At 33.8% G+C, this 141,406-nt stretch overlaps 16 protein-coding genes, 1 long non-coding RNA gene and 3 pseudogenes across 47 annotated transcripts in view; 12 read left to right on the forward strand and 8 right to left on the reverse strand.

Moving 5' to 3' along the window:
- Positions 1 to 11,761: 11,761 nt before the first annotated feature.
- On the reverse strand, positions 11,762 to 22,600 carry PUB4 (RING/U-box superfamily protein with ARM repeat domain-containing protein). Of its 7 annotated transcripts, none has more exons than XM_088217301.1 (7): positions 22,419 to 22,600; positions 20,793 to 20,890; positions 18,531 to 19,265; positions 16,593 to 16,873; positions 14,594 to 14,710; positions 12,407 to 14,416; positions 11,762 to 12,150 (listed from the first exon to the last, which is right to left on the reverse strand). In XM_088217301.1, exons 4-7 carry the CDS (start codon positions 16,866 to 16,868, stop codon positions 12,091 to 12,093), a joined length of 2,463 nt encoding a protein of 820 aa, XP_088073427.1. In that variant the 5' UTR covers positions 16,869 to 16,873; positions 18,531 to 19,265; positions 20,793 to 20,890; positions 22,419 to 22,600; the 3' UTR covers positions 11,762 to 12,090. The 7 variants fall into 7 exon arrangements, with proteins under 7 accessions (XP_088073427.1, XP_088073425.1, XP_088073428.1 ...); XM_088217299.1 differs by lacking the exon at positions 18,531 to 19,265 and adding an exon at positions 22,059 to 22,187; XM_088217302.1 differs by lacking the exon at positions 22,419 to 22,600 and adding an exon at positions 22,059 to 22,375.
- A 1,950-nt stretch (positions 22,601 to 24,550) lies between these two features.
- LOC110822362 (Eukaryotic aspartyl protease family protein) lies at positions 24,551 to 31,268 on the reverse strand. Of its 3 annotated transcripts, none has more exons than XM_088217304.1 (12): positions 30,729 to 31,266; positions 30,499 to 30,619; positions 29,051 to 29,478; positions 28,784 to 28,940; positions 27,653 to 27,735; positions 27,467 to 27,563; positions 27,193 to 27,265; positions 26,744 to 26,950; positions 26,305 to 26,426; positions 25,744 to 25,845; positions 25,531 to 25,628; positions 24,551 to 24,976 (listed from the first exon to the last, which is right to left on the reverse strand). In XM_088217304.1, the coding sequence occupies exons 1-12, from the start codon at positions 31,007 to 31,009 to the stop codon at positions 24,805 to 24,807; spliced, it is 1,941 nt and encodes a 646-aa protein (XP_088073430.1). In that variant the 5' UTR covers positions 31,010 to 31,266; the 3' UTR covers positions 24,551 to 24,804. The 3 variants fall into 3 exon arrangements, with proteins under 3 accessions (XP_088073430.1, XP_088073432.1, XP_088073431.1); XM_088217306.1 differs by having other exon boundaries at positions 30,719 to 30,857; XM_088217305.1 differs by lacking the exons at positions 24,551 to 24,976; positions 25,531 to 25,628; positions 25,744 to 25,845 and adding an exon at positions 25,852 to 26,118 and having other exon boundaries at positions 30,729 to 31,268.
- A 1,268-nt stretch (positions 31,269 to 32,536) lies between these two features.
- Positions 32,537 to 37,280, reverse strand: LOC110822294 (FRIGIDA-like protein 3). Of its 2 annotated transcripts, none has more exons than XM_088217308.1 (4): positions 37,070 to 37,280; positions 33,873 to 34,879; positions 33,501 to 33,667; positions 32,537 to 33,279 (listed from the first exon to the last, which is right to left on the reverse strand). In XM_088217308.1, exons 2-4 carry the CDS (start codon positions 34,792 to 34,794, stop codon positions 32,785 to 32,787), a joined length of 1,584 nt encoding a protein of 527 aa, XP_088073434.1. In that variant the 5' UTR covers positions 34,795 to 34,879; positions 37,070 to 37,280; the 3' UTR covers positions 32,537 to 32,784. The 2 variants fall into 2 exon arrangements, with proteins under 2 accessions (XP_088073434.1, XP_088073433.1); XM_088217307.1 differs by having other exon boundaries at positions 33,873 to 34,928.
- A 667-nt stretch (positions 37,281 to 37,947) lies between these two features.
- LOC110822240 (metal transporter Nramp3-like) lies at positions 37,948 to 41,707 on the reverse strand. Its single transcript, XM_022052294.2, has 4 exons — positions 40,975 to 41,707; positions 40,438 to 40,574; positions 39,658 to 40,310; positions 37,948 to 38,517 (listed from the first exon to the last, which is right to left on the reverse strand). Exons 1-4 carry the CDS (start codon positions 41,496 to 41,498, stop codon positions 38,302 to 38,304), a joined length of 1,530 nt encoding a protein of 509 aa, XP_021907986.1. The 5' UTR covers positions 41,499 to 41,707; the 3' UTR covers positions 37,948 to 38,301.
- Positions 41,708 to 47,424: 5,717 nt separating this feature from the next.
- On the forward strand, positions 47,425 to 52,722 carry LOC110822442 (uncharacterized). Of its 2 annotated transcripts, XM_088219060.1 has the most exons (11): positions 47,425 to 47,672; positions 47,787 to 47,840; positions 48,153 to 48,168; positions 48,274 to 48,338; positions 48,463 to 48,505; positions 48,633 to 48,694; positions 48,845 to 48,944; positions 49,774 to 49,842; positions 50,142 to 50,293; positions 50,692 to 51,701; positions 52,385 to 52,722. In XM_088219060.1, the coding sequence occupies exons 1-11, from the start codon at positions 47,488 to 47,490 to the stop codon at positions 52,450 to 52,452; spliced, it is 1,824 nt and encodes a 607-aa protein (XP_088075186.1). In that variant the 5' UTR covers positions 47,425 to 47,487; the 3' UTR covers positions 52,453 to 52,722. The 2 variants fall into 2 exon arrangements, with proteins under 2 accessions (XP_088075186.1, XP_088075187.1); XM_088219061.1 differs by lacking the exon at positions 48,153 to 48,168 and having other exon boundaries at positions 47,589 to 47,672.
- Positions 52,723 to 54,493: 1,771 nt separating this feature from the next.
- Positions 54,494 to 57,049, reverse strand: LOC110822274 (putative indole-3-acetic acid-amido synthetase GH3.1). Its single transcript, XM_022052346.2, has 3 exons — positions 56,653 to 57,049; positions 56,433 to 56,534; positions 54,494 to 56,340 (listed from the first exon to the last, which is right to left on the reverse strand). Exons 1-3 carry the CDS (start codon positions 56,970 to 56,972, stop codon positions 54,963 to 54,965), a joined length of 1,800 nt encoding a protein of 599 aa, XP_021908038.1. The 5' UTR covers positions 56,973 to 57,049; the 3' UTR covers positions 54,494 to 54,962.
- Positions 57,050 to 69,191: 12,142 nt separating this feature from the next.
- On the reverse strand, positions 69,192 to 75,433 carry LOC110822422 (zinc finger protein 4-like). Of its 6 annotated transcripts, none has more exons than XM_088217315.1 (4): positions 75,266 to 75,433; positions 73,123 to 73,302; positions 72,891 to 72,983; positions 69,192 to 72,642 (listed from the first exon to the last, which is right to left on the reverse strand). In XM_088217315.1, the coding sequence occupies exon 4, from the start codon at positions 70,086 to 70,088 to the stop codon at positions 69,399 to 69,401; it is 690 nt and encodes a 229-aa protein (XP_088073441.1). In that variant the 5' UTR covers positions 70,089 to 72,642; positions 72,891 to 72,983; positions 73,123 to 73,302; positions 75,266 to 75,433; the 3' UTR covers positions 69,192 to 69,398. The 6 variants fall into 6 exon arrangements, with proteins under 6 accessions (XP_088073441.1, XP_088073440.1, XP_088073439.1 ...); XM_088217314.1 differs by having other exon boundaries at positions 72,891 to 72,986; XM_088217313.1 differs by lacking the exon at positions 73,123 to 73,302.
- Positions 75,434 to 76,604: 1,171 nt separating this feature from the next.
- Positions 76,605 to 78,672, forward strand: LOC110822443 (Tetratricopeptide repeat (TPR)-like superfamily protein). Its single transcript, XM_088217319.1, has one exon. It carries the CDS (start codon positions 76,625 to 76,627, stop codon positions 78,275 to 78,277), a length of 1,653 nt encoding a protein of 550 aa, XP_088073445.1. The 5' UTR covers positions 76,605 to 76,624; the 3' UTR covers positions 78,278 to 78,672.
- A 176-nt stretch (positions 78,673 to 78,848) lies between these two features.
- On the reverse strand, positions 78,849 to 91,821 carry HOS15 (WD-40 repeat family protein). Of its 2 annotated transcripts, XM_088217316.1 has the most exons (14): positions 91,572 to 91,821; positions 90,366 to 90,511; positions 89,887 to 90,247; positions 88,360 to 88,454; positions 88,135 to 88,181; positions 87,744 to 87,894; positions 87,493 to 87,556; positions 87,180 to 87,338; positions 86,974 to 87,095; positions 81,553 to 81,627; positions 81,319 to 81,372; positions 81,159 to 81,232; positions 80,340 to 80,414; positions 78,849 to 79,275 (listed from the first exon to the last, which is right to left on the reverse strand). In XM_088217316.1, the coding sequence occupies exons 1-14, from the start codon at positions 91,630 to 91,632 to the stop codon at positions 79,056 to 79,058; spliced, it is 1,704 nt and encodes a 567-aa protein (XP_088073442.1). In that variant the 5' UTR covers positions 91,633 to 91,821; the 3' UTR covers positions 78,849 to 79,055. The 2 variants fall into 2 exon arrangements, with proteins under 2 accessions (XP_088073442.1, XP_088073444.1); XM_088217318.1 differs by lacking the exon at positions 91,572 to 91,821 and having other exon boundaries at positions 89,887 to 90,257; positions 90,366 to 90,506.
- An 895-nt stretch (positions 91,822 to 92,716) lies between these two features.
- LOC110822257 (cytochrome P450 81Q32-like) lies at positions 92,717 to 94,997 on the forward strand. The gene is made up of 2 exons (XM_022052321.2): positions 92,717 to 93,692; positions 94,241 to 94,997. Exons 1-2 carry the CDS (start codon positions 92,790 to 92,792, stop codon positions 94,859 to 94,861), a joined length of 1,524 nt encoding a protein of 507 aa, XP_021908013.1. The 5' UTR covers positions 92,717 to 92,789; the 3' UTR covers positions 94,862 to 94,997.
- A 3,388-nt stretch (positions 94,998 to 98,385) lies between these two features.
- On the forward strand, positions 98,386 to 100,946 carry LOC148266190 (cytochrome P450 81Q32-like). Its single transcript, XM_088217320.1, has 2 exons — positions 98,386 to 99,307; positions 100,155 to 100,946. Exons 1-2 carry the CDS (start codon positions 98,423 to 98,425, stop codon positions 100,770 to 100,772), a joined length of 1,503 nt encoding a protein of 500 aa, XP_088073446.1. The 5' UTR covers positions 98,386 to 98,422; the 3' UTR covers positions 100,773 to 100,946.
- A 3,387-nt stretch (positions 100,947 to 104,333) lies between these two features.
- LOC148266191 (uncharacterized) lies at positions 104,334 to 105,836 on the forward strand (annotated as a pseudogene).
- An 8,709-nt stretch (positions 105,837 to 114,545) lies between these two features.
- Positions 114,546 to 117,051, forward strand: LOC110822472 (cytochrome P450 81Q32-like). The gene is made up of 2 exons (XM_022052603.2): positions 114,546 to 115,482; positions 116,304 to 117,051. The coding sequence occupies exons 1-2, from the start codon at positions 114,595 to 114,597 to the stop codon at positions 116,922 to 116,924; spliced, it is 1,509 nt and encodes a 502-aa protein (XP_021908295.1). The 5' UTR covers positions 114,546 to 114,594; the 3' UTR covers positions 116,925 to 117,051.
- Positions 117,052 to 117,352: 301 nt separating this feature from the next.
- On the forward strand, positions 117,353 to 120,476 carry LOC110822446 (cytochrome P450 81D11-like). Of its 2 annotated transcripts, XM_088217322.1 has the most exons (3): positions 117,353 to 117,659; positions 117,738 to 118,699; positions 119,655 to 120,476. In XM_088217322.1, exons 2-3 carry the CDS (start codon positions 117,812 to 117,814, stop codon positions 120,273 to 120,275), a joined length of 1,509 nt encoding a protein of 502 aa, XP_088073448.1. In that variant the 5' UTR covers positions 117,353 to 117,659; positions 117,738 to 117,811; the 3' UTR covers positions 120,276 to 120,476. The 2 variants fall into 2 exon arrangements, with proteins under 2 accessions (XP_088073448.1, XP_088073447.1); XM_088217321.1 differs by having other exon boundaries at positions 117,353 to 118,699.
- MEE59 (maternal effect embryo arrest 59) overlaps positions 119,757 to 141,406 on the reverse strand; it is a 23,289-nt gene continuing 1,639 nt past the window's right edge. For 3 of the 10 annotated variants that reach the window (XR_015818261.1, XR_002541236.2, XR_015818260.1), the window contains 2 exons: positions 134,839 to 135,055; positions 131,733 to 134,635 (listed from right to left, as the gene is read on the reverse strand). The gene's annotated coding sequence lies outside the window, so the exon portion shown is untranslated. Of the gene's footprint in view, positions 119,890 to 122,013; positions 122,248 to 131,732; positions 134,636 to 134,723; positions 135,056 to 135,403; positions 135,669 to 137,894; positions 137,965 to 140,994 lie in introns of those variants that run through there. The other 7 variants (XR_015818256.1, XR_015818259.1, XR_015818258.1 and 4 more) reach the window with 7 other exon arrangements.
- On the forward strand, positions 120,722 to 122,711 carry LOC110822377 (cytochrome P450 81Q32-like). Its single transcript, XM_022052483.2, has 2 exons — positions 120,722 to 121,681; positions 122,013 to 122,711. Exons 1-2 carry the CDS (start codon positions 120,791 to 120,793, stop codon positions 122,631 to 122,633), a joined length of 1,512 nt encoding a protein of 503 aa, XP_021908175.1. The 5' UTR covers positions 120,722 to 120,790; the 3' UTR covers positions 122,634 to 122,711.
- Positions 123,196 to 131,220, forward strand: LOC148266192 (cytochrome P450 81E8-like; annotated as a pseudogene).
- LOC148266193 (uncharacterized) lies at positions 124,712 to 130,126 on the forward strand. 5 transcript variants are annotated; one of them, XR_015818266.1, is made up of 8 exons: positions 124,712 to 124,853; positions 125,804 to 126,046; positions 126,147 to 126,447; positions 126,573 to 126,702; positions 126,806 to 126,924; positions 127,353 to 127,487; positions 129,224 to 129,254; positions 129,722 to 130,126. It is a non-coding gene; the product is annotated as an uncharacterized LOC148266193 (long non-coding RNA). The 5 variants fall into 5 exon arrangements; XR_015818265.1 differs by having other exon boundaries at positions 126,814 to 126,924; XR_015818267.1 differs by having other exon boundaries at positions 126,851 to 126,924.
- Positions 131,979 to 133,757, forward strand: LOC110822468 (cytochrome P450 81Q32-like). Its single transcript, XM_022052599.2, has 2 exons — positions 131,979 to 132,899; positions 133,034 to 133,757. The coding sequence occupies exons 1-2, from the start codon at positions 131,979 to 131,981 to the stop codon at positions 133,640 to 133,642; spliced, it is 1,530 nt and encodes a 509-aa protein (XP_021908291.1). The 3' UTR covers positions 133,643 to 133,757.
- On the forward strand, positions 138,794 to 140,479 carry LOC110822449 (cytochrome P450 81Q32 pseudogene; annotated as a pseudogene).

The raw sequence follows: 141,406 nt of genomic DNA on the forward strand, positions 1-141,406 counted from the left end.
GCATATACAAAATAAATAATTACAATCTTGACTCATAATTTTTAAGAAATTTTTTTAATCTCAAAATTTATTTTGCATATCCATTTATATTATCTCATTGATTTAGGTAAATCAAAATTAGGTATAAGTGATTTTATATATATATTTGTTGGTTCATGATGGTGCATATACTGTAACATCGACTTACAGATTTTGAATTTTTTTATGATTTTTCTTATTCTCGCATTTCTCACTTTGAATCAGATTCAAGTTTAGAAAAAACTATTTATGTTCATCCACATTATCTATCAATATTTCTTTTATTTGAGCTAATCTTTTAAAGTTTTGCATTATATGTACATATTTAAAATAAATTATTACAATCTTGACTCCCAATTTTTAAGAAATTTCTTTAATTTTAAAATTTATTTTACAAATCATTTCAGATTATCTCATTAAATTTAGGTAAATCAAAATTGGATATAAGTGATTTTATATATATGTTTATTGGTTATGATGGTGCATATCCTGTAAAATCGACTTACAGATTTTAGATTTGTTTGTGATTTTTCTTATTCTCACATTTCTAACTTTGAATCAGATTTAAACTTAGGAAAAACTACTTATGTTCATCCACATTATCTATCAATATTCCTTTTATTTGAACTAATTTTTTTAGATTTTGCATTATATGTACATATTTAAAATAAATGATTACAATTTTGACTTCCAATTTTTAAGAAATTTCTTTAATTTCAAAATTTATTTTACATATCATTTTATATTATCTCATTAAATTTAAGTAAATCAAAATTGGGTATAAGTGATTTTATATATATGTTTGTTGGTTCATGATAGTGTATATCATGTAAGATCGACTTATAGATTTTAAATTTGTTTGTGATTTCTCTTATTCTCGCATTTCTCACTTTAAATCAGATTCAAGTTTTGAGGAAACTGCTTATGTCCATCCACATTATCTATCAATGTTCCTTTTATTTGAACTAATCTTTTAAGATTTTGTATTGTATGTATATATATAAAATAAATTATTACAATCTTGAATTCCAATTTTTAAAAAATTTCTTTAATCTAAAAATTTATCTTGTATATTCTTTCAGATTATCTCATTAAGTTTAATAAAATTAAAATTGGGTATAAGTAGTTTTATATATATTTTTGTTGATTCATGATAGTACATGTCCTGTAACATCAACTTACAGATTTTAAATTTGTTTGTGATTCATCTTATTCTCGCATTTCTCGCTTTGAATTAGATTCAAATTTAAGAGAAACTGATTATATTCATCCACATTATCTATCAATGTTTCTTTTATTTGAGCTAATCTTTTAAGGTTTTGCATTGTATGTACATATACAAAATAAATTATTGCAATTTTGACTCACAATTTTTAAGAAATTTCTTTAATATCAAAATTTATTTTGCATATCCTTTTATATTATCTCATTAAATTTAGGTAAATCAAAATTGGTTATAAGTGATTTTATGTATAGGTTTGTTGGTTCATGATTGTACATATCCTGTAACATCGACTTGCAGATTTTGAATTTTTTTGTATGTACATATACAAAATAAATTATTGCAATTTTGACTCACAATTTTTAAGAAATTTCTTTAATATCAAAATTTATTTTGCATATCCTTTTATATTATCTCATTAAATTTAAGTAAATCAAAATTGGTTATAAGTGATTTTATGTATAGGTTTGTTGGTTCATGATTGTACATATCCTGTAACATCGACTTGCAGATTTTGAATTTTTTTGTGATTCATCTTATTCTCGCATTTTTAACTTTAAATCGGATTCAAGTTTTAAAAAAAATGTTTATATTCTTCCACATTATCTATCAAAATTCCTTTTATTTGAGTTAATCTTTTAAGGTTTTGCATTATATGTACATATTTAAAATAAATGATTACAATTTTGACTCCCAATTTTTTAGAAATTTTTTTAATTTTAAAATTTATTTTATATATCATTTCAGATTATCTCATTAAATTTATGAATATGTTTTTTAGTTTATGATGGTGGATATCTTGTAACATTGATTTACAGATTTTGAATTTTTTTGTAATTTCTCTTATTCTTATATTTCTCACTTTGAATCATATTCAAACTTAGGAAAAATTGTTTATGTTCATCCACATTATCTATTAATGTTTCTTTTATTTGAGTTAATCTTTTAAGATTTTACATTGTATGTACATATACAAAATAAATTATTGCAATCTTAACTCACAATTTTTTTAAAAAAATTTTAATCTCAAAATTTATTTTGCATATCCTTTTATATTATCTTATTGAATTTAGGTAAATCAAAATTGAATATAAGTGATTTTATATATATGTTTGTTGGTTCATGATGGTGCATATCCTGTAATATCGACTTACAGATTTTGGATTTTTTTGTGATTCCTCTTATTCTCGCATTTTTAACTTTGAATCAGATTCAAACTTAGAAAAAACCGCTTATGTTCATCTACATTATCTATCAATGTTCATTTTATTTGAGTTAATTTTTAAAGTTTTGCATTATATGTACATATTTAAAATAAATGATTATAATTTTGACTCCCAATTTTTAAGAAATTTCTTTAATTTCAAAATTTATTTTACATATTATTTCAGATTATCTCATTAAATTTAGGTAAATTAAAATTGGGTATAAGTGATTTTATGCATATGTTTGTTGGTTCATGATGGTGTATATCATGTAAGATCAACTTACAGATTTTAGATTTGTTTGTGATTTCTCTTATTCTCGCATTTCTCACTTTAAATAAGATTTAAGTTTTGAGAAAACTGCTTATGTCCATCCACATTATCTATCAATGTTCCTTTTATTTGAATTAATCTTTTAAGATTTTGTATTGTATGTACATATCCAAAATAAATTATTACAATCTTGAATCCCAAATTTTAAAAAATTTCTTTAATATCAAAATTTATCTGGTATATCATTTCAGATTATCTCATTAAATTCTAAATCAAAATTGGGTATAAGTTATTTTATGCATATATTTGTTGGTTCATGATGATATATATCCTGTAACATCGACTTAAAGATTTTGGATTTATTTATGATTCATCTTAGTCTCGCATTTCTCACTTTGAATCATATTCAAATTTAGGAGAAACTGATTATGCCCATTCACATTATCTATTAATATTTTTTTTATTTGAGCTAATCTTTTAAAGTTTTGCATTGTATATACATATACAAAATAAATGATTACAATCTTGACTAACAATTTTTAAGAAATTTCTTTAATTTTAAAATTTATTTTGCATATCTTTTTATATTAACTCATTGAATTTAGATAAATCAAAGTTGATTATAAGTAATTTTATGTATATTTTTGTTGGTTCATGATGGTGCATATATTGTAATATTGATTTTTAGATTTTGGATTTCTTTATGATTTCTCTTATTCTCGTATTTTTAACTTTGAATCAAATTCAAACTTAGCAAAAATTGTTTATATTCATCCACATTATCTATCAATGTTTATTTTATTTGAGTTAATTTTTTAAAGTTTTACATTATATGTACATATTTAAAATAAATTATTGCAATTTTGACTCCCAATTTTTAAGAAATTTCTTTAATTTCAAAATTTATTTACATATCATTTCAGATTATCTCATTAAATTTAGGTAAATTAAAATTGGGTATAAATGATTTTATATATATATTTGTTGGTTCATGATGGTGTATATCATGTAAGATCGACTTACAGATTTTATATTTATTTATAATTTCTCTTATTCTCGCATTTCTCAATTTAAATTAGATTCAAGTTTTGGAGAAATTGCTTATGTTCATCCACATTATCTATCAATGTTCATTTTATTTGAGTTAATCTTTTAAAATTTTGTATTGTATGTACGTATTCAAAATAAATGATTGCAATCTTAACTCTCAATTTTTAAAAAATTTCTATAATATAAAAATTTATCTTGTATATCATTTCACATCATCTCATTAAATTTAACTATATCAAAATTGAGTATAAGTGGTTTTATGTATATGTTTGTTAGTTCATGATGGTGCATATCTTGTAACATCGACTTATAAATTTTAGATTTTTTTGTAATTCATGTTATTCTCGCATTTTTTACTTTGAATCAGATTCAAATTTAGGAAAAAGTGATTATGTTCATCCATATTATCTATTAATGTTTCTTTTATTTGAGCTAATCTTTTAAGATTTTGCATTATATGTACATATACAAAATAAAAAATTGCAATCTTGACTCAATTTTAAAAAAATTTCTTTAATCTCAAAATTTATCTTGTATATCTTTTTAGATTATCTCATTAAATTTAACTAAATCAAAATTAGGTATAATTAATTTTATGTATATGTTTGTTGGTTCATGATGGTGCATATCCTGTAACATCGACTTACAGATTTTGAATTTGTTTGTAATTCATCTTATTCTCGCATTTCTCACTTTAAATTAGATTCAAATTTAGGAAAAACTGATTATGTTCATCTACATTATCCATCAATATTTATTTTATTTGAACTAATCTTTTAAGGTTTTGCATTGTATGTACATATACAAAATAAATGATTGTAATATTGATTCACAATTTTTAAAAAACTTCTTTAATTTCAAAATTTATTTTGTATATTTTTTTTATATTATCTCATTAAATTTAGGTAAATCAAAATTGGGTATAAATAATTTTATGTATATGTTTGTTGGTTCATGATGGTGCATATCCTTTAACATCGACTTAAAGATTTTAGATTTGTTTGTGATTCATCTTATTCTCACATTTATTACTTTGAATCAGATTCAAATTTAGGAGAAACTGATTATGTTCATCCATATTATCTATCAATTTTTCTTTTGCTTGAGCTAATCTTTTAAGATTTTGCATTGTATGTTCATATACAAAATAAATGATTGCAATATTGACTCACAATTTTTAAAAAATTTCTTTAATCTCAAAATTTGTTTTGTATATCCTTTTATATTATCTCATTAAATTTAAGTAAATCAAAATTGGGTATAAGTGATTTTATGTATATGTTTGTTGGTTCATGATTGTACATATCCTGTAACATCGACTTGCAGATTTTGAATTTTTTTGTGATTCATCTTATTCTCGCATTTTTAACTTTAAATCGGATTCAAATTCATGAAAAATTGTTTATGTTCATCCATATTATCTATTAATGTTCCTTTTATTTGAGTTAATTTTTTAAGATTTTACATTGTATGTACATATGTAAAATAAATGGTTGCAATCTTGACTCCCAATTTTTAAGAAATTTATTTAATCTCAAAATTTATTTTAAATATATTTTTATATTATCTTATTGAATTTAGGTAAATTAAAATTGGGTATAAGTAATTTTATGTATATGTTTGTTAGTTCATGATGGTGCATATCCTGTAACATGGACTTATAGATTTTGAATTTATTTGTGATTTTTTTTTTTTTTTACATTTCTTATTTTGAATTAGATTAAAGTTTAGGAGAACTTGTTTATGTTTATAAACATTATCTATCAACATTTTTTTTATTTGAACTAGTTTTTTAAACTTTTGCATTTTATGTACGTATCCAAAATAAATGATTGCAATCTTGATTCTTAATTTTTAAGAAATTTTTTTAATCTCAAAATTTATTTTGCATATTCTTTCAGATTATTTAATTGAATTTTGGTAAATTAAAATTGAGTATAAGTAATTTTATTTATATGTTTGTATGTTCATGATGGTGGATATCCTGTAATATTGATTTACAGATTTTGGATTTTTTTGTGATTTTTCTTATTCTCGCATTTCTCACTTTGAATCAAATTCAAGTTTAGAAAAAATTATTTATGTTCATCCACATTATCTATCAGTGTTCCTTTTATTTGAGTTAATTTTTTAAAATTTTACATTGTATGTACATATTCAAAATAAATAGTTGCAATCTTGACTCTAAATTTTTAAGAAATTTTTTTAATCTCAAAATTTATTTTGAATATACTTTTAAATTATCTCATTAAATTTAAGTAAATTAAAATCGGGTATAAGTAATTTTATGTATATGTTTGTTGCTTCATAATGTTACATATTTTGTAACATCGATTTATAAATTTTAGATTTTTTTGTGATTTTTTTATTCTCGCATTTTTTATTTTGAATCAAATTCAAACTTAGGAGAAATTGCTTATATTCATCAACATTATCTATCAATATTTTTTTTATTTGAACTAATCTTTTAAAATTTTGTATTGTATGTACATATCCAAAATAAATTATTGCAATATTGACTCCCAATTTTTAAGAAATTTCTTTAATTTCAAAATTTATTTTGCATATTCTTTCAGATTATTTAATTGAATTTTGGTAAATTAAAATTGAGTATAAGTAATTTTATTTATCTGTTTATATGTTCATGATGGTGGATATCTTGTAATATTGATTTACAGATTTTGAATTTTTTTGTGATTTCTCTTATTCTCGCATTTCTCACTTTGAATCAAATTCAAGTTTAGAAAAAATTATTTATGTTCATCCACATTATCTATCAGTGTTCCTTTTATTTGAGTTAATTTTTTAAAATTTTACATTGTATGTACATATTCAAAATAAATAGTTGCAATCTTGACTCTAAATTTTTAAGAAATTTTTTTAATCTCAAAATTTTTTTGAATATACTTTTATATTATCTCATTAAATTTATGTAAATTAAAATTAGGTATAAGTGATTTTATGTATATGTTTGTTGGTTCATGATGGTGCATATCCTGTAACATTGACTTACAAATTTTAGATTTATTTTTGATTTCTTTTATTCTATCATTTCTTATTTTGAATCAGATTCAAATTTAGGAGAAACTAATTATGTTCATTCACATTATCTATTAATATTTTTTTTATTTGAATCAATCTTTTAAGGTTTTGCATTATATGTATATATATAAAATAAATGATTGCAATCTTGACTCATAATTTTAAACAAATTTTTTTAATCTCACAATTTATTTTGCATATCCTTTTATATTATCTCATTGGATTTAGGTAAATCAAAATTAGTATAAGTGATTTTATATATATATTTGTTGGTTCATGATGGTGCATATCATGTAATATTAACTTACAGATTTTAAATTTTTTTGTGATTTCTTTTATTCTCGCATTTCTCATTTTGAATTAAATTAAAGCTTAGGAGAAACTGTTTATGTTCATAAACATTATCTATCAATATTTTTTTTATTTGAACTAATTTTTTAATGTTTTGCATTGTATGTACATATCCAAAATAAATGGTTGTAATATTGGCTCTAAATTTTTAAGAAATTTATTTAATCTCAAAATTTATTTTGAATATACGTTTATATTATTTTATTAAATTTAGGTAAATTAAAATTAAGTATAAGTGATTTTATGTAAATATTTGTTGGTTCATGATGGTACATGTCCTGTAACATCGACTTACAAATTTTGTATTTTTTGTGATTTTTTTTATTCTCGCATTTTTCATTTTGAATCAAATTAAAGCTTATGAGAAACTGTTTATGTAGCGCCCGGGGAAAAAAAAAAAAAAGGTGTGCGCCACGTCAGCAGCCACGTCAGCAGACCTAGTCAGCAGTCCTGGCCAACCAGGACCTGCCACGTGGCAAAACCACGTCGACCGGGGACGGGTCACGTTGGCGATCCGCGTGCGCGCGATCGGACTGCCCAGATCAATCGCGCGCACGGACGGCCCAAATTTAATCGCACGGACGGCCCAGATTTAATCAAAAACGGACGGCCCAGATTAAATCAAAATGGACGGCTGAGATCAAAAGGCAAAAGGGTATAAATAAGACCCCCACACCAGACCCCAAACCCTAGCCGCCTGCCCTCGCCGGAGAAGACGAACCAGAAGCCGGCCGCCGCCACCCGCCGCCGCACCGGAGGGATTTCCGACCGCCGATCGAGGTAAATTTCATACACCCGACTCGTTTTTCCACGCTGATTTCCCTAGTGGCCAAATCGGAGCTAAAATTCCGGCCAAACGGCCGGAAAACACGGCCGAAAGCCAGCGGCGCCGCCGCGCCCCTCCTCAGTTTTTGCCTCCGATGAGGCCCTTCCCGACCTCCGTTTAATGCAATTTTTATATCACCGTGATCACCATTCTTTTCTCTACAGGTTGATCGGAGCCGAATCACCAAAACACGAACTTCACCGGAGAGCCACCGCACCCGAGAGCATCGCCGCCGGTAAGCTTCGATTTTCCGTAAATTTTCGGCCCCCCGAGGGCCGTAGGGTTGTTTTATCGCAGGAACCAATGCGAGTGTGGCCGAATTCGGCCGAAAATGGCCGAAAACGGCCAACTTGAGGCGAACCGCCACTGTGCCGGAGTTGCGATATTGGCCGAAAGGGGGCCCTGGGCCTAATTTGGGATTTTTTGGAACACGTGCAGGTACCAGTAGTGCGTTTCAGTTCTCCAGAAAAAATTCAGGGAAAATTGGGGACAGCCTGTAGGCGCACTGTGAAGCCGTGTTCGGACTCCGAAACTTGTAAGGACCCCTCACCCTATTTCCTATCACGGTCTTAAAGTTCAATAAATGATAAAACGGTATTTCATGAATCAACGAATGTGTGAAATTGCTTAAGGTCGCTAATGAAGCCCGAGTCTAGTGTGTTTGTCGGTTAACTGTTATTTGGCATGTTTTACAGTTTTAAATGCAGCATGAGGTTTGATGTTTTTATTTTATAGTTTCGTGTGCATATTTTACTATTTTACTGACTATGGATTGAATGATTGAGATATTGATACTTTATGTTGTCTGTTTGCCATAAATTATCGTCTTGCTTGTTTGTATGTGTATTGATAATGCTGACTGAGGAAAAAAGAGAATGAAAGATTATGTAAATGGGTAATTGTATAATGTGGTCAGCCTGACTAGATATCCTGGGAGATGGTGGACGAACCGGGTCCGTAGGGAACCCTACCGGGATTGTGGTCTCCCATACCGGACGGGGTATAGAGATCTTATGTATTTTGGCGCCCATACCGGACGGGGTATGGGGACGGCCCGTTTCACCCTCATACCGGACGGGGTAATGAGGTTTATGGTTTTGGCGCCCATACCGGACGGGGTATGGGGACGGCCCTGGAATATGATTTCAAGTGTTAAGGGTTAACGGGTAGCGGGACCCCTATGGATCCCCATGGATATTAGTGGGCTGGTAAATGAGGAAAATATATTGTGTAACGATTGAATTTCGAAAGGCTTGATAAGTATTACGTTATACAGTTTATACATGATTTCATGATGATAATGATGTTATAGTTTTCGTATATTGTCTTATGAATTTCACTGGGTAAGTGAATGGTAAAAATTTTATTATTGATAAAAGGTTTTGTTGTAAATTATGCTCCATTGGTCTTTTTGTGTTTTCTACCCACCTTTACCTTCGTGACGGTGAGATATCGTGATGTCCTTACTGGGCTAGTGTAGCTCATTCCTTATTTAATCATTTCAGATCAGGAAGACATTATTCCCGAGCCGGTTCCGCAGGAGGACGACGAAGAGGACGCCTAAAGACTCCATAGTCATATTTGTAGCTTTTACTTTCAAGTTTCTCCTTTAGGTAGTTTAATCTTTTATATTGTGAGCACGTTTTTGGTTTTAGTGTAAGGGATGTTAATCGAATTTTTGACTTCGCTTCCGCATTTGATATTTTTAATATACATTCCATTATGAATTTTCGGGGCTGTTACAGTTTATGTTCATAAACATTATCTATCAATATTCTTTTTATTTGAACTAATTTTTTAATGTTTTACATTGTATGTACATATCCAAAATAAATTGTTGCAATCTTGGGCTCCAATTTTTAAGAAATTTATTTTGTATATTCTTTCATATTATCTAAGTGAATTTAAGTAAATTAAAATTGAATATAAATAATTTTATGTATATATTTGTTAGTTCATGATGGTGCATATCTTGTAATATTGACTTATAGATTTTGTATTTTTTTTGTGATTTCTCTTATTCTCGCATTTCTCACTTTGAATCAGATTCAAATTTAGGAAAAATTGTTTATATTCATCAACATTATCTATTAATGTTCCTTTTATTTGAGTTAATCTTTTAAAATTTTACATTGTATGTACATATCCAAAATAAATTGTTGCAATCTTGACTCCCAATTTTTAAAAAATTTCTTCAATCTCAAAATTTATTTTGAATATACTTTTAAATTATCTCATTAAATTTATATAAATTAAAATTGGGTATAAGTGATTTTATGTATATGTTTGTTGGTTCATGATGGTGCATATTCTGTAACATCGACTTATAAATTTTAGATGTTTTGTGATTTTTTTTATTATCGCATTTCTCATTTTGAATCAGATTCAAACTTGGGAGAAATTGCTTATATTCATTAACATTATCTATTAATGTTCCTTTTATTTGAACTAATCTTTTAAAATTTTGCATTGTATGTACATATATAAAATAAATTGTTGTAATCTTGACTCCTAATTTTTAAGAAATTTCTTTAATCTCAAAATTTATTTTGCATATTCTTTCAGATTATCTAATTGAATTTAGGTAAATTAAAATTGAGTATAAGTAATTTTATGTATATGTTTGTTAATTTATGATTGTGGATATCCTGTAACATTGACATACAGATTTTGGATTTTTTTGTGATTTCTCTTATTTTTGCATTTCTCACTTTGAATCAGATGCAAGCTTAGGAAAAATTATTTATGTTCATCAACATTATCTATTAATGTTCCTTTTATTTGAGTTAATCTTTTAAGATTTTATATTGTGTGTACATATTCAAAATAAATGGTTGCAACCTTGATTCTAAATTTTTAAGAAATTTCTTTAATTTCAAAATTATTTTTGAATATATTTTTATATTATCTCATTGAATTTAGGTAAATTAAAACTGGGTATAAGTGATTTTATGTATATGTTTGTTGGTTCATGATGGTGCATATTCTGTAATATCGACTTACAGATTTTGAATTTTTTTATGATTTCTTTTATTCTCGTATTTCTCATTTTGAATCAGATTCAAGCTTAGGAGAAACTGCTTATGTTCATCAACATTATCTATCAATGTTCCTTTTATTTGAACTAATTTTTTAAAGTTTTGCATTGTATATACATATTCAAAATAAATTGTTGCAATCTTGACTTCCAATTTTTAATAAATTTCTTTAATCTCAAAATTTATTTTGCATATTCTTTCAGATTATCTAATTGAATTTAGGTAAATTAAAATTGAGTATAAGAAATTTTATGTATATATTTGTTAGTTTCTGTAACATTGACTTACAGATTTTGAATTTCTTTATGATTTTTCTTATTCTCGCATTTTTAACTTTGAATCAGATTCAAGCTTAGAAAAAAAGACTTATGTTTATCCACATTATCTATTAATGTTTATGTAAGTATATCTTCGATTTGCTCGATTATCCAATACACCATTCTGTTCAGATACCACTCTTTGATACTAATTATATCATCAAGAATCCTTCAAAAGAGAGAAATTAACACATAAAGGGAGTGACATATACATGTAACATAGAGAGAGGAAGAGATGATTCATTATTCAGCTAGAAGTAATGTGAGTTTAGACAGGCATTAGATATTCAGTACTATTCAAATGAGAAACAATTCGACGCCAGATCACGAATGCCAGAAACGGAAGTGGTCAATTTTTGAATGCCCAACTTCACGTTCTTCAAAATCTTTACCCAAAAATCACAACCACAAAGGGCACATATCCACAAACAGTCTGGATATTAATTATCTGTTAACCACTAGTAAGAAAATTAACATTCAAACATCCACCAAACAGCATTGATTATTCATGGGTCATCATCATCTTTGCCAGATTCAATTCACTGCCAGACTTGCATGCATAAATTTTTCTTCCACATTCACAAATATCAGTAATCAATGCCAGACTCAATCAAATCCTCCCTAAATTACTTTCCTCTACAAATCATGTAAAACCCAAGCATAAAAAACATCATATGCATTATTTGCAACAGCACATATACACATTTTGACTCAAAACTGCAGATTGCGTTGAATGCATGCCCTGAAATTAGCCCCTCCCAGCATTGCCATGCCGCTGGTTTCTGAAGTAGCCAAGAAGATACTGGGCCTGCATTCAACAGAAGAGAATCATGTTATTTTGCAGAATACAGAAAATGAATACTTTTAAGTTTGAGCTCACAACATTAGTTATAAGAATTAGATTTTCAATAGTTAGATTTTGTTTTTCAAATTTGATATTCTCTAAATATTAGCATCCACCTGTTGAAAATATATGTCCAAAACTAATGTTCTAAACTTTGAGGTTATTTAACATTCTACAATTGGGAAAGGAAGAACAGGAAAAACTATCATCAAAAGTTTACCTTCTCTTTAGCCCTTGGGGTGCCAGACTGTGATAATGCCACTAGAGGAGGAACAGCACCTTCTTGGAGCACCATGTTGCAAAACCTACCACTGCTTGTGCAAAGCTGGACAAGAGCAGCAGCTGCATTCTCTTTTCCTCTTGCAGAACCCAACTCAACAACCTCAACTAGAACAGGAATCCCACCCTCGAGACCAATAGCGGTCCTCCCCTCAGGAATTGTAGCAAGATTTGCCAAAACAGCTACAGCCTTATCAACCATCCCAGCTGCCGGGTCCATCAACTCTACAAGATGTCTTACAGCACCAGCTTGTACAATCCGGAGTTTGTTTTCATGAAATATTGACAAGTTAAACAAAGCAGTTGCTGCATCCTTCTTACCCCTGGGAGTTCCATTTCCCAATAGATCCACGAGGGGTCTAATTGCTCCAGATCTTCCAATCCTGACCTTGTTATCCTCAATCACAGAAAGGCTAAAGAGAGTGGCAGCTGAATTCTCTTTAGCCTCAGGACTTCCCGTTTCAAGGACATGGATCAGTGGCTCAATTGCATTAGCATTAGCAATTGCAGTTTTGTTGTTATCATTAATTGACAAGTTAAGGAGAGCTGTAACAGCATCTTCTTGAATTTTTGTGTCTGATGATCGAAGCAAATTAACTAACAAGCTAATCGCCCCACAGTTGGCTATTACAATCCGATTATCCATGTTATGCTTAGCAAGTTGCCTAAGATCAGCTGTTGCCTTCCTTTGAGTATCAATTGAGGGGCTATTCAATTCCTCAACCAGTTCCCGAACTTGGGCCTCGATTCCAGAAAGGTCAGCTCTTGTTTCAGTGGCGGGGGAAGAAACTATCCTTGGAACAAACCTCTCTGATGGGCGACGCCAGATTGTTTGGCTACGAGACCGTGTTTCCCCACGAGATGAGAAGTCTGGTCCTCTTTGCGGAGTGACCAAGGGCGAAGGAGTCTGTGGCTCTGACTTCATCTCCCCAGAGGTATCGCTGTTGTATGCTGTAGCATGAGCCTCTGAGTTCTCATTGGCATCTGCTGTTTCCCCTCGAGAGAAATCTGTGTTAGAAAGGCTGCCAGAGGCAGAACTAGATCTATTATGATTCTGCGATGACTGTGCAACTCCAACAGCATTAGAAGGTTCTGTCCTAGAGGGTGAAACAGATGGCTGGCCAACTGATTCCGGTCCTTCTTCAGAGTTAGATCTATCTTCAGGACTATTTATTGATATTCTTCCAATATCCAAAGCCTGCCCATTTCCAGGTAGACCTGACAAGGAACCTTCCAAGGAATGAGGATGTAAAGGAGAAGTTCCATCCTGTTGAGTACCACAGGATGCAGTAGAACGAGCCAACTCAGTAGAAATTGCCTGGTTGCTCCTGGAATGAGGAAAGAGATGTGAATCCTTGTATGCAACAGAATCTCCATGCAGAAGAAGAGGAGAAGTAGATTTCGTAGGATCAGGCAGCTTGACATTGTTAGATTCACACCAGTTGGCTATTAGGGCCTTAACAGTGTAATTAGGAATCAGATTGGTGTGAGCCAGAGTCTGCCTTGTCTTTGGGCAAACTGAGAGTCCAAGATCAATCCATGTCTTAATGAAAGCCCGCTCATATGTTTGTCCTGACGACACAATTACTGGATCTGTCATCAACTCAAGAGAGAGAGGACAACAGAAATCCGGAGGTATGGGGACAGGGCTACATGTTTGAGACTGCTTTATAGAAATAAGACGATCATGCAAGCGAGTTACAAGAGCAATCAGTTGATCCATATACTCAACTTCTGCAGTCTTTTCAGCTTGGTCAGCATTCTCTTTCAACTTTTCAAGGGCCACAGCTTCAATCAGAATGTCCTGGTTTGACCTCAAACCAAGGCACTCCGCAATTTTCATCAGGGTATCTGAGCTAGGTCCAACAGCATCCCTTTGCTCCTTTATAGCTCCTCTAATGACAGGTGAAACTTGCTCAAATCCCACGTGCTTGATTTTCTGCATACATTGCTGCAATTTATTGATGCCAATTGTTAGGAACCAAAATGGACATTCCAGTAAAGGGTCTTGCCAACTTCATCTAACCGATGCAAGATTCAACATTGCAGGTACTCATTCAAAAATTGAAGGTTAAGCTGAACTAATGATACAACAAGAATTTATAAACTTCAAATAAGCCAAAGGTACCTCAAGGGATGCTGAACTGCATTCAACAGGTAGTTGCTCACGTGAAGACTTCAACAGCTGAAAAATATCCTGCCCAGAACTCCGAATCTTTGATAGTAGTAATTCAATTTGGAGGACCTAGAATTTAAAAAAAAATAAGATCATTACAGAAAGACTATCCTGCCAAAAGCATCACTTGAATGGCTTCACCAACTCCTTTATTGACACTTGAGCAATGAGGAAAAGACAAGAGAAGCAAAAAGCAGAACGTTTGGATGCAGTTGTAAGCAGAACGAAAGCACTTAGAGATGCTGTTGTAAGATCAAGTGCAAAGTCAGAATTCCGAACAATGTCCCAAGAGGTATGCAAGCCACTATGGTTGAAGAGGAGAGAACCTAAGAGTTAAATGAGATGTTCTCGTTCGTCTTTACTGTAACAACAAATAGGCCATATGCATCGCCTGTAACCTAGTAGCACATAGGACATAACATATTGAGGCTGATAGGCATCTCATTAAACAGAAGCTAGACAGTAGCCTGAAATGTACACCATACATGCCTACCAACTGACAACTTGCATACGTGTTGACCATTCTGGACTATCATTGCTAAGCTAGGGATTGGTTAATATCTACTTCCCACTTGAGAGGGATATTAAAGAATGTATTTTATATGTAATTAATCTCTGAAAATTAGGTTAAAAGGCATTGTGGTAAAATATATTCTATGTAATCAATTAATTATTTCCTTTCTTACTTCAGAAAACTTGTATATATAGGAACTTGATATTCAATAAGTACACAATATATTATTCCTAACACCAACTTTGGTGCACTATACAAGATTTTAAACGTTAGACAAGACACCAAAGTAAGAGCTGGGAGATTTCCATTCTTAATCCTCAAAAGGAAGTGAAAATAATTACTGACAAGCATCCTTCTTAATGGCTCCCAAGTTTTAAGTGGCTGCATGATTCCAAAATATAGCATCTACGATCTTGTTAAGGCATATATCCCAAAATATTTGATAATTGACTCACAGGTTGAAGAGATATATCAAGAAGTCAGTTTTCAAGTATGATCTGAATGTAACTAAAATCTATTACTCAATAGGAGTTGCCCCGTCTGGCCTAAGGATCAGCCCCTCTATCCTAGGACTCATGTGCTTGTAGCCTTAATATGCAGAATCATCAGGCAAATTATCATAACACCAGAAAAAAAATAGATTCTAGTTGGTTTCTAAAACACCAAATTAAACGTCAATCATCAACACGAAAATCAAGAGTTTAAGGTGCTTTCACGTAAGAATAATGAGGTAACTCAACAAAGAGTATGTTGATTAAACCCTTAACAAGTTTTTAGAGAAATCACCTCGATCACATCTAACATCCATTAGAAGTTTTAAATCCTTTTCAAGCTTTTAGAGCAATTCCCTTCAGTTGTATACAACATCCAGTGGAGGTCCTAAACCCTTCTCCCAAGATTTTTAATTAATCCCTCACCTCTCCCTCTCATGCTCACTATGAACAATCAAAACTACCCACCATCAGTTGCAGTACCACATCTCCCATGAATTCCATCTCCAAGTAATTTTTAGCACCTTATTCATCACCATTATGAGAATCACAATCCCTACCATCTCCACCTTTGTCCTATTTGAAAACTTGGTATCCACCCGCAACTCATCAATATCGAAACCATCATGAAGAGAATATTTGAAACTATAACTACCAAGTACCAACTAGTAACAAATCATAACAATTTATTAAGCTTCTTACTCAAGCTAAACAATAGGCAGAGGAAGATGAATAGCTTAATTTATTAAGTACATGCACAAAGTGGGATAGTAATGTAATGCAAAAGGGAACAGGAAAAGAGACAATTATCTTAACATGAGCAGAGGCATAAAATATTATTATGTTGCTCAAGCATCTTGTATAAGCAATGAACTTCTTCAAATTCACATGAAATTTAGCTCTTCTTCAAATCGCAAACAGCAGCTAAAATGTAATTTTAACTTACAAAGTAAACTTTACTAGACAACGTTTGCCAGCTTTCAAAAATTTCTCTCAATTCGTCTATAGATTGAGCTAATTCTTGAAACACCTTGTTGAACACTTCACTGGAAGCAATTTCAGAGTCAACAATGGCATCAAGTATGGGCTTCAACAACTTCAGTATCTCTTCTACTCTCTGGTAATACTTCTGAACCGGGTCGACATTGATGTTGTCCAAGGATGAGAGACGTAGAAAGGAGGAAATGTTACTGAGAAGCACTTTTAATAATGATAGCTCCATTAAACCTGTGACATTAAGAATCATAACTAACTTGAAACAGAAGAGAAGGTAAGGGAGAAAGTTAGCACATACTAACCAAACTAAAATAGATGCAATAGCAAACACATTGTACAATTTAAAGCTCATTTAATGCTATACAATCAAGACCTAAGATATCCTGTCAAAAACAGCAAAAGAAAAGGAAAAAAAAAGAAATAAAATCAAGACAAAAAGTAACTTGATCCCTTAGCTAAGTAACGAAAGACATCCTCCTTTACAAAGTAGTTAAGCACCTCCCTACCTGACTCTAAGCTTTTGGCCAAAGAACACCATCCTGTTGCAAAGCATATTTAGTGACTAAAATACTATCACTTGAAAGTTCTAGCATTCTATTCCAACCTAGAACTTAGTACTCAGCAAAAATGGCCCGCCTTCGCAGAATCTTATTCCTCCAAAAACCGCACAAAGTAGTAGATATCAAGATATCCAAGTTAAGGAATCTGAGCTTAAAACACACACCAAACCACTACTTGGAAATAAAACTCAACAAGGCCTATGAGCCTGCGGAAAGTCACTATTGTCAATCCTACTTAGGACTGCAGTCTAACAAAAACTCTAACCTTACACAGAGATTTCACCTGCCAAAAGGAGAGAAAGAAAGCCGCATTTTGACTTATAGGCGACACAGAAAAACTCAAAAAAGGAGATCCTGTTTCGTAATTCCAGTGTCTCCAAAACCACTTTATTCCACTCTTCTAACTTTTTAATATTTTCAACTTCCTTCTCAAAGATATACTCTTCCCAACCCTCTTAAAGAAACTACTCACATAAAGACTAAATTCTAAAAAGGACTGAGAAGTGATCCAACATTGCACAAGGTAGAGATTCAAGAAACAAATCAAGAGAACTCTCTTCCCATACATGAGACAACTGTGAATGATACTTCCAAGAAAAACATGACCCTACCATAGAAATGGAGCATGTAGATCCTACAACTCACTTCTAGAAAAACTTAATAAAGAGTCCCATGCTAACAATGAACCTAACCCCTAGCTTCTAAATAAAACTCCCACAAGCATTGCAATCTTCCCTGAGAAACTAAAAAGGAAATGCAGCCCAGTTAAAGACAACTCTTCCCATAAGAAAACCCTCAATCTTAGTGACATAGGACCATAAACATAAGTGAACTACCTCTAACATTAAACGACTAATCATAAAAAGAAATCATCGATGGTGCTTCCGAGCGAGCCTAACCTGTTGATCTAAATTAGTAAATAACCCCATAAACATTAGTAGAAGGACACCAAACCCAACCCTTGAGCCAAGAGTTGCACAAGCTTCTATCAATAATAATATCCATGCAATCCCTCCTAGTCTCCTTTAAAATAACCACATTATTCACCCTAAGGATACCTTTTTTAACTTTTCTCTAATTCATCAAATTTCCTAAACCATTCAAAATCCAAGTGGCAATCCTCATGATACAACAAAATTACCAAGGAAATTTTAGGCCAACATAATGAATCATGCTTACCAATCTTTATAGCTCAATTTTTATCATCTTTTTTTTAATGAAAAGCTATAGTATTAAGGCACCAAGAGGACGCAACCCATAATACAAACTTTTTACAAGTCTACCAACATGTCAATAAAATCCCCTAAATCCTAATTAGAGAGAATTACCTCAATAAAAAACTTAGACTCTGAAGCCAAGTATTCTTGATTCTATCAAAAGAAAATTATATGTGGTCAAAAGCTCTTCTATTTCTTTCCTTCCAAAGTAATAATAATGTAGCCAAATGAATAAGACTAACACTCTTCTTGACAGTGTTACCCCCATGGATACCTCTCTCTTATTGAACCAAGTATTGCTTTCAAAGCTTCATTCTCCAATAGTAAATAAGCAGCTTAAATCCTTTTCAACTTAAGAAATAAAATTCTCCTCATTAAAAAAAATCCTCTTCATTGAACCTCTCATCAAACTAAACAGAAGCATTAGTTGAGACAATATCCTCACTACCACCGTCAGATTCTTCATCCTGCTAACATTGGATCTTTTATTGCTCTCCAAATATGATATGATCATTTCCCATCGACCAAATTCCTTCTCCACGGCTTGAACAGACTTCATTCCCATTATAAAATCTATTCAACCAGCATTTCAAGCAACCATAACCTCTTACATGCACCCCAATATCATTGTTTCCCTATCTGCATTCTTTCTGAAGCCAGCCCAAAATTAGCTAAAACAATTAGCGAGCACATTTGCTTGAGTTAGAGTTCAAAATCTGAGCAAACTCTGTAGAATCACTGGCAAACCAGATCAATGGTGCGGCCCAGTTCATTGGGCTATCTGAAGATCTTTTATTCTCTGAGTTGAAACAGGACCAATCTTTGTAGAGCACTATGTTTTTGGGCCTACAAGGGTATGAGGTCAAGTGTATCAGAAATTAAAGTAACTATTATTTTTCTTTTTCTGCCAATATGCAGATGGCCAATATAAATGACGAAAACAAAAATCGAAAACACCATTTTCACCAGAACCTGTAATTCCTGACACCATTGAGCATTTCTCATGTTAGTGATCCTTGATCAACCATATCATGATGTACAAGTGAACCAACAAAAGAACCTAGGCACCCGCATTTTTAAAGATCAAAGACAATCATACCTTTTCATTCTAGGGTTCCTAATATTAGCCCTGAACAAAACCAAAAAAAGTGTGAAATTCAGGAGTTTCAATTAGACGGGAATATATTAGGACCATGTATTGCACCTGCTATAATCTTGGATCCTATTGTCGGTTCCTCAGCCCCGCCCCAAAAAAAAAGCTGGAGAAATCATTCAATTTGTTCCAATTTTATGGTTAATGTTTAAGTGAGGCCCTTTAATATCTTAATCATCCAAGCTATACTGAATTAAGCCCTTTTTTCAGAATAACTGAACTAAGCTATTATCTGACCCAATGATTTTTGTTGTAGACACAATTGAAGCACACAAAGCTTCTAAGCTTACTTAAAAGCTACTGTTAAGAATATAAGAATCTAGTCCTACTTGAACAACATAACTTTATCATCTTCTTTTTTTCTTTTTGAAATAAACATAACTTTATCATCTTCATCAAAACATAAAGAAAACTCCACCACGTTCACCAATTTATTACATGAAAACCTAACTTTTGGTTGATAGTTAATAGTAAGTTATTTCTTTGTCTATATAGAACACCTTGAAAATCGACCCTCACCCATTAAACAAAGAATCTTTTCAATAAATATCTTCCAAATTTATAAATCCATAAAATAAGCTTTAAAACGTCGTTTTGCGATTAGCTTTTTGGTTGGATATTACATCAAATCCATTTGTAAAGAAAATCACATACTCCTTATTTATAACATAAAATGGACATTATGTGGTCCAATGCTAGAATCAAGGTGGCAGGAGGAACCAGAAACAGCATGTATTTTTGAATAATGAAGATCTCATAATTAATCAACCAAATTATAACAAGAACATTGCTAAAATAATTTAACCAATAACATGTTCTGAGAAGAAAAGATGAAATTCATTAGGGAGCACCAAGGAGATCCAACCCAAATACAAAAGAGAGAGAGAATTTTAACAGACAACTTTTAAAAATAATTGGCCATTCTGCTTAGATAGAATCCGGAAGTGTGATTGTAATCGAAGCACCAACAGCACTCCAGTTTCGAACACTAAAGTCTAATTTCAAATGGTTGTGTGTATTAAGATATTAGTAAGCACATCGATATTAGATGCAAATCCAGGAAATCATATGCCAATTCTAATCATTTATTAAACTTGCTTTATTACTAAACAGTAACCCTAATTCTTCATATAAATTAGAAACTACAATCCACAAAACTGATAACCTAGATATGCCAGAACGCCTTATGATCTTTAAAGACACAGAATGGAGAAACATACTTCTTAAAACCTTCCGGTCTAAATATTTTACAGCATCCTTCGATAGTCCAGAAATATTTCCTAAGAAAAGTCTGCTAATATGTAAGTTTTAGTTGAGCCTGCAAATAAGCCAAAAAAGAATTCCTTAGGTACTGCCAGTAACCATAAGAATACAAACAAGAAACTAAACAAATGCACATGTGGAACATGAATGCATGCACACGTATGAAAAGGCAGCATCAATGATGCACAGAAGTGCCGGTATCTTGAAAAAGGAAATCAGGTCAGCATGTAAATTGTTGTCATATTTAAGTGTCTATGTGGTGATCCACTGACTTACTCTTAATTAAAATGGTAAAAAACATCTTAGAGGTTAAATTACTTATTTGATACCCTATTCCAGAAGAATTATAGAGGGATTGAATTCTTCACATAGCCATTGATTGGATAAATGACAGTAAATATATCTATGCTGCGAATATTACTTTCATTTCATCCTCCGAAACATGATTGACTAGGAGCAGGGAATAAAACAAACACAGCAAATTTAGTAAGTAATGACCTCAATCCAAAGCACTATAACTGCACAACAAAATAATATGCAGCATATTTAGTAAGTAACGATCCTAATCAGCATTATAAAATGCACAACAAAATAGTATACGTAAAATTTCCCCACTTCCTATAATTTAATCATTTTAAAATCAATTAAAATCAAAATCCATTTTTATCAAAATAATTGGAAACCAGGAAAAAAAACACATTTGGGATCTGAATCCTAAATGCGTCAAATGACTAGGTTATCGTAAGTTGCAACTTGTAAGCCCTTGGACCATTTCCCTCCTACCTAAAGAAACAAATAGAACAAATATCTTCTCACGAATAAGCTTCATAGAATCCAAATAAATAAAATCATCTTTACAGATACAATTGGAAAACATGAAGGAAAACATCCCTGCAATGTGAAATATGATCTTATCAACACGAATAGGCAGGTTAACGTGTGCCTAGAACTTCCTGTACCCTAACCAAAAACTAAACGAAGTCCATGTAACATTCTGAAAATTCACCTATACATATGGTCTATATACATATGTGCATGCGGATGACTAAGCTGATCATTTTGTTCCAAAAAAACGCAGGAAACAAGAGTCAAAATTGGAAACCAAACCTAAGCTAACTTGGAAATGCTCCAAATTTTTAGGGTTGCGCAACAAATTCCTAAAAAATGAATTTAAATGAGAGAGAGAGAGAGAGAGAGAGAGAGAGAGAGAGAGAGAGGCATACACGCATATTTGCCTATTCTACAGAGCGAAAGTGCCTGAAAATTACGAAGAATAATTAACAGAAAGGACCGTCATTGAATATTCTGAAGGTCAAATGGACAGGTTCTTCTCTCTCGACATCAATAGCGACCTGAAGAAATTTAAGAATCAAGACGAAAAACTTGTTTACCAAAAAACTAGATTATGGGAAGATCTTTCTCATTTCTACTCTTCTCCGATCTCTCTCTCTCTCTCTCTCTCTCTCTCTCTCTCTCTCTCTCTCTCTCTCTCTCTCTCTCTCTCTCTCTCTCTCTCTCAATCAACATGAAGTGCATTCATAATCCTGCACAAACCCTAGATAATTAGAAAAGAAATGACTTACCCTTGAATTACAAATCAATAAACGAATTGCCTTCTCTCGATCACTTGAGATTTATAAGAACATGAACAAGGTTTTATGAAAAATCAGATTCAATTAATTTATTCTTTTTATGCTGAGAGGTGGAGGAAGAAGAAGAAGAAGCTCAACAAGACAATTAAAAACCAACAAAATGACCGGTGCTAAAAATAAAATAGTTTAGGAAAAAATAATAATAATAATCAAATCATTCAACAAAGACTAATTATGAAATTTAATACAAGCAAATATTAGAGAAGCTGTCACTTTTTAAGTTGGTGAAAAAATATTTCTCAATAAAGTTGGTGACAAAAAAATAATTAATTTTAAAATATTCAGAAATATTTTCACTGTTTATACAAAAAAATTATGTTTATTTTTATATCAAATCATAATCAATAAAATCCTCATCTATGAAATTTTTATTTTGTTTTCAAATAACAACTTTGAGATTTTTAATAACTATTTTATGGGTTTTATTTTTTAGTCATATCTCTAAGTTTAAAGTTAGGATATGATAATTTGTTCCATAAAAAATCTTATTTTTTATAATATTTTTTGCGTTATAAATTTTTTTCTTATTTTAAAGAAGATATATAAATATTACGAGTTTTAACTATATATTTTTTTTTATCATATTATGTTTAAAATATGATAATTACATTGATAGTAGTATATAATATATCAAAAATTAATTAAAAAACTACTTAAATTATAAAAAAAAAAAACACCCAACTACTATTTTTCTTTTTCATTTTGAGAATTATTATCTATCTAATTTTATTTGTTTAAATGGGTATACAAACTTACTTATTTCGAACATTAATATATGAATTGATAAATTTATAATTGTATCCCTCTCTAATTTTATATATTTTTTTCTATACATAACAAATTTTAAAGACAAATATAATTGATCAACTTTTGGTATTTCTGTTGGTCTCAACTTAAATACCATTTTACCAAATTTGAAAAAGCAACTTATCACCATACCATTTAAAAGTATTTTTTTTTTCCTTTAATTAATTCATATATTCAATACTTTATATTGACACTCAAATTTAGTACTGATTTGATCACGTGGGAATGAAATTTTAATTGTAAGAGAATAAATTTCAGTTTTTCCATAAGTACCAGCCAAATTAATAAACATGAAATATTCTATTTACTTACAGAACTCACATAAATAATTAATATTTAACAATAAAATATGTGAACAAAAAATCTTATTAGAATATTTGACTAGAAAACATAGACGTCAAAAATAGAAAAAAAAAAAAAGCAAAACTATTTGTTAATTAAAAATTAATTTATTATTTAAAATTTCTTATGTAATATACATATAAATAAAAACGAAAATATATAGTCCCACTAAATTATAACAAAAGCATCAGAAAATAATAATAATTGTGGCCCGAGGAGGAAGAACAGAGAGTACGCCTTTTTATTCCCCCTTTTTCAAACTAAGCCATCATGTAAACCAACCACATTAAACGACGACATTGTGGAATAAGTCACATAGGATACTTTATTTTTATTCATAAATGGATATTTTGATTGTTCTATAAATTAATATCTATAAATTAAATATTACTTATAAAATATTTTTATATTTTTAAATATAATCAATCACTTGGTGTACTACCGCCCTTTTTTTTTTTGACGAATATTTAAATACTAATTATTTAATGTATAATGATTAGACAGAAGTCGACATATATGTGTGTGTATCTGTATTAATTAAGTTATTTAAAAATAATTAATTAACCAACTGTGATTATATCTAAAAATAATTTAAATTTTTTCCCTGCTACTATCCATTCGTCAATACAGCGGTACCATTCTTGTTTGCTGACACTGCATGTTGCAACTGACAGATTGAAGGTGAATGATTGTACGTACATCTGTTCAATAATAGTTTTCAATTGATTTACAAGCTCCATTCGTATCATCTGATGTAGTGAGAATTACACTGCACTTGTCAGGTGTCTTTTTGGTAACTCACTCATGTGGTTTTAAATCAGAATCTACTAGAAAGTGATCATTTCATACTCCTTTTGTATTTATCACTGAACGGAAATCTTATTGCCCAAAACAATGAAAGTAGAGAGCACAGGTTGGCACCAGTGAAGGACTATGGGACTTCTTGAGCATTGAAGAAGCTCACATTCATATGTGAATATTCTATCACATAGAAGTTCGTTTCGTATTTCTCTCTATCCGGAGTTTAATAAATACAAAAAATTGCGAAAGAGAGTTCAATCAATTGACAAACAAAATTAGGCCTGGTAAGCTTGTAATATATGAAGCAAATCCCTCGTGTACCAAAAGATGGCACTCGAAAAATAAACAAGTAAAGGCATTATTAGTATTATATCGGTTGAAGCTCCTGCTCTGCGACATCCGCATCAACAGGTTTGTATGAATTGACTGTTTGTTGTCTGTGTCTCAAAATAAACCAGATTCCAAAAGCTGATAATCCAACAATTATTGTAACTACAATTGCTAAAACCACCACCGAGTAATGCTGCTTCCACCATGTCCTGCATTGGAAGTGCATGATTACATTTTTCTTCGAAGAAGAAAAAAAAAACAATGCCACATTTGAAGCAAATATTTTAAGGTTTGAAAAAAGATAGTTAAAAAGATAATAAGAAGTCATTTTTCAGATAGATCTCGTTACTCATAATATAATGAGCAGAGAAAACAAATACATGAGAAAATCCTATCAGATATGAATGGACAAAATGATGCAAGGTCAAAATTCTTTGCGAGCTTGGCAGCAGGGGAGCAAGGATAATGCACAAAACATCTAAACCAGTCAGGTTTCTTCTTACTCTAATATTTTCCCTCTTCCCCAGTTCCAGGTGAGAATGCAAGAGTTTTAGAGAAAATGGAAAGAAGAAAAGGTTGTGGAGAGAGATTTTAAATATTTTCTTGTTGTTTAAGGTTCGATAACAAAAGGAAGCCACAAAAAACAAATCTCAAGTTTTCCTCAGGCCCAAAAGTATGCATAGATGTAAAAAGAACGAAATGAAACCAGGGAATTGCACAAATGGCAATTCCTCCAAAAGTGGAAGATGGAAGAGTGATGTACCTTTTTGAAGGAGGCTCAATTTTCCATTTAACTAACTGATAAGGTCCAAATTTCTCTGGAAGCTGCATGCGATGTTCAGCAAGCTGGGAAATTATACCCTGTAAGCAGGGAAAAAATTATCAAAAAGAATCCTTTTTTTACATGCAAAAAGTATAGATAAGTTGCTCTCTCATAAGATAGAACTTAAATTTTTCAGGAAAAGAAACAACTTACTATGGCAGTGACATTAGAAATGTAAGTAGCAGATTCTGGGGGGAAAATGGCCCATTTCATGAGAGAATTGCTTCCCACCAATGTAAGATTCAAAAAGTGGACCTGGAATCATCTACCAAATTTAACCACTCCCCAAATAGAAGATGATCCACCAAAAACCCAAACGAAGAGAGACAGAGAGAAAGTCATTTGATTAATTTGTTCTCTAAACTTCTATCAATAAACAACTTGAATCTTGCAAAGATATTTTAATAAAGTCACAAGAACTTCGGGGGGAGAAATGACATTAGAAATGTAAGCAGCAGATTCCAGCGGGAAAATGGCCCATTTTATGAGAGAATTGCTTCCCACCAATATAAGATTCAAAAAGTGGACCTGGAATCATCTACCAAATTTAACCACTCCCGAATAGAAGACGATCCACCAAAAACCCAAATAAAGAGAGACAGAGATAAAGTCCTTTGATTAATTTGTTCTCTAAACTTCTATCAATAAATGACTTGAATCTTGCAAAGATATTTTAATAAAGCCACAAGAATTTCCACATTGGATTTGTCTAACCTGTGAAGCATCAATATCTAACTCTTTAGCAATGAACATAGCAAGGTCGGCAAGTTGAGGCTTAAGATCTGAGTAATTCGTCCTCAGTAACATCTCAAATGTTATTTGACCAATGTAGACCTCTGAAACAAAGTTCTTGGAAAATATTATCGAAAAGCATCTTAATCCAGCCAAAAAATAATAAGGTTATAGAGAGAAAGCAGACGGTAAAGCACCAAGATGATTGTCTATATTATTTTCTAGAGAAACAATATAATCAAGATAGGGTGTGAAAAAGCTTATCCATCGCCATGCCAAAAATCTTTTCTTGTTCACAATGTTGCAGTTCATTCATCATGTCAAAGAACTTCCTGGGGCTCACGTAAGATGAGACTTATCCTAATATGATCGGTTAGAAGAAAGAATCATATAGAAAATCTAAAATTTGCAGCTTGTATACCTGGGAGAATTTTGCTTGATGATTCAATGGTTGAATTACTTTCGCCCAAGTATGCATCATTCTCAGTTGGAGTTGGAGCTGGAGGAAGTTGTGCTGAGGCATCAGTGATGCGAAGCATTTCCCATAACTGGGAACAATTGGTCTTCCAGAAACCAACCTTTGAATGTTCACGGTCATACATTACAAGAGTATTCCGAACAATAATGCCTGTTAAAAAGATATATTTGCAGCAGAACCATAGGTTAAAAGAATATAAGCAGTGAGGAGGGAGGGGGGGTTAGGAGGAGAGAGAATGAGAAAGAGAGAGACATCAAAAACCACATTAAATTAAATATGGTTGTTTAGCGAGACATAGAGAGTAAAGAACCAGGTTACATGTTTCAATTGTTTCAAAAGAATGAAAATAGCATAATGAACTCAAAGCCCAAATTCAATGAAGCCTAACATACCTCCTAGTAGAGTAGTTGGGTCCTTCCCATTCTGGAAAATTCCAAGGCAATATGCACCATCCACCTTTGCATGCTTCCGAATCAAAAAATTAAATTAAGAAAAAGAACAACTCATCACTTAGTGGACAAAATCCATAATTATAAATTGTAGATCTCTTTCGAATGGTCACATGAAAAAAGCCGAGAGAGACAACCTTCCCCTTCCCCTCTCCCCCGACAATAAAAGGAGAAAAGAGAAAAGGAAGTAAAATAAACAAACCACTTTCTTACTCACTCGGAACATGTAATTTTCAGCTGACAGTGACAACTTTTGCCCATTTTCAAGTACCATCTCAACCACTGGAAATATCTGTGAGAGTTGGGAGACATCACTGAGGCCAAAATCAATTTTAATGTTAATTACGAGCATATATAAGCAGCCAATCAATGTAACTCACGACTAGTTTCCCACAGCCAGTACCTTGGGGCACCAGAGAAGCATATATCATTAAAATTTGGATCAGCACCATGTATTTGTTTCAAGGATTGAAGTTCCTTCATAATCTACCATAAAATAAATAAATAAAAGCAATAAGAAGAAAGAAGAGAGGAAAAACCTGGCAGCCTTATTTCTTTCTTATTTTAAATAACTATAGCAGAGAAGACATGATCTTCACTGATAGACATTTAAGCCTCAGTAATATTTTTAAGCATCACAGGGAAGAGTGTTAGGTGCTGATAATATTTCATATGTACCATTTAGACTCCCTTTGAAGAAACATGTCAAATATGATTTTCAAAATAAGTATCACACCATAATCTATATGGCCCAAAGCAAGACAGAATATGAAAAAGTTTAAAGCCAGAAGGATCCAGAAAACACGAGGGTTGCTTCTCCAGCCATCCAGTTGCTGAGGCTTCCTATTCTCAGTTATTAGGGATGGGCAACAAGTCAGGTTCAGGATGGGTTTCATGAAAGCCAAACCCAACCTGTAATTATAATATACAAACCCAAATCTGCCCTAAGGTTTAAAAATATAATTTTTACTCGGATCTATACGGTTTACGGGTTAAACCCACCTGCCCTGCCCTGGCAACCTCCTCCCCCTTCCCCTGCCCCTTCCCCTCTCTCCACCACGAGATTCAATATTGAAACACAATAGCTTTTGGGTTTCAGTTTATACATACACACAAACACATACACACTGAAAACCAGAAGCTTTTGGGTTTCAATTTGTGTATTTATTTTTATTTTTAACTTTTTTAAAAATAAAAAGTGTGTAGTATGTATTAACATGGGTACTAAGGGAGTACCTGCCCATGTACAAAAATTTATAATTCAATTGAAGTGTCAGTAAAGTTTCCTAAATCCTCTAATGAATGAAAAGGATGACCCAACAACAAAAAACCAAGAGTCTGAAACCATTTATTCTTGAGTAAGTCAAAATCATCAACCCCAACTAAACATGCCATTTAGTATGGGAAGCTTCAAAAGAAATGAAACCAGAAAGAATATAGTTAAGAATTTTTTCTAACTTAAAAACAATAGATGGTCTAAGAAGTTATTTGGAACAAAAAAAAAAAATTGGAATCAAGAGTAACTGGATCATACAGCTTTCTTAAATGCCATAAATGCTGCTTCGGGTAGGTAAGCATATGTTGTACCACTATCCAGAACAGTGCCATGTTTGCCGTCGAAGATGCTTGGGTCTAAAGGCAACTGCTTCCCAGCAACATGTATCTCCTTCAAATTAATGTTGTAATATGGACTGTTGCCATCCCGAAACTAAAGTAAATGTGTGAGATGTATCAAATGTATTTGTTAGAAAGCTCATGATACATTTTGTCCATAAGAGATAAAACTTTTGTATAAACACACCTGCGATCTGGATCTGAATGGGCAAAAACCATGTCGGATGGGGCAGATATATCACCAAGAACCATCGCACCCCCACCAATGTCCATCCCTCCATAACATAATGAAAATGAATCACTAATTACACCTTTATCTGCAAGTTGGTCCACAATACTAAGGTCACCTCGACCCAGTCCCATAATTCCATCGGCATGTTGACTATAGAGATCACCAGTTTCCACATTTTCACAACCAAAAACAGCACGTTGAGGTTCAAGTTCACTTTGATTTCCAAAAGATACAATATCCTGACCAAGGACACCACTACTAGTGCTCATCTCAGCGTATTGTCTTTCATAAACACATTGTTCTCTATCACTATCACAAATGCAATCTATATTGCACTTCACAGGTTTGTACGTACTTGATAAATCTGGCTGGAACTTTGGATCCTAGTTAAAATATAAACATTAGTAAAACAACCATTTTGGAGTCTAAAAAGTGCAGTAAATGAGCAAAATTATTGGCAGTGCATCTCAGAGAATTAGATATCCAGTTTATCATATTCACCAGAAACTTTAAAATGTATAACAGCTAATCGATGGCATGCCTATTTCATTCTTCATTACAACCAAAGGAAAAAAGAAAAACTTCATAGCATTAAAATAGAATAAGATAAGCACAGAGGATTAAACGATGTCATTTAAAGAAGGATAAGCTGTCGTTTTTCTTTCCTTACACTTTCAGCTTTCCCACCGACACTTTCTATTTTCATGTGGTTTCTCTATATATATATATACGTACACGCACAAAGACATTTATTTCTTTCCAGTTAGCTTAGGAATTCAACAAACTAAGATATATTTGTCCAGTTTTGTCCAGTTCCTGTGCTTTTGTTGCCTGCTCTATCACCATCAATTGGACTACCTTTTCTTCCTTCCTACTCTTTTCTAGTTGCTGGCCACCCACGCTTTCTATTTTCATATGGTTTCCATGTATACGTATACGCACAAACACATTTATTTCTTCCCAGTTAGCTTAGAAATTCAACTAAAATAAATTTCTCAGTTCATATGCTTTTGTTCCCCGTCCTATCATCATCAACTGAACCAGCTTTTCTTTATTCCAACTCTTTTCTAGTTGCTTGCATTGCATGCAAGCTAAAAAGAACTTACTATACGAAGCATTATGCAAACATTACAAAGAAAGCCCCCCAGAAGCAACAAAGGCTAACGCAAAAGATCTATCATAATTGATATATCAACGTAATCGGCAACGAAGCAGCACCTACTAACCTTCTCCTCTTCAATGATCAATTCGCATCAAGTAGATCCAATAACAGGACTAATGGAAATATTACCAAAAAAAGAACAAAAAGTGAAGAGAAACAGAAGAGAGAATAAAAAAAAAAAAAAGATTAAAAGAATCTGCCTTAACCAAAAGGATAGACGATTAATCAGTTTAAGCATCACCTGGTGCCTCCCACACTGGTCACAGTTGGAGCACGGGACATATGTAACAGTACTCCCAGTATCAACGATAAGCGCAAATTTTTGTGGCGGTGTCCCGATCCACAGTCTTGTAGTATAATACCTTGAATTTCAAGCCAAAGCTCTCAGGTCTCAATCTCATTTGAAAAAGAAAAAACGGAAAAAAACAATTCTCCCAAGATAAACAAGAACAGAAACTGACGGCATTGTACCCGTGGAGGAGAAGATCGTCGTAGAGTTTCATGCGAGCTTCGGGAAGGGATCTGGAGTCGGATCTCTGAAGGCGGAGGTGGTTCGAGATGGCTCTAGAGGAATTAGGGGGAGATAGAAAGAGCGGCAACACCATGGAGCGAGAGGCCCTGCCCTGAAGAGACTGGAGGAGGAGATGATTGGTGGAGGGGGAGGGTGCAGAGGCAGGAATTGATTGGAAGAATGATAGAGGGACAAAGAAGAAGACAGCGGTGATTAGTAGTGGAATCGGTACCGACGCCATTGTTCTCCTGGCTCGGATAATTCAGAAAGGACTAATTGAATGTTGTTAAAGAGCGGTAGAAAACGGCATTGAATCAGATACAGGAAAATGCGAGATGAATGACGAAGTTCGCAGCTCTCTCCTTCTTTCGTTCTTGTTCTTCTTCTTCTTCTTCTTCCGGGGGGTAGGGGAGAGAGAGAGAGAGAGAGAGAGAGAGAGAGAGAAGAAAGGGGAGGTAATATCAGCTCAGCGAAAGAGCTAGAAATCGAATTTTTTTACGACTACCTGGCCTTGCAGACTTAATATTCGGGATCAATTATACGACGTCGTATAGTTGCGTTTTAAATTACAGACGACAAGCCTCTCTTTCCTTTATTGTTTTTCTTTTTCCAAAGAGGAGCAAATAAATTCCAAAATAAAAAGTGTTATCCAACACAGATATTTTTAGCTTTTTTTTAACTAGTCGTTTTATATATTGTTTTTAGCAATTTAAAATAAAATTGACAGTTAAATACTATAATAAAAATATTTTAGTACATGAGCCAGATATTTTTAATTATTTTTTATATAAATAAAATGTTAAATAAGATATTAATATATTTCTAATTATTCTAAGATAAAATTTAACAATATCAATAATAAACTAATGAATTAAATTTTAAAATTTTAAAATTAAATATTATAAATCAATCATTATTGTAATTTATTTATGTTATACAACATTTTTTAAATTTATTTTTTGTTTTAACGAAAAATGAAATAGTAATTAACCTATCTAAATTATTATAATTTTGGGCATAATATTTGATTATCTGCTAGTTGACTTTTACCAAGTATTTCTTGATTTTAGACAATTCTTTATTCCTTTTTCAAATTTATTTTTGCTTTTTATATATGGACATCTACTAATTTTTTATTTTTTATTTAAAAAAGAACGGTCAACTTCTTTTACAAATTTTAAGAAAATTTAATTCTTATGTTATGTACATCAATAATGATTGTTTATGAATTTAACATCATTACTAATATACCTTCAATATTACTAACTATATAATATTAAAGCATTGATCTACTAAAAATTGATTAAAAATAACAATAAATTATAACAAAAAATAATTATTATGTTGAATATTAGATTAGTTATATAGTAATAAGTGCGCAATTTTTATTCTAACATTACTTTTCATAAAATTTGAAACCAAACAGAAAATAATACTAATAATAATATTGTAAATGGGTGATACTTGTTATACCCTTCAAAATTACAGGGTGCATAAACATAATTTTCCAATTTTTTAATATTCAAACCAAACAGAAATCCACGAAATTTTCACTGGAATATAATTTCACTCTTTATAAATTGATTTAATTTAACTATTGTAGTAAACAAATTACAAATTGGGAAAATATCATTAAGATAATTAGAAAACAAATCACAAAAATTAAGTTGTGACAAAATAAAATCGTAATAAAACACAAGTATAAATACTGAAACTGTAGTTTATCTTCTAACCTGCATGTATCTAACTAAGGGGGGCAAAAGAAAGAGACAAAAGATAAAGGCTCTCTGTTTAACTTTCATACAAGTCCTCGTTTTACAAGGGTTATGGATCCAACCAAGCACCTGATTGTTGCGTGCTAATAGAAGCTTTAGAAGGAAAAAAAAAAAAAAAAAAAAAAAAAAAAGAAGGAAAATCAGCACCATTCCCGCAAATTGGGAGTAGGTTTCCCAAAAATGAGTCATGCATCTGGCTTTGATCTAACTTCCCTATTATATAAACTCTTCAGAGTGAAAATTACATATAAGGCTGGTGAGAAGGCTGCAGCCCACTACCGATGTAACCACCATAATTTGACGAAGGTGCGCTATAAGAAACCGCGGATAGCCTGTCCTCTTGAGGGTAGTAATATAATCTTTGATCACCAGCTGGCTGAGGATAGGCAGATTGCCCGGGAACTTGGTACTCGTAAGGGTTTAGACCGGCATGAGGATATCTCTCTGATGACATCCCGGTGTATGCTGCCCTGTCTCCATAAACAGGTGGAGGCTGTCTACCAGAAGGAGCTGCACCAGGAGTACGAAATCCTCGGAATCCCCCATTTGGTCTTGCTTTCTTTTGGTTTTGATACTTACCAGGATCTCCATTTCTCTTCCTTTCGGACTTTGATTTCTCTAGTTGAGCAACTCTTCTTTGAAGGGAATCAAGTGGGTAATCAGCTTCAAGGCTATACTCCCCAACACATTTGATTACAGCCTTCAATGCAGCAAGTTCTTGCGCATTTGCATCACCCTGTAGACAAAAATAAAACTGCCAATGAATATTTCGTAATGAGAGAAGTTATTTTGTGAAAGAGGTCTACACTGATTTGACATTAAAAAAAAGGGAAACGGGACCAACAATAATGGAAAGAGACAACATATTAGCATATTCCCGTTGCAAGGAATTATTCATTAAATGAACATAGGAACTCCCTAGTATCAACTACATATCATGACCAAGCACACATATACCTGTCCACCAGCTGGATTCCCACCCCTTCCTTGGGAGTTTCTCCTTAGGTCCTTTAAGTATGTCTTGAGAAGGGGCACAGGGGGGAAGCTTTCAGAGAGCTGGAAGGCCTGAATAAAATGAACAGCATCTACTTGTCTCCCATTTTTAATCAATGCTTCAATAACACCTGCATAAGGTATGGAGTGTTAGCAAGTCCCACATAAAAATAGTTATTCCACTACAGCAGGGCTATACTTAGACAAGGCCTGCATACACCTCATGGAAACAGCATCCCGACGATACCCTAAAGGGATACATGTATGAGACATCTCACGGAAACAGCATCCCAGTCTCCATACCCCATCAGGTCAGTTAATTAAAAGAACACCAACCTGGCATTTTGTGTGTTAACCCAAGAGAACGGCAAAGCTCAGGTGCCTGCCGGCGGCGAGCAACTACAAGAACAAGCTTGCAGAGTTCTTCTTCATCAAACTCCGAAGCAATCCTAAAAGTAGCAAGGAGCTGCAAGAATGCCTCTGCTTCCAATGAATTTCCATTGGCAGCATCAATGCCTCCACTAGACAACTTAGGCTTCCACTCATCAGCAATTGCCTTGGCTTGCTGCTTGGTGTCAGGGTTCAGAAGGTTATCAGCACCTGGGTCAATTCTTGCCATTAAGGCGGCCATGGCTTCCATAAAAACAACACAGGATTTTCGCTTGCCCAGAAGGGCAGCATCCTTCTTATCAATTGGTAGGTTAGTTTCATCAGGAGGGTAAAATCCCTCCAATGAATCCAGCACTAAACGTGCCGGGTCAGTTGCACTTTTTAACGCAACAGAAAGTTCCTCACGAATAGCAAACAGAACTTTATGGTTCTCCATAGTAAAATTCAAAAGCCCTTTGGCATCCATCTGCTCGCAAAATTGCGTCAGTTCTGGGCGTGGCTTAATATCAGCAGCCACATTTGCAGCATTTTCACTTGTTTTACGAGGAAAGTCCTCCTCTGGGGAATTTGTATCACCAAGAGAGCTGCTTACCTTGCTGTCTTTGCTGTTTCCACCATCAACAGATTCCAATAAAGTTGGTTGGTGATTTGCCCGCGCCTCGGTGATGGAAGCAACAGCAGCATCTTTAAGTTCCTGCACCCGATCTAGTAGATCTTGCTCTTTAGCAGCAACAGCAGCTTCTCTCTCCGCTAACAACGCAAGGGTTTTAGCTTCTTGTTCCTCATATTCCTTCTCCCTAGCTTCTAGCTTTTCATATTTTAACTTCAACTTTGTCTCAAGATCTCGAAAGTGTGCTTCAATATCCATCCACTGCACCTTGTCAGCATTAGTATCTTTACGAGCTTCTAGTTCAAGAAATTTCTTTCCGAGCTCTTCTATGAGAGAGGAAGCACTATCATTTTGCACAACTAGCTCAGTATCAGACATGGTCCAATGAAGACCTGGAGTTTCAAGCATGATTTACACAAGATATTATAAGATCAAAAAAGACATGAGCAAACCCATCAAATTTACTTATATGACTATATATCAGAGGACCAAGGATAGCATATGAATATCAATATTTAGTTGAAGAATTTAGTCAGCAGAACTAACATGGTCTGCTTTTTATACCATCTCTCTCTCGCTCGAAAAATTGAAGGTAAAACTGCTTTTCCTAGTGTTTATATTTGTTCATGTTTATACTTGGAAGGGAAATCAAACTAAGTCAATCTTCTGTATAAGCCAATTTTTAAACGTGAATTTCTTAGGTTCCTCCCCAATTGTTCCTAATTTCCAACATTCATCATTTACAGCTAGTTCCATTAAATCACCCAACAATTGTACCACCAACCTACAACCCAGATTTCCATATGAGTTAGTACACAAGCCAGGCTGGATTATTTTAAACACACAGCACACAAAATATTTTTTCATTAAACCTCGGGACTCAAAGTAACAGTTGTTAGGTTTTTCTGTTTCAAATGCATCATTCTCTTACGTAATTTGAAGACACTGAACCTCAATCACAGTCATGTCAAGGGTGCTGCTAATAAACAATATTCACTTGGTTGCAAAGCCTTAAAACTTAAAAGGACTTATACAGATACGCCTAACAGAAACCATAAGCAAGCAACATCTGTGAAAAAAGTGTTAAGTGCAACCGTATGTGTATTGCCCCAGATGCCAAAACTACAACCATTGACTTTTAGGATACCTATTCCCACTAATCTATAAAGCTTCTTCAACTTTATACCAGTATCAGTGTAAATCAACCATCGGAGGAGTTCTCATGCAGTAATGAATTACTCCTCAAATAGTTCATATACTTTTTTTCCTACTTGAGGTGTACAAAATTGTAAGTAATATTCCAAACAAGAACACCTATGGTAGCATATTTGACTTCTAAATTATGTTTGCCAAAGACGGTTGTGCCCTCTGTTTTTGACATTTGAAATAAAAATCAAACCAGGATCTGTAACTCAAGTTTGAGTTCAAAAACAAATTCAGAATCAACTTCTTTTCGCTGAAAAAGATAGCCTAATTAAGCTACACCGAAAAAAAAAACAACTTTGAATCTGTTCAGGAAAGGAAATTGACAGGATACAAAAACTTAGGATCTGTTCAGGAAAGGAAAATGACAGGAACGAACATAAACAATTGACAGCAATGTGCTTCACTTCATATGGGAACCAGTAAAAGGGAACTGAGAGTAAAATATATTTTCTTGTTTTAATAAGAGGAGAAAGGGAACAGAATGGAAATAATTGATGTATAATATCCTTTTCCTTTGTAAGAAGATGACTTGGGAAAATAGCATTCTAAAGAAATCATTACGAATTAATTGGTCATTGCAAAAAAATGATATTAGCTCTTATTCCTTACTATCCATTCTTCCACAATTTGGGCATTAATTCCTTTTTCTTTCTGTCAATTTAGAATGCATATTCCCCCTCATTCACCTTCAATTCCATTACCAGTTACTAACCTCCTCATATTTTATGTTCCCCCTCTCCCCCCCTTCATCCTCACCCAAACACAGCCTTCAAAGTAATTGAGCCAAGTTCAGGGTCCAGGTTTTAATAGTCTCCGCTCATTTAGCCCTAAAACTATGCTCGCAATATGAAGAAACTCAAATGACCACCGTTGCCACCAATTCTACACCTGTATGACTCTATTACTGTTTAAGTGAAAATTATAAGTAAAGCCTACATGAATTCGAAAAGTGGTTATAAAATGGAAATAATCAAATGCAAGGCTAAAAAATTGAAATTGACGCCGGTAATTATGCTATTAAAAAAAAATTACCCTCCGCATTCCATTTCCCAATTAGTAAACTTAAGAAAGCGCTTCCCAGCATAACCCCAGCCAAAAAACAATAATCTATACTAGCAATTTCGTATTCAGAGGCAAAAATTTTAGAAGAAAATCTGCAACAAGTAAATGAAAAAGCTCGAAAAGAAGCCGGATTGACGATGAAACAAAACCAAAAAAGTCACAAGGAAGAAGGAGAGGAACAGACGGATGAATAATAAAATGAAACAAAAATAATAATTTATACAAAAATTACCAGGAAGAGAAATCATTGAGTAACTGAGCATACCAATTAAAGTGCCGAAGAACGGGAATATAAAACTACAGCTAGCTCTTAGCGTGAAAAGAGCAAAATGAATGCGCAAAGACCGTCGTCTTCTTTGTCAGTGTTCTTGCAGGGAGCATGAATCCTTGCTAGGGCTCTGGTATCTCGGTCATTGGTGGTGCCATCTCCCCTTTTCTTGGGCTAACCTGCTTTTTCACAATGGGCCACCGTATTCGTAAATGGATCACAATGCCATTAGAAAATTTATAATATCGGAAGTTATTGCGTCTCATGTTTTTTTTTAAAAAAATATATATATATAATTTTATATTTAATAATTATTTACTCAAAATTTTAAATATAAAAATATAATTTAATTTTTACTATCTACTATTTTCATATTTAGCCTAAAAAATTTGTACCTATATACAAAAATGTAAATTTAATGGACTTTTTTTAACTCTTAAATGTTTTTATTTTTTAAATAATCAAAATCGCATATTAATACCGATATAGTTTTTATTAAATTTAAATAAAATATTATTCCTTATAAAAATAATTCAAATAAAAAAATGGTATCTTCTTATAAGTAAAAATGTTCTCTAAATTTACAAAATCGCATATTAATACCGATATATATCATCGTTGCAATAATAATTCATTATTTTATACTCAATTTATTTTCACATGAAAGAATAATTAAATATTTCGGGAATACTTGGAAATTGGCAAATCTGATTATTTCATCTCAAATTATTGGTAAAAATTTGTAAATATATAATTATAAATTCTTGGAATCTACCAATTTATCTAAGCTCATATAGCAAAGAAGAACAGAGTACGGCCTCAAATACCAGACTGCAAAGTAAGTTAAAAAGACTACAGAGATTGCTGAGCTAATATGCATAAATATAGCCAACTTCACTATTAACCCGAGATAAGAATTCAAGAAACAAAATACATAATGGAAGCTCTTCTGAGTTTCAAGAGGACTTCAGGTCGTGATTCCTGTTTCTAAGTTCCCATACCACAGAAGATACAACAATAAGTTCTATCATACAGAAACAACTACCCTCTGTGGCCTGGAATCTGATAAGGTAAACAACTTGACTAGACTTTTTACAAAGCTACTTTGCAGAAAGGCCTAATCATTTCTCACAAATGAATGGCAGCTCCCTGAAACAAATCTGTAGGCGATACGCCATGGTACTGTGTGGCTGAAATATTTTGCCACTGACATTGAAGATTTGGTTTATTCAACTTATCTGTGCTTGTTTGGATTGTGCTAAGCAGCGCCATGGGCAAAAGGTAATGTCGCGGGAGATAAGGTAAACTATGAAGGCTAGATATGCCCCTATAAAACCTGATACAGTGACGGTGAATGGTATCCCTCTCACTTCCGAAGAGAAGAACTCCAGCAAAAGATACCCATTAATCAAAATCACCAATCCAGCCACAAGCCATGATATGGTCTGCATAAAGGAAGAACAGAAATTGTTACATCCTTCCCTTTCTCCAAAGATATATGCAAGATACTTGCTTCAAGTTATGACAGACATCTCTGTGAATCCTATCAACAATTGCCTTTCCTTATTCATATTGCAAAGTAAAAATAGAGAGGAAAAACAATTTTTGACTCATAAAAAGAAAAAGAAAATCTAGACAAAAACATCTTTTTTATTGAATGATAAGAACTTACGTATAGCCTAACATCTGGAACACGCATCAGCAAACAAATTTTAGAGTGATAGCCTTTATAAATCAGCAACAAACACCAAGGTCATGTTTACCTATGTAAAAGAAGCAGAATCTCTCCTGAAAAGATTTTAATGAATGCATAAACAAATGGCTGATTTGAACCAACAAGCCATATGCCAAACATATGGTGAAACTGTTGGGCAGCAATTGAGTTTTTCAACCCTCGTAAACATTTCCCACTTCCCCACAAATACAGAAGGAAAGACCCTGCTTGACCGCCCACATCCACTTAAAAATTTTTTCGATCAAATTGAGTTCAGGATCGGAGTTGCAAATACAAGAGAAACTATATTACTGTCGAAAACCACAAATTCCTTTGCTGTATATAGCATGCCAGGATAAAAGTATGTCCAGTGTCAAAAAAGAAGGATGACAACTAAGCCAATTACCAGTAGGGCCAGATAGGCACAGACTATTTCTGGGATGATTCCCACTTAAAATAAAAACCGAGACATCATGCAACAGGTAGTTAGTCATTTATGGAAGTTCAAAAAAAGAATGTTTCTCTGGCTACAAATCAAAAGAGTAATTCTTTAAATTTTTCATTTACTAAGACTATGAACGATAAACAAGAACTCCTAAAACAATTATACTTAAAAGTGTTCAACTGTTGCAAACTGTTGAAGTTAGTCCTGATATAATCAACAGATTGATTTAAAATAAAAAAAGTAGCTCATTATTTCCGATACAAAATGTTTTAGTTTGTTAAAGTGTTTCTTTTTCCACTCACAAGCTATTGGCGATTAGGACTCCTTAAAAGATAAAACTTTATACGACAATGTAATAGTGGAGATATTATCCAATGGTTATCAAGAGACTCATAACCGAGATGTGAAAGGAAGGAATAAGTATACCTTGAGAAGGGCCCCAACTTTGAAGGTTCCCATAATTTCCTCCTTGGACACCAAATAGAGAAGGGGAATAATTGCAAAAGGAATCTGAACAGACTGGAGCACATTCAACCATTCATTTAGAGTATCTAGCAATTCTCCTGAGGAGTCAAAAACAAGCGCAACAATGATGGTTGGGATGATTGCACAGCTCCGCGTGATCATTGCCCTCACCCATTTTTTCAATCTCAGGTTTAGGAAACCTCCCATGATAAACTGCCCTGCATAAGTGCCAGTAATCGTACTACTCTGGCCAGCTGCCAATAACCCGATACCCCATATATATAAAATCGGAAAAAGCCCACCCCCATATTTTTCTTGAAGATATTGCCCTGCATTTGCAAGGCCAATACTCTTGGCTAGGTCTGTGCCATAAAACCCCTTTGCAAACACAGTAGTAACAAAAAGGTTTATTATAAATGAAACTGTAAGAGCAACACTTGACTCGATGGTATAGTAATTGAGAGCTTCCTGAACACGACCTTTCTTACTGTGATCAATATCTCTTGATTGCACAAGAGCGGAATGAAAGAAAATATTGTGAGGCATAATAATGCAACCCACAACCCCAACAGCCTGCTGGATTGTTTTAGAGCTTAGTTTTGGAACCAACATACCTGAAAAATTCCACTCGTTCACCGGGTCAAGAAATGAGTTACACAATTACAGATTTTACACAGAGAAGACAGTAAAATGGAAACTATGGACAAACTAACTCATTTCAGTAAATGAAATTATCATTACCAACAATAAGTTCAGTGCCACTGGGCTTTGTTTGGGCGAACATCCAGGCAAATGAGACTGCCATTGTAGCTATCAGAACTGCAAAGACAGCTTCCAGTTTTCTTATCCCATAGTTCTCGAGAAAAAGAAAGAGAAAACTGCAACGAGAAATGGAAGAAAATGCTGAGTCAAACAGGAGGGAGCAAAGATTACTTACCTATGTCCAATTTGCTAAGAGAATTCTGGAAATAAATCGTATTAAGCCCATTAAGAGAAAAAAAAAATTAATCCCAGAAATTGTAAAAGTAAAATCCCATTCAAGGTTGTTGAATAGAGCTACATGAACTTCATTCCCACAATTTTCCTGGGAACCAAACAGACTTCAGAAAATAGTTGATGCACTTTCCCAAATAGGAACTCCACTACATGAACTTTACTATCAAAAAATCCAACTAAAAAACAAAAGAACAAAACAAAAAGTAAAAGAAAACAAAACCAGATCAAACTCAATAAAAAAATCAAAAGACAATCGCATTTTCTTTATAAAAAGAAAATTACCAATCAAGAGCAGTGATGACAACACCAGCCCATAGAGGGATAGCCCCGTTGCTCAGTATCTGGATAGCAATGGCACTCCCAATAACCTCCTGGATATCAGCTCCAATAAGAGCCAACTCCGCCATTACCCATAACACCAACCTAGCCCAAGTGGGGTACTCCTCTCTACACAGCTCGGCCAAGTGGCGCCCAGTCGCTACCCCCAACCGCGCCGCTAGCAGCTGAACGAGAAGCCCCATGGCCGTGGCCCACAAGAGAAGCCAGAGCAAGGAGTACCCAGCAATCGCGCCTGCCTGGAGATCCCCTTCCAGATTCCCGGGATCCAGGAACGCGATGCTCGATAGAAACCCTGGCCCGGTGAAGAGCCACAGCTTCCTCCATGAGAACGGCGGAGCCGCCAGCAAGCCGCCCTCGAGCTCCGACTCCTCGCCGACCCCGACTATGTGCACTTTTTCGGCCTCATCATAGGCCACCTCTTCATGGGGCTCCGCCAAAAGCGGCAGCTGGTTCTCCTCCGCCGGCATGCTTGGCTGCTGTCAAGTGTCGATTGGTGCGATTAAGTCTTTGCTCCTGGTTTTATCGTCTTCGAAACCGCTGTAAGCCTGTAAATCTGTTAAAAACAATTGTCACTAAATGAATAAACCAGTAACAGACCAGCTCTTTTGCCTCTCTTTCCTTACATCTTACTCCTCTTAATTATAGGCTTGTTTTTCTTTTTTCTTTCTCTTTTTCTTTACCTTTCTCCTTTTAATTTATCATTTTCCTAAATTAATAAAACCGGATCAATTACCAAACTGGCAGAAAATATTTATTTATCGACTCAAATTAATTTTATTTAAATTATAAAATCAAAAACTAAATTAAATTAAAATGACCATATAAATCGATTTGTTTTAATTAAATCAAGTAAATTTTTTTTTTAATAATTTTAATCAATTTATTATTAATGAGGTCTGAAAAATGAGAGACGTTTTGTTTTTATGTTTTCTGTAAATATATTCGAAAATGACGTCATTAAATAGTGACATTTCGAATTTCAATTAATCATGATATATGCACGCCCGCCCCATGCCTCGGACAAATTAAACAGGCCTGTTACACATTGAATCATTTATTTATTTCTACTGTGATAACTGACATGATAAAGATTCTGTTCTGTAACAAATATATTATTATTTTTTTATTTATTCTTTAAAATTAATTTATACAGATATAATTTTGTGCACCCGATATTATTAGTTTAAATATTTAGAATTTTCTTAACATTAAATCTATGTCTTGGGACCACGGAATTCCCTTTTGTTTCTTAAAGAAAAATAATTAATTATGTACCAAATAAAGTAGGAGAAATTAAATGGTCACGGAAGCTTACGAGGCGAGAAGAAAGCGCGAGGAAAGAGGGCTCGGATGTCGCCATGTACGTGCGGGCCACAAGACAACACGTGTTTTGGTCGTGGATGGCTCGTGATAGCATGAATTTATGTGCCACCGTCTGTTGCCCCCCACCCCTTCTCAAACTATTCATCACTCTGCTGTATTCCATATGTTATTTCCCCACGCGCATCTCATTCCCGGTTTACATTTTAAAATGCAAAAAAAACGCTTGCAATCTTTTTGGTAAATAAATTATTGCATGAGGATACTATATATTAATATTTATTATTTACATTAAAAATGAAATGGTCCCGCACAGTACCTGTACAAGTGATAAGAGAGCAACCGGTCCATTGAAATGGGGGATTAAGAAAAAGAGAGAGACGCCTTGGAAAAGGACTGTTCATAAACTAAGCTTTCTGTATTGGTTCTAATTTGGAGTGGGTGTCTCTGGTTGGTTCTAATTTGGGTTGGGTCGGAACCACATGGTTGACTGCAACTTGTCGCGCACTCATCAACAGTAGGTGAAGACAGAAGAAATTGAACCAACTTTCAAAGTAATTTTTTTAATTAACGGATTTAAATACCCTCTGTATTTATTTCACATAAATTCTAACTTAATTATGTGACTTCAGAAAATATACATGCGAAACACAACCGTTACTTGGCATCTAATATTATGATATAATTTTTTTATAAAATAATAATTAAATTTATTAAGAAATAAAAATAAATGTTTTCTTTTTATTTTCAGCTTCGGCTTCTCTGTGTGCTTCACCATCCTCTTTTTGCTTTTTCTTCTTTTTCGCGGTCTTCCCAATTGACCATATCTTCAAGGCTTTAATTTTATCTATCACAGTTTAAGTCGGTCGTTAACTCCTCTTTCTTTCTCGAGCTCTTTTGCAGCTGCGAAAAAGCTTAAGAAAAGGATATAGAGAGAGAGAGAGAGAGAGAGAGAGAGAGAGAGAGAGAGAGGGAGGAGGGGAAGAGGGACCTATTTGCGGACATAGATTGCGATAGGCAAAATTGGAACACCAAATAAAAGGGGTTTCTTGGGGGGGACCATGAAGAAGAAGAAGAAGAAGAAGAAGAAGAAGAAGAAGAAGAAGAAGAAGAGGAAGCAGAAGCAGAAGAAGAAGATGATGATGAAAAAGCAGGGAGGACGGAGAAGGCTAGAGACAAACCGGAATGAAGAACAAAAAGAAAAAATAATTTTTATTTTTTTAATATATTTAATTATTATTTTTCAAATAAAAAATATATATTACATTATATACAAGATGATGATTATGTGACAGTCACATAAGCTATGTAGCCTTATTAGCAGTAATGTAAAATATATATATATATATATGTATATATATAAACTATATATTTATATTTTTGAGTAATTATATTTAAATGTTGCTCTGCAAAACCCATCATACAAGAGAAAAAAGAAAAAATAAGAGGCACAATTAGAATTTAGGCCAGTACATTTTTACCTCTTCCCAAAAAATTTAGGGGTTCAAACGATCTAAATCATGTACTAATAGAACTCTTTAAGTGCTTTGAAAAACCAAAAATGGCAGAGGCAAAATCTGTTTCCTTACGGAGCAAACAGTTTTCTTACTTTTCCAATGAATCTGCGGCACACTGGGCATGCCTTGTTTTCAACATTAAAAATCCTGCAAAAAACCCAATACTCGTGATCAGCTTTCACAAACCCAATTTCTAATTATACTTCTTAACTCATTGCAAATATATTCACCCATGTTCATATTTCAAATAGTTATACCTCAAATATGTAATAATGTATATATCTATGATGGAATAGAGATGGACCTTTCTCAATTGGAAAATAGAGATATACCTTTTAGCACAGTCATAGCAGGTGGCACAATGACCGCATGGAACGAAGAAGCTGTTTCGTTCTTCATCATAGCAAATTATACATAATTTCTTATCATACAAATCTTCTGAATAGTTATAACTTGTGTTGCTGTAACTTGTACTACAATCATGTTGGTCACACATCGTTCCATATGTAAATGATGATGCAGTCTTTGTAGCCGGTAAAAGATTGGTTTGAGTTCTTGCATCTTCACCTGTTCTTTCACTGTCGAGTTCTCCCAGATACTTCAGGATCATCAAAATCACCATCATGATTAACGCTTCAGCATTCAAATCATTATTAGTTTGTAATACAAGGGATTAAATAGTAAATTAAAAGAGGGAATCCAAAGAATGTGTGAGTAAATAATGGATAACAAGTAGGAAACATCAATTTTCTATTGAGCAAATGTGTAATTGGCCACTTACCTATTACTATAATACAAGCAACGAAACGAGAAACGAGAACAAGAGTAACCGACCACTCAGCCAAATCGTCCTGTAACCCCATAAACAAATCAACATCACCATATTGGCCGGTAAATAATTATGGAGAAAGTAGCAGAAATCAAATCAGTCGAATTGGCCTCTTACTTCACCATTAGTCTTGCTTAAGTTCAAATCTCCATGAGGATTTACTATCTGTAACTTCTGTTTATACATCCTGTAATCAAATTTTTACGAGGCGAATATATCTCTCTGTTTCCCCTCTCGCCGTCTTCTCTCTAATTTATATGGAGTTCAATTAGGTATTAATCTGAAAGGTCAAGAAGAAGGAAACAGAAGATTGATAGCTCAGTCAAAACATTCGAAATGTATTTACATATATATGTTTGTATGGATATATGCAATCAGATTCGCACCTCTAAAAACATCTTAAAAGTAATCTCCATAGCAGAAGCTTTTCAGATCAGTTGAAAAATTCAAAAAAACAACAGAGAAGAAGGTAGATAGATATCAATGACATTACCTCTTGAAGACTCTTAAATGCAATCTCCATAGTCAAAGCTATGGAGGTACTTCGATTCAGATACGAAAGAAAAGCAAGAGAGAGGATTTGGTTTGTTTATAGAGCAATTGAATTTCTCAGCCAAAAACAAAAAAGAAAAAAGAATAAATTAGAAATTGGGTTTTAAAAGAAGTAGTTAAAGAGAGAATGGTAGTTGTTGGTTGCTCTTCGCGATCCAACCAATATCTTTGAAGGTTTGGCGGGAAGGTTAGGTTAAAAACCTTACAAATATTTTAATACATATACATATATATATATATATATATATTAAGAAATTTAAAGGTACAGAAGAATGGTAAAATTATAAAATTCATGGGCGCAAATTTAAATATATATTCTTCTAAATATCACGTGATTTCCAATTTTTTTAAAACTAATAAAATTATTTCTTTATTAATTAATAAATAATTAAAATGAGATTTAGATTCTCTACAAACAATAAATTTAAATATGCTCCAGACTTAGAGTGAGTTTGAATATTTTTATTTTTTTTAAGACTATTAGGTTTGTAGATAACGAGTCTAAACTTAAACATAATATTTTATTATATTAATATTAATATATTTATATTTATATTTATTAATATAATATATTATAACTATAAGTACATTTTTATATTTATAATGGAAAAACATTAAAAAATATATATATATATACATACATACCAAGTGAGATATGAACCTATGGGCTGCAAAGTAAGCCCAAAAACTGCTGCTTCTTTTTCCTCGGATCAGAATAAGAGGCCTGAAATTAATTATTTATTGGGCTTAAACTAATGGGCCTTCATATTTTTTCAAATTAAAATTATAATAAATCATATTTGATAATATAATGTATTAATGTTAAGATTTTTTTTTTGGCATGTCAAAAAAAATATATTACAGAAATAAAATAAAAAATTCGAGACGAATATTGATTTAGGACTTAACAGTTATTTTTAATCGAGTTTATATTTATATTTATACTATAAATTAATTCTTACTATTTTTAAAAAATTTGAACTGAATCCAATTATATGTATTTTATCATTTTATGATATAGTTCATAATCTTTTTATCGTTAATTATTTTGCTTTAAATTGTACAAAATAAAAAGATTATAATAATCTTATTCTAAGTCACTTCCACATTTCACTTTTTCTTAAATTGGTTTTCAAATTTTCAATTGTTGCAATTAAATCTATGATCTCTTAAAAATTAATCATTAAATTAATATTACGTTAAAATAAATAGATAGATTATCACCAAAGAATAATCACGTCATCAACTTAAAATACAAATTTAAAAAATAAAACATGTATTAATCATAATAAAATTGTTTCAATAAAATAATATAAAAAATATATAGACGGGCCCACATAGTTTTAGACTTGTGGGACCCACTAAATATGGAGTTTGAACTGGAGGTCAACTTTACGTACAAGATACGGTGTAGCAGCAGCAGTAGTAGTAGCAGAATTTGACAATGCGGCTTCGCTTTTGTTTAACGCAAATTTACCAAAATCCCTTGTATTTAGGGGTGCTCCTTTTTATAAATTCCTCTCCAACCAAACACCTCCTTTCCATCGTGTTCTTCGAGTAAGACTTCAAACCCTTTTGATTATTTTAACCTAATTTCATTATTTATAAATTGATTTTGAGAGGGCAAAGTCAATTTAATTTCACCCAAAATTTGAAGAAAAAGAAAAATTATCTAAAAAAATCTTAAAAAATGTGAAGAAATATAAGAATATTGATATCAAATCTTATTAATTTCTATTTTCCATATATATCAATTTATGAATAGATACGAAATTTATTATCCACAACATATTGAGATTGGGTTAGCTTTTTTTTTGCTTTTATGACATTAAAATTCAGCAAAATTTTTAAAATGAATATTTAAATTAAAAAAATCCAAACAAATGAAGAAATATGAGAGTACAGATATAAAAAATCTTCATAGCTTTATTATTTTCTTTATATATCAATATTTAAAAAGTGACAGATGTTTCGGATTTGTGTTATTAATATTTGCTGAATTTTGAATTTAACCCAAATTATGATTTATTAGTATACAATTGTTAATTAACAATTGGATATATATGAAATTACCCATATAAGGGAAGAAAAAAAAAAAACTATGGGTGAGGTGAAAAGTGAAAAAAACACATTATAAAAAGGCAGATAAACAGAGAAGCAGAAGAGTAGAGAGAAGAGAAAAAGAGAAAAAAAGCTATTTTACAAAGAGCAAAAAACCATTTTGTGAAGAGAGACAAAATGGGGAGGCCAAAAACAAAATTGGGAGAAGGCAAGAACAAAGCCAATAAGTCTATTACTTTTTCCCATAGGAAAAATAGTCTTGTCAAGAAAGCTTATGAACTGTCAACTCTGTGCGAGATAGACCTTGCTCTCATCTTTTTTACCCCAACCGGGAAGCTCTCTCTTTTCGATGGAAAAAGCAGGTTAATTTAATTTTTATATTTGAATTATTAATTTCCTGATTACTGATTAATTACGAATTTTAGGGAATTAACAAAAGATTATTTTGATTAGATTAAACTTTGATTTTTTTACAGTGTAGAAGAAACTCTCGAGCGTTATCTTAATCTTCCACCACCTTGCAGAGAAAGGTATGCTGTACATTTTGAGGGAGGGGAAATGAGATTGAATTATATAAAGCAATAAATATAACAATAATTAAGAAAATAGTTATATATATACACCGTAAAGTTCGATCTTATACTATTGAAAATAAGTCTATCCAATACTATTATCTTATGCTTTCTCGTTTTATGTTATTTTAGTTATAAACATTTTAATCGTAAACATTCAAATTTTTTATTATAAGATTATAATATCTACGCAAAATTTTTTAATAAATACTACTAACATTTAAATTTAACATGAACACATTCATCATGGGCGGTTCATGAATATGGTAGCGTGAATAATGAAGAGGTCAGTAAATTTACTTGCTGTTTGTAATATAGAGATATATATATATATATATATACATTTGTTATCGATGAAGTTATCTAAATATGTTAGAAAAATGATTTGCAGATGATGAAAGAGGCTCTTAATCGTATAAAACTGGAATCTAGTTCCTATCAACAACGAAAAAATTGGTTTGGATTTTCTCTAACTTCTACTTAATTAATCTTTATAAAACTTCCATTACGTGTGTGTGTGTGTGTGTGTGTATATATATATATAGAGAGAGTCATTAATCAATTATTTTATCATTTGTAGCTTTGTTATAGAAGCCATGAATCGGAATCGGAGGAGGTTGGAGGTACGTACGTGCTTGTGTTTGCATATACATGTATACATATATGTGTAGTATGTATGCGAATAAAATGCCTTGGATTTTCATTGATTTAATTATGAAGGGAATTAAACAGATCTCATTTGTGTTGCAGGAGCATAGAAGAAAACTGAACGAATACAACCAAGAGCTAGAGAACGTCGATAAACATTTGGAGTAGGGATTATTAGCCTTACATGTTCTTAATCTAATACATACGTACATATATACGTACATATATACCATATAGATGTGATCAAATAATCTTGTCAATTAGTTTTTCAACATCAAAATCTAAACAATATTAGGAAAATGTATTGGTCACAGGCCCTACTTCAAAAAACCAGGCTTCATCAAATCTATAAGAGAATGCAAATTGGTGGAGAAGACTTTGTACAGGAGTCTAAAACTTGTTTGTGAACAAGAGGTAAGCATAATTAGTGAATACATAATTTTGATTTAAATCTAACCAACGTAAGATTTGAAATTATAGATCATAATCAAATTATTTATTTATATGGTCCCGATCTTTAGTTTTTTAGTTTAGATGACTAATACAAGTTATGTTCTAATTTGATTGACGGCATGACATATATCTGAAAATTTACTTGTCTTCACGTATAATTGTTTGTTTATGTGTATGTATAGATATTTACTTTTGTTTAATGAATAAATTATTTTAAAAAATGTGCGATTTTTTTTATCGAGTGGTATTTGAATCCTGAATAAGAACACACTGCATGCATGCACGTCGTAATCGTGGTATATCTTTTTTTTTTTTTCTAAATCAGAAAATTTTATATGTTAGAGTTATTTTTAGGCCTAGAATATCTACCATATTATAGTTCAATTACGTGTAAAAATGTGCTGGTCTTTGCGAATAATTGATTGTTTATGTGTATGTATAGATATTTACTTTGTTTAATAAATCAATTGTTTCAAAAATTTATAATTTTTGAATCGAGTAGTATTTGAATCCTGAACAAGAATAAAATGCGTGCATGCATGCACGTCGTAATCATGGTATATCCGTTTTTTTTTTCTTAATTAGTAAATTATATACGTTAGAATTATTTTTGGGGCGTACAATATTTATTCTATTTATACGTTAGTCTATCATGAATTTTAATTAAAGAATTTTCCCAACAAACTATTCAATTATACTTTTTGGATTGTTCATATTATTACTTACTAATTTTGATAATATATGTTGTTTGGGAATTTCTAACAAGTGAAAGCTATTGAATATTATGCAGAAAGTTTTGGAATTAAAGAAAGAATTAGAAAAGGATGATGATGATGATACCCAGCTTGCAGCTATTGGGGTATGTAGATTTATATAAGTATATATGTATATATGTCTGCATCACTATAAGCTTTATTAACTTGATTGATGGTGTAAGATATTAAGTTCAAAACATCAAGAAATAGAAATCAAATCCTGTTTATATATTCACCAATTCTTTTGCTACCAATATCCTGTTGTTAAGTGAGGAAATTATGATCTCGATGAAAATGTAACAAGTGATGAGTTGAGATATATATATATATATTCATACACACACATATATGTATATTTGTGCTTGCATAACTGATTATTATAATATTATATGGACTTTAATAGCTGCAATTACCCAATGGTTCCATGGGAGGAGATGGAATTTCTATCAATAACTTCATCAGCTGGCTTGATTCACAAAATGATGATGGTAATCAATGGAAACGCATGCTTGCTGCTTCAACTCATTTTGATCATCATGGACTTCAAATTCGTAGGTATTTTTTCACATTCTAAGTCTATTTTCATATTTATCAATTACCACACAATAATTCTCGTTAGCTTGATTTTATTTACGGTATAAATAATAGATCAAATCCTATTATATTTATAATTAATAAAGTTTTCTTTCTTTTTCTAAAAAAATGGATCTTATTATATATGTAATATCTTGATCTAACTATAACTTCAGCCAATAAATTTTAAAATTAAAGTTATTATTAAGTGTGTTATATTCTCGTATAAAATTTAACATTTATGTTGCATGTGATATGTTAGTAGGTATTGTAATATCATCATAAAATTAGAAAATCATCTATATTAGGTTAACGAATACCATGATATTAGTTTAAGATTTTAAGAAAGTTGTTAAAGTCTAATTTCTAAATTATAACAGTGATGGTGGTGGAATCCTTAGAAACCAACTAAGGAATTATGCAAATAGTAACAGTCATCTTCAAGCACGACGCTGTGCAGGCTCAGCAAAAAGCCTTCAATTTCATAATTTGAAGTTCGATGTTGGATCCTCAAGTGCTGGAAACATTACAAGTGATAATATTCTGCAATCATATTATCATCAACCAGCAGCTTTGGCTAATCAAACTCATCATCCCGTTCCCTCCTATGCTGCTAACACTTATAATGGTTTTCCTATTGGGTTAGCTCCAGCCTCTATTTATGGAAACAATACTAGATTAATCAATCAAATCTTACCTTCTTCATCAGCTGGTCATCATCGTGATCGAATGATTCCATATACTACACCAAATGGAATTTCATCATTTGCTGGTAATGATCAGTCAATACAAACAGTACTTACAGTTGATAATCATGAAATGATTCCAAGCTACATGGGACTACATGGGTTTCCATCATTAGTCAATGGTAATTATGGAAATGGGATTAATCAATCAATACTATTTGCATCTAGTGGTGATCATGATCAAGACAATAAGATGGTTCCATATTATCCTGGCTATGATGATCAACATAGTGGATTTAAATGCCAACAAACAGGGAATTACAGTTCAAATGCTATAAATCCTGAATTACCAACACAGCAGCAGACAAAGATTAATTTTCCTGAAATGGTCTCTTATCACAACATTGATAATTACTCTCTCGGTGGAAATTTTGAAAATCCAGCGAAGAATAATGATAATAATAATATTAATAACATAAATAATTATAACAGTAACGATGATGATCAGTTACTGGAGCAACTACTTGCTCATATAGATTTTGATGGTGAAATTTTGTGTGGCGACACTATGAGCAACGATGATGGGATTAATAATGGTGGCTATGAAGACAGTAGATATGTGGAACAATTTTTAGGGCATGGACAACTGAGAAATCTTAATCCTAGCTGTTTACCTACGCCAGAAAACAATGACTTCCAACCAGGTAAATGTTTTGTTTTTCACTCTCATTATTTTGACGTTTATCAAGATAAAAAAATCAAAGTTAATGCATTAAATAGCCCATGTTAAGGTCTATTTTATTTTGTTTATAAATATAATATTTAATTATTTACCATCCCTTTTTAAGTTTCTAGAAATGTTTATAAGAAACAATTATTTGAAATTATGTTAGGCGAGGAGTTTAGATTTCGAATCTTATTCTTACTTATATTATATTTTAAACTTAACATACTTGCAAATAGGAGAATATGTTAACTTATAAATAATATATTTATCTATTTCGATAATTTAGATTTTTTACGCAATAACTTAGTACAATTATAAATAGCGAGGTATATTAACTTATATATAATAAATTATTGATTTAAAATTTTAAGATTAACCCATGAATATTTTTGAATTTGTTTTCTTTACATAGTTTTTGAAAAATAAAAGCCATCTTTATTGAATAATTTTTCTAATTTCAAAACATATATTATATTTCGTTTAATATATAAAAAAAATGTGTTGATCTCATTATTTCTTCAACACATTCATCAATTGCATCATAACATATAACTATTTTAGAGTGATAATTTCTTTAATCTCTAAGTTCTTGGAAATATATTATATACATATGATATGCCATAGTGATCTCCAGAAACATATATATATATGTTGTGGCAGCTTCTGGAAACAACATCGTCAGCAAGCAAAACGGCACCGATGACAACCAACAATGGAGTCGTCGCTGACCAAATACTGGTCTACAATGGCGAAATATGAAGAGAGATGGATCATCATGTCCAAGATTGAGGAGACAACATCGTCATCAATCGGGATCCAACCAAAGCTCGAATGGAATTCTTCTGTGATTAGTTATTATGTAGCAGCCGTCTACTTAATTGTAAATTACTAGACAAATAAACTAAATTAAATGTTTGATTAGTGAATAATTAATATTTAATTAGTGATGTTTCCTTTACCAACTTGCTAAGATACTTTGAAGTTGACTTTTAGCCAATTGGTGCCTCCTAAAGACTATATAGTGATAGGATTTTATATTTATTATATATATATATAACTAATTTCGTATTTTAAAATTGTATAATGCTCTTAATTAAGTACTGTAATTAATTTTCTAATCTACAATTATGTTTTAGATAATTTAGATTTTTAATTTAGTCTATTTATAAATAAAAAATTAAAGGAAACTTGTCGTCTCAATCGAGAAGATTTGGTAGCTTTTGAATTACAAGGTAATAGGTAATAACTTCAAGGCAAATTATTACGGGATCACCGTCCAAATCATGTAAATTAGTGAATTTAATATGTAATTAGTACTAATTTACTTTTTGATAATCCATAGAAATCTAGCCGGATCTTCCCACAAGCTCCCCGGGATTTCGCCAAAAGCAACCTTCCCTGCCCTATACGTCGACCAACATAACGACATTTCATGTTTGTCAAGCCAATTACCTAAACCTAATGTTTTCTTGAGATTATGTTATGTTGAAGAAATTTCAATTGTGATTTGATCGCATTGGAGAATGATATTATATATATATATATATATATATATATATATATTATGGAAAAGTATATTTCAAAATTCTTTGAAAAAAAAAAACCAAGTTTGAATTTTTAAAATAACATAAAAAAAATTAAAAGTAGACTAACTTAGAGTTAATTACGGTAAATAAAAAAGGTAATGTGAGATTTGAATTTCATTCTTAACATAGGACTAATAAAAAAATTACATTGAAAAATATAAAAAATATTTTATTCATAAGATTTAATAAAAGAAATCAAATATTTATTAATATTACTAATGATATAATTTTAATTTTGTCTGAGTACAAATAAAATATTTTTATGAGATCTTTTTCCGACAAAAAGATTGGGAAAGAATCACTTTTTACTAATCATAATTTCAGTTTAATACACAAAAATATTTTAATTTTATTTTCTAAATTTACATGTATTTTTTATTCATAAAAATATGTACTGGGTGTATATTTATCTAGTTTAAAATTTTCCAACACATTTTTATTTTACTATTGTTTTCTAATTTATATAATTTTTGTAAATAAAAACACATATACATTCAAAAAATAAAGTTATAAAACTATTTTTTAGTATACTTAGCTATACGTAATTATTTTATATGGTTTTAGAAAACAAATTATTACAAGTTTCCTTAATAGAGAATTCGAAATTATTTTATTTAAATGTGTATTAATATTTATATAATGAAAATAGAACTTAAAACAAAACTCCAGCTTTCATTGATTTTAAAGATGATTTATTAGTACGATCAAATTTTTTTTTTTTTTTAAAAAAAAAAAAAAGAAAATGAGTGCCAGTTATAATCAATGGTATATGTATAGTACCGTTAGAGACAGAGAGAAGAAAAGGGTTTCAGTTAAAAAGAGAGAGAGAAATAAATGATAGGCAGTGTTTGGCAAAGAGTTAACAAAAGACAAATTGGATGAGAAAAGGGAATAAGGCTGCCGAAATTGTACCCGAATCAGGTAAGACAAAAAACCAAAAAAAATAAGGCTGCCAAACAGCACCTACTGTTAATTACGTATGCGTTTTGCATCCATCATCTTCCCTCCTACAACCTCGTGATAACCGTCTAATCTCTCAATCTAATCAAACTTAATTATTATAGTAATTAATATTATCTCATAAATTCTCTTAAAATATAATAATCAATTTCAATTAATTAAAATTTACTAATCTAACAACTAAAGCAGACAGAGGAATATCCATCACGTGCGCTAAAATCCATGCATATAAAGCCTAGAGGAGACATTACAAGTGAATAATTTTTACACAACAAGCTGCAAATTTACAAATTACACGGAAGACGTCTCAGAGATTGCACACTCTTTTTCAACACCTCTTTTTCCTTTCCTTCTCTAAACTCAGCTTTCTGAAAAGCTGAGTTACAGAGCGAGACACCGTTAACAAGCAAACATCAATAAAGCTAATTATACTATCAACTTATTACACAAACCGAGCAGAGTCGCTGCAAATGTTTTTCAAAGGACAACTAACTAATAAAGAACAGACACTTTTAAAAGCTAAAATTCTCATTCGACAAACCCTAGTTGATATTAACACATCTCTGTCGTCTTCTTCTTCTTCTTCTTCTTTCCAACTTGCTTTTGTTTTCTGGGTTGGTTTCTGCCAATATCAGGATCTTTCTTTTCTTTCTTCTTTTTATTATCCTTTATGTCCGGCCGTGTTAATGCAATTAACGGCGTCGTTCTGGGGTCCAGAACGGCAGAGCGGGGCTGAAATGGTTTGACACCATTCTCGAGTCAAGGAGTTCCATTATGGGAGTGAAGCTTACGCACCTTGGGACTTTGTACTGGTTAATGGACGCGCCTCTTGAGATGGCGTAATCCATTAGATCCTCAAACGTGCCGCTCTTTACTACTCGTATCTCCAGCGGACCAATCGAGTTGTCCGCGACTCGGCCTTGTCGATATACTGAGTTTAGTGACTCTTCCATGGCTAGGCAGCATTGGTTCAGCACCTCATGAGTTGGAAAATTAGCCGGGTCTTTGGCTAGTAATTCCCAGTATATCACGTAATGTCCAGGGATTGTCTTGGTGTCTGCATAGCTGGTGTACTCGACCACCGTGGTGTTGTACTTCTCGAGAAGAGATGAAGCGTTTTCGATTCCTTTTTGTAACTCAGCCTCGTCGGTTTTGTCCGAGTCAATGCTCAGCAAGACGTTCTTTCTCCTGATGAATCTGAACTGCGGAGCCGAGTTGTGGAAGCTTGTTACTTGGAGGATGTCACCAACATGGTACCGACATAGTCCTGCGTAAGTAGTGATGACGAGCTCGTACATCTTTCCGACCTCGACGTCGGCGAGGTCGATAAGGCGTGGAGGCGAGTCACGGGAGAGCGGCGAAGGAGAAGATGGGTCATGTGGAAGGAATTCGAAGTAGCCCATGTTTGGCATGATGGTATAGGAGACTTCAGAGGGTTTGCACATGGGTTTAAGATTAAGCCCAAAGTAACACTCAGATGAAGCGTACATGGTGCAGGTCATCGGCAGATCGCCACTGTAATATTCAAGGGTGGGAATGTATTGAGCCATGGCGCCGGTGACTATGACGTCAAGATACTTGGTGTTGGGCCAAACTCTAGTGATAATCCCTTCCCAGTTCTCCTCCGAACACTCCTTGGCAATGAACTCAGCGAGCTCTGGCTTCGGCTTCAAGATTTTGCTCATGCATTCTTTGATGGAAGGGTCTGTGATCTTAGAGCTTAATGTTCCGGTGGAGATATCGTGAGCGAGGTCTTTCCAGTTTTGTTGCAGGAAGTGGATGGCTCTGAGTAGACCGGAGGCGAAGACGGCGCCGACTCGGAGGACCTCCTGGCGCATGAGGAGGCCACAGAGCATCTGTGTGTACATGCTCTGGAAGGAGTCGGCGCAGAGAATGGCCTCGTTGGGGCTTGTGTAGACATTGTAAGGATCATAAGGTCTTGCCTTGAAGTGCTCGCTCTTGTAGTAACTTGTGAGGACTGGTCGTGCAAGGAGGCCCCCTGGCGTCCTCGTCTCGGCCTTCACGAACAGAAAGTACAGTCCCTTTCCTTGGTCTAAACCTGGAACGTACCTGCACCCATATACACGTACGTTAATTTAACTCTTCGTTTACAGTAATCCTACTTTTGTAGTAGAAGAAAAAAAATATGAATATACTCGTACAGGTTCATTACGGGCATGAGCAGACTGTACAGTAAACACCGACGGTCTAATTCTTCGTGGATTGTCGGCATCAGTTTTCTTTCTCCAGCTGATGTCCCAGAGCTGCAAATTAATCCATCAGTTTGCAATAATTAATCCAATACAATCGAAAACCGAGAAAGAGAAATGAGTCAGAGGCGGAGAAGATTGAGTCACAGATGCTTAATGCTTATTTTAGTACCTTGTGAGGAACTCGGAAATCGGGTAAGAAGAGAAAATAGCAGAGCGATCGCCATTAGCGATACGCTGGATATCCGGCTGCAGATCCTCGTAGGTAACAACAGGAACCTTGGATTTGAACGTGTCCCGATCTGTGGCTCCGTTGAGGTGGAATCGTCTAAGATACTCCGTCTCCGAATTTCGACTAAGTATCTCACACAAAACCCTCTCCTGGACGGCATCAGTGTTCCTGGTCATCTCGTCAATGAACTGGAGAGCTTTGGCGTCTCTCTCGCATGCCGGTGGGCCGAGTGGGGAAGAGAGAGCTGAATCTACGGCCATGGTTGATTGATCAGAAATCAGTTGACTGTCAAGATTTTGAGAAATACGAGTACTACTACTATGGAGGTGGTGGTGCGAGGGAGAAGAAGATGGGAGTGGTATTTATAGAGTGATAGATGACAATAGGGAAAGCCTTTGCTGCTTGGGGGCAATGATAACGTCACCGAGGGGTTTACGTGAACCGCCGGATCATCCAAAGACTGTTACGGAGTTTGTAGTAGTGTAGCCGCTGCGACATTGAAAATATTATTGTTTCAGGAATTGTAGCGAGGCTAGGGGACAAGTGGGTCCCACGACACGCAAGATATCGTGAGAACATCCGACATGTGGGGTCCACCGATGATGCCATCTCAGCTCTGGCCTTTGTCTTAGCCTCCGCGTCAGCCTGACCACGCGGCCCCTTTCTGGTGAATCTGTTGGGTTCCGATTGCGACCTCTGCCGGCTTATTTCCGCATTGCTTCACTTGTTTTTTTTTTTTTTTTAAAATAAAATAAAAAAGAACTCATTCGTCTTATTTTTTTTTTTTAAATATATAATTTTTATACCCGTCAAATTGATAACTATGAGCTTATTATATAATTACTTTCTGATTATTAACTAATTATTTAATTAATACCCCATTTGCATGATTTCATAAACCGTTGTAAAGGTTGAACCATTTCTTTTAAATAATTATGGAGATGCATTAAAAGATCAATTAATCTAAAAAATTTAGATTAGAGAAAAGGATTAAATTATTATGTACTCTCCTTTACATCACATGCAAATTTGTTGGGTCTTCTGCTGAAATTAAATTTGATGTAAGAGGATAGTTATTTAAAAAAAAAAGAAAAGAAAAGAAAAGTTAAGATTCGAATTTCTAAAATTAAATTAAATTCCTAAAATTAAACAAATAGAAACAAAGTTTGGTCATATAAATATTGTGTATGCTTACATATTATAATATATATATTTTTTATGATATGTATCTGAAGGTGGGGTTACCTATATATAATTAATATGGTGATATATAAAATAAAAATAAAATAAAGTAATTGAAAGGAGAAGATTTATGTTGCAGCAATCACGTGTACATGACTACGATTGATTTTATGATATTTATAATTTGGGTTAGAATTTCTGTTTGTACTTGTTCTTCGTGTCGAGGTTCATAGTAACAATTTTTAATATAAGCAGCGATGGAGAGGGTAGGTGGGTTTTATTTTCTTTATTAAAATTTTAAATAAATTAAATTAAATTAAATTATCACGTCATTTGATTTTGCCCAAATGACATTGTTTTCCTCACCATCTTTCTCGAATAATATTATAATAATTAATTTAACAAAATCTGTGTATATTTGATTGGATGTGGTTTAAAAGATGATGATACGATAATCAACAATAATTAATTGAATAATTACATTAATTAAGTTAATGATGGCGTATCAACATCCATATATCCAAAGGTTTTTAATTTTCTTTCTCTTTATGATAAAAATATTTTGTTTGAAGGAGATTATAATCTTCTTACTTAAATTTTGATCTTAATTGCAATATAAAATTATTCAGATATAAAATGAAATATATCGCAATTTAAATTAAAATCTCAATGATAATTAAGACATTAAAATAATTAATTTATATTTTAAGAGTGATTATATGATTAAAAATTAATTTCTCAAAAAATTTGATCGCACATGTCTAGGGTGCGCACGGGATGCATTTTGGTTAATGAAGTTACTTGGTAGTAACACAAATCTCTTCCTCCGTGACAATTAGGTATTCCTTTAAGAGTTAGCTAACACGGACTTGATATTCTTTTTGTCGCCTCTATAGTAAAAAATTTCAGGGACCGAGTTCTATATGTAAAAGTAAAAATCTATCTTAATTAGAAGATAATTTTATAATGCTTCGAGCTATCTTATCCTATATACCGAACCATAAAGTGTTTTAAATCATAAGGTATACGAGAAGAATCAAGCACTTTTACTAAAGTAGATCCTTAAATCCAATAGTTTTGTTCTTGAACGAAGTACTCTATATAATTTGACCTAAAAATTTTGGCAATAATTGTCAATGAATGTATTTTGTATGCTGCTCAACAGATGGTTTGACGTAGCCAATGATATTGAAAAATCAATTGATATTTAAGTTTGCTAAAGTTGATATGTACATATGTAATTACAGCTTATATAATTGCTATTATTATCATCATAAGGTGGACCCAAAACCCTAATTTTGTTTAGTCTATTTTAGCTACTACTGGCTGTTTATTCCAACACACACACACACACATATAAATATATGTATAAATCTAGACATTTTCATATTTGACATTATCCTACATTTGCACCCCTCATAATTCAACCAATTTCGATTCTAATCCCCATTTTTGTGTATATATGTAATAATAAGTTTGGCAAAGTTTTTGAATGATGTTTGGTTTATTTATTAAATGGGAAAAACAAGGCTAATTTGAAGTACTTATGGGTTTACTATGTGTTTGCTCATTTCATGCTTGATGTATACACGGTCTCTTTTTCCCTCTTAAATTTTTGTTACTTGTAGCATACTGCTTTCCAGCTAGTTAGAAAATGCCACATTATATATGTATAATATATATATAGGAGTCAGGCTATAATTAATTAATTATTAATTGTTAACCCTAAAGAAATATGTAACAATTACTTATATTTATATTATTATTATTAACCCAATAATCTCTAGGCACCACGGTAGTAAATGCAGGAAAAGTCCATTGATTTAAATCATACGCAACTCATTTTTTCCACATATATGTGTGCATATAGTCTACTCTACAATTAAAATAAAAACTACTGTTTTTTCACATGTTAATCAATTTCAAATATAGCTTGTTCACTCTATATATATTTATATATATATATATGTATATTGCATGCATTGAGGTAATAATTAATAATTTAAAAAAAAACAAAACTAATAAACGTGATTAATTAATAATTCTTTTAATTAAGGAAACTGTCCTCTTGAAAAATATTACGTGATTAGGCATTTCTAGAAATAAAGTTTCGTGGACATGGACGGTCCAACTACTACCTCTTCACCAAGGATGTTGACATGAACAAATAATAATAATAATAATAATAATAAAAGGAAAAGAAAAAGACTTCCCTTTATTGAATAGGAATAAAATCAACTTAAACGAAGCTTCATTAATATTATGAATTTAATTTCCATTTTTTCACCACATCAAAATAATTTGCACGACATATAAATATATATATGTATATGTACATGTTACTGGGTTGGCTCCTTCATTTTAGTATATAGGCATTTGGGTTTATGGGTTTTTTTTTGTTTCTTTAAAAAAAAAATATAGTAATACCAATCGAATAAGTTCGGGGCCGAAAAAGAGTTGTATAAAATTTTCAATAAAATTGAAACAATACGTTTTTTTTTTTAAATTTATTATGATTAATAGAATTTAAAATTTATTATTATAATTTTACATAGAATTAGTTTTTTATTATTTTAATAAATTTAAAATTCTGAATTTATTACATAATTACTTACATTATCATTCTTTTTAATAAACTGATCTCCTTCAATTAGACTATAATTAATAAGTTTTCCTATCAATTTTTAATGTATAATAAGATGTATAATTTTTTTAATAAATTTTTATATTTATTAATTAAGTAATATATATATATATGTACAAAATATGTAGTAGAAAATATTAAAAGGAGAAAAACATAAAATTTAATTAGTCATGAGGAAAGCGTAGATGACTTGAAGCCTTTATCGTGTTCTCACGTAATTAATTGACTTTTGCTAAATTTGATTGCAGTCAAGGGAACATGGTCAAAATACCAGGGTTATGTATGTCACCGTCTTAGATATCTCCCACTATTACTGTTTGTTGTCTTCAAGAAAATTACAAAAAAATTAAATTTTTTGAATATATACGAAATTGGATAACATTTTATTATTATTAATTAAAAACAATGGGTTTGTAATTAATTCAATATTACATATATATATATATATTAATATAAGTACATAAAAAATAATTATACCAGTATCTAATTTTATTTTACATACACTTATATAAACAGACTAATAGAAAATTCAACTCTTCCAAACATGGTGTTCTATTACATCCATGGTTTAAATATGTATGCTTTCGACTCCCAAGTGCCAAAAGTCAAGATCTTTCAAATCGTATCCATGCTCCTAAACTTTAAAGATGAATGGTCGTCCACTAATCAGTAATTAAGATGAATTAATCATTATTTAGTCCCACCTAATCAAAATCCAATTTATAATCATCTAAGCTATGTAAATATATGTATATGTATTGATATATTTTATTTTGGGGGGGGGGGGGGTAGAGGAGACAAGAGTAGAAGAAGAAATGCAAAAGAAAGAGTGGTCCCTAAAGGGGGGTTAGGCATCAAATGAGAGTGGAAGCAAACATGATCCAGCTTGACCCCTCCATGTGTCCCCCATTCTCTTCTTTCTAAGCCCTAACACTATGATACAAAACAAAATCCATCTTCTTTGCCTTCTAGGCTGCAGACTTTTAGGATCATATATATACATATATAATTAAATTGATCAAAAACATATATGCCCATTTCAATTTGACTTCATCAAAGTTTGGTTTCGATTTAAAATAAAATTTTGGATGGAATTCTGCACTGAAATTTTCAAAACAGATTATTATATATTACATATATATATATATGCTTAATTACCGGGGCTCTGCTAGTAAATCAGTGTTCGCTGATGGGTGTAACCTGTGAGTTGGGGGCAATTTTATTTTTTTTTCAAATCAAAATTTATATATTTTATAAATTGAATGATAATACATAAACTAATTATAATAAAATTCGCACAAAAATGTATAAATTTATTCTGTATATAAGAAAAATTATTGATTTTCGAAATAAAAATTGATTTATGAGCGTTATCGTACTAACAGGTTACTTATTATTACTATTATTCAACATATGTTAAAGGTACATGTACTTACAATTATTGTTGCTTTATAAATCTTTAGAGTAAATTATGTGATATGTCTTTTTTTTTTTTTATTTACAAATCTTGGATTAAGTCGGGTTCATGCATGTAAAAAAAAGACATGGGTTCTTTTTGAAGAGTCATGAAACGGATGTTTTGATGTCGTTTTAATAACACTGTGTCCTTTTGCATTGTCTTATTTATTGAGAGACATCGTCTTTTTCTTCTTTATCCGTATATGCCTATTTATGCACGTAAAGACATTGTAATTGGATCGGCAAATTCATGCATGCACGCTAGCTTGTTTTTGTTGGCATGTATATAAATATCTATAAATATATCAATATCTATGTATGTATATAAATAATAATCATAAAATAGATTTTATAAGTGGTAGATATAGATTAAAAAAAAATTAAATTATAATAATATTTATTCATCTATATTATCATACTAGATTATATGTTTTTTTTTCTTTTTTTTGTATGTGTAACATTATTGATGATGTTAGATATATGTGTGTATGTATACCTTTTGACTCTTTCTTTATTATTTGACAAGAAGTAAAATTTTTTTTTTAATAAAAGTTAAACCCTTTAAAAAAAATAAGCAATTAGAAATTCAATGAGAGAAATTAGTAATTACAATTGGAAATTATTTAAAAATATTATTATTTATACGTTATATAAATAATAATAATAACGTATAAAACATAATTTTTAAATAAATATATATATAAGAGTACAATTTAACTTAAACACATAACATTTAATATACGAAAAAATATAATAATTATTTAATTCAACAATAATTAATATATATATATCTAATTAAGTAAAATATGATTTAATATTCTTCAATATATATATTTATTAAATATTTTCTCTAATACCATGAACTTAAATAATGGATCAATTATCATAAAAACCAAAGTAAACTTTTAAAATAAGCATGTTAGAACTGGTTTACTTGTAAAGAAAATATTACTTTCTAATTTTATCCAAAACGAAAATGAAAAGAAAAAATTGAACTTGTTTTTTCTTCAAAATAATTTATCTTATAAAACATAATTATAAAAAACGCGAAGATTCAATGAACAATTGTAAATGAAGAAAAGTAAAAGAAGCAAGTGGTATGATATTCTTCAATATATATGTATATTTATTAAATATTTTTTCTAATACCATGAACTTAAATAATGGATTGGTTACCATAAAAACCGGTGTAGGCTTTTAAAATAAGCTGGTTAAAACTGATTTACTTGTAAAAAAAAAAAATTATTATTTTTTAATTTTATCTAAAATAAAAATAAGAAAAAAATACTGACTTATTTTTTCTTCTAAATAATTTCTCTTAGAAAATATAATTACGAAAGACACAGAAGTTCGATGAACAATTGTAAAAGAAGAAAAATAAAAGAAGCAAGTGGTATGATATTCTTCAATATATATGTATATTTATTAAATATTTTGTCTAATACTATAAACTTAAATAATTGATCAATTATCATAAAAATTATAGTAGACTTTTAAAATAAGCCAGTTAGAACTGGTTTATTTATAAAGAAAATATTACTTTTTAATTTTATCTAAAGTAAAAATTAAAAAAAAAATAACTTATTTTTTCTTCAAACTAATTTTTCTTTAAAAACATAATTACGAAAGACGCGGAGGTTCAATGAACAATTGTAAAAGGGAGAAAAGAAAAGAAGCAAGTGGCATGACGGGTGAATTTGAAATAATTTGAGGAAAAAACAATGACTTTTTTTTGTTCTTTGCATGAATGATTCACATTTATGGTAAGTTAATTTAGGTGGACATTGACATTTCATATATATGTAACTATATATTTTTATTTATATGTTAGTTTGTTTTCAAAATCATCAAAATGTTAGGCGCAAATGCATATTGGATCCAATGGGTCAATTTAAGGTGCTTTATGGTACATTTAATTATTAATTTTAAGTGTTTTAATACATACTTATTTTAATGTTAAACATATTTTTAAATTGAATTTTTTCGCAATAATAAGATTAAATCGAACTTTAAAGGTGTAATAACCTCATTAAACTTATAATTTTAGGAATTTATCATTGAAATATTATTAGTAAGTAAAAATTCAAATATAATACATATTCAATTTCAATATATAAAGATGTAACACGAAATTACTCTCATCGTTCAACAACAAACATAATGTAAAAGACTACAAAACTAAGAGATTCATATATTTCAATTATTTAGTTAACTTTCTTGAATATTAAAAAAATGTATATATTATATATAACGTCCCTTCATTTTTCTGTATAATTCAACCCAGTGCGATGGTCAAATTCCCATCCATAATCAACAACATTATTTATTAATATTTATGACGTAAAAAATATAAAAGTCTAATCCAATTGGTCACGAACAATGTCGATGTTGACTTACACTAATTGAATAGTCAATGATAAACCTAAAGCTAACGAATGCAATAGCTCTAATAAAGTGCACCATTATTACTTACAATCCTCTCAAAATTCCTGTTTTTCTTAAAATTGAAAAGCTTTAAAATTATATGATACATTATACAATAATAATAATGACAAATATTATTAAATTTAAATTCGCAAACTCTCTTATAAAAAAAATAAAAATGATACCAACTATTAAAAATTTTAATCCATAAATATATACAAAACTAAAAATTTGACCATGAGTGTAACGCTCTGTTTTTTTTTTTCAACGGCATACGATCAACAATCTTATGACCCAACACGTCAATTTCATACCAATATTATTTCTCATAAACAAAACTTGTCCATAGTTCATTGTTCTAACTCAAGGTAAACTTGTAGTTCTACCTATACATCAATGACACCCCGTACCATACCCTTATAGCAAGTCAACATCCATACTAATATAAACTTTTACAGGCGGTAACCCGCCACAAAGAGACCCTGGCCTTATGGCGCTAAAGATTAGGCTCCGTATCCAACAACTCAGATCCCAATTCCATCCCTACTTCATCTGGAAAACGAAAAAAAGTGAGTTCACATAACTCAATACAATAAAAATCAAGTTGCAGGTATAATATGCAATGACAAGACAATTAGTATATCTATATGCATTTCTCTTACATTACCCAAGTCATGCTTTAGAACCACCCTACAACTAACCGTTATTTACCTACCCCGAAAGACCAGCTATTCAATAACACATACAGCAACAACAACTCCAATACCCCATAAGTACCCTGTCTATACCACCTACCTCCTGCCTCAACCCTACCCTAGTACAACACCAGCCCCCTTACCCTAGTAGACTATTCGGGTGCCTATCCCACGTGACTCCCCAGCCGAAGTCACACCCTAAGTGCCCCTGTTCACATTCATCACCAATATCAACTACTCATACGTCATTTTCTCCTACTCCACCCTAATAGGCCACCCACGCACACACACACCACCATCTCGTGTCACCAACATCGGCGGCTCATATCCACCACCTCGACCCCAAGATCGGCGACTCATACTCATATCTCTACCACTCGACCCTATTGGCCACTCACACATACAATACCATTCTCGCGCATCACCAACATCGGCGACTCATGCTCACTCCTCCACACCTCGACTCCAATAGGCCACGCACACACACAATCCGTCCACACCTCGACCCCAATAGGCCACGCACACATCCAATCCGTCCACACATCGACCCTAGTAGACCACACACACATGCAATACCGTTCTCACACGTCCCCAACATCGGTGACTCGTGCTCACTACTCCATACCTCGACCCTAATAGGCCACGCACACACACAATCCGTCCACATCTCGACCTCAATAGGCCCCACACACACACACAATCCATTCTCGCACGTCACCAACATCGGTGACTCATGCTCACTACCCCATACCTCGACTACAATAGGCCACGCACACACACTATCCGTCCACATTTTGACCCCAATAGGCCACGCACACACACAACCCGTCCACACCTCGACCTCAATAGGCCACACACACACACAATCCGTTATCGCACGTCACCAACATCGGTGACTCATGCTCACTACCCCACACCTCGACCACAATAGGCCACGCACACACACCATCCGTCTACACCTCGACCCCAATAGGCCACGCACACACACAACCCGTCCACACCTCGACTAACAGGCCATACACACAAACAATCTGTTCTCGCACGTCACCAACATCGGCGACTCATGCTCCCTCCACTACCTCTCGACCTTATTAGGCCACACGCACACCAAGACTTCCCGCACACGCCGACGATGTTCCCTCGCCAACCTTTAAATTTATAGTAACTATACCAAACCATCTCCCCTCACCACACTCCCGTTATACCCCTACCAACGCGTCCCTACTCTCTCGCCCTAAACCATACTCTATAGTCCCCTCCTATGTCGTCCCAATCTTCAGCAACTACGTTCTTATCCCTTGCTAAACCGACCTCTCCCTGCGGTTCCATAAGCCTCTTCCCTCACCTGAAATTTTTCATACATGTCAATTTCTATTCCATAGTCCCCTCCCTCTCACAGTCTGAACTCACACTGTCCCACTCACCACGCACGTCCCTCGCACTGTCCGAACTCACACTGTCACACTCCCCACACTCACCCCTCTCACCGGACACTCACCAAATTCGTTCCTCCTGCTCATTCCGCTCACGACTCTCTCCACACCCCTGCTCCTTCACACGACTCCCTTCGTCATCTCGGATTTCCCCACACACGCCAAACTGCTCACTCCCTCTTCCTCTCAGTGACCTTCCCTCGGTGCTCACACTCACTGCACACAACCTTCTCTCTCTCTCTTTCTCTCATAGATCTCCCGTACGCCCCAACGACGCCATCATCTCCTTCTCACGGCCTCCTCCACGAATGTCTCTATCATTCCGTCCTACATTCAACCTCTCAGCTCCGCCCAGCTACCTACGGACTCCCTGGCCTTGTCAACCTGCAAATAGCATCACAACTCACCCAATACCTACACAACTAAAGTTTTTACCGTACCTTCCATTTCCACTTTCCTTCCTCTTGCAGATCGCACCATTTGTCATCCGCGGCTTTCTTCTCTCTCCCTTCTCGCTCCTCTCTGCTCCGACTCCCCTCTCTCTTTTCTGGAACCTTCTTCCCTCTCTTCCTTTCTCATTCCCGCTCTCTTCCTTCCCTGTTTTTCTCTTTTCTTTTTTTTTTCCCTCTCTTCCCTTTCCTTCCCGACCCCCATTCATATCCTACCAATTTACCCAAAACGACGTCGTTCTCCCCCTCCCAAAACGAAGTCGTTTTTTCCTCTTCAAAACGACGTCGTTTCTTCAAATAAATTTTCTTTTTTTTTCTTTTTCCCTTTTTCAGTTATTACAATGAGATTTTATAAATAATTAATTTAAAATAAAATTTAAAATCATGATCTTTTATTTTAATATTATAGTTGAATTATTGATGAAAAATTATGTATTGTATTTTAATTTTGATTATACTGATAGATAGTTTATTAAAAAAATAATAATTATTGTTTGAATTAAATATTATAGAAAAAAGAAATTATTTTTTTTAAAAAATGCTAATAAAGTTGAACAACGAATGGTAAAAGACTAAAAAATTAGTGTAAACAAATTAAGAGTCAAATGTATTGAATATTTTCCAAAAGCAATAAAAAAATGTTAGGTTATTATTTGTTGTTGACCAACACGCATGATTTTATTTTTCCATGGCCGCAAAATTATTAGTTAATTTATTTATAATTTGCAAAATTTTATTTAATTATAATTATTTTTTATATTGATTATCAGAGTAATACCCTCCTATTAGATTAATTAACAAGATAATGTATATTAATATTGATTTTAATCAGGATTAGAATTTATATTCATAGGTTGATTATATTCCCACTAAAAAAATAAATATTTTATGATAATTAAATTTATTAACCATAATAAACAATTAAATTTTTTTAGATTTAAAAAGGGTGAAATATTGTTAATAGTAAAGTATCATATAATATAATATATACATTTAAAATTATTTATATACATGTGATAATTATAGTTTTAACAATTTTATAGTTGTAGGGGGAGGTGCTATGATTAGAGAATCTAAAGGAACTTATGTCAAACATCACATGGCTGCTGTACGGTAGGATATAATCATAGGCTCATAAATAATTTTATGTGCATCGCTGTAATATATTTCATGTCTGGAGAAGAATATTTCTTATTTATTTATTTTTTGAAAATATTTACATCTACCCAATTGGATACAAGTCGTTAATACATATAATTTCTTTTAATATATTTTTATTATTACATTAATTTTATCATAATATATTTAAAAATTATAAAATAAAATATTTTTTTTTAAAAAAAATAAGAATTGACACGTATCTATTTCTAATGCTACTTACATATATATACATGTATAGATTTTTAGAATAAATGAATCTGTAAAATAAATTATTATTTTATTATAAATTTCAATTCTTATAAATATTTGTAATTAATTTCAACGCCTCAAGTCGTGAATTATTTACTAGTTTTGAGGCCCAATAGTACAGTGACAAGTGGCCCATTGGGTCTTTGTATAAATAGCGTACTGATAATTGGGCTTCAGGTTGAGCAATACAGAAGCCCACCTACGTTTTACTTTTCTTAAACTATATACATATATATATACATTTAATTTTTAATTATTTATTTATAAATTCCAATATAATCAGAGCAACGTACTTAAAGTTTTTTTTTAGGGTAAATATTAATCTTGCTTTCTCTATAATAAAAAAAAATCAAAATTTAAGTTTCTATGTAGATAAAAATAAAAATACATTTTAGTTTACATTCTTAAGCTGGTATTTTATTTAAATACTCAAAAAAATATTTAAATTATTATTGGATTACAAATTTTAAATAAAGTTTAGGACATAAAATTCACAAATTATTATTAAATTTTACAATTGAAGTTATTTTATTAATTTTTATATAACATTAATTATGTCTTTAAAAAAAAAGATAATTAAAAATATTAAATAAAAGGTAATGCTGTTGTTCTAATCCTAGAAAAGTTTCGGTTTGCTTTTTCTTTAATTAATTAAACTAAGTACAGTTTATAAATTAATTTCATAATTTTTTAAACTCAGTATTTATGAAAATCATTTTAAAAAAATTAAAATCTTTAAATAATTTAGAAGCTCATAGTTTATGAATCTATTCAAACATCCAGATGATCAACGATAAAATTATCGTTTAAGTATATCTCAAAGGTCACTATGCATTCATCTTCATATACATATAACAGATAGGTTTCTCTGAACCTTATTTGCTTCGTAAAACCATGTATTACATAGATCATATATATATATATATATGTATATGTATAGGCTTGAAAAAGAAAGAAGGAAAAAAACTCAGATTGACATACAAAACTCAGATCAAAGCCGAAGATTCAAGTCAGTGGTTCTATCATCTGACGGTGATGACAAATTAGGCAAATCTTGAAACCGAAAGCTACCTGGCCAAATCAAATCCATTCCATCCTCAGGCGTCCATGGAATCATCCCAAACCCTGGATTCACATCACCAAACCGTGCCACCATTGACGATCCTCCTCCGCCACCTGCTCCTCCTCGGCGGGGCTTGCGCACCAGCGAGTGAGGCTGGACGCCGAGTGATCGAACTGGGAGAGAAAAAGGAAACGCAGTTGCCGTAGTCGTTGCCGCCATCATCATCATCATTGTCCTCTGAGAATTGAATCTCCTGGCCGCTCCTCTCTCTCGCTTGTGAGCGTTCTGATGACCGCCCAGAGCTTGCGAGCTGTAAAATTTTCTCATGCAGAAGTTGCAAGAGAAAACTTTGTTGTAATTATTATTATTATTATTATTATTACCTGCAGGTTTTGCTTGGAGATGATCCAAGTGGTAATCAAGAGGGTGATGATGATGATCATGATCTTCATCACCGCAATAATTGTTGAGGCCTAAACTCAATAATTCACCTAGGTTGTGATCATGACCATCTTCATGTTGACTTTTTGCCTCTGGTTCAGCTTCTTGATCATTAATGGCCTGCATCTGGGTTGTAGCCTCTTCTTCATCTTCATATTCTCTTTGGAAATTAGTCATAGCAGTTTATACCACACTGCTCAGAGCAGATGGGTATTCGGGAAGTTTATGAATTATGATATGTGTGTGTGTGTGTATATAATATATATACATATATAAGAATACAGGCAGGAGATTAGAGGGGCAGTGCTTATGTCAGTTAAATAAAAAATAGTAATATCCATGTCAAGCTTAGGATTCTTTGTTAATATCTTTCACCTTTTCTTAACACCTCCAAGATATATGTATATAAACATGAAGCTATATTATTCTGTGTGTTGGACGGATTAGTAACAGAAGCTTTAACTGACAACAATGGCCATTACCAGTAAGTCTCAAACGTGTCGTCTATGTGTTGTTTGAAAACATTTGCATATATTTATGTAGTGTAATAGTAGTGTAACATGACAATAATATTCCCACTTTTCAATTACCCCCCATTATTTGTGTAGATAAAGATGAAAACAGGCATAGAATTGTTTCAAATTTTTCACAAAATACAAAACAAAATTTTATGATCCTTATCTAGACGAAAGTTTTGAAAAAGTGGGTTTAGATTATAAGATTAAAGATCATTATTTTTTAATCTAAATAAAGAGATAATTACTATAAAAGGGAGAAAAAAATAAAATAAAGAATGGTAATTGAAATGTGAGAGTGAATCAAAGTGGACCAAGGTTGGCAGGGCAAGATGTGAGCATCAGATTCATTATTGACTCACACCACTACCAGAACTATCATCTTCAATCTCCTCCACTTTTGGCTTCCAAGAGGTTTCAAGTACAAATGGACTTTACAGGGAACGACTAACATCAATAATCTTCTTCCCATCACAACAATGGAGTAAGTACAGTCTACAGATGCTACTATAAGCCTATACTTAAAAAGAGTTAAAATTACTATTTTATCCTCATAATTTATTTTTATTGCAATATAATTATTTTTTTAACTATATGGTTAGTATTTCACTCATTTTATATAAAAATTATAGTTCAAATTAGAATGTGTATTTAGTATATCCGAACTTATCTTTTAATTGATATTAATATATGACGTTAATAATGACCATCAAGTTATCTTTAAATAAATTATAAAAATTTAAATCACGACGAGATAGAATTGGATAAAGTAAAACTGTACCTTTTTCTTAGTTTATAATATCTATTGGCAAAATCTTAATCACTAACAAATTTATGACACGAATTGGATCCAATTATTTAATGGGTTTTCTATGTGGAGACAGATTATTCCAATAATGATAATATAAAAAAGAGTTTTTTAAAAAAAAGTGGGGAAGAGAGGTGGATTGTCTGTTTTTGAATTGGGTTTTTCTCAATACAATAAAGAGGGATGTATGTAATATGGGTTGTCTTCAGGAAGTGGGAGATAATGTAATGTACAATAGGAGAAGAGCATTGAAGACCCACTTGTTCTTGTTCTTAGAATCTTTTCTGTTCTATATAGCAACACTTTGTAAATTACAAAAGCTCAAGGTTTCCCCACATTGGAGGTGTGTGTGATGTTGAAGCTTCTGCTTGATTTAATAATTTCAAGTGCTGGAATGCTGAGTCATTTACAGCAATGGGTTTGTCCTATCAACTAGTAGTTTTCATATACCAGCCGACTTAGTAATTAAAAATACCAAAAGAATATAATTAGTGACGAAGATTTAGACTTTACTGTACTTAGATATATTAAATAATGTCAGTTTACTCTTTGCCAATTTTAGTTTAAACCTTGAAAAAGATAAAAACCCAAGAAGTTCACTACAAGAATCCCCTGTTTTTAAAGGCAATTAGTTCCAAAAGAACAGTGCTTGAAAAAACTTGGGAATAAAACCCTAGTAGTTTTTGAGTTTCCATCTCAACAAACTGAATTTTATTATAAAACAAACTATAAGTTTACTGAATTTATTGACTCTGTGTTGTCTTTCTAAAAAAGTGATAATAAATTGTGGTAGTCAATGGCAATATCATTACTTGTCTTGTCAATCAAAGATTGATGTGATTAACTTGTAATATGAAGCTACCATTGGCTAAGTAGACCTCTATTCATACCCCCATTTTATTAGCATATCAAGCCAAACTACTTGGTTTCATAAAGAACCCAAGTGATCAAACAACAATAGACATCATGAAACTGCAGATTCGAGAGTAACATCAACAATTACACGTATGTACCTAGATACATATATATTATACATACATAAGGAGAGAGAAAGAGAGAAGGGAAGGGGGTGGAAATAGTGACTGACAACTTGTTAGATAATACAATACAATCAGGTTGTGGAAGACTCCATCAAGTATCAAGCAAATGTACTAACTTTTAAAAAGCTTACAACTTGTTATATGATACAATATAATCTGGCTATCAAGTATCAACCAAATTTAGTAGCTTTTAGAAAGCTTGATTTAATTGGGTAGTTCTGTGGTTTCTATGGAACTCATAAATGGACCAAAGAATATTAGTGGTAATAGGCATATTCTGTAATATTCTTCAGGTTATTTGTTAGGTATATGAATTCTGTCTACTCCATGAGGCTTGAGCTTGAACCAAAAAGCCAGAAGGTAACCAGCTGAAATCATGTTTAGTATGGTAAGATAACTCGCAAAATTTATGTTTGGCAAGGTAAGATAAGATATCGGGTGAATAATGGACCTTGCTCTATTCTATCTAATGTTTTAAAAAAACTTTTCTTCGATAAAATAGTTCATTACCCCTTTTGTTTTTAAGTAGAGTAGTTTCTTTCTGGAGTTAGTTTAATAATCTTATTCACTCTATTAAAAATTAAATAGAGAATATTTCTGATGTTATTTTTACTACCTTTATAACTTGATGAAAGTATCACTGCTGCTGCTGCTGCCGCCGCCACCATTCCCACCATCATTGCTAACATTGTCAGCAAAACCCTTTTTGCTGCTGCCAACGCTACCGCCATTATTAATGTAAAGTAAGGGGAAAACAATACATTCTTATATGTTATTCAACTTATTTCTCTATTCAAGAACTTAAAATATATAATAGAGTAAGAATTTTGCACTGAGTAGATTACTACCACATTCAAATACCCCAATCTACTACACCAAAGTGCCAAACAGAGCCTAAGGTAGGTGTCATCTGATTTGAGTAACTCTTGGCAGTGGACTACTATTTTCATACTTGTCAAGTGGATCTTTACTTCCCATTTCAGTAACATCACCAACTCTCATATACTACGGCTTTGTGAGGAATTTACCTGTATTCTCAACTAGATAAAATTAGTAGTTCAGTCATGGATACCTATTGAGATATATATATATATATATACATGTTGAAAATCTAAATATAATGTAACACTTGTTGACCCTATAAAAGCAGCATAGTTCATTGCTTTCTGTTAAAGCAATTACTTTGTTCGATAAAAATCAATCCACTGAAAAAGATTCAGTTGTTTTGCCTGTTAGGAGTTAAACATGGATAAGCCAGGGAAAGGGGGAGTTGGGGATAAAAAGGAGCTTCACCTAGTTGTCACTTTAAGAATAAATACTAGCCAGATGTAACAAATGCAAATAATGCAAAACCCTCTAATCCATAGATGATTCTGTTAAACTTGGTTACTCTTTTCAATGACATTACCTGGACAAGAAGAATTTCGTTCAGTCATCCACAGAAGGAAAAAACCCTTGGCACAAGGGATAGTAAAGCATTTCGAGAATTTCAACTGTGTCAATTTTCTAAAAAATTCTAGATTTGAGGTTTTAACTTGATAAAATCATCATTCCATTCGCTGCTTACAGATCAAACTTCGAACTTGTCAAATTAATTCTGTACTGATCAAGATATCTATGGATAATACATAAACCCTATGAGTTCAATGTGGAAAAGAAATAGATGCCCATTCTAGCCCTATCCTATTTGATTAAACATTAAAAATTCTACTCCATAAATTTTCTGAAATTACTTCTTGTGACCCCTCACCAAGATGAGATGTATCAAACAGTTGCCCCAGTAATAAAGAGCGTACTGGCTTCTTATTTCGCACTGGACTTACAACTTAACACGTGCAAGTCCTGATCTCTAAACTTGAGGCACCTTCATCAGAAAATTAAGTTGGGTATGTCTTTCTCATATCATTCTCAAGCTCCAAATGGCATCTCTTTCAGCATGGTAGCTCCAGAGTACATCTAAATGGGGTATGGTTTGTTACCTCAGGACTTGATCTGTTATTGTCCATGATGCCAATACTTTGTTCTTTGTATGACAAATCCTGCCGTAGTTGCAATTGTTCTAGCTCAACTATCTGATCCAGGTAGGTGAGACATTTTCTTAATATGGATACATGAAGTACATTTGTGAACTCCTGCTAAGGCAAGCTGTGAGGTAATTTTATAGGTAGCTTCTCTTATCCTGTCAAAAACTTCAAATAAATCGCATCCTCAGATCCCGAACCTCCTGACACCTCTGTTAAGAGAAACTTCCAAGAAAACATAATCTCCTACTTGGAAATCAAGTGCTCGCCTCCTATAGTTTGCATAAATCTTTTGTTTGTTTTGTGCAATTCGAAGTTGCTCTTTGTTCAATTGTACGTTTTCGACCATTTGTTCACTAGTTCAGGACCAAATATCTTTCTTTCCCCCACATCATTCTAACAAATGGGTGAAACGCTTCCTACCGTACAAAGCTTCATATATAGGCATTTGAATAATTGTCTGATAACTATTATTACATGCAAAAAGAATTATATATGTAATGTATGAAACGCTTCCTACCATACAAAGCTTCATATGAAGGCATTTGAATAATTGCTTGATAACTATTATTATATGCAAAAAGAATTATATATGTAATGTATATATGGAGAGAGAGAGAGAGAGAGAGAGACAGAAAGGCACTAGCGATCATGAGGAGAGCGACAAAAAAAGGGAAGTGCAGCTCAATGCCCCCGTTGCAGTATTCGATCGAGATCAAAATTCAAATTAGCAAAGAACACGCACATACAATTTATATATACAACCGAAAAGAGAGAAGATGTATAATTGTGTATATGTCTCAGTGTGCTGTATATCTCTGTGTCGGTGTATCTATGTGTGCCTGTGAGAGAGAGAGTGTGTATATGTCAAGTGTACGTCTGTAACAGGAGAAGAGTAAGATGGAATTCCGAAACCGAAGGCTATGGGAGTGAAGAGAGAGTAGTAGGGTGGATAAGAGAGAAAGATGACCTGATCGATGAGGCTCTGGCCTCGGAAAGCACTGACCTCGATAGAGATCTGTAGCGCCCCGCCATTCGCATCTGCTATGTGCTTGTTTACTCGTTGGGATGAGACACAGAAGAGAGGTTTTTACCGACGGGAATAGACCCTGATGAGAAGGAACGACACCGTTTGGCTTTCTCGTTCGAATTGCGAGAATGGATCGGGTTGAAGTTCCATAATTTCGGCCCATGTTCAAGAATCAAAGCTTTCTTACCCGGCATTGGAGACAAAAGAGAACGGCGTAAACAACCCCTTCACAATTTAGTCGAATTTCATTAGTAATTATTGGACTATATTAGATTTCTATTCGTGTTACATTTAAGTTTAAAATTAATTTTACATAGTTAATTACAAATTAGATTCTTTTTTATATTTAAAAAAATTAAATAAATAATAATTATATATATTATCATATTTATTTTTATATTTAAAAATTATAGAGTATATTATTTGTAAATTAATTAAAATTAAGTTATATTTTTATATTTTAAATTATAAATGAATTATATTTAAAATTTTATCTTTTATCTTTGTAAAATATATCTTTATAATTAAGATTAGTCTATTAATTTTATTCTTTATTTCAGAAATTTTTTTTAAAAAAAATGTGTCGTTTTTTTTATATTACCTTTTGTATTGTAGATTATTGGTTGTCTTGCAACCCACATTTATTTAATGCATTATTTTTAATGAGTTTTCTATCATAAATATAAAAAAAATATTACTTGAAAATAATTGGATTGTGGGTCGTCTTGTAATTCCGTTTAAAATCTTTGTTGGGTTATAATTTAGTCATTAACCCACAAAATTATTTTAATACACTTTTTTAATGAGTTTGCGATTGTAAATAAAAAATAATTAAAGAAAAATTCAACAAATTGTGATTACAAGACTTTACTATTATTTTTTTCTTACTGTGATTTGGGGGACAGATGAAATAAAACAATCATTTTAATTAATCTTAAGGTAACTTTTAGTTGTTATAACTTTTAAACTCTTCAAAAACATATTTTGTAAAAACATAAAAATATCACGTCATTTTTTAATAAATTTTTTTTATTGTTTTATAAAAGTTTATAAATTAAAATAATTTTATAAATTTAGGAATCAAATTGTATTATAAAATATTTAATCTAATTATAACATGGTAAATGATTCATACATAAAAATAATAATTAGTGCAAAGATATTTGTTATAAGGCAAATTATTAAGAGGATCGATGAGCTCTACGTTATATTGCAATTATTTTAATACGTCATATTTCTAATGAATTTATTTCCAGAAAAATAACAACATTTTGAAAAAGAACACTTCACCACGCCATCATGTCCGTGTCTTCAACTCCCCTCTTTAGCACGCCATCATCACCACCGCCATGTCTATTTACTCCCATGGTCCGTTCGTCGTCTCCGTCGGTGACGACGATCACCAGCTACCACTTGCCACCGCCGGATAAGCTCGCTTTCCTCATCGACCGATCGAAATCCATCCACCAGATCCTCCAAATCCACGCGGCCCTCCTCCGCCACAACCTCCTTCCCCACCACTACCCAGTCCTCAACTTCAAGCTCCAGCGCTCTTATACCTCACTCGGTCGCCTTCGCTACTCTGTCGACCTTTTTAACCAAACCCCCGACCCGAACATCTTCCTCTTTACTGCCATTATCAACGCCCACGCTCTTCACGGTCTCCATGATCAAGCTTTTTTCTTTTACGTGCGAATGCTGGTTCAGGGGGTGCACCCGAATGAGTTCACCTTCTCGTCCATTTTGAAATCTTGCTCGCTTGATAGCGGAAAAGTAATTCACTCCCATGTGGTTAAGTTGGGATTCGGGTCGGATGTGTACGTGACAACGGGTCTCGTCGATGTGTACGCGAGAGGGGGTGATATTCGGTCTGCAAGAAAGGTGTTTGATAATATGCCTGAGAAGAGTTTAGTTTCTTTGACGGCGATGATCACCTGCTATGCGAAGCACGGCGAGCTTCAACTGGCAAGAGCTTTGTTTGATGGTATGGAGGAGAGGGATGCGATCTGCTGGAACGTCATGATAGATGGATACGCACAGCATGGGATGCCTACTGAGGCCTTGGTGCTTTTTCAAAAAATGTTGACAGCGAAGGTGAGGCCTAATGAAGCGACATTCTTGGCTGCGCTATCAGCTTGTGGACAGATTGGAGCACTGGAATCAGGTAGGTGGCTCCATGCGCATATTGAGAATCAAGGTATTCAAGTGAATGCCCGTCTGGGTACTGCTTTGATTGATATGTACAGTAAATGTGGGAGTTTAGAAGATGCAAAACTAGTGTTTGATAGAATCACTGATAGAGATGTTGTTGCCTGGAATTCGATGATTGTTGGTTACGCAATGCATGGATTTGTCAATTATGCAATGAACTTGTTTGATGAGATGCAGAGAATGGGATTACAGCCTACTGACATTACCTTCATTGGGGTGCTCAGTGCTTGTGCTCATTCTGGTTTGGTGAATGAGGGAAGACGATTATTCAACGCAATGAAAGATGTATATGGTATTGAACCAAAAATCGAGCATTATGGGTGCATGGTAAACCTCCTTGGTCGAGCAGGGCATTTACAAGAGGCATATGAGCTTGTCAAGAACATGAAGATGGACACAGATCCAGTCTTGTGGGGAGCTTTACTTGGGGGCTGTAGGCTACATGGTAATATTGCTCTTGGGAAGGAGATTGCAGAGTTTGTCAGTAGCCACAATCTTGTGAATTCAGGGACTTACGTCCTACTCTCCAACCTGTATGCAGCAGAAGGCAACTGGGACGGTGTGGCGTGGGTGAGGGGCTTGATGAAGGAGAGTGGAGTACAGAAGGAGTCTGGTTGTAGCTCAATTGAGGTGAACAATAAAGTCCATGAATTCTTGGCAGGAGATCTGAGACACCCTAAAAGTAAAGAGATATACAAAATGTTGGAGGAGATCAATGGTTGGCTTAAAGTCCATGGCTAAGTTCCACAAACAGATACTATACCGCATGATATTGAGGAAGAGAAGAACGAACAATCACTTTGAGTTCATAGTGAGAAGTTCCCAATTGCTTTCGGGCTTATTAGTACTTAACCAGGCACAACAACAAAGATTGTAAAGAATCTCCGCTTCGTGCAGATTTCCATGCTGTGACCAAGTTGATCTCGAAGATCAGTGGACGGAAAATTGTTATGACAGACCGTAATTGGTTTCACCACTTTAAGAACGGGTCATGATCTTGTGGAGATGACTGGTGAATCCCTATATACTGTGAGTTGTGGATCCTGTTGGGACCAGATCCCTTTCAGCATCACTTCTAGATGGATAGATAAACCTTATGTTTATAGAAGAAATACACCAAAAGATCATTGTTCTAAGTGTAGCTCATTGAATTCTTTGCTGAATATTCATATTCCTGTAAAGCAGTCACTGGAGGCAAACAGTGAAACAAGTCATTGGTTAAGGGTAATTGCAAATAAGTCAGGACTCCAATTCCTCTACCAAAATACCTCCTAAAGAATAAGAGCCTTCCTGGAAAAGCTTACAACGGCTGTAAGAAAGAACCTTCCACATAATAATAATGAAATTAGCAGGTAATGCTACAGTTATGAAAATCTCAAACCTACTCAATAAATGACATATTTCTCTATGCCAGTGAGGCGTGTCTAGTTTTCAGGAAAAACTAGCAGCTTCAATATTTTCCAAAAGCTTGGGTAAGTAATCTTAGTCATATTTATATCATTTAGGAATTTCTCAGTCCTTACACTCTGAAGTCCAAAACACAAACTGTATTGTTTGCAAAACACGCAGCAATCTTATCACCTTCCTTGTTCCAACAGACTTCAAATATTCCCCCATTACCGGTGTAGGTCTTGACAATCTTCCCTTCCTTCAATGACCAGACGTGCATCGATCTATCCAGAGATCCACTAGCCAGGTACTCTCCATTAGGGCTAAATGCAACAGAGTATACAGGGTCCCTGGTTATTTAATAAAAACAATTGTTAACAACAATCAAGGTTTGAACTACCATAAACTAAGAACAAACTTTTAGGATAAATTACAGTTTGGTATCCAGTTGCTTGGATTTTTTTTTTAAGATTTAATAGATTGGTTTATCTTTAGCAATTACCACTGATAATTTAATCATTAGCCATGCAATATAATACCATCAGTTTGAACACAAACAGTCTAAAATTTAAAAAAATCTGACATATGGATTGCTCGTGTTTGACTTTCTAGAACTGAAAAACTAACATTTAAAAATATTTTCTAAAAAAAAATAAATAACAAATATTAAAATACATTTAAAAAAAAAAAAAAAAAACTAGAGTGGATAAATTTTGGAAAGGTTCGTGCGTATTACAACTATACAAAATTTGGATTTTTTTCTAGTTTCGGATAGTTTAATTTGAGTTGACTATACATCTTTTCAAATCTTAATATCATTCACATGTTCCACTAGCAATATTATATTACTGAAACTGCTCAATATAAACTGCAAATACTGAAACTACTAAAACTAAAACACATTAAATCTGAAAAAACATCAAAACCACATAGTATGAAACTTAGATAAACCAAAAAAAAAATCACTGATGACAATCCCAAAACCAGTTTAGTTTGATAATAAAACAGCGAGAAAATAAGGATTAAGTAACCAGTTTAGTTTGACAATAGAAAAGCAATAAGGATCAAGCAAAGAACTTTTGCTATGAATAGAAGAAATGTAACTTTATCTGTGGGAATCCATTTGAAAATTCACACTTATGTTAACATACGATATGCCAATCCTTTATGAAATGAATAAAAACTTCTAAACAATTTTTTTATCATTTTGAAAGGCAGGTAAGTTTCCAAATGATAAAGCTCATTTGTTCCAGAGACAGCCTTAGGAAACAATCACAAAGATGCTGAGTAAGACTATGGGATAAGTTTGATCAAATTTCATGACCAAATCTGCTTAGGGCTCATTCCATAATCAATTTTCACAATAATTTCTTTTTTCGTAGTCATAAAACTGCTCAGAGATAAGTTCCTATACCTGTGTCCATTTAAGCTGTAAAGAAGTTTCCCCAGTTCCACATCCCATAGCTTCACAGTGGAGTCAAATGATGCACTGCATAAAACCAAAAGCACATAACATAAGAACAACTACAGATCCATAAAAAAAATTAAAGTATACTACTTGCGTAACATATCTGCCCTGCATGTGTCTTTTATATTTAAGGATGTGGTAAATACAGATATTAATGTTCAGCCAAGATGCCTCTGTTCCCTTGACTCTCACAAACCTAAAAGAGGAAACTAAAACACCTTAGCTGCATTTGTTATACCAGCATAGCCAAGACAAAAGCAAGATAGAGGACAGGATCTTTTTTAAAAAAAATAAAAATAAAGTATTATTATGCACAAAAGTACCAAGAGAGTACTGCCCGTATACAAAATAGTTACATATCTATCAAGTGGTCAATGACTAAACTAATATCTTCTCAATTATTAATGTCATGACCTAACAAAATATAAGACATGATCATAATAGTGACTTTCACATTCCCAACCATCCTAAAATCATGTAGGCTTGAAATGACTACTACATTCTATAGCCCCTAAAGAATAAGATGGCATTCACATTGCCAAACAATTTTAAGCTGAATATAAGTGCAAACAATGGGTTCAGTTCCACGACATGATTCACATGGTAAATGTTTGGGGTTGCGTTCAATGCAGAGAACAAACTTTTCAGTTTTTTCTTAAATTAGCAAGGGACACCAACGTTCAAATTTCAAAATGATGTCCATAATAAAAATATATAAACAGGTGCAATGTGAATTCATTTTGATCAAAGCAGCACATATTTTACCTAGCAAGAACCAACTGCTGATTAGGATTGTTTGTCCCATGTCCAGTGGGGCTCCATCTGATGGTATATATCTCCTGGAACACAACCATCCAATGGTTGTTAAATGCTGAGATAAAAATAAACAATTAAACCAGAATTGGGCAAGGAAAATCTTAAGCACCTTTACATGCTCTCTCAAGTCATGAACATACTTGTCCTGCTTCATACTCCATATCTGAACCATGATTTTATATGAATTGGCAACTCAAAGAAAGAACAAAGTGAAAAATATATTGAAAAAAAAAAAGAAAAATAAGTAGAGACGGATAAGCAGATCTCATTATAAACCAACATTCATTTAGATCTCAAGGATTAAGATCAGGTAAGACAAAATGCAAAGACAGCCCATTATAACCTTTGCAGTGATATCATCCGAACATGAGGCCAACAAGGAACCTGTTGGATCCCATTTTACGCAATTAACCTCCCCCTGAAATAACAATCCAAAAGATCAGCATTGTGGAGCTTTGAAATGTTTCTACTTTCTTCACCCAAAGAAATATCTTTCATCAATAATTTAGAGATTCAACGTTTTTTCTTTTCATTAAAAAGACCTAGCATTGTTATCTGATAGCGAGTTGTAGAAATATTAGAAATAAGTTACATTTGTTACTGCTCATTGTTATTTTATTCTTATTAGACAACCAAGCATCCATAACAGAATGTTAGCTGTCATTTAGTATGGAAAGTTGTTAATTTGTTTTGTTTTTTTTCTTTCTATTTTACCTATAAAATGAGGCACAAAACCATTGATGAAATAAGATAAAAAAAGGAGTTTTTCCTACTCTCAAAATTTTCATGAAATCAGAGCAAACCTGATCCAAATCTTCAGCATCCCTCTTGCATTCAATAGGCAATGGATGAACATATTTCTTCTCCGCCCGAAGTCCTTTCGGGCTCCTATCTTCCGGTGCCTGACAACCATACTCTCACTGATTCGGCTCCTTCTTTGGTTATTGGCCATCGACTAAATGATAGTAACTATCTACAATGGTCGTCCTAGGTGTTAATGTTCATCCTAAGGAAAAGCCGGGACGAATACCTCACTGGAGAGCTCTCACCACCTCCCGCGAATGATCCAAATGCTCGGGTATGGAAAGTAGAGAACAATCTTGTTATGTCTTCGTTGGTGAACTCAATGACCACCGAAATTGAAAAAAAATTTCTCCTTTATGAGACTGCGCATGTTATCTGGGTCACAATTCGTGAGTTCTACTCCACTCGTGACAACATTTCCGCCATATTCGAAGTCGAAGCAAGTTGTCACGACCTACACTAAGGAAAAAAGATGGTAACTCAATATTACAATTTTCTTACTCGAAAATGACAGCAACTTGACGCTTTTGAGGAACATGCTTGGAGCTGTCCCGATGACGCCAGGAGATTCCGAAGCATCGTGGAATAGAAACGAATATTCAAATTTCTCTTCGGATTAAACAAATACTTCGACGAGGTAAGAGAACACATCCTTGGAACCAAACCTCTCTCGAACATCAAAGAGGTGTTCTTTGAAGTGCGACGCGAAGAAAGCAGGAAGAAGGTGATGATGAGTGAATCGCAACTCAGCCCTAACCTTGCTGAAAGCAGTTCTCTCTACCCGAGGCTGGTGTAGCTCTCACAAGTCGGATGACTGAGCGGAAGGGACGGCCATGATGCAAATACCGTCAAAAACCTGGGGACATTCGTGGAAGATGCTAGAAACTTCACGGGAAGCCAGCTGAAAAGAAGTCACCAAAGTAGGAGATTCATCGGGGCAATTTTATCTCAACTGAGGAGGAATCAGCTGCAGTTGTTCCTACCGAAAGTCCTCTATTTAGTCCTGAACATATCAGCCTCCTTCAGAAAATGTTTTCTTCCAATATGGTTCTTGGTAATGCTTCCACAACTCATAAAGGTAATTTTTCTGGTCTCTCAACTTATTCCTCAAAAAGGAGCATGTGGTGACTTCTCAATTAATATTGTTGATGGCTCCAGTTCCCAAGTCGAAGAAATAGGAATAATTGCACTGTCACCCAAGCTAATTTTGTATTATGTGCTATACGTTCCAAATTTGGATTGCAATCTCCTGTCAATAAGCAAACTATCACAGGACTTGAATTTGTAGCTACATTTAACTCTAAACTGTGTGAATTTCAGGACTTGAACTCGGGAAAGACGATTGACAATGCTAGTATGGATTCAGGACTTTATCTACTGCAAGTTGACAACTCTTCTCTTAGTAGACAAACTCATCATGCAGTATCTACTAATTCTGAATCTGTAAACAATTTAAATAGGGAATGCCCTATCATGTTATGGCATTACCGTTTAGGACATCCTAATTTCTTATACTTGAAAAAGCTATTTCCTACTTTATTTCGAAATAAAAATCCAGTTTCCTTTCAGTGCGAAGTATGTCAACTGTCCAAACATATTTGAAATTTATTTCCCAGTTCAGTTTACAAACCCACAGAACCTTTGTCATTAATCCATAGTGATGTATAGGGTCCCTCTCGGGTTATTAATATCACCGGGACAAAATGATTTGTATCCTTTGTTGATAACCACATTAGAATCACTTGAATCTTTCTCATGAACAAAAAATCTGAAGTTGGCTAAATTTTTCAAAAATTTCACACTATGATTCAAAATCAATTTCACATTAAAATTCAAGTATTGAGATCAGACAATGGGTATGAATATTTTAAAACCACTTTAAAACAATATTTTTCTGACCACGACATTATTCATCAAGGTTCCTGTGCTAATACCCCACAACAAAATGGCGTAGCCGAACAAAAAAATAGACACATTCTTGAAGTACCCCGATCAATCATGTTCATTACCCATGTTCCAAAATTCCTTTGGGGAGAGGCTGTTCTCACCGCTGCATACTTGATAAACCGCATGCCCTCTCGAACTCTCGCATTTCGAACACCCTATGATACACTCTTAAAGGCCTTTCCACAATCTCATATCCTTCATACCCTTCCCTACAAAGTTTTTGGTTGTTCAACCTATGTTCATGTTCATACTCACCTCATGAGTAAACTTGACCCAATGGCCATTAAATGTGTTTTTGTTGGATATTTACCAAATCAAAAAGGATACAAATGTTTTTGTCCCAGGACCTGTCATTTCTACAACACTATGGATGTTACTTTCTTTGAAAACCAGTCATTTTATCTCACTACTGATCTTCTGGAGGACAGTATTAATCAGCAATATCAAGTATGCGATATAAGTACACCACCTCTCACCTCTCTTCCCCAGTCTATTCCTGAGTCTTCATCAAATTTTCCTGAAACCAGTATCAAAGAGTCTGAACTTGAACCTGTACCTACTACTATCAATAAAGAGTTACATGTCTATATTAGGAGAAACAAAACTCCAGTTGATAAAGATTCTGAACCAGCTACACATTGGCATGAGTCTATTCCAGTTCCGAGCAATAAGAACACATCAGGTAATGAGTTTTCAGACACAATTTCTGATATTGTTACTATTACAGACCATGATACTGAGTTACCTATTACCTTGAGAAAAGGAACTCGATCTTGTACTAAACACCCTATACAGGATTATGTTCCATTCAGCAACTTGTTTTCAAAGTATCATGCATTTGTAAGTAAGCTTGATGGCAGCTCCACTGAACCTAAAACAATTGAAGAAGCCCTTGTACTACCAGAGTGAAGAGGTGCTATTCAAAAAGAGATCAGGGCTCTAGAAACGAACAAGACTTGAGAATTGACAGAACTTCTACCTAGAAAACATGAAGTGGGGTGCAAATGGGTATTCACTACAAAATACAATCCTGATTGAAGTGTGAATCGGTACAAACCTCGTCTAGTGGCTAAAAAAGACTTCACTCAATTCACGGGATAGACTATCAGGAGACATTCGCCCCAGTGACTAAGCACAACACTATTCGGGTATTACTCTCTCTTGTTTCTAATCTTGATTGATCTCTCTGTCAACTTGATGTAAAGAATGCATTTCTCAATGGTGATTTAGAAAAAAAAATATATATATATGGAAGTCCCTCCAGGCCTTGAGACCACATATGAATCTCACAAGGTGTGCAAATTCACAAAGGCACTTTATGGTCTAAAATAATCTCCAAAAGCTTGGTATGACATATTCAACAAAGCAGTCAAACATATGAGGTATGTGCAGTGTCAGTCTGATGATACTTTATTTGTCAAGAACAGTGCCTCAGGTAAGAAAGCAATCCTAATTGTTTATATTGACGATATTATTTTAACAGGTGATAACATAGAAGAAATTCAGAAACTCAAAATTTTTCTTGCCACGGAGTTTGAGATAAAAGATATTGGAGTACTCAGGTATTTTCTGGGAATGGAATTTGCTCGTTCTAAAAAGGGAATATATGTCACAACGGAAATACGTTCTTAACCTACTGAAAGAAACAGGGATGCTTGGGTGTAAACCAGCAGAAACACTCATGAAAACGACTACAAAAGTTGGTTTTAAGACCAATGGCAAGCCAGTTGATAAAGAAAGATATTAAAAACTTGTAGGCAAACTTATTTATCTCGCTCATACTCGACCTGACATCAGTTTTGCTGTTAGTATTGTAAGTCAATTCATGAATCAACCTACTAATGATCATATGAATATAGCATATCGGATCCTAAGATACCTTAAAAAGACTCCAGGACAATGACTATTTTTCCAGAAAACAATAAACAGAAATATTGAAATCTACACAGATGCAGATTGGGTGGGTTCTATAACTGATAGAAGATTCACATCTGGGTATTATACTTATGTTTGGAGAAACTTAGTCACTTGGCGGAGCAAGAAACAATCTGTTATATCACGAAATTGTGCAGAAGCTGAACTTCGGTCACTTGCTCATGGAATATGTGAGGTTGGTTAAAAAAGATTTTAATGAAAATAAAATTCTCAGTTACTACTCTTATGAAAGTATGGTGCGACAATAAATCAACAATCAGCATAGCTAAAAATCCTGTACATCATGATCGAACTTAATATGTGGAGATAGATCGGCACTTCATCAGAGAGAAGATTGAAGATCAAACTATTATAATACTCCATGTTCCTACTAGTCAGCAAACTGCAAATATTTTAACAAAGGCACTTCCTAAAAAATCCTTCAACGAATTGATATCCAATCTAAACTTACTCAACATTTATGTAACCTATATTGTGGGGGACTGTAGAAATATTAGGAACAAGTTATATTTACTGTTACTGCTCACTGTTATTTTATTCTTGTTAGACAACCAAGCATCCGTAACAGAATGCTACCTCTGTCATTTAGTAGGGAAGGTTGTTAATTTGTTTTGTTTTTTTTTCTTTCTGTTTTGCTTATAAAATGAGGCACAAAACCATTGATGAAATAAGATGAAAAAAGAAATTTTTCCTACTCTCAAAATCTTCACGGGTTTTAGCAGATTAGCAACTTAAAGGGTTAGTCTGAAATTTTCATTCATTTCGTTCTGATAAAAAGGGAATAGAAGAATTCATATTAAAAAACAAAAAAAAAAAACCCTTTCAGATGTCTGTTTCATTGGAATAGAAAAGGAAAATGATTGCAAGCTTCTCAAGATCATTTTACCTAAAACATACAAAGAACAAGACTGAAATGATGAGTTGGTGCCGGCATAAATATGAGACTGTAGTTATCTTGGATTGGTCATTTGTATACGAAGAAAATAATACATAAAAACTACTCGACTAGAAGCACGAACAACTTACTAAAATAAAATAAAAGGAGAAAAGAACACTGGGGCAGTCAATACAAGCAAACCTGATGCCCTGCAAAAGTCTTAATAGGACGGGTTTCTCCAATTTTGCAAACATATATCATATTGTCAGTGGAGCTTGTTGCAAATGACACATTATTCCGCCAATCAACATCAAGTGTCGGGCCTAAAATTGCAAATGCCAAAGTCAAATTCCAAATGTGATGAGCAGTAAAAACCATATAGGATTAAAATTATGCCGAAATGTCACCTGTATGAAATTCAAACTGCTGTTTCCATTCCTCCGCCTTCACATCCCACACTATTGCACTTTTATCACAGCTTCCAGTAAGAAGATAATCGCCTTTCTTGTTCCATTTAAGTGAGAATATAGGTCCTTTATGTTTGCTTAATGTACTCTTCAGCTCGCCTGAGATACAAACAAGGAAAACAACATCCGGGAGATAAATGCAAGTTTCCAAGTGACAGTGACATTGACTTTTTTACTGCACTAAAATAGTTGATGCTACAGGCTTTCGCTACAATGAACATAACGTTATGAATTAGACTTAATGGGACTTTACCATTTGTAGTCCAGATTCTTGCTTGTCCATCGTATGAACCTGTTGCAAGAAATGTGCCCTCCCCCTTCACGGAGACAGAAAATAAAATAATAAAGCATTTACCAAAAAAAAAAAAAAAAAAGAAAATTCCATAAGCCTGCAGGTAATGTATCACCTTGATAGGAATTATAAAATTGATTTTTCTAGCTTTTTGCAACAATTGGCAAAATAAGAGCAAAAAATGACCAAAAGTCCAGCAGAACAGAACGCACATTCCAATCAAGAGTGGTGACATCTTTGCTTTTTTCATTTGTTCTCCCTTTTACATGCCTCAACACCAGAACATTTAAAGGACCATTCTGCACACTGGATCTGGAGGGCCCATCAGCTATTGTCCAAATGCGGGCTGTTGAATCCCCAGACCTATTGGAGGAAAGTTAGCATAAGGTAAGAAACTATATGCATCAAAATGGTTTCACAGAACAATACATCAAATTTCAAATTTTTAAATCAAATCTAGAGAACACTAAATGAGCAAAGCAACAATGAATTAGAGTAGTACAATAAAAATTTAACAAATTCCTGGGGTGAACTGAAAGGTAAACAAAGAAAAAAAATCATGCTACACGAGTTAAGATTTTTCCTTGGAAAAGAAGGACCCACCCTGAAGCAAGAAGTGACCCTGTTGGACTCCATGCACAAGCACAAACCTATAGAGGAGATGAAGAAAGTAGGAGTTTCAGCGTTGTACCAGGAGACAGGGTTAAACTAAAAAGAAGATTAACAATAAAAAAGGACAGAAAAAAATGCATATAGATAAGATATATATCTTTATATAGATATGTTAAAAACAAATAAATATGAGACTCGGAAAAAAAATTATAAAACCTCAGAAGTATGTCCTTCCAAAATGGTCACGTCAGAACTAGGGATTTCACAAGACTGTGAAGTTGAGGTTGTAGCAACATCCATGGGCTCCGGACCTATTAAAGAAATTTAAAAGGTTCAATATATTTGTTTAGAAACCAATCTAACCTCCAATGAGTTAAATAGAAAAAATCAGTTTCCTTGTCTGAAACTGAAATTTTATAGTTTCTGTACAGTTTTATCTCCTAGATACAACATTCTTGGGTTGCAAATCTTGCTAGTTTCCGCAGTTTGATCTGGCTTCCATGCATAGATTATACCCACCCATTTCCCCAAAGTTTTCTTTATGAATATACTGACTCAGTCTCGTGCTTTTCCCTTCATTCTCTTTATGTTGGAATGGCTTCTAATTTTCATATTAACCTTCTAAAAGATCTGGAAGCACTAACTCTGATATACAACATAAAAAGAGATCTCTCTCAACACTCAAGTTTGCACTGGAATAACAATCAATGACAAATAAGGATTGCAGGAAAGGTAAATTTAGGATTTCCATTGCATAAAAAAAAATGGTGTAGAATTAGTTAATGATTGATTAGCAAACAATGGAACAAGTGAGGGAAATAGAAAGCTCAATAGATTCATGCTGCTTACTGGCAGGTTAACTGGTGGGTAAAGGTTTGACAGAGGTGAGAAAATCTGCAGTATCTAACTGTGAAACTATCAGAAACTTTTTGAAAACATGTTGTTGTCAAAAAGACAGAGGTTTCATATTGCTGTCCGAGCAAATAAATATATTCGTTTCGAGAAAAAGAAATTGAGAAGCAATTCAAGAAAATACCAAGGCAAATTGCATAGACCATAACTGTAATATCCCATTATTTCAAAAAATAACTGTAATATCCCAAAAGAAAGATTTTCCCATAAGAAAGAGAGAGGGAGACTGAAGAGATATTCATAAATCTTTGACCATCTCAGCTTAACCTAAAAGTGGGAGGAAACCAAAAGCTATGACTAGTAAATGAAACCTAATGAATTCTAATTACAACACAGACTGATTAAAATCCAGAAAGATGTTAGGACCAGTTCTTAACAACATAAAAACTACCATAAGCATCAGCTATATAACATTAAAGAAATGTCAGTTATATGGTGCAGCACCAGCAGTTTGGGTTTACAGTTCTATCAAGAACAAATCTTATTTAACCACATGGTTGATGTGACATCAAGCTCACATATGTCACTCAATTTTGATGATTGGCGTTCCATTTAACACAGATGCCCACCTTGAAGACCAAACAAAGAGCTATGTAACAAAAGGGGTTACACAGCTTCTACATGACAAAATGAAAGATCCTGACAACAAACTTAAAATAAAAGTAACAGATATCTCAAGAAAAAAAAAAACCAAGGAAATTAATTCATGTAGAACTATATCACACGATTAAAGGAAGTCTTAACTTTCAAGTCTAGTGCAAATAAACAAAAGGGAATATATGTGTGTGTGTGTATGCATACAAAAAATATATAATATCCAAAAAAGTTTACCTCCAGGAAGTACGTTCTCTTCATTTTTTACAGTATCCTTTTCTTCTTGGTCCATTACCATTTCTCTATCAGCATGATCCTCAGACTGCTTTTCTCGCTCCTTCTCCTTTTCCTTTTTGACCTTCTCTCGTTCCTTTTCCCGGTTTTCTCGGTCCTTCTCCTTTTCATGTTTTTCCTTCTCTCTAACTCGTCCACGATCCCCTTCAATTTCCCTGTCAGGCTCCTTATCTCTATCTTTTTCTCTGTCCCTTTGGAGATTTCTCCTTTTATCTCTTATAATTTGTCGTAATTCATGGACATCCTTTGTAATTAAATCCAAGGGTTGCAAGAATGAGAAATCTTCGTCCATATCTGCATCGCTCTGCAAAACACTTGAGAAAAACCTTGATCAACATAGCATCTAAGTGAGCTAAAATGCAAGCATGCTGAACACATAACTGAACATCGATGATCAAGAAAGAAAGAAGAAACATACTAACATTAGTCAAATTTGCTTCCATCTCCAGGTACTGAAGTCCTTTTTGTACAAATGTAATAAGAGCACCAGGTGGGACCAAATTCCCATCAATACTGCACTTATTAATACCTGCCTCATATCCTAAAGCAAACGCTGAATGTATAAAACCTACAAGACAATAACATTACAAGCGAACAAGTTAGAATATAGTCCTACTTTATTTTGTCAGAAGTAGGAACTCTCAACTTCAAAAACCACATCGTGTGCCATTGTAGATCTTAGACCACACAGTTATTACCATAATGTATTAACTGACAACTGAAACATAATGGACATATTTTGGTAAGAAATGCAAGCACATATTGTGATCACAGCAGAGTTGGTGCTTCTTGTATGCAAAATATAACTAAAAACATACACATATGAACTTTACATGGATTTATCATACACTTGGGGATCCTGTTCTACAATTACCAACTGAAAATTATCGCTAGGTGCTAGCTGCAGATGACACAGATAATTTTACCTGTAACTAAGTTATCACCAAAACATTTGTGTGCTTTATTTGAAGAACCTACTCATAACTTCCAAGGTATGGTTGTAGATCTAACTTAAAACTGAAAGTAGATTTATTCATATTGCAAACAACTATCCCAAAATAACCCAGGCCGAAAATGCTTCAAAACTTTGATGTCTAGCCTCGAAACTAAATATATTCTGGAGAAAAATGCCATGTTATTACCCATATACTTACTCATGTATACAAGTTACCTAAATTTGAAAATTACAATTTACAATTATAATGAACAAAAATTAAGGCGGGCACCACCTCAACATGTGAAAGGCAGAGGCGCGTACATAATCAGCAAACGAGACCATAAATTTCTACAAATACCCTAACGGCAAAAGCCCAGCATAGGAAAAGCATCAACGTTCAAAGATCTACAAGCTATCAGGTCGTTTAAGCACGGTAACAAATTAAAATTAATCCAAACTTGTCTTTTGATGAAACCCTAGCTGCATGTAGGTAAATTAAGAGCAAAAGTAACGCCGACATGCCAAGTACAGCATTCAAACCCGAAATCCACCAAAAGAAGCCCTAAAATGCGTCTAAACATGCCAAGAAAAAAGGGACAAAGATGACATTACTTCAACAAAACAGAACGAGCAGAACTTGTAGCTATAAAAACAACAAAACGAGAGAAATTAATTGGAAGCTGCAGCCGACCTGATTCTTGAAGGTACCGAAAAACGAGGTAATTTAATTCGACGGATGTGATTGAGGTCATTGTTGCAGAGTCGCCGTATTCAACGGACGAAAACAATCATATGTGACTCAGTGGAGACTATTACACAGAGAGAGAGAGAGAGAGAGAGAGAGAGAGAGAGAGAGGAAAAAAGAAAGACTTGTTTGTCTGGGAGGCCGCACGGTGATTTTTATTTCTCAGAGGCGGAGAAGCTCCGGAAGCGGTATATCTCTCTGAGTTAGATTAAAAGCACGTAATTGGTTAAAAACAAAATAATAATAATAAATAATAAAATAATATCCCAACTACGAAGAGCATGATTAGCTCATGCAATTTCTTTTTTTAATTTTTTATTTTTTGTCTGAAAAATTAAATAATAATAATAATAATAATAATAATAATAAGGAATCAGAAAATATATATATTATATATAAAGTCTGTTCATAGTGGGCCCACGGCCCAAATGTATTTCTGGGCCCAATGCCCTGGTCGGATGAGGGTTTTCGTGTCTGCATTTGGATTTGTGACTTCTGGTTCAGGCCTTTTTTATGGGCCGAAGTTTTGCTCTTAGATCAACTTTATTTATAACTTAATTCATCCACTTATTTGTATTGTTTTTAAGTATTTTATAATTAGTATTTATATTATTTTTTTATTTTTTAATTAGTTTATTTTTATATTGTTTTTACTATTTGGCATCGAATTATAAATGTAATTATTTTTTATTAATCTTAAGTGATATCCATTGATTATATAAATAATATATAAATAGTAATTACAAGTGATATGCATTCATTCATAAGTGATATTGTAAATATTAATTATATGTGATACATATTTATTAATGAAGTATGAACGTTAATCATAACAAAATATTAATTGTAAGTTATTATATTAAGTAATGAGTGACATATAAATATCAATTAATTAAGTGAAATATGAATATTTATTATAAATGATATGTAAATATTAATTATAATATAATAAAAAATAATTGAAAGGACTCCAAGAAATTTATTTTTGTCTTGACAAATCAAAGCTGTGGAAAAAATTTGCAGCCATTGAAAAATTCAACCAAGAAAATTTGTATCCATATTAGAATTTTGTTCTTAGGAAAGAAATTTCTACTAAAATTATTGACTAACAAGTAACTGTTCCTGTAAAAAGCTTATGGATCCACCAAACTCCATTCAGAAATAATGAGAAACCCAAACATGGAAAACCCAATCCTTCTTTACATCTCCCTCGCTCTTATCTTCATCTTGTTCCTCCTCAAACTTCTGCAATTTTCAAATTCCAGAACCAATCAAAAGCTTCCTCCAAGTCCAACTGGTCGCCTTCCCCTTATCGGTCATCTCCACCTCTTAAAGCACCCGATTCACCGAACTCTACATGGCCTCTCCCTAAAGTACGGTCCAATCCTGTCTCTCCGTTTCGGCTCCCGCCTTGTCTTCCTCGTCTCTTCGCCGTCTATCGCTGAGGAATGTTTCACTACGAACGACGTCGTTCTGGCCAATCGCCCCCGCCTGCTCATGGGCAAGTACATAGGCTACAACAACACCACAATGGTCGCGTCCCCTTACGGCAGCCACTGGCGCAATTTGCGCAAAATCGGCTCGATTGAGATCTTCTCCAATCACCGCATCAACATGTTTTCGTCCATCCGCAAAGACGAGGTCAAGCGGCTCCTCTGCCGACTCGGCCGCGACTCGCGCGGGGGTTTTACGAAGGTGGAGCTGAAATCTGTGTTCACGGACTTGACACTGAATAACATGATGAGAATGGTTGCAGGGAAGAGGTACTGCGGTGATGGTACGAACAATGAGGAAGAAGCCATGGAGTTCAAGGAAATTTTGGCGGGAGTTATTAAGCTTGGCAGTGCATCGCATCCGGGTGATTTCTTGCCAATACTGAACTGGTTTGGGCATAGTTTTGAGAAAAAGTTGAAGAAGATGGGAGAAAGAATGGATAGATTTTTGCAGTGTTTGATCGATGAGAAAAGAAATAATGGAGGGGGTAACACCATGATTGATCACTTGCTGACTCTGCAACAATCAAAACCTGAATACTACACCGATGAAGTGATCAAAGGGCTCATCTTGGTTAGTCAATTTATTTTCGTCTCCTTTCTAGTTTAACAGATCTTTCTGGTTTATCTCTGGTTAATTTTATGAACGGCGGGGTAAATTTATTTGACTCGATCCCAAATCAATTTTCATCATATATGTGTGTGTGTATATATATATGTTTTTTTGAGTGAATATATGTGTACGTGCATGTGTGTGTGTGTGTGTGTGTATATATATATATTGTAAAAAGGAGGCATTTTAAAATTGGATGTAGGTTGAACATGAACAGGGTATGGGAAGTTATAACCATATAGTGATGAGGAGAGAATCCTTTTTTTCTCTAATTGGTTGTATTTAATCAACTTCTGAAGTTTTTTATTTGGTATTTTATTTTAATTTTCTTTATCACTTTACAAGTCATTTTTCTTTGTCTTTACAAAAATAGTTGTTATTAATTAGTACATAGATTTATTGAATTTATGTTTTATGTCAATCTTTCATTACTTTATACTAATCTTCTTTGTTTTTACAATATTTTTCTGTGATTAACTAGTAATATTAATTTAATCATGTATTATAAGGTGATATTAAGTGCTGGAACCGACACAATATCAATTACGATAGAATGGGCCTTATCAAATTTACTCAACCATCGTGATGCATTGATCAAAGCTAGAATTGAGATTGATACTCAAGTTGGTCAAAACCGTTTGATTGATGAATCAGATTTTTCCAATCTTCAATACCTCCAAAATATTATATTTGAGACACTTCGTTTGTACCCACCAGCTCCTCTTTTAATACCTCACATGTCATCTAATCATTGTATCATCAATGGTTATGATATGCCACCAAATACAATTTTAATGACAAATGCATGGACTATACACAGAGATCCAGAAATTTGGGAAGAACCATTAAAATTTAATCCAGATCGATTCAGAAATGATGAAGTAGATGCTGAGAAATTGATTATGCCATTTGGGCTAGGGAGGAGGACTTGTCCAGGTGCAGGATTGGCTCAACGAATGGTGTGTCTAACATTAGGCTCATTGATTCAATGTTTTGAATGGGAGAGAATTAACGAGGAGGAGATCAACATGGAAGAAGGAAAAGGAATTACCATGTCGAAATTAAAGCCATTAGAGGCCTTGTGTAAAGCTCGTCCTATTATAAATGAACTTATGGAGGATGTTGATTAATTACGTGAATTCAACTAATTTTATGTTAATTGCTAAAAATATAAGTGAAATAAATTAAAACTTTTGATGTATGATAAACTAAAGTTCTCAAAACATACTATTATATGATAAATATATATATTGTTGTTAATTGTCAGTTGATATTTAATGTAATTCGTGCATATATCATATTTAAAGTCATATTTTGACTTTAATATTTTAATATTTTTTTCATTTTAAGATTGTAATATGCTATCGCTATTATGAATGTCAGTAGTCTATAATATTAAATAAAAATTGTATACTTAAATTACATGACTTATGACTTATAACGTTGTGTGAAAAATAAATTGTTTTTTTTCTTTTCTTCTTACTTTTAAACTTTATAAGAATTAGAAATATTTGGTTAAAAAAATAATTTGTAAGTTGAAAAATTGTCAAATGACAAAAAAAAAATGTATTATAATATTATAATTTTTCTTCAAATAATATTTAAATAAATATATTTACAAATAAAAATATCTTTTAGTAATATTTTTAATTATTCGGTAGCTTACACATCCATTACTTATCTTCTGAGTGATTTATAAGCTTAAACGTCATCCATGTGTCAAATTTCACGTAGATGATAATAACACAATTAAGATATATTGGTGGCTTACGTACGAAATGACGTAACATCTTTTGTTCTTAGTATAAGTCGCAATTAAGTCCACTCAAATACATATTTTGTAAAAGCCCAAACCCTTTATTTAGGATTCCGAGCGTATAACTCAATAATACTGAAATTTATAATTTAGTGAAAGCAATTAGAGTTTAGGATTACATTACTTAACATAATTTACTTAAAATATCAAATAGAGCTACGAGAATGCTCTTGAAAATTTTAATAGAAAAGCATAAGAGAAAATAATTATGATTAAACTCTACTTGAAACTGGAAAAGCGGAAAAGACAATCTCCTAACTAGTTTCTTATTGTTTAGGATTCGGGTATTTGTCGTGATGATATGAAATTGTTAATAATAAAAGGATGAACTATACTAGTTTAGTAAAAATATCAACACCTTCCTACTGATACGGAAAATTAAATAGTTGTAGAAAATATAAAACAACCAATGAAACTCATTTTTAATAAAATTTGAACGCTAGTGTTTTCATTATTCGTTTAACTGAAAATGTTAATATTTTCTCAATTGTGAATTCTTAAATGTCATTTATTAAAGTAAAAATCAAAATAACAATCTACAATATACATTCTAAAGGACTTTTAACAATTACACTTATGCTATTTCTCAAAAACTGGATTCCTTACCATATTCGTCTTTATCAATTTTTCTTGCATACCGGTATCATTAGGGGTCCATAGGGATCCCCACTATACGTGGACACGAACATTCATTCTATAATCAAACGGTTGTCCTCATACCCCATTTGGTGATGAGCATCAAAATACATAATCGTCTCAATACCCCATCTAGCATTAGAGTAATTAAAACAATTTTCAACCCCTTATAGTATGAGACTTCTCAGCTCCGTACGATTGAGGATAACATACATGATAGAATTTAACCTATTCACTAAGTACGTACACTCTTTTCTAAGAGACCTGGTAAGCCTATTTTATTCAACGCCATTAATTCAAGCATATCTTCACTTTTATTTACTATTTTGCCTTAAGGGACACGTATATCAGTATCCCAAACAACACATGAGTATGAAATTCATATTTTAGAATATGCACGTGAAATAAACATACATTATAGTGATAGAAATGTATTATACACACAATAGAGTAATACGATAATATAGATTAAGAAACTTTATCATGTTAGCCATAGAATTAAAACGAATAAATTAAAGTAAATAATATAGTGAATGGATAAGCATAATAAATGAATGAAGAAATAACTACTATAATTAAAACTCAAAATAAGCGTAAACATGTACCTTAATCAATCAAAGGACCACAAATTAATTAAAATTTTCATTTATTATCAGTTTAGCTTCAATTTAATCGTAATATAAAAAAAGAGCGATAGATTCTTACCATAGGTTGGTGTCAAGAACACCGTCTTTTTTTATTACGATTTTTTATTCTTGAATTTCTTGAATTTTTCTGTTAAGATCAAAATGTACATTAAGATAATGCAAAAATACGCGAGAAACGACCAAAAAATGACAAAATCTCACCGGAGGGTGGGGTTGGGATTCTGGCACGATGGCGTCGCCATGCTCCGCCGCCGGGTCCTCCTTCTCTAGCGGCTCCTCCTCTCGGTCAGGTTGGTTTTGGTCGGATCTCGGTGAAAAACTATTTAAATCATGGTTAAGAAGTGCCTATCGACGGAAAGAGACAAAAAAAATTGAAGCTTACTAACTGTTTTAACTTTTCGGTGCGGTGGCTCAGCCAGGCTCCACCATCCCTCTCTCGTGGTTTGTGGCTTTCTTGGTCACCCTACATCAGAAACATGTTAGGCGGCTAAAAGTTGGAGAAAATGGAATGAACGGGAAGAGGATACGGCTTACCGAAGCGTTTTCCAGTCTATAATGTGGTGGCTCAGTAGAGTTTCACCGTTTCTTCTTTGCAGTTTGCAGTTGTTCTCAGTTATTCTACATAAAAAATGTGTTAGGTGGTTAAAGGGTGGAGAAACAGGAAGAATGAGAAGAAAAATCGCACTCACCGGCGCATATTAGGTCTTTGGTGCGACAGCGCTGATGACTGAGATTCTTCTCTGGTTGTCTTTCTTCTTCTTCTCCGACGAGTGGATGTGTAGATAGGGTTCGGGTTTCAGTGGAATAAATGCTTAAATACTCCCCTCCCTCGATCTAAGTCGTCCATCCAGGTCCGCGTGGATCCTCCTTAGCCGTTCGATTGCACTTATTAGGGAAACAGATTTGTCACGCGTGGAGCCCGTGCCAGTGTGTCTGTCACGCGACACGTTCTAACTCGTGCTGCTGACGTGACTGTCTCACGTGCCTTGTACTTCTTCTTTTTTCGAATTGACCCCTGCTTTCAAATTTTTATTTCAAACACACTCCATTTATTTATAGTTTTGTCATGCTTTCTAAAATTATTTTTAAATTCATTCCAAATCTATATGTCTAAAAAATAATTAAAATTAACTTTTTTTATTATTATTAAAAAATTAAATTATATCATTTTGAGCTTAAATTCCGGACCCAGGATGTTACATATTTGTATCAAGCTTTTGGGTAAACATTTGTAATGATTTTTCTAATAAAAAATATTTTAATAATTTTACAAACGGTATAAACTATAATAATTTAAAATATACATACATTATCTCTCTCAAATCCTAATCTAATGCATGTAATTATTTTGAATTAATTATAAGTGATATATGAACATTAATTATAAGTGATATACATTTATTAATAAGTGATATATGAACATTAATCATATCATATCTGATATATATTTGTTATTATATCAACATTAATTATAAGTGATATACATTTATTAACAAGAAATATATAAACAATATTCATAGCAGAAGTTAAAATAGACAAGGGAGTTGAAGACATCTACCAAACATCATTCAGAAATAAAGAGAAACCCAAACATGGAAAACTCAACCCTTCTTTACACCTCTCTCGCTCTTATCTTCATCTTCTTCCTCAAACTTCTGCAATTTTCAAATTCCAGAACCAATCAAAAGCTTCCTCCAAGTCCACATGGTCGCCTTCCCCTTATCGGCCATCTCCACCTCTTAAAGCACCCGACTCACCGCACTCTACATGACCTCTCCCTAAAGTACGGTCCAATCCTGTCTCTCCGTTTCGGCTCCCGCCTTGTCTTCGTCGTCTCTTCGCCGTCTATCGCCGAGGAATGTTTCACTACGAACGACGTCGTTCTGGCCAATCGCCCCCGCCTTCTCAGCGGCAAGTACATAGGCTACCACAACACCACAATGGTCGCATCCCCTTACGGCAGCCACTGGCGCAATTTGCGCAAAATCGGCTCGATTGAGATCTTCTCCACTCACCGTCTCAACATGTTTTCATCTATCCGCAAAGACGAGGTCAAGCGGCTTCTCTGCCGACTCGGCCGTGACTCGCGCGGGGGTTTTACGAAGGTGGAGCTGAAATCTCTGTTCAGGAACCTGACCCTGAACAATATGATGAGAATGGTTGCAGGGAAGAGGTACTGCGATGATGGTACGAACAATGAGGAAGAAGCGATCGAGTTCAAGGAAATTTTGGCGGGAATTTTTAAGCTTAGCGGTGCGTCGAATGCGGGTGATTTCTTGCCAATACTGAACTGGTTTGGGCATAGTTTTGAGAAAAAGTTGAAGGAGATGGGAGAAAGAACGGATAGATTTTTGCAGCGTTTGATCGATGAGAAAAGAAATAATGGAGGGGGTAACACCATGATTGATCACTTGCTGACTCTGCAACAATCAGAACCTGAATATTACACTGACGAAGTAATCAAAGGGCTCATCTTGGTTAGTCAATTTACTTTCATCTCCTTTCTAGCTATTGTCTTTCTGGTTTATCTCTTTGGATAATTTTATTAGCGGCCTGGTAAATTTATTTGATAAAATCCCAAATCAATTTTCATTATATATATGTGTGTGTATATATATGTATGTTTTTTGAATGAATATATGTGTGTGTGCATATATATATATATATATATATTATAAAAAGGAGGCAGTTAAAATTTGGATTTAGATTGACTATTGATAGGGTAGGCCAGCGGAGAGAGTCCTTTTTTTTTCCCCTTAGTTTTTAGAGAATATAATGTTTATATTTTATGTAAACAATAAAATGCCAGAATATGATTTATAAATAGTAAAAGTATTATACATATAAAAAGAAAAATAAGATATAAAGATATATATTTTTAATCTTATAGAATATTCTACGGTTCTCAAATTTGGAGTATATTACTATATTAAAAAACAAGTTATCTATTCAAGGGAAATAGTTTTTAAGGAATAATTAAGAAATAAAATGATTATTTTATTTTATTTAATAAATAGAAAAAATTCTAAAAATGCTTAAAAATAATTTGCTTTTACGTAAATATTGATACTTGCTATAAATTAAAAGAGATATATTTATGTACTGTATTTAGCCAACTTCTTAAATTTTTTATCTCCTTTTTTATTTTAATTTTTTTTATTACTTTAGATGTCATTTTTCTTTGTCTTCACAAAAATAGTTGTTGTTAATTAGTTCATTGATTCATTGATTTTTTTTTTGTGTCATTTTTTTATATTAATTATTTTTGCTTTTAAAATAATATATGTGATTAATTAGTAACATTAATTTAACTATGTATTATAGGTGATATTAATTGCTGGAACCGATACAACATCAATTACAATAGAATGGGCATTGTCCAATTTACTCAATCATCGTGACGCACTAATCAAGGCTAGAATTGAGATTGATACTCAAGTTGGTCAAGACCGTTTGATTGATGAATCAGATTTTCCCAATCTTCATTACCTTCAAAATATTATATCTGAGACACTTCGTTTATATCCGTCAGCTCCTCTTTTAGTACCTCACATGTCATCTAGTCATTGCGTCATCAATGGATATGACATGCCACCAGATACAATTTTAATAACAAATGCATGGGCTATACACAGAGATCCAGAAATTTGGGAAGAACCATTAAGATTTAATCCAGATAGATTCATAAATGATAAAGTAGAAGTTCAAAAATTGATATTGCCATTTGGGTTAGGGAGGAGGACTTGCCCAGGTGTAGGATTGGCTCAACGGATTGTGAACTTAGCATTAGGCTCATTGATTCAATGTTTTGAATGGGAGACCGTTAATGGGGACAAGATCAACATGGAAGAAGGAAAAGGAATTACCATGTCGAAATTAAAACCATTAGAGGCCTTGTGTAAAGCTCGTCCTATTATAAACAAACTTATGAAAGATAACTAATTTAATGTGAATTACTAAGAATATGAGTGAAATAATTAAAACTTTGATGTATAATAACTAAGACTTTTCAATATTTTATTATAAGATGAATATATATTTTCTATTGTTATTTATCAACCGATATTTAATGTAATTTGCGCATATATCATATTCAGAGTTCTATTTTGTCTCTAATATTTTAGTATCTTTTAATCTTGAGATTGTTATTTGTTACTACTATAATATTTATGTTAGTAATGTATAATATTTTTTAGTACTAGTTTTAACTATTGTAATTAAGTTGAGTGAATGGTTAATATTTTTATTGACCTATTTTTGTGTATATATAATTTTTTACAAAAACTGAAGGTAATAATCATGTAAAATATATATATATATATATATAATAATGACATTATCAACTAATAATATCAATTGTAGTTCTAATAATAATAATAAAATAATTACAACAAAGGCAGTAAAGCTAAGATGACTCCTTTGTTTTATACGACCGCGTTTGTAGTTTTAAGTGGAAAGTGGAAAAGAAAAAAACAAAAGAAAAATTCATTAGCACCATAAGAAAAACTAAACGTTTTATGTAAAGGTTCGGAATCTTAAAAAAAATGAATTTATAATTTAAATACGAAAACAAATAATAACATTAGCATTTATATTCCTTACACAATAAATTGAATTGTTCAATAGGGTTACGAAAATATTATTTATATGTGGTTCATAAAAGACAAACAGTAATTAAAGAAAAACGAATAAATAAGTATCTTAGAACAACATTCACTAGCATTTGAAGAAAATCTGGAAGATGAACTACTCATAACTCTCTTATTGATTGGGATCTAGATCTTGATTTTTTTTTACCTAAAATGATTAATGATATGGTGAGCTGCACTACCCCAATAAGAATATCAAACTTATAAATGCTCAGAACTTAAATGGAAATAAGGTCATAAATTAAATGCGGAAGCGAAATAATAGAGTTAGGGTTCACATTTCTTACACAATAATTTAGAATGTCCAATAACGCTAGAGGAATGTCCATTCTAAAAGAATAAACGAAAATTAAAGAAATAAATGAAAGACAAATAATTATGCAATCATAATACGACATTTACTAGCTCTTGAAGGGAATCTGGGTGGTGAACTATTCACAACCCTCTTGTTGATCGTAATATAGATGTTGATCCTCTTGATTTGAAATATTTAATAAAGAGGTGAGCAATAATAGCTCAGTAAGAATATCACACTAATCACGTATACGAAAAACTGAATATTGGTAGAAATCAGAAAAATAACAAATAGATTCCTTAATTTATTATAAATTCATTTACTATAAAGAAAGTCATTTATTTCATATTTATATAACAAGTCTCTCATAACAATAACTTAAGAAAACTCATATTCAAACACTATTATTTATCACATAAAAGATAACAATAAATGATCATTTTATATTTTTACCCGTTTATTAGTACCATTGGTGATCCATATGGATGTCATATTACTCGTGAATCCAATATCCAATTAAACAGTTAACCGGCTGTTCCATACCCTATTCGGTATGGGTGCCAAACATGTCACCACCTCGATACCCCATCCGATATGAGGGTGAACCATATCTCTCAAACTTTCTTAGTAAGGAACTTCTCAGCTCCATCCGATTGAAGTAACGTTCACGGTAGGGTTCTCTATGTACCAGGCTTATCCACCATTTCTCGGATATCCAGTAAGTCTTTCTTATACAGATTTCCATCAGTATAACAATCACTCATGTAATAACCATGTACCATTTTATATTCACTATTTACTTAAACAACAATATAGTTTAACAGAGCCAAATAGTCAATAACTAGAATACCGGCACGCAATGCAGAGAAAACAAATAACAAAATAATCAAAAAGACCCTAAAAATCATTAATTGAGTTACAAATAATATAATAATAAATAAATATAGACAATACAAGAAAATAAACAGGAAATCAAAATAACTCTGAACTAATTGGTTTCGGCTCCACTAGTGACCTGTAATTATTTTTAAGTTTCTCTAATTTTTTATAAAAATACACATTTATTAATTATTAAGTCTTAATTTGCTGTAACTGAGAAAATAGTGAGAAATCCTTACCTGAATCAGTGTCCAAAATACTGAACATTCTACTACGTCTATTAGCAGTTCCCGAGTTTCCTGAATTATTCATGCGGAATCTAAAACACTTGTCATGTACCTAAAAATACCATAGGAATCTAAAATTAGTGAAAAAAATTCTTTCCAGGAAATTTCAGGTTCTGGCATGGCGGCATCGCCGTTCTCCGGCGACAGCACCACCGCCCACGACAAGGGTTTGACATGGCCTAGCCGTTTTCGGCCGGTTTTATATGTATCCCTACGAAAAAATACGTTAGGGGGTCTCGGTTGGCCCAAAAAAATTAAAAAATGAAAATCTACCGGTAGTGGGGTTTTCTACCATTTGGGTGATTGAACAAATTTGATTCCTTTTTTACTTGTGATCTAAATTCTGTTCTAAACCAATTGAAGAGTTCTAAAGTTCAAACAAGGGTCTTGGGGTTCCGCATCATTTGGTATCAGAGCATTGGTTCACTAAGTAAATTAGTCGATCCTTATTTTGTTGTCTTTATTTTCATTATTTCTTACAAAAAAAAGAGACAAATTTGCATTCAACAAAAAAAAAAATCAGATTAGCCTAATTTGCTTAATTGTGCAAAACATATTTCCACATATTCTACCTTGTGTAATTGACACAGCTGCTGTTATTTTCCTTTTATTTATCTCATATAACATTCAAATACATTTAAAATTTAAAAGGAAAACTCGTTTCAAGGCTGCTTGTTTGGTTGAGATTGTTTGTGTAATTTTTGGGGCTATTTGGAAACAACTCACCTCAATTGAGTTTGTTTTCATCCAAAACTGTTTGTTTCACTTAATTTGAGTATTTTGGGTGATAATTTGTAGTTCTATTAGAGAATTACAAGTTTCGTGCATTAAATTCCATATTCACCATTTTTTTTCTTGCATATTTAGTTTTCATTTAATATTTCTGCCCATTTGTTTCTTATTACCTCTTGAGGTAATAATATTGATTCATTGTTGCCTAATTAACATAAAAATCATCATACACTTATATCAAGTGTGTGTTTTTCATTGTTTAGATTGTTCTAATTTGTTTTTAGAGTTGAATTCATGTATCTTGTTTCTTTAGAAATTCTTTGTTATTTCTAATTAAAATTGAGTACATAATGATAACTAATTGTTGTTTGAATTGGTCATTTTGTATAAAGCTATAAAAGATTGCTTGAGTGTTAAAAAACAAGAGAGTGTGAGCTCAAAAGAGGGTAAAAGCCAAAATTGAGTGAAACACGAGTGCCCATACTACGAGAGTAAACACGTGAGGGAGTGATTTGTGAGGTTGCAATCTATTTTGTTTGTCATTAAAATTTTAGATTTAAAGATGGAGCCACAAGGGAGTGAAAGAACATCAAAAGATCAAGAATTCATCCTCAAAGCAATGCAATAACAATTTGAGAGGATTCAACTAACTATTGGCAACATGAATGAGAAATTAGAGAAACAACAACGTGAGTTAAATTCCATGAGAGGGGCAAGAAGACTTCCAACACCACTTTTTGATGAGGAATTGGAGAAAGAATTTGATGACCAAGCTACTTTGGTAAATGAAGGTCGAAATTATGGTAGGGGTCGAAACGATCTTGATAAAAATATTGGGAGCATCAAAATGAAAATCTCATCGTTTCTAGGCAAGAATGATCTGAATGCTTATCTTGAATGGGAGCGCAAGGTAGAACTTATTTTTGAGTGCCATAATTATTCGGAGGAGAAAAAGATAAAGCTTGCGGCTGTGGAGTTTGGAGAGTATGCCATTGTGTGGTGGGATCAACTCATCACAAGTAAAAGGAGAAATGGAGAGAGATTTATTTCCACTTGGGCTGAAATAAAGGCTATCATGAGAAGGCGTTTTGTTCCTACTCACTACTATAGGGAGTTACATCAAAAATTGCAAGGCCTTACACAATGGAACAAGAGTGTAGAAGACTACTACAAAGAGATGGAGATAGCCATGATAAGGGCTAATATTGACGAGGATAGGGAAACTACTATGACAAGGTTCTTAAATGGCTTTAACAAAGACATAGTCAACATTGTAAAGCTTCAACATTATGTGGAGATTGATGATATGGTGCATATGGCTATAAAAATTGAAAGACAATTAAAGATAAAGGGAAACACAAGGCAAACCAACACTTACTCGGCCCAAAATTCCAATTGGAGACCGAATTGGAGGGGAGATAACAAGGTTGTCCAATTCAAAAGAGATGACAAAACCAAGACAAAAGATGTTAATGATAATAAAAATAAAGGTATTTCTAACTCCTAAACTCCTAGGAATAGAGATATAAAGTGCTTCAAATGCTTAGGTTTTGGTCATATTGCATCTCAATACCCAAATAAAAGGGTAATGGTGATGCGTGGCGATGGTGTTAAAACGGATGATGAGAATGATGTGGAGGATGAAATGCCTCATTTGGAGTATTGTAGTAATGGGGAAACGCCTATGGAAGGTATATTGTTGGTTTCTAGACGTGTTTTGAATATGCAAGTAAAGAATGATGATGAGGGGTTTAAGTTGCAAAGAGAGAACATTTTTCATTCTAGATATCTAGTAAATGAAAAATTGTATAGCATGATTATTGATGGGGGTAGTTGTGTAAATGTGGCTAGTACTTTATTTGTTGATAAACTGGGGTTGGAAACTACAAAACATCCTAAATCTTATAAGCTGCAATGGCTTAACAATAGTGGGGATGTGAGAGTTAATAAGCAAGTGAGGGTGCCTTTTACTATTAGGAAGTATAGTGATGAAATGATATGTGATGTAGTTCCTATGCAAGCTAGTCATATTTTGCTAGGTAGACCATGGCAATGGGATAGGAGATTGATGCATGATGGGTATCTCAATAGGTATATGGTAGGAAAAGAGGGCAAAAAGTATATTCTTCTTCCTTTAACCCCTAAACAAGTTTTTAAAGACTAAATGCAACTTGAAAAGTTCCATGATGAATTCGCACAAAGAGAGACCGAGAGAAAAAGAAAAGAAAGAGAAAAAGAGAAAAGAAAAGAGAGTGAGAGAAAATTAGAGTGGAAAAATGAAGATCAAAAGGAAAAAGAAAGAGAGATGCATTCGACCACAGAAAAGAATGAGGAAAAAAAATGAGCTTTTATGCTAAAATGAGAGAAGTAAGGAAAGCTTTATTTTCTAACAAGCCAATTATTATACTCATGTACAAGGAAGCTTATTTCTCAACTAACGAACTTGACCATTCTTTGTCAAGTGTTGTGGTTGAAGTTTTGCATAAATTTAGCGATATTTTTTCCGATGATCTACCTTAAGTTTTACCACATTTGAGAGGGATTGAGCATCAAATTGACTTCATTCCCGAGACTTCCATACTAAATAGACCAGCCTATAGGAACAATCCTGAGGAGACCAAAGAGCTTCAAAGACAAGTGGAGGAGCTCTTACAAAATGGGCACATTCGAGAAAGTTTAAGTCCATGCGCAGTACCCGTCTTATTAGTACCCAAAAAAGATGGTAGTTGGCGCATGTGTGTTGATTGTAGAGCCGTCAACAAAATAACAGTAAAATATCAACACCCAATACCTCGACTTGATGATATATTAGATGAGTTGCATGGTGCTTGTGTATTTTCTAAAATTGATCTTAAAAGTGGTTATCACCAAATAAGAATGAAACCAGGAGATGAATGGAAAAATGCTTTTAAAACAAAATAAGGGTTATATGAGTGGTTGGTTATGCCATTTGGCTTAACTAATGCGCCAAGTACTTTCATGCATTTAATGAACCATGTTTTACGTGAATTTATTGGAAAGTTTGTGGTTGTCTACTTCGATGACATTCTTGTGTATAGCAAATCTATTGATGAGCATGTCATGCATTTGAGGCAAGTGTTTGACACATTGCGCAAATTTCAACTATATGCTAACATGAAGAAATGTATATTTTGCATTGATCGCATCATTTTCTTAGGATATGTCGTGAGTACAAAAGGAATTGAGATAGATAGTGAAAAGGTAAAGGCTATTCAAGAGTGGCCGACAACTAAAAGTGTAAGTGAGGTATGTAGTTTTCATGGTTTGACAAGTTTCTATAGGAGATTTGTAAAAGATTTTAGTATCGTTGCTGTCCCTTTAACTGAAATCATGAAAAAAGATAAGGGGTTTGTTTGGGGAAAAGAACAAGAACATGCGTTTTCCTTATTGAAAGAAAAGTTATGTAATGTGCCTTTATTAAGATTGTCTAATTTTGATTCAACTTTTGAAACTGAATGTGATGCCTCTGGGCTTGGGATAGGTGATGTTCTTATGTAGGATAAAAGACCCATTGCTTACTTCAGTGAGAAGCTCAATGGTGCACAATTGAATTATTCCACCTATGACAAAGTGTTTTATGCTTTGGTAAGAGCATTAGAGACATGGCAACATTATTTGTTACCAAAAGAATTTGTGATTCACACCAATCATGAATCTTTGAGGCATTTGAAAGGGCAAGGCAAACTCAATAAACGACATGCAAAATGGGTAGAATTCATAGAGTCCTTCCCATATGTGATCCAATATAAGCAAGGAAAAGAAAATGTGGTAGCTGATGCGCTTTCAAGAATGTACAGTCTTATCTCTACTCTTTCTACAAAATTGTTGGGATTTGAGCATTTCAAAGAATTGTATGTGCATGATAGTGATTTTTCAAATGTTTATGTGGCTTGTGAACATGCGGTATTTCAAGACTTTTATAGGCATGATGGTTTTCTATTTAAAAAGAAAAAATTATATGTGTCTAATAGTTCTATTAGGGAGTTGCTTGTTCGTGAAGCACATAATGGTAGTTTAATGGGACATTTTGGGATTGGCAAAACTTTGAGCATTTTATATGAACATTTCTTTTGGCCTAATATGCGCAAACATGTTGAGAAAATTTGTGCGCAGTGCATCTCATGTAGGCAAGCTAAGTATAGAGTTCAACTACATGGATTATATATTCCATTACCCATTCCTACACATCATTGGGTTAATTTTTCTATGGACTTTTTGTTGGGTTTGCCTAGGACTAGAAAAAGCCGAGACTCAATATTTGTTGTTATTGATCGTTTTTCTAAAATGACACACTTTATACCATGTCACAAAACAGATGATGCCACACACATAGCGAATTTATTTTTTCGCGAAGTTGTTAGAATGCATGACATTCCTAAAACTATTGTGTCCAATAGGGATGTTAAGTTTTTAAGCCACTTTTGGCGAGTTTTGTGGTCCAAACTTGGGACTAAACTTTTATTTTCTATTACTTCACATTCATAAATGGATGGTCAAATTGAAGTAATAAATAGAACACTTAGTACATTATTACGTGCTTTAATTGAAAGGAATGTTAAAACTTGGGAAGATATGCTACCATTTGTTGAATTTGCTTATAATCGGAGTATACATTCTTCTACTGAGTTTTCTCCTTTTAAAATTGTGTATAGTTTTAATCCCTTAACTCCACTTGATTTGTTGTCTATTCCTATAAGTGACATTTCTAATTTGGATGGACATAAGAAAGCAAAAATGGTTAAAGCAATTCATAAAAAAGCAAGGCAGAACATTGAGAAGAAAAATGAACAAGTAGCATCCCATGTCAATAAAGGAAGGCGCAAGATTTCATTTGAACCCGGAGATTGGGTGTGGGTTCATATGCACAAGGAACGATTTTCATCAAAACAGAAATCTAAGTTGGATGCTCGTGGGATGGTCCATTTCAAATCATAAGTAAAATCAATGAAAATGCCTACAAAGTGGACCTACCAGGTGAGTATAGTGTTTCAGATATATTTAACATATCTGATTTATCCCCTTTTGAAATTGATGCAGGAATTGATTCGAGGACGAATCCTTTTGAGGGGAGGGAGAATGATGCAAATAGGGTAAAAACACTCAATATACTCAAAGAGCATCAGAAAGTGACTTGGAGCAAATTTCAAATATTGTAAACACAAATACAGTTCCAAACCTAGAAAGTTATAGCAGACCAGTAATAAGATCAAAGGCAAAGAAGTTTAAAGAGTTGCTCCAAGTTTTTACTCAAAAACATGTGGATGATGAGCTGGCCAATTGTGGAAAGTTCAAACATGAAATTTTTGAATAGCCCAAATTCGTAACTTTAATTGGATTTAAGTGATTTGGGATAATTTGGGCTTGTTTGAGTCTTATTGATAATGGATGAATAAGCCTTGTATATGGGCTGGATTAGTTGAGTTGTTTTAAGTATTTTGGATTGTTTTATTTTAGTTTGAGTTAATTAAGCCCATATAGTTAAGTATAACTCATTTTGGGCTTAAGTCTTGTCTTAGTGTTATTACAAGAATGAGCCCATAACTATATGGTCCCACAAACAATTAGTGGTGTTGGTTAAGAAGATTGGAGTTACAAGGAGTTACATAACAATTACATGCCTATAATTAGTCTAATTATTGTTGAAGTTACAATTGTAATTACCACATAATTAACCTAGTTATTGTGGGAGTTACAATTGTAGTTATTGTATTGTAACTTATCATTGATTTCTTTGGCTATAAATACCAAAAGAACTCTTCTTTGTGGACATCAAGAGTTGTAATCAAATATTTAAGAATTAAGTTGAGAGTATTTTGGCTTTCTTTTCACTTTATGCACAAGGTGATGATTTGGAATATAATTAATATCACTTATATTTCAATTTTGATTTCTTATTTCAATTGTTCTTGGTGCTTGTTTGGATTGGGTTCAAGTGATATCATTTATCTTTTTTGGGTTCTCTTTAACTTCTACCATTTGGGTGATTGAACAAATTTGATTCCTTTTTTACTTGTGATCTAAATTCCATTCTAAACCGATTGAAGAGTTCTAAGGTTCAAGCAAGGGTTTTGGGGTTCCGCATCAATGGGGTTGATCAGAATCAAATTTCGAGCGGATATGAAAATTTTTACATTTTTTGGCGGTCGGTGGTAGTTCCGGTGTGGCGGCGGTCGGTGGTCGGCTCCCTTCTCCAGCGACTTGTTCTTCTTCTTCGACGGGAGGCTGGCATATAGGGTTTGAGTTCAGTGTGATTCGAAATATTTATACCTATCTCGCGTTAATCTGGACCGTTCATCGTGTTTGATCTCGATCGTCTGAACGAATTTAAAGAGAAAATAAATTTTGACCGTTCATAACGATTTGATCTTGACCATCCAATCATGTTTAAAGGGGGAACAAATCCGGGTTGTCCACGTGCGCAGGATCAATTCTCGGTCGTTCGATCGCGGGGCAAGCAGATTGCTTGCGTGGCATCGACATCAGCGTGCCTTGCCACGCAGCATGCTCTGTTTCGTCGAAGTTGCTAACTGGGTGGTCCTACATGGCAAAATTTTTTTATTTCACTTTGACTCCTAATTTTTTATTTTTCTTCCAAAAATACCTACCGAACTCAAATTTTCATCACTTTTTTTCAAAATTATTTTCAATTTTATCCATAACCTATTTTTTTTCATAAATTCAACTAAAAATTAAAATAAATTAATTTTAAAATAATTTTTTATATATTTAAAATATTAAATTAATTACGGGCTCGGGTATTCTAAAACCAATTACTGATACGAAAAACTGAAGGTTGGTAAAAATCAGAAAATAACTAATGAAACTCTTATTTTAAATAAATACATTTGTCTTTAAAACTTTTTATGTGATACTTACCATTATGATTTTTCCCAACATCAACCTATGAAGACAATTAAGTAAATAACATTTCAATTTCATGCATAAGATCATCAATCCTTTTTTAACCTACTTATTGAGATCCATAGGGGTTCATAGGGATATCCCTCTACTCGTGAACCTAGAATCAAGATTTGACAATTAACCCGACCGTCCCTATACCCCATCCGGTAATAGGCACAAAAAAAACCATCATTTTGATATCTCGTCTGGTATGAAGGTGAACTGTATCTCCCAAAACCCTTCAATATGGGACTTCTCAGCCTATCGGACTAAAGCAATGTCTACGGTAGGCTTCTTTATGTACTGGATCTGTCCACCATTTTTCAGGATGCCCAGTAAACTTTCATTTATTTAGACTCTCATCATCCAAGAAACCATCAAAATATACCAACATCTCATTTTATACTCACATATTAATTCAAATGACACTTAAACAAGCAATATTGTTTAGCATAGCTAAATAACTAATAAACAGAATATCGAATAAACAATGCAAGAGGAACTAAATAACCAAATAATTGAGAATACCATAAAAATCATCAATTCAATTATGCATCGTATAATAGTAAGCAAATATAGTCAGTATAAAAAAAAATAAACAGGGAAAGTAAGACAAATGTGAACTAACCAGTTCCGGTTCTACTAGTGACCTGTAATATTTTTAGAGTTTTTTTCTAATTTTTTACTAAATACACAATTATCGATTATTAATCATCAATTTACTGTAACAGAGAATAACGTGAGGGGTACTTACCAGATTGGTATTTCGAAATATCGTATTATCTACTACACCTCCTAACGGGTCCTGAATTTTCTAAATTTTCCATGAGAGGATCAAAATACTTGTCATGTACCTAAAAATATTACAAAATCCTAAAATCAGTGTTGAAAACCCTTTCTGTCAAATTTTAGGGTTCTGGCACGGCTGCGCTGCCGTGCTCCGACGCCGGCTCCACCACCCATGATGGTAGTTTGCCTCGGCCTGCCCGATTTTTCCATATCCATGCGAAAAAATACGTTAGAGAGCATCGGTTGGCCAGAAAATCACAAAAAAACTGAACCTACTAGCGAGAAGGTCTTTGGGTGCAGCAACTCCGCCGGTTCTTCTTCAGCTAACCTGTACAGAAAGGGATGGTGAATACAATGATCAAAAAATTATATGAAACAGAAAACAAAAAGGGGCTCATCGAAGGAGTTTTAGGGTTTCAGTAACAGCGGTTCTACCGGACTTTACTTGCGGTTTCAGCTCACCTGTCGTCCATTTTACTTCGATATGGTCACAGGGAGACTCAAAATCGAATTTTGAGCAGGTATGAGAGAATTTTACCTTTTTTTGGCAGTCGACGGTGGCTCTAGTGCGGCGATGACCGAGTGTCGATCTCCTTCTCCGGTAGCTGGTCTTTCTTCTCTAGCGAAGGCGGTGCGGCTAGGGTTAGGGTTCCCCTACGACGCGATGTTTATATATTTATCTCGTGTCGATCTAGGTCATCCATTTACATCGACGTAGAGCGAGGAGAGTTGTCCAATCGTTGCCTGTTTAAATTGTTACGTGAGCGAATTTAGATTGTTCATCACGATTGATCTCGTCCGTCCGATCACGCCTAAGGAGGGAATAGATCTGAACCCTTCACGCGCGCAAGATTGAATCTAGACCATCAGATTGCTGGGTACGCGGATCACCCGAGTGGCCTCCTGTGTGGCGCTAATGTCAGTGTGTTTTGCCACGCGACGTACTTTGGTTCGCCATGGGTGCTGACTGGGTCATCCCACGCGGTCGAATTTTTTTGCATTTTAACCATCTGTTTCTAATTTTTCTTTCAAAAACACTTATCAAACTCAAAATTTCATATCTCTTCTCCAAAATTATTTTCAATTTCGTCCATAACCCATTTTTTTCAAATAAGTTAATAAAATTAAATTAAAATAATATTTTTAATTATTTTTATAAATACAAAAATTAATATCGAACTAAATTCTGAGCTCGGATATTACATTTTATTTTCATAGTGATTTGGCAGCTTACAAATCATCCACATGACAATTCGATAACAGCACAACTAAGATATATCTGTGACTTGCGTGAGCGATGACGTAACATCTTTTGTTTTTTATCACGAGTCTGCAATTAACTCAACTCAAGTGATATAATTAATTAATTTACTTTAAATAAATTTAATATTAAATATGTATTTGTACTGATTTTTATACATTGTATAATAATATTTAGTATTTGATGCATTTATTTATATATAATGTATATTGTATAATATATTAATTATACATGTATGTATAGTGTATATATTAAAACGTGAGGATGTCATTTGGAGAATTAAGATTTAGGAGATGAAACAAGTTGGCAAAGTTCTTTCTAGTCTATTTACAAGTCAACTTCAATTTGAATTATAGAATTGATAATTCAAGTTTTGAGTGCCATCGCATCCCTTACATAAAAAAAATATATATATGTATATTATTAACATAAATATTATTATAATAGAAAATAGATACGTATACAATATTTTATTTTAATAATAAAATCATTGTTAAGGGAATGCAGAACATGATTTGCCAAAAACCTTATCCACGTTCAAGCCATTCATACAGACCTTTTATCGAACATCTTGTCTGCATCACAGTCGCAGATGAGACCTACCGTGGAAAGCACAGCTGCACTCTACTCCTCTCTAACCCTAATCTTTCTCCTTCCAATTATCCGGCTCCTTATCACAATTTTCAGGTTTCAGATCCAACCAAAAGCTTCCTCCAAGGCTACCGTGGCTTCCCTTCGTCGGCCATCTCCACCTCCTGAAGCCACCCATCCACCGCACCTTCCATAAACTCTCTCAAACCTACGGCCCCATCTTCTCCCTCCGCTTCGGCTCTCGCTCGTCTTTATAGTCTCCTCGCCGTCAATCGCGGAGGAGTGTTTCACTACGAACGACGTCGTTCTCGCCAACCGCCCACGTTTGCTCGTCGGCAAGCATATTAGTTACTACTACACCACCATGGTGTAGTCAGTTCTGGTTCAGGCTCATTTATGGGCCAAGTTTTGCTCTGGGATCAACTTTAGTTATAACTTAATTCCTGCACTCGTCTGTATATATCTGGCTAAATATTAAATTGGTAATTGTATTGTTTCTAAATATTATAATTAGTATTTATATTATTTTTTGTTAGTTTATTTTTTAAAAAAAAAATATTTATATTATTTTTTACCCGGTAAATGCTATTAATATTGTTAACAAATTTACTACTAGACATCAAGTTATACATGTAATTATTTTGAATTAATTATAAGTGATATATGAACATTAATTATAAGTGATATGCATTTATTAATAAGTAATATATGAATATTATAAGTGATACGCATTTATTAATAAGTGATATATGAACATAAATCATAAGTGATACGCATTTATTAATAAGTGATATATGAACACAAATCATAAGTGATACGCATTTATTAATAAGTGATATATGAACATAAATCATATATGATATACTTTTGTTAATAAGTGATATATGAAGATAAATCATAAATGATATACATTTATTAATAAGTGATACATAAACATAAATCATAAATGATACGCATTTATTAGTAAGTGATATATGAACATAAATCATAAATTATATGTATTTATTAATAAGTGATATATGAAAATAAATCATATGTGATATTCTTTATTTATTAATAAATGATATATTAACATTAATTATAACATAATATTAATTATAAGTGATATATATTTATTAATAATAAATTATATATGAAAATTAATCCTACCAGAAGTGGAAATAAATCAAAGCTGTGGAAAAAAGTTGCACTTATTAGAAAATTCAAAGCTTTTAGAATTTTGTTCTTAGAAAAAATAAAAAAATTAACAAGCAAAGAAATGGTATAAGAAGCTTATGGATCCACCAAACATCATTCAGAAATAAAGAGAGAAAGACACAGAGAGAGAGAGAGATAATATAATCAACTGAGGGACCCAAACATGGAAGACTCAACTGTTCTTTACACCTCCCTCACTCTTATCTTCATCTTCTTCCTCCGCAAACTCCTGCAATTTTCAAATTCCAGAACCAATCAAAAGCTTCCTCCAAGTCCACATGGTCGCCTTCCCCTTATCGGCCATCTCCACCTCTTAAAGCACCCGACTCACCGCACTCTATATGATCTCTCCCTAAAGTACGGTCCAATCCTGTCTCTCCGTTTCGGCTCCCACCTTGTCTTCGTCGTCTCTTCGCCGTCTATCGCCGAGGAATGTTTCACTACGAACGACGTCGTTCTGGCCAATCGCCCCCGCCATCTCAGCGGCAAGTACATAGATTACGACAACACCACAATGGTCGCGGCCCCTTACGGCAGCCACTGGCGCAATTTGCGCAAAATCGGCTCGATTGAGATCTTCTCCACTCACCGCATCAACATGTTTTCGTCGATCCGCAAAGACGAGCTCAAGCGGCTCCTCTGCCGACTCGGCCGTGACTCGCGCGAGGGTTTTACGAAGGTGGAGCTGAAATCTCTGTTCACGAACCTGACGCTGAACAATATGATGAGAATGGTTGCAGGGAAGAGGTACTGCGATGATGGTACGAACAATGAGGAAGAAGCGATCGAGTTCAAGGAAATTGCGGCGGGAATTTTTAAGCTTAGCGGTGCATCGAATGTGGGTGATTTCTTGCCAATACTGAACTGGTTTGGGCATAGTTTTGAGAAAAAGTTGAAGGAGATGGGAGAAAGAATGGATAGATTTTTGCAGCGTTTGATCGATGAGAGAAGAAATAATGGAGGGAGAAACACCGTGGTTGATCACTTGCTGACTCTGCAACAATCAGAACCTGAATACTACACTGATAAAGTAATCAAAGGGCTCATCTTGGTTAGTCAATTTACTTTCATCTCCTTTCTAGCTAACATATCTTTCTGGTTTATCTCTTTGGATAATTTTATTAGCGGCCGGGTAAGTTTATTATATGTGTGTCTATATTTATATATGTGTTTTTTGAGTGAATATATGTGTATATGCATATATATATATATGTACACACATCGTAGAAAGGAGGCAGTTAAAAATTGGATGTAGGTTGATTAAGAACAAGGGTATGGAAAGTTACAGCCGTATAGGGATGCTGAGAGAATCCCCTTTTTTCTAATTTTTTAGTTAAGTATAATGTTTATATTTTATATAAACAATAATATGCTGGAATAAATAGTAAAAATATTATTTATATACATAAAGATATATAATTTAAATCTTATAGAAAATTATTATACAGTTGTCAAGTTTGGAGTATATTAATATACTAAAAGAATGCGTTATAGAGAAATAATTTTCTAGGAATAGTTAAGAAAATTCTAAAAATGCTTGAAAACAATTTGCTTTTATTGAAATAGTGATACTTGTTATGAATTAAAAGAGGTATATTTATGTACTATATATGAAATAATGATGCCATGAAGAATTAGTTGTATTTAATCAACTTCTTAAGTTTTTTATTTCGTATTTTATTTTAATTTTTTTTATCACTTTTCAAGTCATTTTTTCTTTGTCTTTACAAAAATAGTTGTTATTAGTTAGTGCATAGATTCATTGAATTTATGTTTCATGTCAATTTTTTTAATTATTTTATACTAATCATTTTGATTTTTAAAATAATATTTATGATTAATTAATAACATTAATTCAATCATGTATTATAGGTGATATTAGTTGGTGGAACCGATACAACATCAATTACGATAGAATGGGCCTTATCAAATTTACTGAACCATCGTGATGTATTGATCAATGTCAAAACTGAGATTGATACTCAAGTCGGTCAAAATCGCTTGCTTGATGAATCAGATATTCCAAACCTACAATACCTCCAAAATGTTATATTTGAGACGCTTCGTTTATATCCAACAGCTCCTCTTTTAGTACCCCATATGTCATCTAGTCATTGTGTCATTAATGGTTATGACATGCCACCAAATACAATATTGATAACAAATGCATGGGCTATACACAGAGATCCAGAAATTTGGGAAGAACCATCAAGATTTAATCCAGATAGATTCATAAATAATAAAGTAGATGTTCATAAATTAATTATGCCATTTGGGTTAGGGAGGAGAACTTGTCCAGGTGCAGGATTGGCTCAACGGATGGTGTGCTTAATATTAGGCTCACTGATTCAATGTTTTGAATGGGAGAGAGTTAGTGGGGACGAGATCAACATGGAAGGAGAAGAAGGGCTGGCCATGTCGAAACTAAAGCCATTAGAAGCCTTGTGTAAAGCCCGTCCTATTGTAAATGAATTTATGGGAGATGTTGATTAATCACATGAATTCAACTAATTGAATGTTAATAGCTAAAAACATTAGTGAAATAAATTAAAATTTTTTATGTATGATAAACTTATGAAAGCATATTATTATAAGATGAATATATGTATTTTGTTTCTAATTATCAGCCGATATTTAATGTATTTCGTGCATATATCATATCTAATATACTGATCAAAGTATTAGTGTTTTAATTTTGTAGTTAAGTTGTGCGAGTGGTTAATATACGTGTATATATATATATAATTTTTACAAAAACTGATGGTAATAATCAGGTAAAAAGTTATATAATACTGACAATATTAAATTACAGTATCAGTTGTAACTAATAATAACAACTCTTAAAAGTGAAAATATGACTACATATTTTTCATATAAATCTCAAGATGTTACAATTCAACACTGAAGGATAAGATTACTCCTTTGTTTTAAATTGGAAAAAAGAAATTTCAAAGAAGAAAAAAAAAAAAAAGGAAACGCAACTCGAACATCCACTGCTTTATCTTCTCAGTGATTTGGCAGCTTACGAATCATCCAGGTGCGAAATCCACATAAATGATAACAACACAACTAAGACATGGGCTTGCGTGCGCAATGACGCAAATTTTTTTGTTCTTATCATGCCTCGCAGTTGAAGACCACACAGTGACACATCTGGTCGTGTCTACTTCACAATTGGACAGTCGTGAATTTGTCTACAGATTTATAATTTTAATCACGCTTTTTGGGGTAATGATTATATATTTATTTGCAGATTTATATTTATTTTCCGTTAATTGTGATAGACTCATTATTCCCGGTATGCAGCACATAATCAAGCGCTTCATATAAACCTTTTATCGAACACCTTGTCTGCATCGGCGTTGGAAATCAGACATGCAATGGAAATCACCGCTGCACTCTACTCCTCACTAACTCTCATCCTCCTCCTTCCAATTCTCCGGTTCCTTCTCCAATTTTCAGGTTTCAGATCCAACCAAAAGTTTCCTCCAAGCCCGCCACGGCTTCCCTTCGTCGGCCATCTCCACCTCCTGAAGCCACCTATCCACCGCAACTTCCACAAACTCTCCCAAACCTACGGCCCGATCTTCTCCCTCCGCTTCGGCTCTCGCCTCGTTTTTGTAGTCTCATCGCCGTCAATCGCGGAGGAGTGTTTCACTACGAACGACGTCGTTCTCGCCAACCGCCCACGTTTACTCGTCGGGAAGCACATTGGCTACAACTACACCACCATGGCGTCATCACCTTACGGCAGCCATTGGCGCAACTTACGCAAAATCGGCGCTATCGAGATCTTCTCCTCTAACCGTCTCAACATGTTTTCGTCTATTCGAAAGGACGAGGTCAGGCGGCTCATCTGCCGACTCGCCCGTGACTCGCGCCGGGGTTTCGTGAAAGTGAAGTTGAAGCCTCTTTTCTCGGACTTGACTCTCAATAATATGATGAGAATGGTTGCAGGGAAGAGGTATTGCGGCGATGGAGTGAGCAATGAGAAAGAAGCCAATGAGTTTAAGGAGCTTATATCGGCGGTGCTTCAGCTTGCCGGTGCATCGCATCCAGGCGATTTCTTGCCTGTGCTGAAATGGATTGGCCATAATTACGAGAAAAAGGTGAAGAATACTGCGAAAAGAATGGATGGATTCTTGCAAGGTCTGATTGATGAGAAGAGAAGAAACGAAGAAGGAAACTCCATGATCGACCATTTGCTCTCTCTTCAACAGTCAGAACCCGAATACTACAACGACCAAATTATCAAAGGCCTCGCAATGGTTAGTCCTTTCCTTTTCTCTTGCAGCTAATGTACCCGACTTAGCATGATCATTCTTTACTTATCTTATTTAATAACTTACAGATTCTTACTGTTTACAAAATGCTTTCAAAAATTTAAACATATTGTCAAAAAACTTTTAAACATTGACCCAAAAGATTAGACATGTTAAAAAAGTATTTTTGAACTGCACGTGATTTTTTTCTCTCCTTGTTGGACTCAGTCAAAAAGCAGACCTAGTCTTTAGATTGTTGAGAATATGGTTCCTGGTTTGTAGCCTTATCCTAGGACCACGTTTTTATCCTCTATGTTTTGCCATTTATATGTACTGTTGCTCATCAAAATTAATAGCTTTTATCAGAAGAAAAGTTTACGTTCTGCATCTTTTTCTTCCTCTGTTTCTGTCAACTTCAAAAAAAGCAACAAGACAAACCAACCAAGCATTCTTTTATTGTAAATAATGATTTGAATTCGTTTATATGAGTTTACTTTTAGGTGATAATTGTTTCAACTTTATACACACCAGAGGAATCAAACTGGCAAAAAGAAGATGTCAATTTCCATGTAGTGATATCAAATTAACAAACCTAATGTTCAAATCTTGTCTATTTTGCTAGTTGTACTTAAATTATAACTTCATTAAGACACATAAATCCACAGAGTTTGCCTAATATTATATTATTGAAAAGCCTAATGTTTAAAACTTATTTACTGTGCTAGTTTAAATTAAATTAATTTTAGTAAGAAGACATAGCAGACTTCTATTTAATCCACATTGTTTGCCTCATGGGGCTATGCCAATATATAAATAGATTAGAATACTTTTTCTTTAGATTTTTATTATTATTATTTTAATTTTTTTTATCGTAATTTAATCATGTCTCGTAATTCGTATGTTTTGAGTAATAAGTTGAATTACTATATTAAATAACTAATAAGTTAAGTATAAATTGCAGATAATACTAGCAGCTGGAACTGATACGTCGATGGTTACAATAGAGTGGGCATTGTCCAATTTACTTAATCATCCTAACATTTTGAATAAGGCAAAAATAGAGGTTAATGATAAAGTTGGTGAAGATCGTCTAATTGATGAATTTGATCTCTCCAAACTTGAATACCTTCAAAATATTATATTTGAGACACTTCGCTTGTACCCAGCAGCTCCTCTTCTACTTCCTCACATGTCATCTGATCATTGTGTTATTCATGGTTATGATATGCCGCCAGATACAATTTTATTGATCAATGCATGGGCCATACACAGAGATCCTAAGATATGGGAAGATGCAACAAGTTTCAAACCAGAGAGATTTGAGAAAAATAAAGGAGAAGCTCATAAATTGATCATGCCATTTGGGTTAGGGCGAAGGACTTGTCCGGGCGCAGGATTGGCTCAAAGGATGATAACCTTGGTATTGGGATCGTTGATTCAATGTTTTGAATGGGAGAGAGTGAGTGAAAAAGAGATTGACATGCAAGAAGGGAAAGGAATCACCATGCCCAAATTAGAGCCGCTAGAAGTCATGTGCAGAGTTCGTCCAATCATGAATAAAGTTCTAGAGCAAGTTGGTTAATTAATTTTCAAAAAAAAAAATTCAGAAATTATGTTGAATTTTATTAAATTATAGAACTTAAGATAATATAAGTTTGATGTGAAATTGTAAATTATAAGTTGTGCATGAATTAAATATATTTTGTTAAAAAATGACAAAAGAAATGTATTATAATGTAATATTTTTTTCTTAAAATGGTGAAGGAATAAGGAAGTATAGCTTTTTTTTGGCCCCTCACTGGTAAGGCAAGCGCTTCTAAGTGTGTTGGAAATTGTTTTAGCTTTTTTTTTTTAATTCATTTAATTTAATTATAGACGCATGTGATTCACGAGCATTTTATTTTAGTTTATGTGTGGATACCATTATGCCAGAAAATGGATAGCAATAAGATAATCTTATTTTAATTATAAAATAATAATTTTTTTTTTTAAATAACAAAACAAAACAACTATATTAAAAGCCCACTGAGGTACGTTATGGGCATAATTATGTAAATATCTTGTCTGCATCACAGTCGCAGATCAGTCAGACCTGCCATGGAAAGCACAGCTGCACTCTACGCCTCTCTAACTCTAATCTTTCTCCTTCCAATTATCCGGCTCCTTATCCAATTTTCAGGTTTCAGATCCAACCAGAAGCTTCCTCCAAGCCCGCCACGGCTTCCCTTCGTCGGCCATCTCCACCTCCTGAAGCCACCCATCCACCGCACCTTCCATAAACTCTCTCAAACCTACGGCCCCATCTTCTCCCTCCGCTTCGGCTCTCGCCTCGTCTTTGTAGTCTCCTCGCCGTCAATCGCGGAGGAGTGTTTCACTACGAATGACGTCGTTCTCGCCAACCGCCCACGTTTGCTCGTCGGCAAGCATATTAGCTACAACTATACCACCATGGCCACGTCACCTTACGGCAGCCATTGGCGCAACTTACGCAAAATCGGCGCTATCGAGATCTTCTCCTCTAACCGTATCAACATGTTCTCCTCTATTCGAAAGGACGAGGTCAGGCGGCTCATCTGCAGACTCGCCCGTGACTCGCGCCGGGGATTCATAAAAGTGGAATTGAAGCCTCTGATCTCGGACTTGACTCTTAATAATATGATGAGAATGGTTGCAGGGAAGAGGTATTGCGGCGATGGAGTGAGCAACGGGAAAGAAGCCAATGAGTTTAAGGAGCTTATATCGGTGGTGCATGAGCTTGCCGGTGCGTCGCATCCAGGCGATTTCTTGCCAGTGCTGAAATGGATTGGTCACAATTACGAGAAAAAGGTGAAGAATACTGCGAAAAGAATGGATGGATTCTTGCAAGGTTTGATTGATGAGAAGAGAAGAAATGAAGAAGAAGGAAACTCCATGATCGACCACTTGCTCTCTCGTCAACAGTCAGAACCCGAATACTACAACGATCAAATTATCAAAGGCCTCATAATGGTTAGTCCTTTCCTTTTTCTCTTCTAGCAAATATACCATGAACGAACTCTATTAAACTGAAGCTTATTCCGTAAGTTATTTCTAGAAACCTATTTTTCAAAAACAACATTAAAAAATTAATACTTAATCGTTTGACGTTTCTTAATTATTAAATACTATTTTGTCATGTCACTAAAATATACGGTATTTGAGAAGAAGAAACTTTGTGTTACTAAAATATAATTTTTATAAAAATGTATTAATTGATATACTCTTAAAAGATAATTTTAATGTCTTAATAATAAGTTGATTTATAATATTTAATAATTAATATATTAAGTATAAATTGCAGGTAATACTAGTAGCAGGAACTGATACATCGATGGTTACAATAGAGTGGGCACTGTCTAATTTATTTAATCATCCTGACATTTTGAATAAGGCAAGAGCAGAGATTAATGTTAAAATTGGTGAAAATCGTTTAATTGATGAATTTGATCTCCCCAAACTTGAATACCTTCAAAATATTATATTTGAGACATTTCGTTTGTATCCGGCAGCTCCTCTCTTGCTTCCTCATATGTCATCTGACCAGTGTGTTATTCATGGTTATAATATGCCATCAGATACAATTTTATTGATCAATGCATGGACTATACACAGAGATTCTGAGATATGGAAAGATCCAACAAGTTTTAAGCCAGAGAGGTTTGAAAAAAATAAAGAAGAAGCTCTTAAATTGATCATGCCATTTGGGTTAGGGCGAAGGACTTGTCCCGGTGCAGGATTAGCTCAAAGATTGGTAAGCTTGGTACTAGGATCCTTGATTCAATGTTTTGAATGGGAGAGAGTGAGTGAAAAAGAGATTGATATGCGAGAAGGGAAAGGAATCACAATGTCCAAATTAGAGCCGCTAGAAGCCATGTGCAGAGCTCGTCCAATCATGGATAAAGTTCTAAAGTATGCTGATTAGTTATAAATTCACGTGATTTGCATCGGAATAAACTTGATCCAGAAGCTCACAATGAGTAGAATTTGAAATTTTAAATAATTAGTTTTATTATTTTTTTAAAAAAATTAAAAATTATATAAAATTGTAATAAAATTGAGAATCCAATACAATGTAAGATTTTGTATGAAATTTTAAATAAATATCAAATTCTATTTAAAATTAAAAGGTAGTATAACTGTTTTTCTCCTACTTATAAGCTAATGACTTATGGGTGTGCTTCAATTTGTTATAGTCTTTTGATTTACATAAACTAAGTTTAGACATATTCTACTTTGACCTTACTTAGTATTATACAAAACGGAAAAATCACTTAGTCTACTTTTAAATATAAGCTTTCCCATGAATTTTGTTGGCCAATTTTTGATTTTATAAATTTCCATCATCCATAATATATTTTACTTCTCATAAAAAATTATTTTAGTCTTTCATACCTAAAGAAGGCAACCAACTTGATAATTGAAAATTAAAAAAAAAATATCAAGCCTGTATTTAAGAGAGAAAAGAACACTTGTTAAATTGAAGAATGGATTCTCGTTATAAGAATATGGTAATGATTTCTTAAAAAAGTTTTATTTATTTATTTAAATAATTATTATTTTTACTAATTTAATTATTATTAAATGCACTTTTATTAATATATACATGCAATTTAACTAATGAAATGTACCAAGTTATAGTCAAAAAAACATATGATTCGTCTTATGTTGTAAATCTCACTACATCAGGTTATGTTATAAAAAATATTAACTCTTTTCATAATTAATCTAACATATGTTAGATTAATTTATTTACTTTGAATTAATTTTTTAATATTACATTCGTGTATTTATATAAATTGCATAATGTACAATAGTTAGATGTATGCATTTATATGTAATACATATTGTATAATGTGTTAGATTGTATATTACGTATATGTAATGAATAAATTAAGAAGGACACAATGTGATTTGGTGAAGTATGATTTGGAAATGAAGTCAAGTTGCTCCTACTCTATTCACAAACCGACTTTAGTGTAATGCAAAAAGGCACATGCGTGCTTTTAATTTGATTATAGATCCTATACGATATTTTATTTTAATTATAAAAATAATAATTTAAAGAAAATAATAATAATTAAATATAACTACATTAAATATAGGGACAGATGCAGCACATGTCTTTCTATTATCATAAAAAACTCACTAGTATCGGCATGCAGCACATGCTTTTGTGGAAAATTTTCGGGTCAAATATGCGGGCTCGTTATCCATGTTCAAGCCCTTCATATAAACCTTTTATCGAACATCTTCTCTGCATCGCAGTCGCAGATCCGACCTGCCATGGAAAGCACAGCTACACTCTAGTCTTCTCTAACTTTAATCGTTCTCCTTCCAATTCTTCGCCTCCTTCTCCAATTTTCAGGTTTTAGATCCAACCAAAAGCTTCCTCCAAGCCCGCCATGGCTTCCCTTCGTTGGCCATCTCCACCTCCTGAAGCCACCCATCCACCGCACCTTCCATAAACTCTCCCAAACCTACGGCCCCATCTTCTCCCTCCGCTTCGGCTCCCGCCTCGTCTTTATAGTCTCCTCGCCATCAATCGCGGAGGAGTGTTTCACCACGAACGACGTCTGTCTCGCCAATCGCCCACCTTTGCTCGTTGGCAAGCACATTGGCTACAACTACACCACCATGGTGTCATCACCTTACGGCAGCCATTGGCGCAACTTGCGCAAAATCGGTGCTATCGAGATCTTCACCTCTAACCGTCTAAACATGTTTTTGTCCATTCGAAAAGACGAGGTTAGGCGGCTCCTCTGCCGACTCGCCCGTGACTCGCGCCCGGGTTTCACGAAGGTGGAGCTGAAGTCTCTTTTTTCGGACTTGACTCTCAATAATATGATGAGAATGGTTGCAGGGAAGAGGTATTGCGGCGAAGGTGCGAGCAATGAGAAAGAAGCCAATGAGTTTAAGGAGGTTATATCGGCGGCGCTTGAGCTTGCCGGTGCGTCGCATTGCTCGGTCATAACTACGAGAAAAATGTGAAGAATACTGGGAAAGAATGGATCGATTCTTGCAAGGTTTGACTGATGAAAATAGAAGAAATGAAGAAGGAAACTCCATGATCAACCACTAGCTGTCTCTTCAACAGTCAGAACCAGAAAACTACAACGATCAAATTATCAAAGGTCTCATAATGGTTAGTCCTTTCGTTTTCTCTTGCACCAAATATACCCGACTTACCGCGAATCTAATGTCTAAAATTTGTCTACTTTGCTAATTGACATTAATTAACTTTATTAGAACACATGAATCTACAGAGTTGGCCTAGTATTAAATTGAAAATTTTAATGTACAAAACTTTATACTTGCTAGTTTCAATTAATTTATTTCAGTAAAAAGACATAGTAGGCATTCTATTTAATCCATAGAGTTTGTCTGGTGGGGCCATATATACTAATGTATAAATATATTAAAATATTTTGCTCACCTAAGATTTTATGATAATCAAATTTAATTTTGTTTATCGTAATTTAGCTATCTCACATAACATGAATTTTTTTGAATAATCAGTTGGATTATATTGTTTAAAAATTAATATATTATATAAAGTGTAAATTACAGGTAATTCTAATAGTAGGGATTGATTCATCTGTGGTTACAATTGAGTGGACATTATCCAATTTACTTAATCATTCTGACATTTTGAATAAGGCGAGAATAGAGATTAATAATGCAGTTGGCGAAGATTGTCTAATTGATGAATCCGTGTAAAAACCCAACCGGGTGTAAATGAGATTTTAATGTTTTTAATTTTTTGTCTTGTGAATTTTGTAAAGGCCATTGGGAATATTTATACATGCCGGAGAGTAAAGAGGGAAAATGAAAATGTGGTCTCTGGAATCTAACGAGACTATCAGCTGTCCACAACAGCCTAACCAATTTTAAAATAAAAAAAATCTTGACCCTCCATTTTAGGATTTTGATCTGGGTGGTCCACCTGTCCGTCACCTTTCGATTTCTTGTTTTTCACTCATAATTTTTCACCCGCTCCTCAAGATGAAGTCCGATTACTTTCAACTCTTCGAGCTCTGCATCATTTCTTTAACTCTTTGTGTTTTCTTGTTGTAAATGCTTAATCTTGAACAGAAGTCGGTGATGTGCTGAGATCCCTAAAGGTTTTGTGAGCAAATCGGCGAACTGTTCTCTCGAGGTGACGTGCTTTGTTTTGACGAAACATTTTTGTACCTGGTTGCGAACTATATGACAATTAATGTCGAGGTGCTTTGTTCATTCGTGAAAGACCGGGTTTGCTACGATGTGCTCGGCGACTTTGTTATTGCAGTTCAATATTACGGGTAAATGATGTACTATTCGAAAATCTCAAATGAGGTAAGTTATCTACTGAACTTTACACACTGTGAATGACATATTTTTGTACTCAACTTCTACAAAAGACTTGCTCACCGTAGTTCGTTTATTTGTTTTTCAGGAGATTAGCGCTAGCTCGAGGAAAATGCAGAAGCCCGTGAGGGATTTGCAGGTCATCGGACACGATGCCCAGTCCGAGTCATAAAAGGCTTGGACTTTGAGGTCATTCCTTTTCGGGAAGAAGATACCTTGTTCCGAATATTGTTTTAGGTACCTGACAACATGTAGTGCAACGTCGAGATGCGGCCGTCTGAGCTATTGCATGAACTGCCTGAGATGTTGGGTGGAGTATGTTTTGTTGGGTTTGGTAAAGTTGAGGTAAAGCAAACGATCAATTAGACGTCTGTATCTCTCCGGATCTTGTAAGATTTCTCATTTTTCTACATTTAGTTTTAGTCCGGAAGGCAAAAGAAAGTGTCTTCCTTTTGCGTCTTCCATCCTTGTATCTTGTAAAATATTTTTAACATATTTCCTTTGGTTGATGTAGATCCCTTTTTTCGACCTGGCTATCTCTACTCCAAAGAAGTATCTTGCTTGTCCGAGATCCTTGACCATGAAGGCTTCATTTAGGGCGCTTTTGACTTTACAAATCTCTTTGTTATCAAGACCCGTAACAAGTAAGTCAAGGAGCTATACTACAACTACAATATAGTTTTCTTTTGTTCCTGTTGTGAATAGACAGTGGTCGGCTTCTGACTTGGTGAAGCCGATGGATTGGAGCTTTAAAGTAAGCTCCTTGTTCCATTGGCGACATGCTTGTTTCAGGTCGTACAGGCTCTTGGTTAAACGGTAGACTTGCCATTCACTGGCCTTGGAGTATAGCCCTCTGGGGATTTTAGGTATAGCTCATCTTCCACAAACTCATGTAGGTATGCATTATTGATGTCTAACTGATACACTGGCCAGTGACTTGCAGCTGTCATGGCTATAAGTAGTCGAACCATGATCATCTTGGCCACCGGTGAGAAGCTGTCATGATAGCCTATGCCAAATTCTTGATTGTAACCCTTAGCAAAGAGCTTTGCTTTGTATTTGTCAACTGATTCATCAGCATTGTATTTTATTCTATACACCTATTTTGAGTCAATTACTTTATTCCCTTTTGATAGTGTTGTTAGTTCCCAAGTGTTATTGTCTTCTGGTGCGGACAGCTCGGCTTGCATGACCTCAATCCACTTGCTGTCTTCTTTAGCATCCCTGTATGACATTGGTTTTTTTGTAATAGACACTTGTGCAATGAAATTAACAGAGTCATGATTGTATGCAGGTGAGGTGGACATGAGGAATAGTGGTTCGGGCACAGGTTGTTCGGTGATATGGGCAACAAAGTCTTCCATCCAAGCAAGCCTGCTTCTCACCCTGGTGTTCCTCCTCGTTTCAGGTTCTTGGGGGATGATGTCTGGTAAGGAAATTTCCTCTCTGCTTTGTAACTAGTTTTCAAGTATGGTGGTTGTGTCAATGCTTGGTATTGGCAGTGATATGTCATGATAATCTAGTTTAGGATTTTGTGTTTGGTATGGGTGAACATGCTCATGAAATATGACATCCTTTGAAAAAACTATTTTTCTCTTTATTATATCATATAATTTGTAGGTCTTGGCATTGGGTGCATACCTTAAGAAACACATTTTAAAGCCCTGGGTTCAAACTTGTCCTTTTGGCAGTTAACTTTTGTAGCAAAACATAAGCAACTGAAAACTTTCAGGTTTGAATAATTTGGCTGTTTTTTGTAGAGATTTATAAGAATTTTTTCACTTTAAAACAGAGTTTGGCAAATCGTTTATTATGTGTGTGACTGTGAGTATGGCTTCGCCCCAAAACCTTTTTGGTAATTTTGATTCGAACATCAACACCCTAGCAACTTGCTGTAGGTATTTGTGTTTCCTTTCCACCACACCATTATGTTGTGGTGTGTATGTACATGTTTTCTTATGCATGATTCTCTTTTCTTGAAAAACATTTTTGCATGAGATGTTTATAAATTTAATGTCATTATTTGTCTTTAAACTGTTTTGATTGTTTTCTGAAATTGGTTTTGTATTAAATTGCAAAAACATTTTAAGATATTTGGTATACTTGTTTTCTCTTTTAATAAATAAGTCCAAGTGGCTCATAAAAAATCATCAACTATAGTTAAAAAATAGAATGCTCTAAAAATACAATTAACGGGGTATGGTCTCTAAATGTTAACATGTATCGAACTAAAAATATCATTAGTATTAATGGAACTTTTAGGGAAAGACAAACGTTGTTGTTTTGCCAATGGGCATATTTCACAATCATGTGAAGCTACACTATTTGATAACTTTAGGTTAGGAATGTGAATCAATTTTTTTATGGATGTGTGGCCAAGTCTTTTATGCCATAATTGTAGGTTGTTTTTTTGAGTGTGGCTGATGCATGCTTTGTTAGAATCTGTCTTCACTCAGGGTGTACAAGCCCTTCATTATTTGTCTTTTCCTCGATATTTTGTTAGTTGTCAAATCTTGCACAAAATAGTGGTTGACATAAAAGAAAATGTAGGTATTTAAAACTTGGGTTAGCTTTCTGAGAGAAATAAGGTTACAAGTGAATTTTGGTATATAAAAGACATCCTGCAAAATTAGATTATTACAAAATTTTATGATTCCTTTGTAGGTTGAATGACTTGTGATTTCATATAGTAGCGAGACAGGTATGGTAGGTTCTAGTTTTACAGGTTTTGAAAGTGTTTTAAAATCATGATATATGTGAGATGCGACACCTGTGTCTATTACCCAAGTTCTTATATCATTATACGTATGTAAAAAATAGCATTTAGGTTGCTTACCAGTGAGGCCAGAGTAGCCCATGCATCTTGCCGATTCTGCCGTGTTTGCTCCTTGGTTCTTCATATACTTGTTGATCTCTTGTTGTATGTGTGGTTATTTCTGTACCCCAATTTGTGTTGGATGCTTCTGTTTTGGTGCCATCATGGGCATTATTTGCCATTGCATTGGCTTTTTCTTTGTTCTTTTTTCCTTTGAGCTCTGCAAACCACTATGGGTAACCATGTAGCCTGAAGCATATGTCCTTCGTGTGCCATGTGTTTTTACAGTAGGTGCATGTTCTGCTGGTTTTTTCCTTTTTTCGGTTTGAAATTTTTGGATTGTCTTTTAGGTTGGCATAAAATGCAACGGTCGCACCTTCGGTGAGTTGATATTATGTACTTCCCTTTGTTTTTCAACACTAATTACCATGGAATAAACTCTGTTCACAGCAAGTAAAGGTTCCATGATTAAATTTTGTTTCTGACATAGTCGTATGAGTCATTAAGACCCATTAGAAATTGGATCAGGTTGTCGGTGTTGTCGATTTCATTGTGTTGTATTGTAGCATGACAAGTGCAAGCAGGTGAGGGCCTTAGCCTTTTAAGTTTTTTTTATAATAGGTTTTGACAAAAATGTTAGATTATGTGATAGAACTTATTTTACGCTTTAATTAATACAACAAAGACCCGTTACTTTCACTATACCTTTTTTTTTATGTCATCCCACAAGTTTTTTGCTAATGTAATGAACAAGAAGACGCTAGCAAGCTATTTGTTCATTGAGCTTAGGATCTAGGACACCACCATGCTGTCTATTTTGTGCCATTGTTCATATTTTGATGCATCAGGTTCAGGCTTCTTGCATCTGCCATCAATGAGAGCGAGCTTGTCCTTGGCTCTCAATGCAATCACCATGGCTTGACTCCAAACTCCAAGACAAATAATTGGAGCCATCAAGGGTGACTGTGATGAGTTGCATTCCAAGTTGATATGAGTTTATGAGTGTCAACACATCTGTATTAGGGTTTGCCATTGAGTAGTAGAGTAATAGTGTAGTGTAAAAATTAGAAAAATCAATGCTTATCACTGGCATTGCTCTGATATCATGTAAATATCCAACCGGGTGTAAATGAGATTTTAATGCTTTTAATTTTTTATCTTTTGAATTGTGTAAAGGCCATTGGAAATATTTATACATTCAAGAGAGTAAAGAGGGAAAATAGAAAGGTAGTGTCTAGAATCTACCGAGACCACCAGTTGTCCACAACAACCTAACCAATTTTAAAATAGAAAAAATTTTGGCTATCTATTTTAGGGTTTTGATTTGGGCAGTCTATCTATCCGTCACATTTCAGTTTCTTATTTTTTAATTTTTCACTCCAAACTTGAATACCTTCAAAATATTATATTTGAGATACTTATTTTAACCCACCAGCTCTTCTCTTGCTTCCTCACATGTCATCAGATCATTGTGTTATCCGTGGTTATGATGTGCCGTCAAATACAATTTCATTGATCAACGCATGAGCTATACACAGAAATCTTAAGAAATAGGAAGACCCAACAAGTTTTAAGCTAGAGAGATTTGAAAATAATAAATTAGAAGCTCAAAAATTAGTCATGACTTTTGGGTTAGAACGGAGGACTTGTCCTGGTTCAGGATTAGTTCAAAGGGTGGTGAGCTTGGTATTAGGGTTAGTGATTCAAGAGTGAGTGAAAAAGAAATTAATATGCGAGAAGGGAAAGGACTCATAATGCCTAAGTTAGAGCCGCTATAAGTTATGTGCAGAGCCCGTCCAATTATAGATAAAATTCTAGAGCAAATTGATTGATTAGAAGTTTGTGTTTTGAATTGAGCTACACTCAATTTAACCTCTCATGATAAGTAGAATTTTAAAATTCAAAAACCTAGTTTCACTATTTTTCTAAAAAAAATAATTCAAAAGTTATGTACGGTTGTATTAAGTTCTAAAACTTAAAATAATATAGGACTCAATGTGATAAAATAATTTCAGATAAAATTTTATATAAGTTTTTTTCTTAATATTTTATATATAATATTTATTATATTTTGATTAGTTTAATCACAAACTGATAATAGAAATTCGAATCGCTCAGAGGATATGTTACAAAATTGGTAATATTAAAACGCCAGATAGGTTTAATTAGGGGAATTATGGAGCTGATGCAGTTCTCTTCCATCTGATTTTTCAAGTCTATTTTAACTGTGACTCTTAGTTCAGTTGGATTATTGCCCACAATAACCAAAGGTAAAAGCATACTAAAACATTATGCTTTTTCATATTGTATCATGTTAAATTATTATCATTATTTTTTAGATTTGGTATATTTCCTAACTAATTCTTGTGTATTAAGAAATAGAAAATAGTTAAACAAAATTATTTATTTTATTATTTATAAATAGCTTTAAACATTACATTTTGGTTTCATATTTAATAATGTGAAAAATAGATTACTTTTTAAAAAGTAATTAAATATCGAAACAAATACATATATATATATATATATGTCTTGGATGCTTCATAGTCGTATTGCCAAATGTGATTTTCTTGGGCCCTCTTTTTAACTAAGATAACTATTAGTTCCGTAGACATTTTGTCTTACATAAAAAGAAAAATAGTATAAAAAAATAAAAGAACAAAAGATAGCAGACATCATTTACGTCAGTCTTCATTAAATCAGTTAAAAATATATAGCTACAGTATATATGTATATTATAAGTAAGTATAAAGATAAATTAAGATTACAAAATTTGACAATTTAATTGAAGTAAGATTTGTTGGTGTTTCGTTAAAATGAGTTAAACTCTCTTCGTTGACATAGTCATAAGATGTTAACTTCAAAATAAATACTAAAAAATAACAAATCAATTAAATTAGACTTTGTTCAAATTGCAATACTTTTGAATAACAAATTGCATTAACTTGTCTGCTATCTTCTTCTTCTTCAAGAGCTAATGGCTAAAGGAAATTTCTTTCGCAGTTTTTTATGAAAAGAAATATATCTATATGCTTACATATATAATACACATACTCATTTGTATAGGGCCTTACTCCTTTAACTCAGTTTAAATCTCAACCAAAAATGGAAGTCACCTGGCTATTTCAACTCTTAGTGACCTTGATTACTGTTCTCTTCTTCATCAATTACTTACGCAAAGTAAGAAGATCGCAATCGCCGGCCGACAAAATTCTACCGCCAAGTCCGCCGTTTTCTCTTCCATTTCTCGGCCACCTCCATCTGCTCCGAGAACCCCTTCTCCACAGAACCTTCTGGTCTCTCTCCCAAAGACTTGGTCCAGTCTTTTCCCTCCAACTCGGTTCCCGCTTCGTCCTCGTGGTCTCCTCGCCGTCGGCCGTCGAGGAATGTTTCACTACAAACGACGTCGTCTTGGCCAACCGCCCCCAGTTCATCATGGGGAAGGACCTCGCCTACGACTACAGCTCAGTCATCACCGCGCCATACGGTGACCACTGGCGCAACCTCCGTCGCATCTGTTCCATCGAGATCTTCTCTTCGACTCGCCTAAACGCATCGTCAAACACCCGAAATGACGAGACCCAGTTCCTGCTGCGCCGGCTGCGGCGAACCTCGTCTGGCAGCGGGCTCTTCTCTCGGGTGGAGCTCAGACCCATGTTTACAGAGCTTACGTTCAACATAGTGATTAGGATGCTGGCCGGAAAACGGTACTACGGCGAAAACTTGAGCTGCGTTGAAGAAGCGAAGGAGTTTAGGGAGCTGATAGGGGAGATCGTAGAGTACGGAGGGGCGACGAATCCGGCAGATTTCTTGCCGGTCCTCCGGTGGGTCGATTATCAAGGTATAGCGAAAAGATCGGAGCGGCTGGGTAGAAAAACAGATGCTTTCTTGCAGGGTTTAATCGACGAGCATCGAAGGAAAAAAGGTTCGCCGGAGTTTGAGAATACAATGATCAGCCATTTGCTGTCTCTGCAAGAATCGAGTCCGGACTACTACACAGATCTGATTATCAAAGGCCTTGTCTTGGTCAGTAAACTTTTCGCTCGAGGGGGTCGTACCACCCTCTGACTGTTTCAATTGTTGGGTTTCTGTTATTGTTCTTGGGTATATGAAAGATGTTGACTTTGACTTCTTTTTTACTTTCGTGTGAACGGGTGCAGATAATGTTAGTTGCTGGCACGGACACGACAGGAATAACAATAGAGTGGGCGATGTCCAATTTGCTTAACCATCCATATGTGTTACAGAAAGCGAAAACTGAACTGGATACTTACGTAGGCGCAGATCACCTGATCAACGAGTCGGATCTTCTTAATCTAACTTACTTAAACGCTATAATTTCGGAGACCTTACGACTATACCCGGCATCTCCACTCCTGGTCCCTCATGAATCGTCCGATGAGTGTAAGATTGGTGGGTACCACATTCCACGTGGGACGATGGTACTGGTCAATGCATGGGGGATTCATCGTGACCCAAAAGTTTGGGATGATCCGGCATCGTTTAGGCCCGAAAGATTTGAGGATGGCCAAGGTGATGCCCATTATAAGTTATTGCCTTTTGGGGCGGGTAGGAGGGCGTGTCCAGGAATGGCGTTGGGGATTCGAACGGTTGGGTTGGTTTTGGGGTCATTGATTCAGTGCTTTGAGTGGAAGAGGGCTGGGGAGGAGGAAATAGACATGGGTGAAGGTAAAGGAATTACCATGCCTAAAGCCCATCCACTTATTGCCATGTGCAAAGCACGTGATGTGTTGGATAAGTTCTTTTGAACCTTCTCATATTGCTATAAACTAGTCCTGAGATTAATTAATTGATAATTAAATATAATGTAAAAAACATATGATTTAATTTTCTTATAATTTTAAAATTTTGGGTTTTCTTTACTGTGATACTTCAGTTTCTGTTATTTAATTTTTTTAAAAAAAAAATTGGATAAGAATAACTTAACTTTCTAAAGATATTTGTATGTAAAATAATGAAGATCAAACAAACTATGTCAGGAAAAATTAAAAAATTACAAGACAATAACAAAAGTTTTATGTAGAATAATAGAATATTAAATAAAAAATTCTGAATTGTATGAAAAAATAAATGTAAATTTTCATAAAATCAAAGAAAGTAGATTTATAATTTTCACTTAAATACATAGATAGACTCTATAACCCTCTCTCATGCTCGGAGACGAAAGAAGTATGAACAGTAATTAGGAGCTTTGGACGGTAAAAGAAAATTATTTGCGCTTTAATATTCAATTAACATAATTAATATATTTCAAATGATGATTAAAAATTAACATATTGATAATAGTTATGAAGTTCTCCACCTTATTTTCATTTACAATAATAACTAATAATTTTTTTAAAACATAATATATATAATCTCCTTACATTTAATTTTTCTAATGCTGAATATCATTTTTTTTGTTATACGAAAAATAATAAATAACTTCATCAACCTACAGATGTTTCTTTCAAACAGACTGAAATTAAAAAATTTCTAAAAAATAGAAAGACTTTATGCAAGGCATGCGATCCACGACTTTCCCCATGGCAAGACAGGTACAGAGAAAACACTAAATTTTTTTATATTTTTTTCTTCCTTCTTTTCGAAGGATCAGTTAGGATTTAAAGAACCAATTGAGCTCGTATTGTATTGCCAACTGAAAGATTCCTCACTATGATGTGGATTTGTGGAAGATGGGAATCGCAGTAAGTCTCTTATCAACTTTGAGACGATGATTCACTTGTTGCTAGAGTAATAAACTGTTCATAACAAGTTCTATATAAGTTTTTCAAAGATGATTAATCTATTTTAGCATTTAGTTCTTTACTGGATTTTAGCTGCCAATAATTTCATTAGAAACTACTCCATTTTCTACTTCTCTATCATTTCTACCCAAAAAATAAGAAGGGACCAATCTTAGAATAATAAGAAATTAACTAATTGAATATTCACATGGAAGTACCTTCTAAGAACCCTCTGCTTCGCTTTGGCTTTGAAGAAATGAACACCTGATCATCATCTTCAACAGTAGTGATCCAGTCATGTGTTGCAGGATTGCTCTTAAAAGCAGGTTTCTCAACAAGGCCAGCACCGCCATGGACACTCCGCAACCGAATCACACCACCATATCCTTCTTCTTCTTTACCTCCTCTCACCACTCTTATAAATCCACTTCCTGTCTGTTACAATCAGAAAAAGAACACACTGATCTAATTAGAAAAAGAACGAGAATAATTAACGATAATCAACACAAAATATCGGAAAAGATATTTTGCTCATCTTAGATTTTTGTAATAATTAATTTATAACTGTTTATTGTAATTTACCTATCTTTTCCAATTTGAATAATCAGTTGGATTATATTGTTTAATAATTAATATATTAAATTAAGCATAAATACAGGTAATTCTAATAATAAGGACTGATACATCGAATGTTACAATAAAATGGACATTATCCAATTTACTTAATCATCCTGACATTTTAAATAAGACAAAAATAGACACTAATGATGAAATTGATGACGATAGTTTAATTGATGAATATGATTTCTGTAACGGCTCCGGAATTTTAAAATGAAATATATGTATTAAAAAGGTCAAACGCGGAAGCGAAATAAAAATTTGATTAACATCCCTTACAGTAAAACCAAAAATGTGCTCAAAGTATAAAAAAACAAACTAACTAAAAGAGAAACTCGAAGATAAAAGCTATAAATATAACTACGGAGTCTTCAGGCGTCCCTTTCGCCGTCTTCCTGCGGAATGGGCTCGGGAACAATGTCTTCCTGATCAGAAATGATTAAATAAGGAATGAACTACACCAGCCCAGTAAAGACATCACACTATCTCACCGTCACGGAGGTAAAGGTGGGTAGAAAACACAAAAAGACCAAGGGAGCATAATTTACAACAAATTCTTTTATCAATAATAAAACTCTTTACTATCCACTTATCTCGGTGAAATTCATAAAACAATATACGAAAGCAGTAACATTATCATTATCATGAAATCATATGAGCGGTATAACATAATACTTATCACACATTTGCAATCCAATCATTACACAACATATTTTTCTTCATTTACCAGCCTACTAGTATCCATGGGGATCCATAGGGGTCCCGCTACCCGTGAACCCTTAACACTTGTAATCAAATTCCAGGGCAGTCCCCATACCCCGTCCGGTATGGGTGCCAAAACTATAAACATCAATACCCCGTCCGGTATGAGGGTGAAACGGGCCGTTCTCATACCCCGTCCGGTATGGGCGCCAAAACACATAAGATCTCTATACCCCGTCCGGTATGAGAGACCACAATCCCGGTAGGGTTCCCTACGGACCCGGTCCGTCCACCATCTCCCAGGATATCTAGTCAGGCTGACCACATTATACAGTTATCAATTTACATAACCTTTCATTCTCCTTTTCCTCAATCAGCATCATCAATTCACACACAAACAAGCAAACCAGTAATTTATGCCAAATAAGACAACATACAACATCGGGTTCTCAGTCATTCAACCCATAATCAATAAAACAGTAATATATGCACACAAAACTATGAAATGAAGACATCAGACCTCATACTGCATTTAAAACCGTAAAATAGGCCAAACAACAGCTAACCGACAAACACACCAGACTCGGGCTCCATTAGCGACCTTAAACAATTTCACACATCTGTTGATTCATGAAATACCGTTTTATCATTTATTGAACTTTAATACCGTGATAGGAAATAGGGTGAGGGGTCCTTACTTGTTTCGAGGTCCGAACACGACTCCACAGTGCGCCTACAGGCTGTCCCTAATTTTTCCTGAATTTTTCTCGGAGAACTGAAACGCACTATTAGTACCTGCACGTGTCCCAAAAAATCCAAATTAGACCCAGGGCCCCTTTCGGCCAATATCGCAATTCCGGCACGGCGGCGATTCGCCTCAGGTTGGCCGTTTCCGGCCGAATTCGGCCACACTTGCATCGGTTCCTGCGATAAAACACCTTAGGGCCCTCGGGGGCCAAAAAATTACGAAAAACCGAAGCTTACCAGCGGCGGTGCTCTCGGGTGCGGCGGCTCTCGGCGAGGTTCGTGTTTTGGTGATTCGGCTCAGATCAACCTGTAGAGAAAAGAATGGTGATCACGGTGATATAAAAATTGTATCAAACGGAGGCTGGGAAGGACCTCATCGGAGGCAAAAACCGAGGAGGGGTGCGGCGACGCCGCTGGGTTTCGGCCGTTTGGCCGGAATTTTGGCTTCGATTTGGCCACAAGGGAGCTCAGCGTGAAAAAACGAGCCAGGGGTATGAAATTTACCTCGATTGGCGGTCGGAAAACTCCCCGGTGCGGCGGCGGGTGGCGGCGGCCGGCTCCTCCGGCTTCTGGTTCGTCTTCTCCGGCGAGGGCAGGCGGTTAGGGTTTTTGTGGTCAGGTGTGGGGGTTCTATTTATACCTTTTTATCTTTTGATCACAGCCGTCCATTTTGATTAAATCTGGGCCGTCCGTGCGCGTGTATCTGGGCCGGCCGTGCGCTTGTATCTCGGCCGTCCGTGCGCACGCTTAATCTGGGCCGTCCGTGCGCACGCTTAATCTGGGCTGTCCGTGCGCGCGGGGACGCATCTGGGCCGTCCGATCGCGCGCACGCGGATCGCCCACGTGGCCCGTTCCCGGGTCGACGTGGTTTTGCCACGCGGCAAGTCCTAGTTGGCCAGGGCTGCTGACTGGGCCGCTGACGAGGCTACTAACGTGGCGCTGACGGGGCACAATTTTTTTAAATTGCGTTTTGACCCCCGGTTTTCGATTTTCTTTTCAAAAATACATCAGAATCCTAATTTTCACCCATTTTTTTCAAAATCAATTTCAATTAAATCTAAATAATATTTTTACCCAATTTAATTATTATTATTATTTTTATTCTTATTAAATTAAATAACTCAAAATAAATTCAAAAAATTAATTAAAAATAATAATAATAAATGGCAAAATTAATGGGTGTTACAATTTCTCCAAACTTGAATACCTTCAACATATTATATTTGAGACATTGCGTTTTCACCTACTAGCTCCTCTGCTACTTCCTCACGTGTCATCTGATTATTGTGTTATTAATAGTTATGATATGCTAACAAATATAATCTTATTGATTAAGCATGAACTATACACAAAGATCCTAAGATATGAGAAGATCCAACAAGTTTTAAGTCAAAAAGATTTGAGAAAAGTAAAGTAGAAGCTCAGAAATTAACAAGTCGTTTGGGTTGGGTATTGCCAAATGTGATTTTCTTGGGGTATCTTTTTAAAGAAGGTAACTATTAGTTGCTTTGGATGTTTTGTCTTACTAATCACGCAACATAAAAAGAAAAGTAGTACAAAAATAAAATAATGAAAGATAGCAGCCATCATTATTTACTTAAATTACTTCCAAAAAAAATCGTATGTAAAATTTATGTTCTGTCTTCATTAAATCAGTTAAAAATATCTGATGAACACTATATAAATATATAGGTACAGTATATATACATCTATTTTACGTAAGTGGGAAGATAAATTACGATAATTAAAGTTGAAAAATTAATTAAATTAAGATTTGTTGGTATCTCGTCAAAATGAGTTAAATTGACGACTCTTCAATGATATATTCGTAGATGTTAACTAAAAAATAAATAATAAGAACTAACAAATCAATTAAATTAGATTTTTTTCAAATTGCAATACTTTTTCGCTAATTTCTTCCCAAGAGCTAATAGCTAACCAAGAATATACGTGTCTATATATATAATGTAGACATTCATTTGTATAGGCATTACACCTTAACTCAGTTTAAATCTGGACCAAGGATGGAAGTTACCTGGCTATTTCAACTCTTAGTAACCTTAATTACTTTTCTCTTCTTCATCAATTTCTTACGCAAGGTAACAAAAACGCAATCGCCGGCAACAAAATTCTGCCGCCAAGTGCTCGTTTTCTCTTTCATTTTTCGGTCACCTCCATCGTCTCCGAGAATCCCTTCTCCATAGAACCCTCTGGTCTCTCTCCCAAAGACTCGGTCCAGTCTTTTCTCTCCAACTCGGTTCCCGCTTCGTCGTCGTGGAATCCTCGCCGTCGGCCGTCGAGGAATGTTTCACCACAAACGACGTCATCTTGGCAAACTTGGCAAACCGCCCACGGTTCATCATGGGCAAGGACTTCGCCTACGACAACAGCTCAGTCATCACCGCGCCATACGGCGATCACTGGCGCAACCTCCGACGCATCTGTGCCATCGAGATCTTCTCTTCCACTCGCCTAAACGCATCGTCAAGCACCCGAAACGACGACAACCAGTTCCTGCTGCGCATGCTGCGGCGAGCCTCGTCTGGCAGCGGGTTCTTCTCTCGGGTGGAGCTCCGACCCATGTTTACAGAGCTTATGTTCAACACACTGATTAGGACGCTGGCCGGAAAACGGTACTCCGGCGAAAACTTGAGTTGCGTGGAAGAAATGAGCGAGTTTAGGGAGCTGATAGACGAGATTGTAGAGTTCGCCGGGGCGACGAATCTGGCGGATTTCTTGCCGGTGCTCCGGTGAGTCGATTATCAAGGTATAGCGAGAAGATCGGAGCGGCTGGGTAGAAAAACAGATGCGTTCTTGCTGGGTTTAGTCGACGAGCATCGGAGGAAAAAGGTTTGCCGGAGTTGAGAATACAATGATCAGCCATCTGCTGTCTCTGCAAGAATCGAATCCGGAGTACTACACGGATGAGATTATCAAAAGCCTTGTCTCGGTTAGTGAACTCTTTGCTCTTGGCGCCCCCGCCACCCTTTGACTGTTTCAATTATTGGGTTTCTATTCTTCTTTTAAGGTATTGACTTAGACTCTTATTTTAACAGGTGCAGATAATGTTAATTGCTGGCACGGACACGACAGGAACAACACTAGAGTGGGCGATGTCCAATTTGCTTAACCATCCATATGTGCTACAACAAGCGAAGACTGAATCGGATACTTACGTAGGTGTCGATCGCCTGATCAACGAGTCGGATCATCCTAATCTAACTTACTTCAACGCTATAATTTCGGAGACCTTACGACTGTACCCGGCATCCCCACTCCTGGTCCCTCATGAATCGTCCGACGAGTGTAAGATTAGTGGATACCACATTCCACGTGGGACGATGATACTGGTCAGTGCATGGGGGATTCATCGTGACCCAAAGGTTTGGAATGATCCGACGTCGTTTAGACCAGAAAGATTTGAGGATGGCAACAGCGGTGCCCATTGTAAGGTAGTGCCTATTGGGGTGTGGGGGAGGGCGTGTCCAGGAATGGTGTTGGGGGTTCGAATGGTTGGGTTGGGCTTTGGGGTCATTGCTTCAGTGCTTTGAGTGGAAGAGAGTTGGGGAGGAGGAAATAGACATGGGTGAGGGTGAAGGTAAAGGAATTACCATGCCTAAAGCCCATCCACTTATTGCCATGTGCAAAACACGTGATGTGTTGGATAAGTTCTTTTGAACCTTCTCATATTTCTATTTACCAGTCCTGAGAATAATTAATTGATAATTAAATATAATGTAAAATACATATTATTAAATTTTCTTGTAATTTTAAAATTTTGGGTTTTTCTTATTGTGATAATTTAGTTTCTGTTATTTATTTATTTTTTAAAATTTTCGATAAAAATAATTGAACTTTCAAAAGATCTTTGCATGTGTTTGATTTTTTAAAATGTATGCAAAATAATAAAAGATCAAACAAACTATATCAGAAAAAATTTAAAAATAAGAAGACAATAACAGAAGTTTTATGTAAAATAGCAGCATATTAAATAATGAATTCTGAATTATATGAAAAAAAAAAATAAAAGCAAACTTTAACCAAACCAAACAAGGTAGATTTATAATTTTCTCTTAAATACATAAACAGACTCTATAACCCTTTCTCATGTAAGGGGATGACTGAAATATGAATGGTTATTAGGAGGAGCTTTAGATGGTTATAAAAAATAAAATTTTAGCGCTTTAGTATCCAATTAATGCAATTAGTTTATTTCAAATTATAATTAAAAATTAACATATTAATAATAGTTATGAAGTTCTTCATTTTATTTGCATTTATAATACCACCTAATAATTTTCTTTTAGCATATATAATCTCCTTACATTTAATTTTTTCTGATGATGAATATAATTTTTTGGTTGTAGGATAACATAAGAACTTAATCAACCTATAGATATTTTTTTCAAAACAGACTGAAATTAAAAAATTTCTAAACTTAATGCAAGGCATGCGGATTCATGACACCCCCATGGCAAGACAGGTACAGAGAAACACTGAATTTTGTTCTTTTTTCTCCCTTCTTTTTGATTTGATCAGTTAAGATTTAAAAAACTAATGGGAGCACGCATGGTATTTCCAACAGAAGGATTCCCCACCATGACGTGGATTTTGCAGAAGAAAAGGAGCGAGATCATTTTGGAAAATGGGAATCACAATAAGTTCCCTACCAGCTTTGAGATGATTCACTCCACTGCCAAGCTGTTCATAATAAGACTC

Source organism: Carica papaya, chromosome 4, assembly GCF_054855325.1.
Source record: "Carica papaya isolate Zhongbai chromosome 4, ASM5485532v1, whole genome shotgun sequence".
NCBI lineage: Eukaryota > Viridiplantae > Streptophyta > Magnoliopsida > Brassicales > Caricaceae > Carica > Carica papaya.

Bases quoted from the DNA above. Each gene is read 5' to 3' on its own strand.
- HOS15 (XM_088217316.1), bottom strand. From the start codon at position 91,632: ATGACCTCAATCACATCCGTCGAATTAAATTACCTCGTTTTTCGGTAC. The intron at 87,557-87,743 runs GTGCGTTCTGTT...GTCTCCGTGAAG, and splicing joins TCACCACTCTTGATTGGAAT to GGGGAGGGCACATTTCTTGC. The intron at 79,276-80,339 runs GTATAGGAACTT...TTAAATAACCAG, and splicing joins TACAGCTTAAATGGACACAG to GGACCCTGTATACTCTGTTG.
- LOC110822240 (XM_022052294.2), bottom strand. From the start codon at position 41,498: ATGCCGGCGGAGGAGAACCAGCTGCCGCTTTTGGCGGAGCCCCATGAA. The intron at 40,311-40,437 runs GTAATGATAATT...GGAATTTTTCAG, and splicing joins TGGCACTGAACTTATTGTTG to GTATGTTGGTTCCAAAACTA. The intron at 38,518-39,657 runs GTATACTTATTC...TCCTTTATGCAG, and splicing joins AAGTTGGGGCCCTTCTCAAG to ACCATATCATGGCTTGTGGC.
- LOC110822377 (XM_022052483.2), top strand. From the start codon at position 120,791: ATGGAAAGCACAGCTGCACTCTACGCCTCTCTAACTCTAATCTTTCTC. The intron at 121,682-122,012 runs GTTAGTCCTTTC...TATAAATTGCAG, and splicing joins TTATCAAAGGCCTCATAATG to GTAATACTAGTAGCAGGAAC.
- LOC110822446 (XM_088217321.1), top strand. From the start codon at position 117,812: ATGGAAATCACCGCTGCACTCTACTCCTCACTAACTCTCATCCTCCTC. The intron at 118,700-119,654 runs GTTAGTCCTTTC...TATAAATTGCAG, and splicing joins TTATCAAAGGCCTCGCAATG to ATAATACTAGCAGCTGGAAC.
- LOC110822442 (XM_088219060.1), top strand. From the start codon at position 47,488: ATGGGGAGGCCAAAAACAAAATTGGGAGAAGGCAAGAACAAAGCCAAT. The intron at 48,695-48,844 runs GTAGGGATTATT...TATTGGTCACAG, and splicing joins AACGTCGATAAACATTTGGA to GCCCTACTTCAAAAAACCAG. The intron at 51,702-52,384 runs GTAAATGTTTTG...ATGTTGTGGCAG, and splicing joins AAACAATGACTTCCAACCAG to CTTCTGGAAACAACATCGTC.
- PUB4 (XM_088217303.1), bottom strand. From the start codon at position 16,868: ATGGAGCTATCATTATTAAAAGTGCTTCTCAGTAACATTTCCTCCTTT. The intron at 14,417-14,593 runs GTACCTTTGGCT...AATAAATTGCAG, and splicing joins GCAGTTCAGCATCCCTTGAG to CAATGTATGCAGAAAATCAA. The intron at 12,151-12,406 runs GTAAACTTTTGA...TGTTGAATGCAG, and splicing joins CCCCAAGGGCTAAAGAGAAG to GCCCAGTATCTTCTTGGCTA.
- LOC110822257 (XM_022052321.2), top strand. From the start codon at position 92,790: ATGAGAAACCCAAACATGGAAAACCCAATCCTTCTTTACATCTCCCTC. The intron at 93,693-94,240 runs GTTAGTCAATTT...ATGTATTATAAG, and splicing joins TGATCAAAGGGCTCATCTTG to GTGATATTAAGTGCTGGAAC.
- LOC148266190 (XM_088217320.1), top strand. From the start codon at position 98,423: ATGGAAAACTCAACCCTTCTTTACACCTCTCTCGCTCTTATCTTCATC. The intron at 99,308-100,154 runs GTTAGTCAATTT...TATGTATTATAG, and splicing joins TAATCAAAGGGCTCATCTTG to GTGATATTAATTGCTGGAAC.
- LOC110822468 (XM_022052599.2), top strand. From the start codon at position 131,979: ATGGAAGTCACCTGGCTATTTCAACTCTTAGTGACCTTGATTACTGTT. The intron at 132,900-133,033 runs GTCAGTAAACTT...GAACGGGTGCAG, and splicing joins TTATCAAAGGCCTTGTCTTG to ATAATGTTAGTTGCTGGCAC.
- LOC110822362 (XM_088217304.1), bottom strand. From the start codon at position 31,009: ATGGCGTCGGTACCGATTCCACTACTAATCACCGCTGTCTTCTTCTTT. The intron at 30,620-30,728 runs GTACAATGCCGT...TTGAAATTCAAG, and splicing joins GACGATCTTCTCCTCCACGG to GTATTATACTACAAGACTGT. The intron at 27,266-27,466 runs GTGAGTAAGAAA...TTGATTCGGAAG, and splicing joins CTGAAAATTACATGTTCCGA to CATGCAAAGGTGGATGGTGC.
- LOC110822472 (XM_022052603.2), top strand. From the start codon at position 114,595: ATGGAAGACTCAACTGTTCTTTACACCTCCCTCACTCTTATCTTCATC. The intron at 115,483-116,303 runs GTTAGTCAATTT...CATGTATTATAG, and splicing joins TAATCAAAGGGCTCATCTTG to GTGATATTAGTTGGTGGAAC.
- LOC110822422 (XM_088217313.1), bottom strand. From the start codon at position 70,088: ATGACTAATTTCCAAAGAGAATATGAAGATGAAGAAGAGGCTACAACC.
- LOC110822274 (XM_022052346.2), bottom strand. From the start codon at position 56,972: ATGGCCGTAGATTCAGCTCTCTCTTCCCCACTCGGCCCACCGGCATGC. The intron at 56,535-56,652 runs GTACTAAAATAA...ATTAATTTGCAG, and splicing joins ATTTCCGAGTTCCTCACAAG to CTCTGGGACATCAGCTGGAG. The intron at 56,341-56,432 runs GTACGAGTATAT...ATATGGGTGCAG, and splicing joins CTCATGCCCGTAATGAACCT to GTACGTTCCAGGTTTAGACC.
- LOC110822443 (XM_088217319.1), top strand. From the start codon at position 76,625: ATGTCCGTGTCTTCAACTCCCCTCTTTAGCACGCCATCATCACCACCG.
- LOC110822294 (XM_088217307.1), bottom strand. From the start codon at position 34,914: ATGTCTGATACTGAGCTAGTTGTGCAAAATGATAGTGCTTCCTCTCTC. The intron at 33,668-33,872 runs GTTGGTGTTCTT...TACCTTATGCAG, and splicing joins GTTAACACACAAAATGCCAG to GTGTTATTGAAGCATTGATT. The intron at 33,280-33,500 runs GTATATGTGTGC...TTTTGTCTACAG, and splicing joins GGAATCCAGCTGGTGGACAG to GGTGATGCAAATGCGCAAGA.